Source organism: Haemaphysalis longicornis, unplaced genomic scaffold (genome assembly GCF_048455015.1).
Source record: "Haemaphysalis longicornis isolate Haplotype H1 unplaced genomic scaffold, Haemaphysalis longicornis Haplotype H1 scaffold_2, whole genome shotgun sequence".
NCBI lineage: Eukaryota > Metazoa > Arthropoda > Arachnida > Ixodida > Ixodidae > Haemaphysalis > Haemaphysalis longicornis.
In genome coordinates, this window is record NW_027526295.1 from 219095960 (window position 1) to 219239023 (window position 143064).

The 143064-nt window shown below is 47.9% G+C and overlaps 4 protein-coding genes across 7 annotated transcripts in view; 3 read left to right on the forward strand and 1 right to left on the reverse strand.

The window, feature by feature from the left end:
* Positions 1-15076: 15076 nt before the first annotated feature.
* Dtwd2 (DTW domain containing 2) lies at positions 15077-18588 on the forward strand. Its single transcript, XM_077699382.1, has 5 exons — positions 15077-15352; positions 15463-15553; positions 16275-16577; positions 17168-17296; positions 17662-18588. The coding sequence occupies exons 1-5, from the start codon at positions 15258-15260 to the stop codon at positions 17830-17832; spliced, it is 789 nt and encodes a 262-aa protein (XP_077555508.1). The 5' UTR covers positions 15077-15257; the 3' UTR covers positions 17833-18588.
* Positions 18589-20190: 1602 nt separating this feature from the next.
* LOC144169932 (3'-5' RNA helicase YTHDC2-like) lies at positions 20191-65434 on the reverse strand. The gene is made up of 28 exons (XM_077699384.1): positions 65214-65434; positions 65035-65125; positions 62288-62481; positions 60195-60391; positions 59052-59218; positions 57867-57969; positions 57380-57536; positions 54598-54652; positions 43490-43661; positions 41949-42105; positions 41665-41857; positions 40181-40362; positions 39142-39232; positions 38776-38863; positions 38604-38684; positions 38034-38240; positions 37787-37891; positions 37000-37165; positions 36778-36884; positions 35876-36147; positions 32962-33230; positions 32343-32455; positions 31061-31299; positions 28511-28674; positions 27459-27685; positions 25781-25938; positions 24770-24854; positions 20191-22551 (listed from the first exon to the last, which is right to left on the reverse strand). The coding sequence occupies exons 1-28, from the start codon at positions 65311-65313 to the stop codon at positions 22462-22464; spliced, it is 4230 nt and encodes a 1409-aa protein (XP_077555510.1). The 5' UTR covers positions 65314-65434; the 3' UTR covers positions 20191-22461.
* Positions 65435-65721: 287 nt separating this feature from the next.
* Cog1 (conserved oligomeric Golgi complex subunit 1) lies at positions 65722-97933 on the forward strand. 4 transcript variants are annotated; one of them, XM_077699379.1, is made up of 26 exons: positions 65722-65856; positions 65946-66043; positions 66119-66163; positions 66244-66310; positions 66826-66908; positions 67466-67535; positions 69147-69314; positions 69578-69712; positions 70612-70783; positions 72280-72336; positions 72620-72695; positions 73624-73729; positions 75299-75388; positions 78232-78308; positions 79086-79202; positions 79870-79977; positions 81656-81706; positions 84779-84866; positions 85100-85155; positions 85582-85669; positions 89093-89170; positions 89389-89465; positions 89997-90159; positions 93109-93225; positions 96022-96291; positions 97718-97933. In XM_077699379.1, the coding sequence occupies exons 2-26, from the start codon at positions 65961-65963 to the stop codon at positions 97856-97858; spliced, it is 2583 nt and encodes an 860-aa protein (XP_077555505.1). In that variant the 5' UTR covers positions 65722-65856; positions 65946-65960; the 3' UTR covers positions 97859-97933. The 4 variants fall into 4 exon arrangements, with proteins under 4 accessions (XP_077555505.1, XP_077555503.1, XP_077555506.1 ...); XM_077699377.1 differs by having other exon boundaries at positions 65737-65882; XM_077699380.1 differs by having other exon boundaries at positions 65790-65877.
* Positions 97934-138531: 40598 nt separating this feature from the next.
* LOC144169933 (RNA-binding protein MEX3B) overlaps positions 138532-143064 on the forward strand; it is a 4883-nt gene continuing 350 nt past the window's right edge. Inside the window, exons 1-3 of the mRNA XM_077699385.1 lie at positions 138532-138970; positions 141104-141322; positions 142073-143064. The exon at positions 142073-143064 is cut by the window's right edge and continues 350 nt beyond it. Of these exons, the coding sequence (XP_077555511.1) occupies positions 138742-138970; positions 141104-141322; positions 142073-142701 (1077 nt within the window). The 5' untranslated portion in view covers positions 138532-138741 and the 3' untranslated portion in view covers positions 142702-143064. The remainder of the gene's footprint in view (positions 138971-141103; positions 141323-142072) is intronic.

Genomic DNA, 143064 nt, shown 5'->3' on the forward strand with positions numbered 1-143064 from the left:
CCCGAGGGGAAGAATGTGAAAGTGCGAATGCACGAGTTGAATTTGCGCGGTTCGGTAATGTTCGCGAAAGAGAGATCACACACACACACAACTACACAGAAAGAAAGATGCATTTATATTCACAGACACCTATTTGTGTTGTCGTTGTACTTGATTGCTAGAGCGGATCTCAGCTTTGAAATTTCGTGTCAGTACTCCTTTAAGCAGGTACATTAGCCCTTCTCACGCCCGATTCTTGGCCAATCCCCCACGTGGGTATGTGCATGTCAGCGGCCAGGCAGCGCGCGCTTATCTCCCCCCGTTGCCAAGGAAGACGAGGAGATTCCTGGCCAATCCCCCCTCCACGTGCGCGGACATCGCCGGTGGACGCAGGTTCAGGGTCGCTTAAGAAGTGCATTGCACTTAAAAACGGGAAAGACACGTTAACATATACAGGCAGGTTTTCGTATGTAATGCATGGCAGAGACAATATAGGATGAAGCTAACTCAAGCTTAGGTTAATGCGATGGCCAGTTAAATAAAATAAACTACGAAAATTTCAATGAAAGCCTAAAACCACACTTTCGATAAAACAGACGTAGGTGGTTAGATAAAACGGCATTCGATAAAACGGGCATTTTTTCGATAAACGGCGTCCGATAAAACGGCGTTCGATAAACTGTCTGGGAACCCTTCATCGCACCAAGGTGGCGGTGTCCAGTAATGTCGTTCCGGAGATACGGCGCTCCAAAAATTGCCATTTTTTCATCAACTTGCACAAGCGGTTTGACGCCTACGTACATCTAAGCATTTTTTCTACAGGGCTTTGCAATGGTTTTCAATGGGAAAATTTTAAAAACGCACAGAATATAACATGTGCAACCCGACATTGTGACTTTCGAAAAAAACTACCTCGGGGACAATTTTAAGCAGGTTTTTCATGGAATGATCAATCAATTAAACCTTTACAAACAGCATCACCTTGGGGGTGCTGGAAAATTATGCCGTCAATAAGCATTTTTCCGCACTGGAACTGACGAGAGCGTTAAAATCCTTGGCTCAGACTGTTTTGGAGCAGTTTGGCGCAATTTTTGCGATTTTCAAGCTTTTGGAGCAGCCCGGCGCAAGAAAACAAATTTGTATCAAATCTGCGCAATATCCGCAGCTGTCTCACCCCTGCCGTATAAAAAAAAGGATTTTAAACAAATTTCACGCCTTGTTTCAGGCTGGGGCACAGCCCATTTACTTAAAAATGCTGTAAAAGGAATAATATTTTTTCCCCGACGTTTCAACAGTTTTCTCAATAATCCTTCTCGCCCAGGATGTTTTATAGCGCACGCATATATTATATATTGACGGACGAAAAGCAAATGGCCGCGCTACAAACTCGAGGCTGTTGTGAGGGCGTACGAAGACATGCAAAGCTCGTAGGCCAAGTCGTTCGCTCGCGCGACTCTCGAGCCAAGCGGGAGGAAGTCCACGGAAGAATGGTGAGAAGGGACGACGATCGGAGCCACGCAGAGAGACGGTTATCCAATCCGCACTGAGGGTACAAGATTCCCCACAGGAGAAGCCGTGGCGACGTCATTTGGTGCGTGCACGGCACGGCGTGCCCGCTATCTGTCTTCATTTCGCCAGCAACCCCACTTTCCCGCTCCGCTTGTTTCGAGGAAAAGACCGGCTCGCGGTGCAACGCAACCGCCTCGACGGTGGTGGCACTTGCAGGTTGCAGCAGTGCACGTCCCGCTCCCAGAAACCAAATGGCAGGTTGCCGTTGCTGGGATGGGCGTATACCAGCATGGCGCCGCTGGCTCCTGCCGAATGTACGCAGCCACTGCGCCAACTACGGCCGCACGCACGAATGGTAGGCAGAGGCGCCCCCCCCCCCCCCCCCCCCTCTTCGTCAAAAACTTCTCGGCACCCAGGTGGGAGTCGGCTCCTTCTCACAAAAGTACGCCTTGGCGCGAAAGGCGCACGTAACATATATATACGTGGAACGCCACTGCTCTAGCGGAAAACAGCTTCTCCCAAATCAATAACGCGGAAATAATGAAACACAATTACTGAGGCGCGCGCATCCTCCCGACACATTGAGGTGAGCAGTCACGACCTCTAGGCAGGGACAAGCACAGACAATTCTGTCACTGTGTCGTCTGTTCACAAGTAACGGGAGGAGGAGTGGCCGATTTAGGACGAGTCGGGCTGTCACGCCGCAATTAAAACAAAAGGTACCGGTTCGGGACACTTTATGAACCGGCTCGCGAACCGGTTTGCCCACGTTGAACCGGGTGAATAGGGTGGCATTAAAGCGAAGCTTTCAATGCTCCACCGATGGCAGCCGTGCGCACCACAATACGCACTGCACGAGAAAGCCAACTTTCTCTGACGACGATGAGAATCATCGTCATTAACCGCCTCGAGAAAACAACGCTTCCCGTGGTCGGAATCGAACCCAGGTCCCTTCTGTTATGAAGCCGACGTCCATCCGACTGCGCCATTACGACACGGTCAGAGCAGTTTGGATTTGGAGAGGGGTGCATGGACGCGCAAAATTAGAAAAATCATGCACCCCACCGTCTAACGACGGCGACGTTTGAACGCGAAACTTCTTTCGTGCGAAGTCAAATGGAGAAGGGTCAAAGTCAAAGCCTCCGCTGTCTGAAGTTAAAACTTAAGTTCATAAGCAAGAAATCCCTCACGAGAAAGTTTCGCGTTCAACATACCTTCGCCGTTGTTCGACGGAGGGGCGTATTACATTTTCTGTTGCGCAACCTTGCCGTCTCGGCCACCGGCATCCTTTTCCGCATGTCGTGATCGAGAATAGAGCGCTTATATCCTCGTGATTGATACGTGTGATTACGCGAGGAAGAAAGGCACCGAATCACACTGACCGCGCGTTTTCAAAAGCGAATAACCCAACTGTTTCGTAAAGAACCGTTAACCGTTTTTTTTTTTTTAGGTTGTGTTCACGGTTCGGTTTGTGGCTCAGTTCGACACAGTGGTCCCAGCAGTGAGCCTTAATTTTTTACTGCGTGAAGATCCTTCTCTCTTTTATATGTTGACAAAGACGACGGACACGAAAGATCACGGCGAAGGGGACAGCAACAGCATCGGAGTAAAAAAGAGGAACGGCAACTGTACACGACTGCTGTTGTGGGCGAGGAAATTTCGGAACTTACGTGGTGGCGCAAGCCTAGGAACACAGACAACCCTGCAGAATTAGCGCTGCCTGCAGGCTCTTTCTTACCGAGACTATGTAGTGCTTTTATGCACCATGGCGTGCAATGCAGCCCCAACCTTTCCGTGGCCAGACCGGCCACAGGCGCGGTTTCGCAACCATTCTCTACTCGCCCGGCTCTGCTTCTGTGGTTGGAGAAAGAGTAGGTTTGTGTCAGCTCTGTCGATGATGAGCTGTTGGAGAACAAAAGAAGTGAGATTTGCATGACCGGCCAGTCCTCCCTCCCCGCCCACTTGCCTCCTCCGCACAAAAACTCCGCAGGGGAGGAGGGGGCGACGGTCAACTAGAAGTCAGAGTACAGTGAACTCCCCCGTACACGCAGAGCTCAGCGGCGTAGAATTGCAAACGGGCGCAGGTCTTCCACGCGACGAACATCGTGTCCCGTTTCAGGAAGGCGGAGAGGATGCAGCCCAAGCTCTCGCGGCACACATCGCGCGGCGGGCCAACGGACGAGGCATCGCAGTGCGAGAAAGAAGCGCAAAAAGGAAAGCTGCAAGGAAGCGCGCCCCTGCCGTGATCACGTAATGGCGAAGGTATGCATGCATGCGCGCCATCGAGACAAGCGAGCAAGGGAGGGGCGAAACGGGAGAAGCCTCCACCGTGCCCGCGGGGAAGAGAAAAAAAGAAAATAATGAGCGGAACGAAAGAAAGAAATAAAAGGAAAGCAAGCGCTGCAATCTCGACGAAAGGGAGACGCGCGAGTTCCGGCGCACGCTTAGGACGCCAGGAATGTCAGGGGCGGCGGCGGCGAAGAGAGAGGAGCACCGCGATTCTTGCCCAGGCGTGGTGGACACGCGCGTCACTCACAGGCCCCGCGCGCCGTGCTCTGTGGAGGAACAAAGAACTGAGCGTGAGCCACGCGGTTGCGGCAGCGTGTGCCGCAAGTGTGTGAAAGGCCAAACTACACAGGCGCGGCGTCACTGAACGGGGCCGCGCATCCAAGTCCCGGCTATTTCGATTACACGCTCCCTCCCCCCTTCTTCCTCGGATAAAACATTACGCGCACTCCAAAACAACAATCTTCGTCACTCCCGTCGATGTCTGGACAGCCAGCAGGGTTGCGCAGCTTTCGCCGGGTTCGCCTTGCGCGTCCATTCAGTTTGTCTCATTCGCTGGTGATTTTGACCACCACAAGACATTTTGATGGCCTCGTCGTCGCGACTGAATGTTGGAAGAGCATCATGTGCTTGTACTTGGTAGATCTGTTGTGAACAGGTGCTTGGCCAGGTACTAGGGTGATGGCGATGAAATACATTTGCAGGTCAAATGTTAGCTTCGTTTATCTGGCCTAGTGTAAACTTTCAATTCGACAGCCTGCGGTGCAAAGCTATATCGTAAGAGCAGAACACATACGGCAGGCAGGAACCTGTGAGAAGTTGGAAAACTATTCGCTAAATTTGGCCCAACGTAATGAAACGCCCCGCAGAAATGAGAGCAGGAATGCGCTCACTACATTAACAGGAAAAAAAAAAAAAAAAGTCGACTCAAGCACTGTAACCAAAAGACACTTTGGCTAGACGCCCCTTGCGAAGACCAAAAAACTGGCCCGGGCCAGGGTCGCGCGCCGAAGTTCGTTTCCCAGCCGCCTTATTTAGGGTTAATCGTGCCACCTGCAGCGGAACGAACGTTACTGGCCAAGAGTTTTAGGTCACATCGGTCTGTATATATATTTTTATTCGAATAAAACCAGTGCTTTTCCGTTTACAGAAATGGGGCAGTTTTGAAGCCAGCAAGCTGAAGAAAAGATTTGACGACGCACAAAACGAACAAGCAGCCGACCGGACATAAGCGATCGCCATAGCGGTACGCGTCTGTCCCACAATCTCTTATCGCTCTGCAAGATCATCACGCCAACGGCTTCCGGATTAATCCATTAGGTGAAAAGATACCTCATGGCAGACGGCTGGCGTTGCAATCAGATAACTGATTTCAGCCCCTTCCCGTGCAATAGAGACTGGCTGCCTTTTTAAGTGCAGAGCCCTTCAAGGGCTCGCTCGCCTTGTCGTCGTAGCTCGCTCGCTGGACCCAAGTAGAGCTACACGGCGTTCCGTCGTCGCGGCATGACCCAGAGGCTTCGAATGCGATACTCGGGAACTGCTGGCGCTTGTCATACATAAACCCGTTGTTTGGCAAAAAAAAAAAAAAAAAAAAAAAAGCCTTGGTACATTCGAGGCAAAATATACGTAAGTAACCGGCAGCGCCCGCGTTCATTTAGTTAGGAACGCTCGCTGGGTTGGTTTTTACGATAGTAAGCGAAAAAAAAAAAATGCTGCGGATTAGCTCAGCTAACCTTGGATATGCAAAGCAAAAGCTTGGCTTAGCCTGGTTTGAGTCTTGCTTTCGCTTGGTTAAACTTTTGATTTAGCTGTTTTGCCGACCACGTCTCAAAGCCGTTCGATTCCGTGCAACGCTCATAGAAGGAGGCCGGGCGAACGCGGCGTTCATTCATGGCAAACGCACCGTTCCTCTTCGCCGGGCGCGAGACGAGTCCCGTTGCCCGAAACGACCCAGCGCCGCATGCATGGGAGGCTGCGGGGGTGGTCGGCTGCCTCGGCCGCAGCGGCGGTGGCCACCGCTGTCGGCGGGCCCGGCGAATCACGCGATGCGCTTCGAGGGGTGTGTCGCCGAGGGTGTGACTCCGGTCAAAAGGTCATTTGCGCATCCTCCACGAAATCGCTGGACGAAAGTAGTAAAACTTTGCTTTAAAAGTTGCAGTGCAACGCCGGCACGTGCGGGAGGAAAAACAAGCACAAAAAGAACGGAATTCCCGCTGGCGCTGTTTCAGACAGGAGGCGCGCGAGCACTGCGAAGGCGGGAAATTTGAAATGCGTTGGGTGGTAGCAGTGAGCGGATAACGGCGCTACAGCCCATTGCGGCGAATCACTGATCTGCACTTCCCACAGCTTTCACATTGAGTAGAACGGCTTTATTTTTTTTTTGTTAGAATTACAATTTCGTGCCACAAAGATGCGTTTTCGAATACACGCTCGCTTATCTAACCGACTGGTGGATCGTTTTTTTTTATCTGCCTCCTGTCGATGTTAAACGACCCCTTTTATCTTGATGGTTGCAGGGGTGATTTATTTGGCACTTTTCTTCTGCCCACCGTGTCACCAAGCCGCATCTTTTGAGCACGCAAGTCTCGCCTTTCGTGACGCCGCTCAACACGCAGTAGGAAAACTGAACTGCAACCACATCTTTTCTCATCCTCTCGGAGAGGCAACGCTCCCCTCCGTTCGGTCGTCCCCAGGTGCACCGTTAGACCAACGTCCCGTGGACGCCAAGTGACGAGCAGACGAATTCAGCGACGGGGCGTGGTCGTCTAGATATTCCCCGAATTCCGCGCAGCGGAGGCACGCAGAGCCGCTGCGTCGTCGCCACGCAGCAGGAAATGCGCCAGCTGTCCCCCATCCGTCGGCATCGCCTATCGGGTGTGTCTCCTCTCGCAGAGCGCTTCCGCCCGCAGCTCGGATCCCATCGGCAGAGGAAACAAGCGGAAGAGGAGGAGGCCGTATCGAGAGCTCGACTCCGATCTTATCTCAAGGCCGAGGAACGCGCCCCGCCACGGAATGGGCACACATCCGCGCGGCTCGGCCAACTTCGGAGGTACCCCACTAGGCCAAACCCTTCGTCGTCCGTCCCCCGCACAGGGCGTGCAAACACGGCGAACATTCTCCGGGCGAGCTTCCGGTGACCACTTTGTGTGGCCCTTCTCTGTCGGCCTAAATTTCGCGCATCCCAGAAAATAACACCTTTCACTGCGACGCCAGCCTGATGAACAAGCATTTTAGCCAGTCCCAAAAACCCTCAGTTGCTATTATTTTCGTATGACAGCACTAACAAAGGCATATATATAACGAGCGAGACCGCTTTGCACTTCCACTCAGGCACAGTTTCGTTTCCCCCCCCCCCCCCCCCCCCCCCAATTGCAGGAATACTGCTCTGACGTCTTTTCGTTTTTTGCCGTCCGTCTCCAAACAGTTCCCATGTCCCCGGAAGCTTTTGTAGGTATCGTGTGCACTCACATCTCACGTGGCAAAAATGACCAAATGACCGAGTCAAGGAGAACCATTTGACTAAAAGGAAACCTACAGCCTGAGGCAGTGAGGCGGCTGCCATTCGCAGAATTAACGCGTACAAAGCTGCAGTTTGGGCCTTTTTTAGAACGTGTGCCCAACTTAGGCCGCCGCATACATTTATTTTGGCTATACGTTACTATGTTATTACACAGAAAGCTCCGACCCTCCCGTTCGACCATTAATGATTTGTGACGTCAGAAATCGCTGTGTGTACAAAATGAAACAGGGCGGCCATCATTGGCGGATTCACAGGGGGGGGGGGGGGGGGGGGGGGGGCCGGATGTCCTGACCCCTCCCATAATTTTTGAATTTATACTGTGCAAAAAGAACCAGCGAACCACCGAGCCAAAAAAAGTTTGACTCGGTGCTACAGAGTTCTTTCTAAGACTCGCGTGTCGGTAGGGTTTTTAGATATGTTGATGATTTCTTGTATTCTTGCAGTTAACTAAAACGGACGAGCTCACTTGTGTGGTGGATCAGATTTTAAACCTGTTTAGCGCCTGTTCAAAGTACTCAGTTTTTACAAAAGAGATTCCCACTGACAAGACCATTCGGTTTCTAGATTTAGAACTTACGTTCATGCCCGACCGACACGTGTGATGGAAATATTCTCCGAGGTCTAAGAAGGTCTAAGAAGGCACTTTTGCCGTACAGTTCCGCGCAATCGAAGTTGGTACAGCGGGGTTTAGCGAACTTGTGTCTTATGAACGCTCTAAACAAAAGCTGCCCACACGTGATGCAACAAAGCCTTGCAGAACAGGTTGAACGTTTGGAAGCGTCTGGTTTTCCATCTGATGTCTTGCTGTCGGTAGGCGAATCTTTGGGCAGGAAATTGAAAAAGCCCTCTGCAAAGTCTAGCACTATAGCCCAGATGAAGTCGGGAGAAAAAAAGATGGAAGTGATCCCTTACTTCCACAGGACATCACATGGGCTGAAAAAGGTAGCCCAAAGATTTGGGGTCGCCATGGTGTTTTCTGCTCCTCGGAAACTTTCGGGTTTGTGTTCCCAAATCTCTGGTGCCAAGCAGAAGCCCGACCCTTGCAAGACAAACAACCAAAGAAGGTGCACGACATGTGCGGTGGGAGTGGTCTACTGAGCCCCATTGTCCCGCGGAAAAATATACATCCGGCAATCGGGTGCGTGCGTTAATTAACGATCGGCTGAGGCAGCACCGGACACCTTTGGGCTCAGCCACAGGTAGCAATTCAGCTTTACACGTAAAAAACTGCCAGGATTGTACTCTCCAGTTTCACCTCGCCAGCACTCTAGGCCGGGGAAAATCGAGACGCGAGCGAGAGCTATTCGAGGAATTTTTTTATAATAAACAAACAATCAGGAGACTTGTGTCAGCGATCCCTCGGTGATCTTAAGTGATAAAGAATTTCTGTTTTTATCCACGTAACCACGTTTCTTCACGTAGGCCAAAGTGCGCGCGTGCGCGGGAATCGCCTACAAATGAAATAAATCAGTTGTTATCCTTGTTCTCGTGTCCTGCGCCTTTTTTCGCTGGTTCTTTTTGCACAGTATGAACCAACTTGCCCAGCATTTTGCACTCCTGAATTTGCATACCCTTCAAGACGATGACCCCTCAGGTCGTAGAAAAAGTCTAGTTGGCGATTTTTTCTGTCTTAAATTTTTGCTTTTCCTAAATATTTCTGAATAAAAAGACTCTTCCTCATCATCATAATCATAACTGATGGAAGCTGACCTCCCTCTCAGAAAAAACCTGGATCCGCCCCTGGCGGCGATGTTGGTTTTTGCACGCGTTTCTCATTTGCTGCTTTATTTGACAACTGATGCTACCGTGTGCGGCATTACAGATGTTTTCTCGACACTGCAATCTGCCGACACAAGTCAACTTGCTTTCATGCATTATTATTTCTTTACGAAATGTAAGTTTTTAAAGTCATAGTTAACGAAAGCAACAAAACCAGATGCCTGGCGATACCTGCAGCGAAGACTGTTCGCCTCCCCTTCGCGCTCCGTCAACTCGAGACGTTTAACCCGCCGAAAGGAAGTGGCACTTGGAGATTCCTAGTGGGCGCTGCTTTGGCCCCGGCGACTGCAACCTTTTGGAAGAAGCTAGTTCACCCGGTCACGTTTTACCCCCCTTGTACAGTCCCTGCAACTAAGGCGACTGTGGACCAACTCTGGGGAACATGTCCGGCTCTTCAGTCACAACGAGTTCATAACATGAGGGGCCTCGAGTATCGCTAGCGTCACTAAATAAAGGCTTTGCTATTTAGTGGCTCTCAGTATCACCAGGAGGGCCGCCTGACCTTGGCCGCTGGACGCCCGGTCTTCTGAACTTCACTGTGCAGACGGGCCTACTCGATTTAATGTCTACTATGCCGTTGGGCGTACTCGCGAAATTTAAAAAAAGAAATACGTCAGGCAAGAATAATGTTGTCGTACAAGGAGTATTTGTTTAATTGTTCGAGGCTCAAACGCATGCCACCAAGCCATGAGCCGAAGAGTGCCCCTTCGCAATTTGCCCCGAAGGCCTGCTCCAGTCAGCGTGATGCTGGTTATCGGGTTCCAAAGCTGTCGTTTCTACCCAGCTATCATCCTGGATATACCCATGGCGCGCCGACGAAATAACTCGCTCCAAAAATTCACCACGCGACGACACCGACGCCCCTAAAGTGGGGACCTCTCTCACAAAGCCGGTGGCTACTTGATACACCGAGGTCGACAAGGCGGGGCGCATCGAAGTACACGGTTTGGACCGCTTCTCGATGTAGCCAAACGGAAAGAGCAGCGCAGCGAAAAGCACAGGCAAGCAATCGCGTCAAGCCCAGCTGAGAATGATGTTCGTGGAACGCGGCGGCTCAGTGTAACAGCCGAACAGAGAGAGGCACCTCGCCGTTCTACGCCGAATATCACGCGATGGAGAGTCGGCATGATGGAACCGAAACGGGGTATTCCGACCGGGGGGGAGCACAGGTATGGCGTGGTCACAGTCTTTCGTACGGCGCATCAACCTACATCAACCCTCCCGTGACCTCCGGGGTGGCATTCCCGGGCCCCAGGTCACGCGATCCAACGGGGCTGCATTCTGGACGCACGCATTTATTTCTGCGATTCCGGCGGGCGGGAAAGCGGTTTCGTTCGCCCGTTTTCGCCTCGCCGCCGCCCGCGGCGGGCTTCTTCCCGTGCGCGGCAGGTTCACCTTTTCTCCGGGGAGAGATCCGACTGCGCTTTTCCGAGAACACGGCCGGCCAGCCGCCCAAAATTGACACACACGCACGCACTGGGCGGCAGGAACGGCGGCAAAAGAAAAATACACGCGCGCGGAGGAGACCGTATGCGCGCCGGAAGCGCGGCTATTCTGGTCCGCCATTCACGCCGGAGGAGGCACTCATCCCGACCTCGCCGTACTTTCCTCCAGCACTGCCATTTCCCGCCGCGCAATATTTAGCAAAAAGGAGCTGTAATATAGTTCCGCTAGACGACCGCATAACGGTGAGTTTCGACATGTGCGGCTGCCGATAATGGTAGTGTTTGACGTATTGAAGAGCTGATAGTACAACGCTGGAGCTGATACTACGGCTTTTTAACCCGTGTCCCCACCAGTCCAAGTGCACATTCAAAAACACCAGCCCTCTTGTTTGTCTTTGGACGTACTCAAAATGTCTACAGCACATGTCAAGACAAGCTTCTACATGTAATCGCAGTCACTGGCTTGGTTTAGGCTATACGCACTAAGGCACGCCTCGAGTAAGCAGGTCATATAGCTGTCTTTTTCTCATAGCAGAATTTTTAACGCACACATTCCAATACTTCAGCGGAGGTGCGGAAGGGGTGGGGAGGTGTGCATATTCTGTGCCCACGACCATTTTGTGGGTCTAAGTGTCCTAAACCGAGATAATGTGATACCCAAGGTGCTACAAGTGCATGCATGCACAAAATATCTAGTACTTTCTAATACTTGGTACTATTCCCTTGCTACCAAGTATTTATGTTTAGACATTAAGAACTGTATTCTTTGACAATGAATTTGAACAGCACTACCATGATGAGACACAAGATGAAGGACGGATAACTCTGGTCGTCCCTCCATCTTGTCGATCCTTCATCAAACAAGCGCTGTTTCTGTTTCGTAGTCATCAGGCACCGGCTTGCCTATGTTATGTCTCAACCCTAGCTATAACTTCTTTGCGATTAAAAACTCGCACCTTTTTACATGTCTCTTCACCACACCACGTCTGTTTATTCAGAACATGCTTGCTTTCACTGAAGACTGGCTCAAAAGGTGTGATGAGCCTTTAATGACATGGCATGTACAATTGCTGTTAACTGACAAAGCATACAAGTACTGATATATACAATCACGGTTAACCAACAAGGCGTACGAGTAAAGTGCATCATGTATCCGAGAGAAGAAGAAGGGTGAGCCCCCCCCCCCCACTTATATCGCTGCAAACATTATTGATCCACAAGTACAATTAAACCCGGATGTAACAAAACTCTATGTAACGACTTCCTGGCTTTAACGAAGTTTTTTTTAATTCCCCATTGCCAGCCCCACTGAAACCAACGTGCTTGCAACCTCTACGTAACGAAGGTGTTGCGACGGTTACTTGGTGAAACGAATTCGCTCTTGCTGTTGAGCCACTGTTTTTTGCACTTTTTCTAAAAAATCTGCCGGAGAAATGCACTAATTTAAGGAATTTCACCAGCACCGCAAACTACCGTGCATTTTCATGTGTGTGTGCGGTGTCGGTTAGGTGCTGGGTCTGCCTGGCGGCGTGCATCGTGCATCTCGACTGCTATCTGTGGTGTGGGTTCGTCAGTGATAAGTTCTGCTGCCAGAAAACGAAGTGTTGTCTTTACAGGACAAGCTCACAATTTCAAATGCCGTCTCCGCCACCACAAAGAAGAATGTCACTGCCCGGTACAGTATCCCATGTAGCACCTTCTCACCAATATCCAAATGCGAAAAACAGCATCAAGGTTGTGAAAAGACGCCCTTTCGGCATAAGTTTGGTCTTTGAAATGTGTTAAGGGTCCGAAAAGTGTCAAAAGGCAAAAGTTCCACTTTGTGGATATGGGGGTAAGTGACCTTGCTTCCTTGAGTGCCATGTAGTGACTTAGCCCGAGGGAAAGCAGCAAGCGCAAGTCACACAGTTTTTCACTGTGAAATAAATCCTTGAAGAGTGAGTTCAACGTCACTGATGTCTAGCATTACGGTTTTGTTTCTGCTTCCTGCACGCGAGTTTTAACTCGAACCCTGCATGTAACGAAAAATTGCAAATTTTTGTCAGCTTCGTTATGTCCAGGTTTAACTGTAATATTAATTTGATTTCAGTGTATGCTTGATGTGCAGAAATAAAGTTCATCTATGGCATTATTTTTAAGGACATTCCCATTTCGATACGGTTTGGTAACTATTACACGATACCTTTAAAAGTGCTTCAACCACTGTAGTTGCTGTCACAGCTGCCATAGTTTGCTCGCATTGTTCGCAAGATTATTTTCGCAAACAGCCCAATCTCACAACCCCTGCGGCATGGCAGTTGCATGTGACAAGCACTCACTGCAAGAGTAACACCCCAACCTCGCATCACTCTCATTTTCCTGCTAGCACAGTTGGTACAGTTACAAATGCAGACATGTTGACGTAGCTAGGTGACCACCTCCACCCATGCATCTATGTTCATCTATGCAGGGATCTACAATACCTGGGTTGGGTGTCAAATATAAAATAGTCATGAGGTCATCTACTTATCTTACGAGAACGATTCCAAAGGTCACTGAAAGGATGGATTTGAAAGGTTGTATCTACAGAATATCGATGCATGGTGAAGGGTGTTCAATCTTGCAATCTTGCGCAATACTGAAATGCCTGCACAGCTCAGTGAAAAGATTTAGATCAGACCACTCAGGGTTCCTTTGACTCCAATCACATACCCATACACAAAGTGTTTTGTATTACCCTACAAAAAAAAAATAAGACTACTGTGGCCTGAATTATACACCCTTAAGATGAGTTTTCACGACACCATTACTCTGCAAAACAAGAGAATAAAGGTAAATAATAAACAAGCGTTTTCTTTGTGCTCTGACTATCACAGCACACTGTGGATGCAGCAGCCACGAGGCTGAACATCCAACCTGTCCTCCTCATTAAAAGCTGCAGAACAGGGGCGTACATACATGCAATTGGCTTTTACTATACCACAAGTGATAATCCTGATAATCGCAGATAATCGCGACGAGCAGGCCAGGCTTGTAGAAGCAGCACAAGGGATAGCACACACACACAAGCCTGTGATGAAATACGCGCAAGTTCTTTGTTCACGGTGAAAAAATCAAAAAGAGGACGGGGGGGAGTGGAAAGGGCAAAGCATCCCTCTGACCAGCGCTCAGGAAACAATACTTCCGTCTTTTTATCAAGTTGCTGCCGACACAACAAACTACGCCGCTCTGCGGCATTTGACGGGCGCCGACAGCAGAAAGGAAACAGACCTCTGATAAAACCCTCATGACGTCAAGTCAGCACGCAAAGTTACTCCAACAATCAAAGATCGCGGCGAGCAACCGGCAGCGGTCACTGCGACAGTGCCAACATTTTTTGTTCGCTGGCGTTTTCATTTAGCAGTAAACCGCCAGTAGTTTCAGTGAAGCCCGGAGGCAAGGTCAACGCGGCGCGTGTGAAACATTGAAGAGAAGCCTGCTACGAACTAGAGCGAGAAGGAGAGAGGCGACGGAGTGCCGGGAGGAACTAATAAATTGCGTCCGCAGTCATAGCGCTCGTCGGCCTCATCCAGGCGAAGACAGAGGATGTGAATCACGACCCGAGGAATTTCCGGATGATGCTGGCGCCACTCGAGAACAATCGATGACCCAGTACGCCGGGGGCTATGAGGCGCAAAATTCCTCTGATTGCCGGTCTTATAACAGATTTCTAAGCAACACGCAATATGCCTTGTGCGGAGTCAAAAGAAAAAAAAAAGAGAAAGAAAGCAGGCGTGAAGCGCTCCTAGGCGCGTTAGAGGTAGTGATAGCGATCTGACTTATTTTCCCACGTATTTCAAGCGATCAAGTGCGAGCACTCCATAGGGCGTAAGAGCAGAACGAGGGTATTTTAGAGAAGGATAAAAGCAAGACAACAAAAGCTCCAAAGCCGAGCTTCAGTAGAGAGAGTGAACTCACCGAAAGCACGCGAGGCGCGCTGTGCGCGCTGCAGCCTGTTGATTAACTTTAGGCTCGTAGGGGGGAGACCGAAAAGCTTTGAACAGCCGAATGAGCCAACTTCCGCAAGCACCACTCACCAGATCTTGTGCGGGCGCCGCGTCTGAGCCGGATTCGAGCCCCCGATGCTGGCGCTCGGTCGCTGTCACAGGCTGTCAAGTCTTTAGGCTTCGCGCACGAGAAAAGCACTCACAAAGTCTTGTTGGGCTACCCTGTCATGCAACTCGGCAGCTACCTGTCCCAGCTCACCGTTTTGGCGCACTGGGCTACCATTACGCAAAGAGCTACCGCGCAACTTTCGGGGAACAAGCAAAAAGCGAGCGGTCCCGCAGCAAAAAACATCGGAGCACAGTTTTGACTGGCGGGCCCCCAAGCCGCTGCCGAAGCTAAACGGCTAAGTTGGCTCAACTGCAAATCCAGAAGGCCGACATCAAATGTGGTTTCGTGTTTCAGAATAGTTCAAAAACAAACGTTTACAGAAATACCCTCTAAATTACCCGAATTATTGTATTGCAGTAGATAAATTTAGCTTAAAAGTTGTGATAGTATAAAACTGCGATGCCTTTTTAAGTTTACGAAACAAATTTTACGAAAAAAATCAAAATGAAAACATGGCGGCGCGCAGCTGACGGCATTTTGGTCTCTTCATTCATCGTTTTGTCGTAGTTTTGTCATGCATCCTCCTCGCATTCGCTGAGCTCCCGGGCATATATTCTTCGCGTATGTTTTAAAAATAAAATATAAGTTATAAAAGAAAAGACATAATGGCTGAGAATGAAGATGAAACTGAAGTGTTCACTCATCTTGGCAACATCCTGGCTGATCCACCACCCATGCGAGATCTGTGCAACAAGTGCAGGTAGGCTGCAAGGCGCATTATGCGCTTTTTATTAATATTGTCTGCCTTTCGCATATCTCTATTCATTTGCTTGTCTCCTCCTCCCTTTCGGATTCCCGAAATGCTTACAGACGACCGCCTTCCGTTTGCTGGTGTTGTTCCCTGCCGGCGAACCCGGTTCCCATCTCCAGCAAGGTGTACATCCTCCAGCATCCCGGAGAGGTATCGTCGTAATCGACTTGTCTCTCAGTGCATTCACATTCTTGTGTTTCTATTGTCAGCGACGCCGGTCCACAGTTTGGCCGCACTCAGTAACCCCAGGTAGTCCGCGGGACCGATACCACGAGCGCTTCATGCTAAGTTAAAGGAGTATTGCTGTCGTGGATCAACTGAAAGAACCCCGTACAGTCAGTAGGTACTGGCGAAGGCTTTGTCCCAGATATACTCTGCTTCTTTTCCGGCCACTGCATCTGCTAACTGGTAAAAAAAAAAAAAATTCATCTGCGCTAAGTAGCCACTTGGACCAACGACTTGGACCTTGTAAGACATAATAGTACAATACATGGTTGGCAGTACTGTGGCACGGCGCTCGAACTCAGAGCTAAGATGCAATTGGTTGACATTGCAGACGCCCAGTTCAGTGTAGGCACAACACCAGTGTTGACTTGTACAGTCTTGGACAAATGAAGCGAAATCGGGAACACAGAAATAGGGTGCTTTTTCCCCCTAAGTCAAATGGACCCGTGGCTTAATTGCAGCAACAAAGTTCGGATATGGGGCTTTCAAAATATACCTATAATGCGCTATTATTAGGCCTCCACAAACATTTTTTTTTTTAGTTTTGCATGTTCTGGTTTGTATTTTCATGCTCGCATTTTCATTTGTCCATAACTGTACGCCTAATGATGGTCCTTGTTGCTCACCCTTTGCTCCCTAATTCCAGGTGAAAAGGAACCTGTCCACGGCCCCCATGCTGGAGGCGGCTCTGTCCAGCGAGCAGTGCCTCATTCTGCGGGGCCGTCGGTTTTCTCGGGAGCGTTGCGGAGCTCTGGAAAGCATCCTCGGGGAAGCGGCGCCATCGGGGGACACCATCCTGCTCTACCCAGGCCCCGAAGCCAAAGATGTCCGCGAGTTGGCTACGGTGCAGCAGCGTGGGCGGGGGTACAACATTGTGGTGCTGGACGGCACCTGGTCGCAGGCCCGGTCGCTTTTTTTCAACAGCCCCCAGCTGCACTCACTGCCACAGGTGTGTGTCACAGATCTTGGTTTCTCCAGGCTTAGTCTCGTACCTCAGTGTGTACACGGACCCGCTACGGGCTGGCCGCACGCCTGGTGACAATACTACTTCAAAATACCTGCGCCATTTTTATGTTACTCACTTTGTGTCCCTGGCAAAATGGTTTTTTGACAAGTGCATAACAAGTAATACTTAACCATATGTTATGGGTGCACGCCCGTAGGCTTCAGCAGTGTAATAAAAAAACAAAGCCTACTGACCGATATGTCTCGACCTTATTGTTCTGATGCAGAAACCCCTGCAAGCTTAAATTGTTTGTGCTGTATTTGGCCTTACTATAGTTATAACTTGCAACCATAAAATAAAATTTAGATTATGCTGTCATAGCTTACAAAGTGCCCTGCTTTGTTTTTCCCGGAGTTCGTGTGAAACAATAATAATTTTATGTGATGACGATAATGAAATAGCTTAATTTGTCTCCATCTGTAAGAAAAGCCACTTAGTAGCAGGGTAAGCATTGAGGAAGCACGTTGAGATTTTGGAAATCTGAAGTTCCAAGTTGCTTCTCATAAACGTCAACCTCTTTCAACTTTCCCCAGGTGCAAATAAATGCATCGCAGGAAAGCCACTACGTGATACGTACGCAGCCAACCAGTGAATGCCTGTCCACAGTGGAGACTGTGGCCTACGCTTTGGCAGCACTCGAAGGAAAGCCGCACCTTCAGGAGGCAAGTATGAGCTCTCGCCACACATTCAAGTCGGCGATCAATTAAAGCAAATCATAGTAGCATGCGTACTGTACTGCTCAGCAGCAAGGAATGGCAAGTAGCACAATCAGCTGCGTAACAAGCCTGTCTTCATGGTTGTCAACGATTTGCAATATTTTATGCTCTTGTGCCTTTTTTTTTTTTTATTTATGACGGTAGTCAACAGATCTGGCAGGCCGAACTGGAATTCTGGCATGCTCAGTCTCTGCTGTGCATGCTGTTTCGATGCAGTATTTTTTAAAAACAAAATTGCTGTCAGGGTTGCTTGGCAAGCCAAAGATGCAGAATGCCATGGAGCCATTTTCTTGCATTGTGTTGCCCAACAGGTGCTGACAAGGCCCCTGCAGACCCTGTGCCGCCATCAGCTGGAGCACGGTGCCGTGACCCACCAGAGCAAGGAGTTCCTCATTCGGCATGGACTGTACATGAAGCCACTGTCTCGGCGCATCATCCACAAGCTGGCACGCAATGAAGATCTCAAGGACGCTCTCAAGTGACTGGATGCTATCTGTGTGTGTTTGTTGTGTGTGTTCAAACCGGTGCAGCTGTGAAAATGGCAGGAAAAAAGGCTCCAATGTGGGGTGAAGGCCTGGTACACAACCCAAGGGCGTAGATGTGCACACCTAATACAAGTATCAGGTCACAGCAGTTTTGCATGGTTCTGTTAGGAAGGTAATTTCTTGAATGAGAAGAACACATTGCTGGAAATGGCCAGTTACAAGAACTTACCGTGTGAATTGTTAGAGAAAAAAAATGAGTCTTCTGTTTGTGCAGAATGCATTGTATTGTGCAGAATGCATTGTAAGCAAGACAGGCCAAAAAGAAGTTAACCAGGAGAACTGGTTTTTCTCTAATAAGGCAAACAATTGTTTACAAGTTAGTTGGAGCTAGATCACACATGCACAAAAAAAATGTTAAGCTGCTACTTGCTCCCTTTGTATGCAATTGTGTTGGATGTATCCAAGGGAAACGTTTTGCTGTGCTTCGTTCAGCAATGCTTATACAGGCTGGTGAAGGCCTGATTTCAAAACCTGTTCTTTTGAACGAAGGGGGCTCAAATTGTCAACCTTCAGTACTAAGTTTTGCTTTCAGTGAAGCTGATACCAGTCTACTTTCTGTGGGACACTGTAGCAACTACTGGGGGCGATTGTTCTCATCAAGTACAAGAGGATGCAGAGTTTTTTTTTTTGTGGCTGCACTAAAGATAAGTCGTGTCAGCCTCAAGATCTGTTCATTTGTGCGAAGAGCACCGCATGTTATCGTGGAGTGTCAGCAAATAAACCTCTGCAAACACCTGCAAAAGGCAGTGGCAGTCTTTGTTTGAAATTTAGGTTGTTTAATGCCTGTATTACATGGCAGTTTCCATTGACAGTTGAATGCTGACTTGAAGTGCACATTATGTATTTGCAATGGTGAACTCAAACAATTGGTTCAAAGTTCTTCAGAAGGGAGTGAATTGCTGGGCTAGTTGGTTCATATTGTTCAGAAAAGGGGAAACCATCGAGTAGAACGCAGGACGAGCAGAGGAGGCACACACACAACACCGCTGGACTAACAACTGGTTTATTCGGAAGAAACACATCACTTTTATACGCCAAACCTGCGCGCGCGCACACTTTTGAACAACGTGAAGAGCTGAACTACAAAGATAAGAATTCAAATTCCTATTCCGTGATTACAACCGAAGGATCACTAACGCATCTCTGTTTATTTTTTCTTATTAAAAACGCGTCTAGCAGTTCGCGCTCACGTCTTGATTTCCCACGACCGATAGTGCTAGCGAGGTGAAACCGTGGGGCACAGTTTTGGCAATCTTTTACATGCAAAGCTAAATTGCTTCTCGTGCCCGAGCCCAAACTTTCTCGGTGCTGCCTCAGGCTTAGCACCCGCCAGTTTGCCCAATGTAAATTTTTCCACAAGACAACGGAATAGAATAAACCACCCCCACTGCGCACTAGTGAACCTCGTCCGGTGGTTAGTTTCGCAAGTGTCAGCTTGCCTCTTCCCACCAGAGATTAGGGGGCACAGGCCAGAAAGTTTGCGGGGAGCAGAGAAGACCATGTTGACACCATACTTTTAGGCCACTTCGCAGCCCATGGGAAGTCTTGTGGAAGTAAGGCATGACTTCAAACTTATTTCTCCCTTCTTCCGTTGAGCTACCAGACTTTGCAGTAAGTTTTTTGCTTCATTTTCTGACCCAAGGATTAACCCACCGCCAGCAAAACCTGAGAGGGAAACCCAGACACCTTACACCGGTCAACCTGTTCTGCCAGACTTTGGTGCATCAGATGCGGACAACTTTTCTTCACGGCATTCATGAAACACAAATTTACTATGCCGCGCTTCACCAGCTTCGAGTGTGCCGAATCATACGGCAAAAGCGCCTTTTTAGATCGAGGGGCATATTTCCAACAAACGTGTCGGTCGGGCAAAAAAGAAATTTCTAAATCTAAGAACCTGACGGTCTTGTCACAAGACACCTCTTTGGTAAAATCCAGGTTCTTGGAACGTGTACTAAAAACGGTTAAAACCTGGTCTGCCACAAGCGTAAGCTTTTCAGTTTCAGTTAAATTTAAAAGTACTAAAAAATAATTGACATACCTAAAAACCCTAACCACACGTGTGTCTCGAAGTGCATCCCGTAGCATGATGTCCACCTTCGCTAAAAAAATGTTACAAAGAACAGGCCAATACATATTCTTCGGTTTTGAACAAAAAAACTTTTTGCCATGCTGAACAATCTTCTCGTCCTGCATTCTGCTCGCTGGTTCCCCTCTTTGGAAGGCCTTTGAAACGGCCGTGTAGCACAGGTATAAGCAGTTATGGTAGCACATAATCATAACAGCCGAACAAAATGCATGCCAAACATGAGAACAGTTTTATTAACCTTGACACGGCAACACAGATCTGTGTACACTGGAATGTCCAACAAGACATGGCAATTCCATGGCAGTCAGGTGGGTACGAAACATGAAAGTAAAACAAAATATTTAGACAACAGACCCTTCAATGATGCAGGACAGACAATTACAGCAACGAGCAGGTTTGATCACAGATGCCATGACTAGAACCACAGCACACATACCTTACCAAGTGATTCTTTGCCAGAAAACGTCGGTTCACCCAAACACCGTATTCACTGTCTAAAAGATTGCATCAACACAGACAATGAGTATTTCACATGGGGAGCATATGGAGACAATAGCCGGCACAAATGAGCTCCTCAGACAAGCGTAATTTTGACTTTCCATATGCGCACCATCAACCTTGCCTGGAACTTTTCTGAACACACGATCCCTCCTGGCTTTACGTAAATCGTTGCCGTACAAGGAGGGTAACATTCAGCGTTTCTTAATCATTTGCTGTGGCTAATATGTCATATGAACTCACTGCAAATCACTTTTTTTTTAATGAGTTGAAAAAATAAGAACAAATTCTTCGAATCAATCAAGGTCAAAGCATTTGTACACACAGCTTAGCTTCTTAACAAAGCAAGGACTTCAAAACTTGTTCACGTAATGCCCTAATGGAAAAATATTTCATTCTGCCAACAGCACTACTTCATGAGGCACTAAATATTCATAAACTGAACATGAAATATAGCAAAAAATGAATGGTGTTACATTAAAACAAACCTGAAATGTTCCATAGAATTGAGTGTAGCATACAGTCGTCTAGCTATAGGATTCAATATTCAACAATTGTGTGGCACAACCTGGATGTATCAATGTACACCGTACTATAGTAGCACACTTCACGACCACAGAACACACTTCACAGATCAATATGTTCAGATTTTTGGTGCCATGGAAGGGATATTTGGCAACTTAAAATTCAGAACATGGACACTTGGAAAAGGAGATCAGACTGATTAGGCTTGCTCCCAGCACCCTGTGAATTCCAGAATGTCATTTGATAGCAATGTTGCAACAAAATGCTAGTTACTTAAATACATGCCACAGTGAACACTGCTGAGTAGTCAGTCTAATTTAAACAAAGATTTCATTACTAGTTCAGTGACACTGCAAGTAGTGACGGAGGTGCTTTCAAAATAGATGATTTATCCCCAGCACCAGCTTTGATATCGTGAACTTGCATTGATCAGTCTTCGATTTGCTTTCACTAGGGCATCCTTTGTAGACAATAAAGCACAGGTGCACTAGCCTCTAACATTTCAGTGGGCAGTGTAAAAAGTGATAACTTTCCCTTTAATTTTCCAGGTTATTGCTAATGGACTGGGACTGTTTTGTTAACGTCATCAGCATTATGAGATACATGGTGACCATAAGATGACGCAAAAAACTGTTAGGGTGGCATTTTAATGTGGCGCAAACGGGCCACACATCGTCCTCTGTCAAACTTTTCTTTTTTTGCTTCGATGCCTCGCTCGCGGGCAAAAATAAACAGCTCATTTGCAACAGCAGCAGCAGTGATATCTATTTCTAAGTACACCCTCTACGCAACATGAGCGAAATTTTTTTTCCCCTATGATCCAAAGACCTGTGATGATCTTCTACCATCCAAGGAGCGGTGTAATCTCGTAACCTAGAACACCGTAGCGGTCCCATTGTTCAGCAACCAACCAACCAGCACAATCCTGCCCTTTGCAGACACCATCTCGAGCAGTGAGCTGATTGCACCTCTGGTCACTGGTGCTTGTCCTAAAATTTTTCCACTGCAATCCATTCACTCAAGAACAAAATCAAATCTGTGGCTGTCGAGCTATTTCCATCTTCCAGCTCGCTCAGCGAACCAGGGGCCACCCTAGCGCAAATCCAACGACAAAAATACGCCAACCAGGCCAATGGAGGCCACTTCCTACATGTGGCGAGTGCCCAGAATTCAGCTTCAAGGCACCAGGCTAAAAGTCCTGAAGAGAGTTCCAAAAGGAAATAGGAACACGACTAAACAGAGCTAAAACAGCTGGCATACCCCCCAGTTGGCTCGGGCAACGCGAGTGAGAGCAGCATCACTCGGTTCACAATTTTACCAAAGAAGCTATCAGCTGTGGTCCGACGCAATCGCCCACACGGTAGTACGCCGCTTCCGGGCACGCCTCATCTCTCTCGGTCCAAGGGAGGGGGGCAGGTGTGCAGAGGAAGCGGACAGCCTCCTCCAGTGGGGCCTCAGTGCCGAACCATGTGGCTGGCGGCCACGGCGTCGGGAAGGCCGTCCCACAGTCGGCACAGGGCTTCGCCCACACTGGGCTCAAGCTCCTGCAGAGAAGGTGCAAATGTCCAGTAAGTTGTATGCAAACCGGCGGCCAATCCAGAAGGGCTTTGCACGACTACACACCTACTACTGTGTGCTAACAAACACAATGAAAACTGCGGGCATTCGCTAACGTTGCTGTTGCTGGAATGCCCATGGTTCTACCATAATATAAACATACCGTATTTGCATGATTCTAACACGCACCTTTTTAAGCTAAGAGTAAGCAACCTTCAAATTTATGTGTGCGTTACAATCGGGCGCGAAACCAAAGATGGCTTCAAAGCATCCAGCGGCATCGCCGTGGACACAGACATCCAACTCAATCCAATCCAAGAAAACCCGTCAACATCACGCAAGTAAATTTTTGCTTACACATTCCTTGATGGGCGCACCCTTGCCAGCCGTAGTGCATACTTATTTTTAAGTTATTTTTTCAAATTATATTGTTTTTTCAGAATTTCATGAGAAAACTTGACTGCACATTATAATCGGGGTCACGTTAGAATCATGCAAATACGGTACCATGTTTTGCAGGTTTCTCCGAATTTATATGGCAAAAAGCCTTTTCTTTAAGCTCAGTGATTCACAAATAACTAAAGGCAAGACAAGAAGCGACAAACGGTGAGCAAGGCATTACTGCACAAGTCGCAAAAGTTCCTAACAAAATTTGCCCGATGCACTGTTTGCACAGTTAATTAAGCGAGCACGCAAGTTTGTGCCACTCATCACAATTTGCTGTAAGCTCAGCCAAGTGGGTGAAGAAAATCAACTTATGCAAGTGAGGAGCGGACAATCTCTCATTGACATAACAGCGTTGTTACGGCATTTACAGCCGAACACACTGTGCAAGTATGCAATCCAGATCAAACCTTACCAGTTCAAACACATTATTTTCTGCCCTGGCAGAGACATTAACGGAGCTTTGATTGAAACTGCATTATCAACTGGCTGCATTTCTTCCGTTGAAATCTGCCTAACACGGTATCAGTCACGAATCAACAACACTTCAATGTGCCCCAGTCAACAGTGTTGAAAGCTGGTGGTAACACAGTCCAAACAAAGGATGTGCAATTGAAACTCCTTTCTTTTTTTTTGATTTCAGTTAAAACCTCATCACATCCACACGCAAAAAAACTACATGGTCATTCCATGAAGTTTGCGTCAGTGTATTTTCGCTCGTTTCTGCCGTCATTGTTCAATTTAATTGTTCACCTGTTGTGCTGTGGCGATTGTGACCTTCATGCAAACCCCTTTGGCTAGCTTTCCTCAAGGCTACTATAACCCATGGTGTGTCGCTCGCAACGGGAGCCACTGAGGAAGGGCACCAGCCCCCCCCAACGATTCCCTTTCACCAGAATGATGGATTCGCCACTGTTTGCTCCCGGCCTTTCCCTATTTCCTACCATGAATTTCCTACCCAGCAATCAAGAGTAGCCTCTTGACTGCTGGGTCTCATCTTGTGTGAACTTTTTCCACCAGCTGCTCTCGGGACGGGGAGAATGCGCGAGGTATGACCACTCCCGACAAGCTCGGAGCACGATCTCGCTGCCGCAAGCGTAGCGCCTCGCTGCTCTAATATTTCCTCGGTGAGTCGAACCATCTCGGTGTCTAGTGTTGCTTAATGCCTTGCTCCCAATGTTATTACTATGGCCTACCATTCGTCTGTATGCAGTATATATGATCTGTGCATTGCAATAAATGCTGCCCGTGATGTTTTGTCCAGTCGCTTTCTGCCTTTGTCTGCTGTCTTAGCGAAAAACAGACATGACCGCAGCGCAAGGCATGTTTGCTGAGCGCGGATGGCTGCAAGGTGGGGAATAAGAGGTGCGCGAATACTGTTACCCCACAGTGCGGAGCACGGGTGAAATTCAAGATCATTTCACAATAAAGTGAATCTGAGAGGTAGTGCTCGAGAGAGCGGAGCAACGATTAATTATGCCAACAGCAGGTGACGCGCTTCGAACGATCCCGCCACCCACCCTGGGTACTGCCTAGAAATGCATTTTCTAGATTGCACAGCAAGCCTCATACACCGGCAACACGAGTTTTGAAGGTCAGGAGAACACATACGGTCATGCGTGAAAAATAAAGAGCCAGCAGACTGAGTGGAGACACAAAACAGGATGGCACGTTAGAGAAAACAGCTGCCCGTCTCTGCAGTGGGTGCTATGCTCTGGCATACAAGTGCTCGTCCCCCCAGCAAGGCATGCACTGACTGACCTGGCCATCCCGGCTGACTTGCACCTTCCTGTTCTCGTTCCACGGATTCAGCAGGTGCCGTGTGTTCTGGAAAGGCAGGTTGCACCTGCAAGCACCCCACCCGTTTCATCCTTCAGGGCAGCACGCCAAGCTAACACAGACAGCAGGCTGGTCCGATTTCCTCCAGTTCAGATACAAAAGAAATGCATCGCCTGCTGTTGAGGGGAGGCAGTTTGCGGGCGCACTGGCAACAACAACTGCACCATGGGGATTGCGTCTACACAGGCACAACTCTCTGCATAAAGAAAGCCTTATTTCAAAGCTCTGCTATTCCACAATACAGAACATATGGTGCCGTCTCGTGGGAAGAAAATTGATTCTAACACAAACTGCGCTGAAATTCTCGGCACTAATCGGCACTAGTAATGCGGCATGACTCGAGAGGAGTAATGGCCCTGGCAATTAATACATGGTGCAGAAAGATGAGCATGTGCTTTAGGATTATTCACTAATAGGATGGTAGCACAGGGTGAATAACAGCAGCTACGTAATACACAACCTCTGTCCGAATGACGATGCAAGTTGCTCAACGCACAGCTGCATTTTTTTTCTTTCCTACTCTTGCTTCGAATCCATATAAAAAACTTGCATGGTTAACACATTGGACTCTTTGGACACAACAAATTTTTTTCAATGCACCTAAAACCATTTCTCGCTCAGGTCATCGAGCGCGGCATGTCAGAGTTGGGCCGTGCTGCACAGTGGTGCAATGGCGGAGCATGGTGTGTAGCTCATTTTGCCACCAACAGATACCGCCACTGTACGCGAAATCTAAGACAGTGGGCCAATCATAGGGCTGCTTTTTGATATGTGGGGCCTATGGGGAGTTTCGCAACTCCTATGACAAGTAACTCTGACTTGAACAGGTAGGGGAAACTCAAGGGCCCCAATGCTTGTCACCAACAAAAGAAAGAAAGAAAGAAAGAAGACCAGTAAGCCTCCAGCTCAAGCATCTTTCCCCGAGGCACTGACCTGTGCTTCCATTCGATGATGTAGCAGCGGCCACCCGAATTCGCGCCGTACTCATCGGTGGGCCAGTTCATGTTGGAGGCCGGGCCCAGGAGCACAGCATAGCCCTGGAAGTGGCCGCTGCCTTGCACCGAGAAGACCAGCACAACCTCCTTGCCCTCCTGGAAGAGAAAAAAGGAGAGAGAGAGAGGCCTTCAACGCACATCCCCAGCATATGTAGGCGACCTTTCGGAGCCAAGCGGACAAGTGCGAGTCGGACTGCAGGGACCGGCACGGGGCAGCTTCACTTCTTTGACCACTTTAGGTTTGGTCAAGCAGGAAAAAGCGATGCCAGTCCCCTCACTCTTACTGCTAACACACTGTGGTGAATTTATTCAGCACGATACTGTACCTGCTGTCATTGTTCCCTGCTACTTGTAAGTAATCATGGGGACAGCGCCCACAATTTTGTGTCCAACACTTGCCCATCTGTGACCCCACCCTGATAACCACCTTCACTGGTGTCCACTCAGAGGAATATCCTCCTTTACTCTCAAACGCTGAGTTGTGTTGCCCAGCCCACAACCGTATGCGACTGCAATTGCAACTACCTTGAAATTCCCAAACAAAAGAGGGCAGCCCAATACAGTAAAATCTCGATGATACGAATCTCGCGGGACCGTGAGAAATATTCGTATCATCCGAAATTCGTATGAACCAACACAGACGAAAGAATTGAGCACTAAAAAAGTTTTCATTTCTTTCACGTGAAGAAATTCGTGACGTTTTCTGCTTTTTTTTAACCTCCATGTCGTCAAGCAGTCCTTTCTGAACTTCGTTTTCTCACTGGCAGTGCCCAAGCTCATTCACTACAGGAGCGTTTTTGCACGCGATTAGTGCGTGTCGGCGTTCCTCGCGCGATATTTTCATGCCCGCATCGGCGATTCTGCAGCCGCGGCCGCCTGTTCTCAGTCAGAAAATGACACACGACGCGCATGGCGTGGGAGGAGCCTGACGACTTGCGCCAATGGGAAGGTGTGCGCCTCATGGCGGCAGTTTCGAAGCACTCGAGACAGCCAGCTGGCTCCGCCGGAGATGGTTAGGCTTAGCACCCCGGCAGATATTTCATGGGTACTTTCACTAGCGGCGCAGATGATGTTTTATAGCACCGTTTTCGCCCACATTATTAGCTCATTTACCGCACAAAAAACTCCGTGTGTGCTTTGAGCGGAATTTTAAAGAGTGGTTAGAAGCGGTCGCTCGAGCGCCCGCACCACTTCGCGACCGAAGCCGCCGCCATGTTGCCGCGGCCGGCCGCGTCCCGCACAGCGTGCGGGTGGTTTCGCAGCGGCGTTAGTGGACCTGTGGAGTACGCAGCGAGTTTTCGCGAGCAGAAAACATTAGCCCGGCCGTTTCTGGAGAAAGAGTGACAAAGAGGGGAGAGAGAGCCCATACGTCGCCGTCGCTTGTTTGCACACAGGCTCATTTGTATCATCCGCCGGGCCGCGCAGGTCCGTTCGTAAGAGCCGAAATTTTTCCCATTAAAAACAATGCAATTTTGCCGAGACTTATCAGAAATTAATATCATTCCGAAATCCGTATCACCCAGAATCGTACCATCGAGATTCTACTGTATTTCTCACTAGCACAAATGTGTCAAACCGGAACAGTGGCTCGAAGTGGACTACTACTGGAGACGTACCCTGATGGCGGCCTGGATCTTGCGATCGGTGGCAGCACCCAGCGCCCAGAGGCCCGTGGAGACAGAGACATCCACAGCCCTGTGGGTGCCTGCCTTGATGATGTAGAAGCGCTGGTGACCGCTGACCACCCGCTTGGGACTCAAGCAGCAGGGGCTGGGCTGGCCGCTACTGCCCGTGCGCATGGATGAGCAGTCCGAGCGGTCATCGGAGCACCGCGAGCTGCCTCCTGCAACAGGGAACACAGAGCAGAGACGGCCGTGTTCTGTAAACAGCACAAAAGAATGGGGATGAAACTGCGCACCAGCACATGACGGCAGAAAGTTGGTCCTCGGCAGTTTACATGGCACTTATAATGTGTAGCATTCTTTGTTGAAAACTCCACACCCCTCCCAACCTTCCTTTCCTAACTAGGCCTTGTGCCATCCCATTTAACAAATTATTCTACTATTACCACCCACTTCACCAGCCCCAATCATGAACACGGTGCATTTGGACAAAAAAGCATAATCGGCTGAGTTAACACATTTATACCCGTGTAAATGTAGGCAATTGGTGCAACAGCATTTAAAAATCAAGAAATACTAAAATATATCTTTGATGAAAAGAAACAGAAAAACTATAAAGAAATAAAATAAACCAATGTATTTCGCTACTCATAGCTAAAACAGGATGCAGAAAAGTCACAATAAAGACACGAGGCATAAAAATGCTCTGCATTTGTAAACAATTCTCCGAACTTTTGGATATTTTTTGCGACAACAGCACGCACCAAAATGGGCCCTGCATACCTTGTTTAAGCAAAATAAATACCAACTTTATTTCACCCGTTAAAAGCACCTGACTGAATCCAAACACACACAGTCCCTTTTTCTCTCCTGCCATCAATGATCAACCAGCAGACAAGATTTACGGGGCTCCTTGCTGTACAGTCGGCCTTACTCCATCATCTATAAATGAGGGGCATTTTTTTTTCCTAGGGCACCATGAATTTGTTTAGCAGGATGACGGAACTACAAATGAGAGAGGTACAGATGGGGAGCAAAGGCGACACCTGTGTCCGAGCGTCCCATGCAGATGGGAGTCGCTGGCAGACTGGCACCCGAGCCCCTGCGGGAGGAAGGGGAGGAGGTGGGGCCGTACTCCAGGGAGCCACCCCGCCGAAGGACTGCTCGGCGACCAGGAAAGCCGTCTGACTGCCCATGGCCTCCAGGAGAACTGAGGGGGGGGGGAAGGATATTTGTTTTGAGAGAGCTGGCAAAAACATAGGTTACGATGACAGGTTTGCTCAGACACACTGACGCATACACACACACCGCTCCTCAACCTGCCACTCTCCAACGCAAGGGGTTTGTGACACACCGTTGCCTTTCCGCTTGAGGACAGGGGTTGCTGCATGGCACACCCCTCTGGGGGAAGTCAGTCGACCAGATTAAGGGGAAATCCCCAAGGTAGATTTGGTGAAGTTTCTGATGAAGTTCGTGAAGGTTTCGGTGAAAGCTGATGAAGTTTCCGAGGAAGCTGTACAGCTTTCCTTTGTAGCTGCACAGCTGCTTTTCAGGTGCATGTCAAATTTTCCTTTGCCTCTAAGAAAGAGGAATTCCTTCCAAGAGGGACAACTCATCATCATCTTGGCAAGCAGAATCGCCCTCCTGAACCTCACTTCAATGTTAGCTAGGAGATGATGCGACTGCCAAGTGGCACTTTGCCACCAAACTGCATACCGATCCAATTTGTAGCTCATCAGACAGCGCAGCACCCCTGCTGCTCCAAAACTGTGCGAGTGCCACAATTGCACGAGGCTTTGGAGTTGTGCCTTGGGAAACACTAGCCGAGCAAACGATTTCTGTTACACAAAGGTGCTCTAAAAATACCAACACACGGTTTTCATCTTTTTTTGCTTCTCAACTGTAGGTCTGAAGAAGCTAAAAAGCACCGACCAATGAATAAAACAAAAAGCAAAAGAGACGTTTTGGCTTCTGCCTTTGAAAGAGGTTTTACCGATACATGGGTGTTCACATTTTCAGGTAAATCAATGTCCTAGTAATCACTTCCTTCAAGAATTTTGTTAAAGCGGCGACTATTAGTGGAGTTATTGTAAATTAAAACAGCGCATTTTGGCCCGCACCGCGATTCTCCCTCGTTTCGTCCACCCCCTCGCACCACGCGAACATGACTGCCCATAATGCCTTGCTTCTCGGGGATGTCTGCAAGAACATACGGTGGCGCGCGCCATCTGCTTCTGCGATATTCTGCGCTTCAGCATCACTTTTGGGACGGGGCCATCTTACTTTCTGCGTCCCGCTTGGGCCGTTCTTTTTTTATCATTTTGCTTATGAATCCTGCAATCCGCTCACAACTGGAAAAGGTGCCTGTACACGCGTTCCAAATCGGTCGGTTTATATATTGCTTTAATTCGCTGCTCGTTTGCACCAATGTCGAGCTTGGTCGTGTTGTGGTGATGCCATGCAAGCATGTACACAGGCAGTTGAAGTAGATACCGTATTTACTCGTGTAATGATCGCACTTAAAAAAAAAATTGATGTAAATTTAGTGGTGTGTCCATTACGCGGGGTAGACTTTTTGCAGAACATTCTTGAGCAAGCAAGTTGTGGGTAAAAATTTTTGCGATAGTTCTCATGAACACAATAAAAATAATAAATAAAAACAATAAAAACTCCACACACCACTGCCAGCCGCTTTGCAAAGTGACGCAAAATGCCGTGTTTTCATGAATTACCAAATGCGCCGGTACGAGTTTGCTGCGAGGTGAAAACAGTTCCGACTATAGTGCCTAAAATATAGTGGATTTTCTAGGAACTATAGTTCAACCAGTAAGTGGCTGGCACTTCTGCGTGACGCGCATGGGGAATCGAGGACGTACGTGCGGGAAGATGGTGGAGCCCAAAAACACGCAGGAAAGGGTGGGAATGCGGCAACAAACTTCGCAACGAAATTGTGAGCTTCCCGCTGCACGTAGAAAAGGTATACTTGGCACAGATGACGTTGACCACCCAACCTAACAATTGCGCTAGTCCATTTAGTGTGCTCAAAATGCCTCTCAGGACCCCCTTAATGTACCCTCCCGACCAGACGAGCATTTGTCACACCCTTGACTTCATGTACTAACCATAACTCTAAATTTTTCCTGCACATCCAGGCCTTTAAAAGATCACATTACTGCCCCTGCTATGCTGTACTAGCCCAGTAGTGCCGAAGCAACATGCAATGAGCCAGCTGTGCCTCTCAGGCTATGCAGGAAACACTGAACAAAAAAGGTTATGAGGCACACAACTAGTGAATGCATAAACAAACACAAGAATGTGAAAAGAAGCAGAATGAAAGAGGGCAAGTGGTTTCAAAAAATTAGAGTGCGATCACACGACGACACAGAACAGGCACGACGGGATAAGCATTCACACTCAACCTAATTTATTGGAAGCATCGTCCCATATCAATGCAATCGTTCATCGCAGGGGGCATGAGCGCTTGTCCCATCGTGCTGCTTCTGTACCGTGTTGATCGCGCTACAATATTCAGAACGAGTACGCACCAACTTGCCCAACAATGTGTTTTACTGTGGGCAAGTGGGCGAACGACGCACCTGCCAAGGGACGGCGGTGGCAGGCTGTAGCTGCCATCCGAGGCAAGAGGCCGGGGCCGCTGGCCAAAGCCCGGGGGCGGCTTGGGCAGGTTGAGGGCGTCCTCCTCCGACGAGAGCACGCCCACAACGGCGCGCACGATGGCCTCGTCCACTTGCGACCAGGGCTTGGTCGGGGCGTGCATGCGCCGCAAGAACAGCGCCTGCAGCTTCTGCCGCAGCTGCAGGGCCATGCGCGCTGCCTGCAGTGCACACACACAAGCACACCAATCAGCACTGCACTGGGCGACAGTTTAGAGAGCCATAGCGTTTCTCGCTGACATCCACCAGAGGGAAATCTGGCGCCAGTGTCCAGGCGAGCCATACTTCAACAAGCATGCCATCATGTACGGGATATGAATGTTGTACTTGTCCTCAGCACGGCTTGCAAACAAGCTCAGAAGTTGCCTGTGGCTGCAGAAAAACACAACAATATTGTGAAAGGATGATTAAAGTTGTTTTTCAATTAGGAAAATGGAGTGCCAGAAGAGTTGTCAGGATCCCTGTTTGGAAGCTTCATGCAAGACAAACAAGAAAAAGAATGTTACCCTTTTTTCTTAATTCTTGCTTTAAAAGCAAAAAAGTCATGTAGGAGGGGAACGCTGCCAGCTGCTAAGGCAGCCCCTACGACAGCACGCGATCGCAGCAACAAATTTCCCTCTAGTATGTGTTAACATGAAACTCTACACAAAGAGCGGCCCTGTCGGCTGCCTTGGTGCAGCGGTGGACCCCTGGCGTTGCTGCCACTTTCATAATTTTAATGGTCAAACAAAGACACTGTAAGCTCATTTCAGTAAATAAAGTTCATTAGAGCAAACTTGCGCTCTGCACTAAACCAGAACAAAAAACAAACCTCAAAGAATCAGTCAACAAAGAGACATGCAGTCCACTGTGGGCAATCGAATGTCGCGGTGTTCAATCTGCATGCATTTATGTCAGAGCGCTTTTTTTTTCCATGAATCAGGTTCAGAAGATTGTTAAATAAGATGCGCGGCGAACAGGTTATGCACTTTTTCCATCACATGAGATAACTGGGCAGAGCCTAATGCCAAAAAGAAGCTTGGGATTTACACTTTTGGTGTGGGGTAAGATAACTTTGCACAGCCAGGTGATGGCAACAAAACAAAGAAAGCAAATCCAGAAGCAATACTTTGTGGAAATCTGAAGTACCCCACCCTCTCCCTTTCTTTTTCTTTGAGCTCGGCTTGATAATGAGGCACCAGCAGAGAGTAAGACGATCTCTTGCCTCAGGTTCTGCCTTGAGAGAAATCCAGTCATCCAGCTTGAGCACACACTTCTGAAGTTCAGACTCCTCCTCTTCTTCACTATCGCTGTCCTCTCCCAAGCCAGAGGTTCTCACTGCGAAGTTGTGGGACAGGAAAGGAAGACAGACACGCTCACAACACCACGAGGAGATAAAAAAAAGAGACACCTGCGTGGTGAAGCACATACAAGTTGAAATATGAATTTTTGCCACGACAACACCGTCTTCGCCTCACAGGCGAGGAACTTGAACCTTTCACGTACCCCTTTCACGCAACAGCCTGTCAATAAGAAAGCTCACGATAAGACCAAGATTCTCTACAAGGGCAGCCTGTGACCATGCTGCAGCTTTTAAAAGGAAAACAACAGGAGACTAAATAAGTCCCAAGTAATTGTACGACCATTTCGTGGCAACTTCAAAGAGAAGCCACAGCCTCTAAAAGCAAGGGTCAAGGCTGCCAAAGACACAATGAAGCCTTCTTGGTTCTGGAGAAGTGGGCATAAGCATTGGAGTACACACGAGAGAGAGGGGCCACCCAAGCCAGGCTTTTATGCTATGCCACAAAGAGACAGAGATGGAGAGAGGGGCTGGAGCCGCTGACCGTTGTGTGGCTCATACAGGGCATCCTGAGGCAGGCGCAAGGGTCCGGCGAACAGGGCCACCGTGATGGGTGAGACGAGCGTGCAGAGGTGGGCAAAGGCCGTGGGGCCCGCCCTGGCCAGCTCCCCGTAGATGACCCAGTCGGTGGGCAGTGAGGACACCGCGTCCGCACGGCTGCCGGGTTTCGCCTCCCCGGGGGCCCCCCGGGAGCAGTCCGGCTGCTGCTGGGCCAGCGCTGAGCGCATGTGGAAGCGCACCCGCGAGGCACGCCTGGGAGGGGGAGACGCGCAAGGAGCAGGCGGCACATCAAAATGGGAGACAGTGGTGCTGGAGTCATGGCAGCACACTCACAGGACGAGGGTGGGCAAGTGAAGAGGAAACGTCTCTCCCTCAATAACGAGGCTAAACTCGGGGCGGCCCAGCATCTGTTGCGAATAAGCTGGACACGTGATGTGCATGGTTGTCCAAGCTGCAGGTCGCTAGGAATTGGGAAGCCATTTTGTTTTGTTGGGCAGAGCTTGCCAAATGACACACAGCATATGCTCAGCCTGTTAGCCAAATGTTCAATGCTTTTTTTAAACTAACTATAATAATTACAGTCGAACCTTACTGATTCAAACTCTGGGGGGATAGCAAATCTGTTCGAATTAGCCAGAGTTCGAACTAGCAGGGGCCCCTTTGATTGGCAGTACAGCGCACACTACCAGTACTAGAAACGCATGTGCAATAAAGTAGACGGTATTGCACGCCTTTCGGAGTCCACTTTCAATAATTAGGTGTTGCAAAACAAAAAAGAAAAGAAAAGGAAAAGAAAAAGGAAAAGAGAAAGGCAGTGCCTGCAGAAGAAAAAAAAAACAACCACGCTTCCACAGGCACGCAAAGCGAGTCTGCATGGTTTATGCCAGCTGCTTCAGTAAACGCAGACCAAGCACACGGTTATGGGTTTGGGAAGCTGCAGAGGCTAGTGACACATTGATCTTTGGCCTTTGGCTTCAAATTTCATGAAAAGTAGTCTGTGGGGACGGGCAAGGTTGTTCGAATTAACCGTGGCACGTGTTTCAGGTTCGAATTAGCGAGAGTTTCTGCCCGTTCAAATACACGTCACTTTGCCAGATTGGATCAGTTCGAATTATCCGTTGGTGTGAATTATACGACTTTGAATTAACAAGGTTCGCCTGTATTAATATTATCCACATTGCTATTATACATTAACCTGATAACTAGTAGATTCACTAAATGAAAGCCTCTTGTTTATGTTTCCACATTCCCCTCATACAGAGGGTGTGGGCCATGAACAAACCCTAAGGATTTTGTTTCTGTTCATACAGAATATACCGTATTTACTCGCATAACACCTGTATTTGAGTAACGCTCGCACCCCTAATGTGAGCTGCCAAAACTTCGATTTTTTTATTTCCTCACATAGTTTTCGCACCCCCAATATTGCAACGGCAAAAGTCGCCTGCTCGCAAAACCCGCATGATGCACGCACTTGCCACCACTCCGTTCAGCAGAAAGCGCGATGTATCATGGGGTACCAGGCGCAAGGGCCACCTCTCAAGCGCTTTACACACCGTCGTTGAGCCGGTTTCGCATGCAAACTACTAGGCAGCGTTCGCATAGCCTGCGGTCACCCTGGGAGGAGCAGCAGTCAGTCTAATCAGCTGTCAAGAGCTCGCTTCCCCCATTTTGAGAAGCTTTTCATTGCTTTGTTCTGTGCTGATTTCGGTTCCACTTCGCCATGGGGCGGTACGCCAGCTATACGCCGTAGCTTTCAAGCTGAAAGCTACGGAATATGCTGTAGTGCACGGAAACCACGCAGCAAGCAGGCACTTCGTCGTCAACGAGTTCAGCATGAGCTACTGGTGAAGGCAGCACGAGGAACTGAAGGCGACCAACCAAACGTGCACAGTTAAAGGAGCTGGCTGTCATTCCAGGTGGCCTAACATCCATGCTGCAGCCTTTGGACGTGTCTTTGAACAAGCCGTTCAAAGATAAAGTTTAAAGGCTGTACGCAGGTGGATGATCGAAAGCCAGCATGCTCTGACAACAGCCGGTAAGATAAGGAGGCCGTCGGTGGAGCTGCTGTGCAGCTGGATATTGGAAGCTTGGGGAATGATCGCCGCAGACGTCGTCATCAATAGCTTCAAGACAACGTGCATATCGAATGCCCTGGATGCAACTGAAGACTACTTGGTGTGGGATGGAGACGAGGCCCCTGAAGCCGACGTGAAATCCTGAAGTGATAATGAAACAACGGCCAGCGATGTTAGCAGCACCGACTCGGACTAGGAATGTTTTCACTTGAGTTGCGCACTACCAAATGAGAGATTGTGAAGATGGCCGCAATAAATAAAGCTTTGTGCTTCGTGCCTGTGTCGACCTTGCACTTTTATTACAAAGATAAGTCCTGCCTGTAAATGTCTTGGTTATGTACAACACCTATTCAAATACGTATTATTTAACCTCCTTTTTACCACTTGAACGTTTTTTCCTTGCATTATTATTGCACCCGCTAACTTCACACCGATTTTTCTGGAAAAAAAGTGTGAGGATTACGCGAGTAAATACGGTATGCACTTGTCACCCGTTGCATCTTTGTCTGAGAACTTCGCCAGCATGCTGTCACAACAAGAGTTCCCAAATCATGTAAAACTAATGGTAAAAAGCCACCAGCTCTCTTGAATACATCCCCTTCCTCCCCCCCCATCCCCCCTGAAAGGTTTCCCGACGTCAGCAATAAAAAAGACAAACTGATGGGTGCGCTGCTTTTCAGACAAATCTTGACCAACATACCTGGTAAACACAACTCTCGGACAGACAGGGCCCCACTTTTTTTAGCCTTTGATGAGAAGTTGCACTGCAACAGGAAACGAAAAACGAAAACCGGTGCGCCAGACAGCAAGAGCACTCACTGGGCGACCAGCTGTCGCCGCTCTCGGTCCACGCGAAGCAGGTTTGGGTAGGAGCCCGCGACGAGCGCCGCCTTCACAACGGGCCAGTTGTCCGAGTTGGAGTTAAGGTCCCGGATGTCGCCACAGCCCCGGGCACGCACAAAGCCCGAGGCACGCAGCTGCGCCAGCAGCTGGCCCCGCACCGCCACAATGGTCGACATGGTGGAGCTCGACACAAAGTGCCGCTCGCAGAAGAGGTGCTCGGAGTTCTCCGAGCGCGCTTTCTGCCAGCCCTGTGGATCGATGAGCAGGCGGAAGAGGGGAGGAGGGAACGCCACTCAACACAATGGGCACAACACAATCTTCCACACACAAAGCTTATGCCGCCAGCCCGGTGGAGCCTGCACCTTTCAAGTTATCCCAGCACCACAAATACGACTGCATCATTGTGAAGCTTACGGAGCCAAAGTCCACTATTTTACAGCAGCCTCCCTTTGCTACAATGTGTCCCCCGGGTCGTAGTCTCACCTAAGGATACAAAAAGTGACTGCCCCCGTGAATTTAGCCCAGAAAATCGATCTTTGCTACGAGGATACCGGCTCTCACAGAGTTACCACAGACAAAAAGTACTGGTGATTCCTTAGGCTGCATTCAATGCAGAATGAAATTGATTGCAGTGAATTAACAACCAAATGTGACTATGCACAGCACAGCATCTTTGCATTCCCTACAGCTATAGCCAAACCCAGAACTCCGCAATCTTTCTTTTCTTTTTTTTCAAACACAATTGCAGTTGTAAACTTTCTCTTTTCCTTTGGGAAAACCTGTGTAAAACCCGTTGCCACACAGTATACTCTGGTGTCCTATTAAGACACGACAAAGAGACATCCAGTCGTTCAGCAATGTGCTTGCATGCCACCAACCTGGAAGGCCCTAAGGAGAGCCATGTGATCGCTGTACGTGTCTGCAGAGAGTTTTCGGCGAGCCATGCACGCGGCACGCTTCTGCCCCGACTGTGAGGGCAGCACAACTGGTGAGGAGAAAAAGAGAAAAACGAATGGCTCAACACCCAGATGTCCCTGCAAGCGCATTAATCTTAGCCAACCCAGTGGAGTGCACTGCTGCCTCAAACAGAGGGCACTCACAGGGGTCCTTGCCCGTGAGGCAGCAGACGATGGTGAGCACAGGGTCCAGGCACTTGAGCACGACTGCGTACAGCAGCATCTTGCCCAGCTGCGGCTCAATGGGCAGGTCCAGCAGGTGGAGGCCCACCTCCGTGAGCTGCTCCGAGGGGTCCAGTGCATCTATGGTCTGCACCAGGGGGGGGCACCATAAGGGCAAGAGAAAGGGTGCAACGTGTGGCTTTGATAAATAAAAGCTCCTTCAATTTCTAGCTCTTGAAGTGCAGCCAACACCAACTTAGACAACTGAGAAAATCAGCGTTTTTATTACCCTGCTTTCCAATCTAGAGGCTAGCAAAGAACAAGTCAAGGCTTTTTAAATTTATGCCTATTGCTGCAGTCAGAGTAAAAGTGGCGTGGGGCAAAGGCATGAACAACCTAGGAATTGTGATGACCAACAATAGCACCACACTGACTAATGTCACAAGTGTTGGGCAAGTTAACACCAAGGGTTAGCTTCCCCACTCAGTTGGGTACCTGTTCCCTTTTCCATCAGGATGCATATGCACGCTTGATAGCGTCTTTTACTGGGGAATATCGCTGCACAGTTACATGTACCCCGGTCACATGGAAAACACACTGGAGGCTAGCTTGGCGGCCTATGCGGCCTGAGAGGGGGCCAGGTCGTTGTAAGGGCTCTACCTACAAATGTGAAGAGGCAGGGACAAAGGACAAAAGAGCTCATCCTTCCTGCACCAAGCTAATGTCATCTGAAGTGCACACAGCATTCAATCAAGGACGAAAGCCCCACCTTGAGGAGGGTCACCGCTGTCCTGGTGACCAAGAACGCTGGTGGATCAGGAGCCCGAGCCAGAAAGTCGGCAATGGGCACATTGGTTGGCACCAGAAGCTTGGCCTGCAGAGAAAAAAGGATGATGAGACGGCCAACCCTCTCATCGAGGGCTCGCAGCAGGGTGCACAAGGCAGCGCCAGAGACGGCCACGCAGTGCAGTGTCAGGTGGGAGGGAGGGGCAGAGAGAGAGAGGAGAGAGACGCACCTGCAGGCAGAGCTCCTGCAGGGGCAGGCGGAGCAGCTCGGGCTGCTGGAAGGGCTCGAAGCTGGCAAAGCGCTGGCGGCTGAACAGGTGGAAGCAGACCCCGTTGGGGCGGGTGCGTCCCGCCCGGCCCCGGCGCTGCACGGCACTGGCCTGGCTCACCCACACCGACTTGAGCAGGCTCGTGCCCGTCAGGCTGTCAAACGACTTCTGCACCACAAAGGGGGCGAGAAAGGAGCAGGGCACACCCTTCACCGAGCGCACAATCGGGCGGAAAACTACATCGTGGCAAGGACTCAACTACACTAGCCTTCAAGTTTAGACAGTGCTACACCCAGGCTACGAGGCGGGCCATGCACAGGGGAGCTACGAAACAGCTAGGTGACCTGGGGATCATTAACGAGCACACAAAATCCCAAGCGACAGCAAGAAACTACAATGATGGCGAAATTACATAAAAAGCTTAACGTTGCAAGTTTTACCTGTTTTTTTTTTCAGGTATGATACAAAAAAACACAGCCCATCTAGCACGTGCAGTCCCACCGCATCTGGGCAACTGAGCCGCTCTCTCACCTCTTTGACCTTGCCAGAGTCGATGACGAAGGTAACATCACTGATCGTGATGCTTGTCTCGGCAATGTTCGTCGAGAGAATCTGGAAGAGGGCCCAAACAACAGAACTGCTTTATTAATAAGAGCCTGGCAGGGAGCCAGCTAGGAGGAGGCAGGGACAACGTGAAACGTACAATTTTGCGAACACCAGGAGGCATTGTGTTGAAGACCAGCCGCTGCTCGCTGCACTGCAGGTTCGAGTGAAGCATGTAGAGGGCGTACCTTGAACGAAAAATAACAAGAACAATTTCTGCTGTGGTGAAAATGTTGGCACATTCATCAAAGAGATTGCGGCAGTTCGCACAAACAAAGGAACCGTACAAAAATGCTTAGGAAACATGTAACGGCAACTCCTGGCACAGCCACACACTAGAGGAAAGAAAAGACCTAAGCCCAGAGTAATTCATAAAGGGCATTGTCCCTGCTATTTGCTTATGAAACATGACCATTTTTATTACTTGCCAACAGGTCCCACACAGGCACACGTCAAAAGTGGTTACCTCTTTTGGCCGGAGAAGTCTTTGTCCGCCATAATCCTCTCCTTGAGGCTGCTCATGTCGTCGTAGCCGGCCAGGAACACCAAGATGGCCCCTGGGCCCACAACAGAAAACAAACAATGTGCTTACCATCAAGGGCTAGTGAACTATTCTCCGTTAAATACCAATCATGGTCATCTACAACGCCCATTACTCTCAAAAACAAAGTTTCATCTTGCTGCCCATTTTCTACAGGCAGTCGCAAAACTTATTATACGTGGCTGCGCAGATATCCATGTTGAGACTTCATACACAGGAGAGCTGGAGGTCATAATCACAATACAAGACCAGCCCTGGAACCAGGTGCCTTCAGAGTACAAAAAAAGCAGCCGTCTTTGCCAACTAGCTTTTTTAAAAGAACCATGTGTAAGGCTACTCTGCTACGACCAAAGAGCAATCCTTGTAAGGTTGCTCCACAGTTCAAACAAACCCTGCCTGTGGCCACGCACTAGTAGTACGCGCAAACAATCACTGGCCACTTGCAGCCCGTACGAGCATCACATCTCAGTCCTACTGAAAGCAGCCAGGCAGCATTCCACATTTTCTTGCACAATAAATTTTGTCCACTCCCCCCTGCAGAAATGCTGACCCATCTTTGCGACTGTGCTTAGGGGGGTGGGCAATGTTTTGGGGGATGGCGGTCTCTCGGAACTTTACGGTGGACATTTTTTTATGTCCGGAATGATCTCATCTCAACTGCAAGCTCCCTCTCACTGTACACAGGTCAGGTACCTCGGCAATCAAGACGGAAAAAGCAGGAGACAATAACAGGTGCTGCACTCAGTGGAAGAGTGGCAAGAGCTGTTGACAACATAGCAGCCACCATGGTTAAACAGGTACTGCAGCACACAGTTTTTGGACGCATTGAAGAATAAAATATCATCAATTTAAAAAGACTAATACTCGCCGTTCAGTGTGCGAAAGGAGTACTCATTTCTAAACAAGTGGAGAACAGGACGCCAGTGCCTCATCTAATGGGAAGGAGTCAACTTGGTCCCCTTACCGTCCTCACTACTGGCATGCACCTTTCGCAGCAGTGCAAGCACCAGGTCCAGATCCGTTTGGTCGTCGTTTACACTGCGCTGGTACAAGTCCAGTTGCTCCCGCTCGGCGGGCGTCAGCTCCTGTTCACCCGCGCCTCCCCCATGTGCCTCCGACTTGGGAATCACCGCATTGGTCACCATCCTGTACGGAGGGAAAAAAAGATCAGGGTACTGGCGCTGGGGGGAACTGGTGACACGTACCGAAATTCAACGATAATAAAAAGGTCGAACATGTCATCTGTACTCAAACATGCATTAATTTGTACTACTGTTTACAAAAAAAAATCCTGGGCCATCTCCACTAACGTGAAACCTGGTGAGGGGCAACGCATGCAGTGCATAAGTGTATTCTTGGCGCCTTAGCTTTTTTGCCAATGGAGGTGAAACCATTACGGGTACAGGTATACAGCTATGCTGTAAAAGTCTCTTGTCTTTGAAGCACAAAGCTCTCTAGTACGAGGCGTAAACGAGTGTCCCGGTGTTTTTTTAGTACGCGTAATGCAACGCTCCAGTGCGAGGCGTAAACAAGTGTCCCGGTGTTTTTTAGTACACATTACATTTTAGCGCGAGGCATAAACGAGTTTCCCGGTATTTTAGTACCGTGGCTACATGAGGCCAACAACGATTACGACGACGACGACAGGAGACACCAACAGCCCCCACCACTAATAACAGTAAACGCAAACTGCTGCTCGCAATAGACCTTTGTTTATTTGCTCATTTCAAAATACTCGTGCTCCTGCAAGATATGTCAGCGGGCAGTGCTTCCAAAGCACTGCTGGCTGACATATCTTGAAATACGTATTTTGGACTTTGGTGAACAAAATATTTCCGCAACAAATGAACTGCACATTCACTGCTAGTTCAACCACAGAATATTGAGAGTACGTTTGCAGCAAATTATGCATTTTACCTCATAATCAGTACAAATTACTTTAAAACATAGATAGCTTGAAAAAAAAATGCATCTTTGAACTGGTTCAGCAAGTTTCGGAGATTATTTTCTAAAAATCGTGTAACTGTAAGGACAAAAAAAATCCGCGTACCTAGAAGGACAGCAACTTGCCCTTTCTAAGGCTAACACTCACGTGACCCCCATAAAAGAAAGAACTTGCCCTACACCCGTGTGTGCTTTGGCACAATTGGCACAAAACATAAAAATTGGCCAATACTTGTGGAAACCTCTTTTCGCTGTAATGTGTGGCATCACTGCACCACTTGTTGCTTTGTATCTTATGACAAAATGGACGGGGGGACAATACCCTTTACTCAAACCTTCCTTATCCCCTTGCGCTCCACACCACCTTGCAGGCTACAGGCACATGGTAACAGAGAACATCCATTTTACCAACAGGACTTACCCCAAAAGTACCAACCGTCTGATCGAAACAAAGCAGTTCAAATGGGCCCCTGGACATCCTCGGACCCTGCCCCATCCACTCACACATGTGCCATGATGAGCGTGGCCGTGTCGGAATGGTTGAAGTGCTGGGCCCACTCCACGGCAGTCCAATCATTGGGTGTCCTGGCCAGGGGGTCTGCTCCGAGGCTCAGCAGCTCTTCCACCACGTCCGACTTGCCCCGCCCGGCAGCCAGCATCAGGGCCGTTGCGCTCGTCTCACTGTGGCGATAATCGACTGCGGCCACAGAAAAACAGGCCGTTAGTGGAGGTGTGGTGACAGGGCCAGTGCACCCTACAAGCGGACACCGGGGGAGCCAGTCGCTTGCCTGAGACGCCCTCCGAATAGAAGTAGTAGAGGAGCTGCGAGAAGGCCTCGTCGGAGCCCGTCATCCAGGCCTGCGTCAGGGCACGGTCCACCTGCCGCGTCTTCTGGATGTCTGAGCCAGCCAGGTCATCGTCCCCTCCCTCCTCCCTTTCTTCCTCCTGCCAGCAGGGGGAAAATTGGGGCTCAGGCTCTTCTCACACACGCTCAAATGCATGGGGAAAAGCCTCCACCATCATAAAGGCAAGGTAAACGACAGCACTAGCCCAAGGATTTTTGTCAATCGCATTAATGGGACTGTCAGCTACCTTACTGCCACAAATAGGCACCAAGCTCCAACTGCAAGGCCACAAAAAATTTCGATATTCGGTTGATTTGGTTGGCCTCAGCCAATTGTGTAAAGGACACTTGCAGCATCACAAGTTCAGTGCGGGAAAGTGACGGGTGAGTCACCCTTGCTCACGTTTGACTGAAGTTGCCGTGGGTGCCACACAGACAAGTCAGTCTCCTGACCAGAACAAAGCTTTTTGTCGTCATTGTGGTTCCTTCAAAGCTCTAATAACCAATACCTTCAAGACATGAGTGTTGGCAGGGGTGCCTGCCAACTTGCCCTTCACCCACCCCTGCTCACACTTCCTCAGCCCCGCAGCTCCATTCGTTAGGCTAGCTTATTTCTTCACTGAAAATCATGATCAGAAAATTTAAAGAATTATCATTGCACCTTACCGTCAAAAAAAAGTGCCAGGAGGCACTCCTGCTGGGGTTTTTTACTAAAACGGTGCCGTTATGTAACGCAGAGGTTTCTTTCTGTGATGTATGAGTGTTAATAAACATTTAGAAATTTGATTGTTACCCTTAATCACAGAAACAAGATTTCATCTTTACATCCCTTGGATGCTGTGGAATTTTGCTTATGCAGTATTTTTGCGGGTATAACCCGCACCAAAAATGTGAAAATTTCAGTGGCAGAGTAGGGGTGCGGATAATACGCAGGGTTTCTCCTTTAGTGCAGCTTCACGGCAATGCGCACCGTGCCGTGAAGCTCCTACGCAGTAACACTGACTGAGCCCTCCATGGCAGCGATTGCACAAAACATAAGAGGATGAGGAAGAAAAATAAAAGGACGAGCGCACTCTAACAATTGAATTGTATTAGTGAATTGTTACTTTCTTCTTGCAGTCAGTGTATTCTACTTGCTAAATATACGCTTTTTCTGCCTGCATAGTATGTGATGTGTTGCTTGAGCAGTAGCTTTGGTGCATCCTTTCCTGTATCAAATGTGCGGGCAATACGCGAGGATTTTTTTTTTTCTTTTCCGGCGGGCTGAAAGTGGTGGTGTGGATTATATGCGCCAAAATACGGTAATATTGTTACGCCTCCCCGCTCCCGCGGCCTCCGACAGCGGTGCAAAGAGTCCCCCCCCCCCTCAAGAAAAGATCCTGCCAGCGCCCATGCCTCAAGATAAATGCCACCCTGGTCCACGGCGCCATAATTTCTGGGGGAAATGAAAGGCAGTACAAGATGGCGGCCTGAGGAGGCGCTTGCCTGTGCCTGGTCCTCCCGAGGGGAAGGGCTGTTGGAGGGGGACGACGTGGCGGCATCCCCGGCTGTCGAGGTGTCCTGGGCAGAGCACCACTTGGCAAGCTTGGCCTTCTGCCTCTCTGCTCGGGGCTGGCTCTTCTTCAGAGCCAGCATGGCCGGGCTGTTGTAGCCGGTCCTGTGTGCATCCAGCCGAGGGAAGATGAGTGCAAGGTCATAGAAGCTAGTACTACTCTCTGGTGCACGATGTGAGAAAAACTAAAGCAAGAGAACAGCAATTCATTACTCTAGGCTTTGAGCGCTGCGCCACAACACCCAGGCCATCAAAGTGCGGACCAACATAAGAGTGAGACTGGCTAGGCAAGCAGGGGTCAGAATGAGAAGTGGGGATTCTTTGCGGTATCGCCCAGAAGGTTATAGCATTCTGTTGGTGACAACATTGGCTAATAAGCTTCTTTTCGTTTACAGTGATGCTACCGGCTTAAGCCACTTTGGAGCAGCTTTTGGAGCAGGCAAAAATGCGTTTCGGAGCAGCAAAACCAGCTTTCGGAGCAGGTGTTGATAGAAGCAACTTTAAGACACGTATTGCATTCTTGATATATAATCGCTAAAAGCACGCCCTTCAACGATAATAAAAAAAAAATAAAAGAACCCAGAACACGGAAATCTTGTCCCCATTTTTCTACACTGAACTTTGTGCAGCGACCTTCACAAAAAAAAAAAAAAAAGCTCTCTTTTACACAATAGCACATTTATGAACAAACTAAAAATTGCTCGTCACAACAAACATGCTAAGTAAAATCGAGCACTATTGGAAGGCTATCGTGGGAGCACTGACCAATAACATCAGTAGCGCCACGGCTTTGACTGCATAATTGAACATCACGCTCCTCTCCGTGTTGCACATGCATCACTATTTAGCAGTGTCAGCACTGCCACCGTAAGGGTCTAAAACGAGAAGCCACCGATAGCAGCACTATTCTTCACAAAATTAACTCTTTCGTTACCACGCCTATTCAAATCGATCACCTGTGATCGATGATTTATATTGCCTATTTCAACATGTTGTAGTCATTTCTCGTGCACCTAATGCGGTCAGTGGTTAGTCTAGGCACTGCCCTTTTAGAATCAGTTTAAATTTTCCCGCTCCGGCGACATTGAGATTTTTGACGGCGTTTTTTGTGAATTGAGGTGCGTGTGTTTTTGAGGAAGGGGACTTGGCTGCTGCCCTTGAGAAAAAAGCATGCAGATCGTTGCTAGGCTGCATTACCATAATATTTTTTTTTTTGTCAAAAGGCTCCCGGCAAGTCAAATACCAAATAATGCGGTCAGCTTTGTAGTCCGACGGCGTTGAGAGGTGATAATTACTTGAAAATGACACCAGGTATTCACTAATGATCTTTAGTTCGGACAAAAGGCAGCTTTATTCTCCCAAAGCTTATTTCTGATGGTCCCCCGCATGTCTAGCAAGTGTGCCTGCCATTTTTAACCAGTTTCCAGAAGTTTCGGTTTCGTTTTTGCATTGCGAAATTCATATTTGGCGCTACTATGCAGTTACCTAACTACAAGCTCATTTGCCATGGTGCCTCCGTTGCCCGCTACTGCTCCTCAAACAAGCATGCCGCTCGCGCTTCCACTTTATCTACGCCTTGCTTCTGCGATAAGAGCTTCCGCTGAAAGTCAAACGATAACACCAAGTCGTCGGGTGTCAGTTCACACGAGGAGAACGCTTCCAATTGGCCTTGAACACCTCCAGCTGTTCACCGGCCAGTTTCGGTTTCATACGAGGGTATTTCCGGAGGTTTATTGTTGCTTCTTAGTAGTACTGTCTATTCTGACAGAGTCTCCAACAGCCTTGTATTTGTTTCTTTTCGAAATTGTTAGGTGGCGCTGCAATGTAGTACGCTCGGAGTGCTGAACTCGTTTCACAGACCGATGGCGGCTTGGTGAAAGCTTGCTGGGCATGATTCTAGCGCATCGTACCTTATTCCTGCAAGGAAGGCTACCATAGTTGGTCAGAACATGATAATAAAGCGCAAATGAAAGTTCTGACTGATAAGTGATCATCAGAATGTCAACAAGCATCCACCAAAGAGTTTGGTTCTCAACTCCAAGCGGATTTTTTTCACATCGCTTGCTTGCCTTCAATATTGTGTCGGTCATAATCATTGACAAGGTGTTTTTACATCACATGGAGGCTAATTTTGGTCTTTAATAATGTCAAACCATCAGATTTCTTCTAGAGAACCATCCAAAATAGCAAAATTTGAAATAGTGGTTGGGCTTCACCACATGGCACGGGCACCACGCGGGCTAACATTTTCTTTTATAGGGAAGAAGAAGAAGTGCTGCGCTGATCAGACGTGTCCTTCATCGGCTCCGCAGAATTTCACGCAGCATGTGTTAAATTTCGTTTTGTTCCACCCTTTATCCCGTTATACTGAATTCTACAAGCTCTACCGATCACCGGAGCACCCGCCTCGACCCCGTGGGTGAAATATTTCGTGATTTACTTTTGTTCAAGACTCCCGCACCATGCCTGTCGCCGAGCGCTAGGCGCAGCCAAGGAACCCGTCATGCAAGACACCTCGAGCACTTCGAGTGCCGCCACTGGGCCTTCAAACAAGACCTCCTCGGATGCAGATATGGATGCTGATGTCATACAAGAAGGTCACTCGACTGCAAATCAAGACCAGCAGCCATTATCCAACCCCTCAGCAGACACCGAAATGGACTCGATTATCACAGAAGATCACTGTGCCGTAAATCAAGATCACCATCAAGACTTCGTTGAAGTAGTCTCGCGAGCCCAACGTCGCCGACAGCGCAGTGCCGCCGCGGCCAACACTGCCACAACCACGACTCCACAACAAGCCAAGCAAGCCTTGCCGCCCGCAAGTAAACCATTCCTCAGGCCTAAGCCCCTGCCGAGGGACGACTTTAAACTAGTATTGCGTCCCCAGGGCGGGCTGGCGCTCGGCAACATTGAGTACGCTGAGCTGTCCCTGGCGCTACTGAACGCCATCAAGGTCACGTGGCGTCAAGCAAATCTGCGCCTCAGAGTTGATGTAACACAAAACACGGCCACTGTCAGTACTCCATCCTCCGAGGCCGCACGAGCTCTGGGTCAAGTCCAATACGTAACACTTCATAACAAGCAGTACCCCGTCCAACTTTACGGCCTGGCACCCGACGACTCTGTTAAAGGCGTCATCAGTGGTGTCCCAGCTAGACTGTCTGAAGCAGACATTCTCAACAACATTGATCAGACTACGGATGAAGTGTACACAGCTAGAAGACTTGGCACGTCATCTACAGTAGTTCTGACTTTCGCGGGACCCAAGGTACCTTACACAGTCCGACTTTACGGCGCAGAATATCCATGCTCAATCTACAAGAAAACCGTTCCCGTGTGTGCTACATGTCATACCGTAGGTCACAGGTCCACGGCTTGCCCGAACCCTACCACTCCGGTCTGCCATGAATGTGGGATCAAGCAACCTCAACTAAACCACACGTGCTCGCCCACCTGCGACCTCTGCGGTGGTTCCCACCTTTCGGGAGCACCAGGCTGCTCAAAGCGTTATGTCGAACCGTTTATTCTCCGGCAAAGGTGGCTCAGACAAGCCCGGGCAAGCACTCCTGAAACAGCCCGGGTCTCCATACCGGTTCGTGGGCGTGGACGGGACCGTTCAATGACTCCTTCGTCAAGAAAACGCAGCCATTCTCGAAGCAAACCACCAACGCAGTCCCAGGATCCGCAGGATCCACAGCTGTCACCCAACATCCAGCCAAAACAAGTAAGCTGGGCCCAAAGGGTCTCTCCGGCAGCTCAAACTAATTCCCTTCCGCCCCCGCCCCCACAACAGTCCCAGAATACAACTCCCTGCATGGAATGTAAGCATCTTACCCGAATTCTGGAACAACAAAATGCTCTAATAGCATCACTCAATGCTCGTCTCGATGCACTAGAGCACAACCAATCTACAGCCGGCGAAAAACGCAAAAAACCTAACGCCCCCGCTCAGACACCCGAACTGCCTAATTGGACGCCGCAGAAACAGACCCAGCCGCCGTCGCCCCCACCGCAGATCGAAGAAATGTTTACTAACCTAGCTAAGCAGCTTGCTTCCATAAACCAAGACCTCCAGAATATTCGGCAAGAAAACCAGAAACTACAACAAGATATTCAGTCCCTCCGCATGGAGTATCACACATTCAGGCAGGAAGCAATCTCTGTGAACACTTCACCCACTTCCCTCGACCACAGCAATGACCTCGGCCCCATCCGACAAGACAGAGCTTCAAAAGGCTCCTTAAGGAACCACACCCGTGCCGTCCCATACGCCCGAAACACAGACAACACCATCTCTGCCTCGTTACCTGATGAACCGGCAGCAACTTAATTCAACTTCTACGACGATCCTCCAATGGAATTGTAGAGGCATCAAACAAAAAGCTGCATCCCTTACTCAATTCCTCACCACCCTTGATTCGAAACCAGCGGTCATTGCCCTGCAGGAAACGAACAGTCATATGAAACTCCCAGGATACATCGCCTACGGTTCCTCAGACAACTACTCAACGCTCACGCTTATTCGTAGCACTATATCTGCTGTTAATCATGTCACTCCACAGAGGGGATGCAATCACATCCTCACCGAGCTCCTATCTCCATCTCCTAAGAACAAGCTAAGCCTTTACATCCTCAATATCTATTGCCGCCCAACCCAGAAGGTTCCCGACATTTTATCAACAATTCGTGACGCTATTAGTATAGCTGGAACGAAACCGCTCCTTATTCTTGGGGATTTTAACGCTGCTCATCCTCAATGGGGTTATCCTTACAAAACGAAACGAGGCACTCTTCTGGCGCAAGCGATTGATGATTTTCACCTCCTGCTTCTAAACCATCCCGGCTCAACAACACGAATGGGAACCAGCACAGCCAGGGACACTTCCCCAGACCTGTCTTTATTACTGGGCACCCTGGATGTGTTATGGTCATCCACTGGCGAGAACCTTGGATCCGACCATGATATTATCAAACTAACAATTCGTAATCTCGATTACAACGTAAAGACAGGAGTCGCCCGTCTCACTAACTGGGATGCGTTCCGCAAGGCCAATTCCTCTCGCCCTATAGACCCTAACCAACCTCTATCCGACTGGATCGATGACATTATTGAAACAGTCAGGGTAAACACAAAATCCATAATCACTTCCTTCCAGACCCCCAGCGTGGATGCTAAACTTCTCCACCTCTGGGAGGCCCGTAGGAGCCTCACAAAGCGATGGAAACGGCAAAGACGGAACCGCAAGCTCCGGCTCAGAATTGCAGCGCTTAATAAAGAAGCCACTGAATACGCCATTTCCCTATGCAAAGAGAATTGGCTTCAATTATGTGACAGCCTCCAGGGTACCCTTACCACTCGAAAAACGTGGTATTTCCTTAGGCACCTCATTGACCCGCTCTCAAGCAAGAGTGAGACCCAACGCAATATGACCCGGACCCTAAGCTCCTTCAACGGATCTCCCCAAGATCTCATCCAAAAACTCACGGCTAAATATTTGAACACCTCTCGCCACTTCAACCCACCTCCTTACACGGGATCGACAAATAGTGACTTGGATAAGGACTTTCAACTTTACGAAATGGAAGCAGCTTTGTTCGAATGCAATAAAAATAGCGCCCCGGGACCAGACCAAGCCACTTACCGGCTTCTTGCCAACCTGGACGGCGGCTCGCTGGATCACCTTCTATACCACATCAATTCGCACTGGAGCTCAGGTCACCTACCTCCCCAGTGGAAGACGGCTGAAATATGATTCATCCCCAAGCCAAATAAGTCCCCTCATCTTGATAACCTAAGACCAATCTCTCTGACCTCCTGCGTGGGCAAGTTAGTGGAAAGAATGATACTGAAGCGCCTCCAACCCTACCTTGAAGAAAAAGGCCTTATACCCGACACCATGTATGGCTTCAGGAAGCATCTCAGCACACAAGATATTCTCCTTCGAATTAAAGAAGAAGTCCTTGCTCCAGCGACTCGTTGCTCCCCTCGGGCCATTCTTGCCTTGGACTTAAAAGGGGCATTTGATCATGTTTGGCATTCCTCCATTTTATCCCGCCTCAATCAAACAGGCTGCGGCCACCGTACGTACTCATACATTGCAGATTTTCTTACTCATCGGCAAGCTATTATTCGTGTAGGTGACATTAAATCCCAGCCTATTGCTTTGGGGGACCAGGGAACACCTCAAGGTTCAGTTCTTTCTCCACTCCTTTTCAATCTGGCCCTCCTGGATTTGCCCCAGAAACTTGACGCCATCCCTCACATACTCACGCACTTTACGCAGACGACATCACCATATGGACAGACACAGACTCCATGGGAAACATCCAAGACTACCTTCAACAGGCTACCGACGTCGTTCACAACTATGCCTCCTCCGTGGGACTTCAATGCTCCCCCCAAAAATCTGAGCTTGTCATAATCCGTAAACATCCATCTGCTCTACAGAAAGAACCAGTCTGCATCCACCTCGACGGCCATACTGTACGGCCCGGCTCCTCCCTTAAGATTTTAGGCCTCACCATCCAGGCCAATACACGCAACAATGAAACTTTATCTAAGCTCTCCAAGGCTTTTAACCAAGTCTCCCACATGCTTCGACGTGTTTCTAACTGCCACCGTGGCATGAAGGAAAAAGACATGGTCCGACTGGTCCAGTCTCTTCTTATTTCACGTGTCACGTATGTCGCACCGTACCTTATCCTCACCAAAAGTGACACGGACACCATTGACCGGCTTATACGAAAAGCATTCAAACAAGCGCTAAATCTTCCTATGAACACCTCCACGGCCCGTCTTTTACAACTGGGCCTCCACAACACGGTGTCAGAACTTATTGAAGGCCATTTATCCAGTCAACGTCTCCGTCTCACCCAAACACCTGCGGGCTTAGCCCTCCTGAAAAGTCTTCACGTCCCATGCCAATCCACTGCCTCTCAGCCTCTCCCTCATAACTGGAGAAGTGTTATCCGGGTTCGCCCCTTGCCAAAAAATATGCACCCGGACCTACAGCCCGGCCGCCGAAAAGCGCGAAGTCAAGTGCACGAGACCATCTATGGAAAGCGTGCAGATGTCTCTTACACGGACGCTAGCACCTACCCCGACGGACAGAATCAAGTAGCCGTAGTCACCACCAAGACCGCCCTCGTAGCTTCAGCAACAATCGAGACGTCGTCAATATCGGTTGCCGAAGAGTTCGCCATCGCATTAGCCCTCATTCATACGAAGAACCCCGTAATCATCACAGATTCTCAAGCAGCCTGCAGAAGCTTTCTAGCCGGAAGGGTGGCCCACTCAACTTTAAAACTACTGTCTTTGCATCAACCCTGCCGGAAAGTCACCCTCGTTTGGACTCCTGGCCATTCCTCACTGACGGGCAATAACTTTGCTCACCAGCAAGCCTGCGCCCTGTCCCTCCAGGCTACTGAGGATACCGAACCGTCCGTCCCTCTACTGACTTTTCAGGACATCACTCAATATTACCGGTTCGAGCGACAGCACTTCCCTCCTCCGCATCCTAAACTCTCAAAAGAAGAAGAATCCCTACTTCGCCGACTGCAAAGCAATACCTTCCCTCACCCAGTCCGCCTCCATCGCATGTTTCCCACGCAATTCCCGGCCACATGCAAGTTCTGCTTACAACCCGCTACTCTTCCCCACATCATATTAGAGTGCAAGCACAACCCCAATCTCCCCCCTCTTCCATCCCCCCTTCCCACCCCTGAGCTGTGGGAGAACCTTGTGACCAGCAGCGATCTGGACGTCCAGACACATTTGGCCTCCAGAGCGAAGGCTGCCGGCTCATCGCATGGCTTCCTGGAATAAGGAACCACTCCCACTTCACCGGCTCAATAAAATGTTTCTCTCTCTCTCTCTCTTTCTTTTATATCTCCCGAATTGTACTGCCAACTCAATTTTTTTTCTAGGACGGGTTTTTGAAATGTCTACCTACAAAATGTATATTCTCAATTTTTTCTACTACTGGTGGTTTATTGTACACAACTTACTTTTTCTTATTTTCTTCGACGCGTGGACAGAAATTTCAAATTCGATAATCTTTTTCGCAATCATTATTTAGGAAAACATTATTAAAACTGGTGTCGTTGGAAAGCGCGTGGAATAATCTGCATTTCATGTCACTGCAATGTGTGCCTAACCAATATGTACAACGCAAAAAAATGTTTTGTTAGACCCTTAAAAATTGGCCAATTTCCCGCGGTAACGAAAGAGAAATGGCTGCGGGCAGCCATTTCTGGCAACCAACATGCAGCACCAGGCTGAACCTTGCCCCTTTACGACACGTTTGCCGCAAGCAACCAAAACGCCTCCGTTAATGACAAGGTAGCCCATTAGTACCCCCCCTCCTACCCAAGACTATGTTAATTCCCTGCGAGGTCACATGTGCGCATTTCCCCTTCAATTCCCACGTGTGTGAATTCTGTGCCTCTATGAACTCTACGTGAAATCTAAGACAGGCGTCGTCATATTCCTGCCGTACTCGTTAAGCTCTGAAACAAAGTCAGGCGTCGTAAAATTGCCATACTCACTTGCCGGCACGTGGCCCCAACTGTCACCGTTTCCTGCCCTTGCATACTATTTTCTCTCCCCCTGCACTTTGTAAATTCTCATCTGTTTACAGTAAAATCTCGATGATACGAACCTCGTGGCACCGTGAAAAATATTCGTATCATCCGAAATTCGTGTGAATAACACAGACCAAAAAATTAAGCACTAAAACAAGTTTTCGATTATTTCTTTTCTTACTTTCGCGTGACGAAATCAGTGACGTTTTTCTGCTTTTTTTTAACCTCCATGTCCCCGAGCGGTCCTTTCTGGACTTTCATCTCCTCACTCGCGGTGCCCAAGCTCACTCACTACAGGCACTACAGGGGCGTTTTGCACGTGATTCGGGTGTGTCGGTGTTGTGCGCGCGATATTTTCACGCCCGCGTTGGCAATTTGGCACCCGCGGACGAGCGTGGCAGTGGGAGGAGCCTGACGACTTGCACCAATGGGAAGGCGTGCGCCTCATGGCGGCAGTTACGAAGCGCTCGAGACAGCCGGGCTGGCTCCGCCGGAGATGTTTAGGCTTAGCACCCCGACAGATATTTCATGGGCGCTTTCACTAGCGGCGCGGATGATGTTTTATAGCACCGTTTTCGTTCACATTGTTAGCTCATTTACCGTACAAGAAACTTCGTGAGTGCTTTGAGCAGCATTTTAAACAGCGGTTAGAAGCGGTCTCTTGAGCGTCCCGCAACACTTCGTGACCGAAACCGGCGCCATGTTGTTGCGGCCGACCGCGCCCCGCGCAGCCTGCGGGTGGTTTCACGGCGGCGCCACTGTGCCTGTGGAGTGCACGGCGCGTTTTCGCGAGCAGAAAACAGCTTGGCCGTTCCTGGAGAAAGAGCGATAAGGAGGGCAGAGAGCCCGTACGTCGCCGTAGCTAGCTCGCTCAGCAGTCAATGCCTCGCCGACTCGTTCTTATTATCCACCGGGCACCACGCGGGTCCGTTCGTAAGAGCCGAAACTTTTCCAATTTCAAACAGAGCGATTTCGCCGAGACTTATCAGAAATTCGTCTCATCCATACATTGGTATCACCCAGATTCCACTGTAACTACAACTCCTACGTCCTCATCTCTTGCCTACTTTTCTTCCAGCACAACTCCGCAGGCACCCGGTCGACGCGTACGCTGTCGGGGCGCGCTGGCGAGCGAGTACGGCAATTTCACGGCGCCTGGCGTTGTTGCCAAGCTTCACGAGTACGGCACGCATATCACGACGCTTATCGCGGCCCGAAGACCGTGAGGCGGACGGTCGCTATGGCAGCAACCGGTCTCGCGAACCCAATAGGTGCGAAGCGCACTGCACGGAATTAACAGTCTCGGGTAAGGGGGGAGATTCGGCATTGTGCGCCTACATGCACAATGCGCATCATCACCGTTACTAGAGTGCGTCGAATATTTCAGAAACATTCTAGGCACTCTACCGTTACCACTACAAGGCCCAGTTTGCCTTAGACTGGCTCGGATTGCGGCCTTAAAACAGGTGCACCGCGATGTCGCTTTCAGTGGGGAACCTCAAGTAGTTAGTTTCGTTTCTGAAAGTCGGCGTACACCCTTGGGCGCAGGTCGGGCGCAGAATCGTTAAATTTAGAGGAAATGTAGCAGGATGTAGCAGCCAGAGCACATGGGCGCAGTTTGGCGCAATTGGCGCAGCGGTAGCATCACTGCGTTTATTTAAGGGGGCACACTGGTCTTAAACCAAAAATGTTAATTTTTGGATTAAGAAACCAAACATTTTACAGCTACAATGATAAAAATTGGGGGACGTATGTAATTTTTCATTCTGATTGTAGATAAAAAATTTGTTTTGGTGTAAAATGACTATATCCAAATTTATTCAGATTTTTATATTTGATTTTTTGACAGCTTTGACGGCCGTAACTTCTGCTACAGACCAGACAGCTTTGAAGGCCGTAACTTCTGCTACAGACCAGATAGAATGATAGAGTTAGTCTTATTGCACTCCTTGATTTGTGCACAGTTCACTGGTACCTTGTTCAGCTGGACCACTCTAGCAGTTTTTTTACAAAAGCTGTCAAAAAATTAAATAAAAAAATATGAATAAATTTGGATGTAGTCATTTTACACCAAAACAATTTTTTTATCTACAATCAGAATGAAAACCTACACATGTCCCCCAATTTTTACCATCATAACTTGTAAAAATGAAGTTTTTGATCAAAGACCCATGTGCCCCCTTAAAATAAGCACTGTTGTCTTATGTTAATAGTACTACTAGGAAAAAATTACAATTCTCTTTTTAACTTTTCAATATGATACCCCTTAGTATGCGGTCTGTGTCGTGACCAGTGAACAATATTTACATTGTTGCCTAAAATCACTGCTCTTCCTGCGGGCAGGAATGTGTTAACCCCCCACCTATAACGTAACAGAGATGTTTTCGCAACTGGCTTAAACCAGAAGGCGTGCACAAGTTGAGCAAAACAGATCCCAGTTGTATGCAACACTTACATGCGCAGGACATCTTCTAAGAAGTAAGGCTTCACCTCGTACGACTTTGACGGCACTAAAATAAAAAAAATCGCACACAGCTATACTTCAAAGCACAGTAATAAACAAGCACTACAAGCTTCATAAAAAACAACATTGCGGGGTTTGAAGCCAAACAAGGGCACTAAGCTTCCGAACAGCAATAAATGTTAACAGGCAAACCTGTACTTTGCGTCAGGCAGCTAACACAGCCACGTATTTGTTAAGACATGTCAGGGGTTACGTGGCCTACATCGCTACAGTAATCTACAAAGAAACTTTACTTTGTAGATTGCAAGCAGTGCCTGAATTATCGTCTTAGATCAGCCCTTCCTGCATTTGGTCTTATAATAAGGAATGCTCGCTTAATGTCGGTTTCTTTGCCTAGGTTCATTCCGAAATAAGCAGTTTGGAGATGTACGGCTATGTTAGTGGCATGGTTGGATGGAAGCGGGGAAGCGTACCAAAATGCAAGCGACTGCAAGCGTCAAAACCTAGAATGTGTAGGCCATGTTCAGAGTTTTTCCGGCCAATTTGCATGCATTTTTCAACGAGAAAAGTATGTTTCCCTGGCACCGTCCTCTCAACTGATTTGGCAACACTGGCAATGACAGTACACTGGCAAGCCCAAAGGGCTGAATTTAATGCACTGTTAGCATGTCTCACCCGCCCAACCTTTACTCAAACAAACAAAGACAAAGAGTTCACATTAACTTCGAAATCAATGAAAGGCAAAATTCTAAAAGCTGACATTGCTCAACAACTGATGAACGGTGATTTGGAGCAATTTTTGTATCAGCAAAATATTAATTCTGGAGCAATTCGGAGCACCTCAGTTCCAGTTTCCTAAACATCAAATGCTAGATGTGTCCAAAGCATCTCTCAACATTAAAACATTGTCAAAGCACTCTGACGGGCTAGTTGTTCTGACATGATGTGTGGTGTGTCTTCTTCTGTCGTCCCGTCCTTTTAGTGCAATTTTATTTCCACCACTAAAAATAGACCAGTATCTTCCAGTAATTGACGTGGAGGTCGCCTAACAGTGTCAGATCGGATGGAAGGCGCTTCACGGTGCTTTTCACACATGCGATCACAAATGAACGGCACTGCTGAGGAATAATCGTCTTCTTGTCCTTCCTAGGGGAAGACTTTCCCAAGGAGTCACTGAAAACGCTTCCCAGTTGGCAGGCTTGAACATGAACTAAAAAATAGCTTTCACAATCGGCTCTCCCACCAGCCCAAAAATAACCAAATAGTCAATCAAAAATTTTTCTCGCCATACACAAGAACAAGAAGCCCAATTTGGCTGTTTATAGCCCTACCTGGCATTTCTGGATTCAACAAATGGATTTTTTTTTTGTTTTTCCCGTACTACATATTTCGAAACAGCCACTAGATGTTACCACAAGTTTGATGCAATTAAATCCCCTGAGTACACTCCACCCAACAACAAAAATGCAGCAAAACATAATTTGCAAGGTATTTAGTTCCTTTCTGGTGTGGATAAAAGACAACTTGCAACACGATAACGATTATTGAAAGGCTTCGACAAGCCTGCATAGCGAAAAACAATGCACCTCCCGCACCTCGTCCAGTTTATGAATTGTTGAGGCAAGCCGTCGTGCTTTACTTTTCATTTTACTAGATGCAGGCACTTGCTATCAGTCCTCATGCTCATATTCACCCCAGATTTTTTACTACAGAGACTGGCCGTTTTTCACAGCCCACTCCACTTGTGGCGGCCCATTCAGCAAGCCCGGCAAGCGAAGCAGGAGCTTGCAGCCGAGCGCGTCACAGATGCTGCGCAACGGCGCTCCCGCTGGCTATTAGAGCGCAGAGGGCCGTAAATTAACACCACCTAAAACTATCTATTGTTTGTAGCAGGAACCATCGGAAACTACGGCAAGCAGGAAAGCCTTTAACCATGGTGCGCCAGCGCTGCAATGACTTGATAGACGAAAACACTGTATTGGCGGTACAGCGACAACGCCAACCAAACTTGCTTCTCTGGCAAAAAAACTGCACCAGAAGGCTGCGGCAAACGCGATGAAGAGTGCTAGGGAGTTCAAATTATCAAGCCGAATTAGTTATACATGTCTAGAGACCACTGTGAAGTAGTACTTGTGACAGGCCGCATGCGATTTGCGCGACACAAAGTTTGGCGCACTTTTGGCACACTTGCTTGCGAAATCGTTTTTTTTATCAGGATGGTGCAGGATACCTCATTTTGCGCAAATTGGCACATTTGGTGCAGGAGTGGGAGCACTGCACTCGAAACCAGTGCGGTTGTTGGCTCAGCGGCCACAAATGGCGCACAGTGTTTCCTCTTTTGACGCCTGTTACAGATAAACTAAGGCTTTCAACTTTCACTGAACGGTCAAATAACGGATTGCATTGGTTAAACTGTTCAATGCTGCCACAGATAAGACTTTGAGACCAATTCCCTTCAGCATCCCTTTAAAGTCTTGTGCTGTAAAAACCATATCTTTGTACATACAGCGACAGCTGGCTAAAATAGCTGTGTGCAGAAAAACTGCGTATAGCAGGAATGAAACTCGTGGCCAATTTTGAATACCAGAGCTGGCAGAACTATGCCAAGGCACTTTATATCGATGCTTCTCACATATAGTAACCATCCTGCTCCATCAGTGCAATTTTTATCGTAACAGCTTTTACAACCCCCCCGATTTGTTTGAGATGCCTTAGCAAGGCCAGGCAGAAAGAAAATTGGAGGAATTGGAGCAAAGGAGACGCAAGTACAAACCTTCCACAACGGGGCAGTTATTGAAGTACTTCACAAACAGATCGACGTTCATGGTTGCTGACATGAGGATGACCTTCAGATTGCGGAACTTGGCCAATAGGTCCCGCAACACGATAAGTAGAAAGTCACTGAACCGGTCCCGCTCATGGACTTCATCCTAGCGGCATCAGGAAAACGAAAAGGTTGTAACAAATGAAACACAAGATGCATATGAGCAGTAATAAGCCTTGACAGTGCAGGACTACCAGCTTTAAGTCTAGTAAGCAAAATCTACTGATCTACTGTATTCAAAAGCAGGTTTCAAGCCTCAATACAAAAAACATTACGTTAGAATACTGAAGGGCCTGACAGCCTTTCTTCACCAATACAAAAGACTCATTGATGGCATTCCTAGATGCGCTACCAAAGGTCACTACACGAAAGTACAATCCGCACCCATGAACCATAAGTGCACAGCCCCCAATCGAAAAGCCATTATGCTGCTCACCACAATGATGTGCGTGAGAGAAGCCATGGCAGAGTCGTTGCCCATGAGGGTGCGTAAAAGAATGCCATTGGTGCAGACTGTTAGCAGCGTCTTGGGCGACACCCTGCAAGAAACGCACTCAGCTTGAGCTTAATAGCCAACAGGGGAGAAATCACAATAGGCTCTGACACAACTGTTCCCTAAACAGAGGGAATCTTGAGAAACCTGTATCAACACCAGATGATGGAAAATTGTGCTGCTAATATAAGATGGAGGTTGAATGTATAATACAAAACAATTATGGCTAGCAATGTGGCACACTAGGTGCCTACCAAGCTTAAAGTTTCTCATTTTTGCCGCTGCTTGTATAGTACATATACACACTGGAAATAACAAAAGCCAGTCTCACATCCACCTTGCACCAACCTTTACCCTGCATTTGTTCACTAAGACACAATATCTAGGCAAAATTAAAACAAAGACTAGCCCATGAGGCAGTGGAGCTGCCTGTTTGATCATAGTAAGCTGATATTTGTCCCCTTTAAAGGAGCCATGAAGAGAAAATGCAAGTTGGTTTTATTCGAAAGATTTCGTGTTTTATAGTGCCCCCAGCGCTTGTCCGGATACAAACGGTGCTTTATTCACTGAGAAATTAAACAATTTAGGTTAAAATTTTGATTTTCCCGCTCAATCGTGCGTTTTCGTGGTCCCAAGTGACATCACGGGAACCGACCGCCATGGAGGAAGATGCCGACCGCTCTGCAGCCTAGAGTACCTTCATTCACGCATCCGCCGTACAGGGTAGAGACACGTAACGCTGGCGCCGCCATGTTCGGTTGCTCGCTCGCCGCCGAAGCAAGTCATTGTGTCAAAACCGCGCTAAAATTATCGCCGCAACGCTGTTTACTGAAGAAGTTTGAATCATATTGTCTGTTTCGCGTTGCTAGGTCTCGTGGGAAACGAAAAGAATGATGGCTAGGCTGGCATGAATGGCTGGAATGATGGGATGGAATGATGATGGCTGGCACTATGATGGCTAGGTTGTGACGCAAGTGCCTTTCGGTCATCCATCAAGCACTTTCACTCGAGTGTGTCTGAGACAACAGAAGGTTGCCAATGTCTCTCAGGAGCATCTGTGGGCACTGCAGTTCATCCAAACAGCCACTCCCGTGCCACCAGACAGGACACACGTAGTGACTGCCTGACCTGTTCTCGAGACGGATCTGGTAGCCCACGATGTGGCCCAGCTTCTCATTGCGTTCCACGGCGATACGCTCAGCCACGGCTACTGCGGCCAGGCGCCTGGGCTCCGTGCACACAATACGGCAGGGCTGGCCCAGGCTGGCGTGCTGCTCCAGCAGGTACTGCGGCACCTGGTTTCCACAGGGTCGGATAAGAGGTGCACAGGGAGAATGAAACGTGTGAGACGCTGTGTGTCTAGAGAGGAAGAGTGCAGCGGCCAGACTACAGGACCAAACAAAAGGCACAGGCCGACGTGTGTCCTAAAGAGAACAGCTGCCTTGGAATGCGGGCATTCTGCGCATCCTCATGCGGTCGTTGTTTACCCTGCTTTCCTAAACACTCACAAGCCAATCAGAAATGAATAAGCAGGGTGAGACAATGTCTAAGATGTAAATGTAAAATAAGATGGAAATGAGAGAGAAAAAAATCCGAGAATCGAAGAAAATTTGAAAGCAGAAAAGTCAGCCTTCTAGTGCCTAGCCATCTTAAAACACAATATTGGCTTTGGGGAAAAAATAAATAAAAGGAGCTTGCAAAAAATTTTGCTCGCACATGCAAACACATAACAAAATAATAAAAGAGAAAAAAAAAAGTGGTTGTGATTGGGTCAGAAGGTAAAAAATTATTTTGCTCAAGCAACACAGCTGCCTTGTAATATCCTCGACCCTATTTTTTTATTGAAATGCAAAAAGAAGTTGTTCACAGCAACATTTATTTTTTTTCCTACCTGTTTCTCTTCTTCCTCAACATAAGATGGAAGGTCTGTGAACAATACACGCTTCACAGCAATCACAAGCACTGGCTGGCCTAACATTCTGTGCTAAATGCCACCCTGTGAGCAGCCTTAACAACCAAAGAAGACCAAACCAAAGAACAGAGGAGATGAGGCGTGCCTTAGTGGAGGGCTCCGGATTAATTTTGACCAGCTGGGGATCTTTAACGTGCACCAAAATCTCGTGCTCACGGGTGTTTTTACTTTTTGCCTCCATCAGAAAAGCGGCCGCCGCAGCCGGGAATTGAACCCGCGTCCTCGTGCTCAGCAGCACAACACATTAGCCACTGAGCCACCGCGGCAGGTACCCGGTTGATTAACCATGCAGAACCCACCTGGGTGGTTTTGCCACAGCCCGTCTCTCCGACCACGATGGTGACCTGACTCTGGCCAATGACGGACAGCAGCTTGGGGCGGCTCTGCCAAATGGGCAGCCGCTGCCGCTGGGCCTCCAGGGGGCCCTCCTCGCAGGGTGGCGGGATCTGGGGCACCCCGCAGCTCAGCCGGGCCGTTGTGCGGTTCACGTCACGCACTGTGCATGTCAGCCATCAAGCAGACCCAACTATCACACCTCAGACATAGCAACTCCACCTCCACAAAGATTTGCTATTTTAACACTGAAACTGCAAGAGCCACTTTCATATAATTCGTGGCAGGAGTGTCACATCAGGCTCGGCTGCAGCACCAAAACACGGGGAGCCACTCAAATCGGCCAACACTTAATTTTGTGTTGCATACCAGGGGAAGAAACAAACCAAGAGGGGAAGGCACCTACTGTAAATCGTCCCTACAGAAATGGCACTAATGTATCCAGCAAGAAATGTGCCAGACATTTAAGCTTAACGAGAATGAAGGAGCTTGGACAGCCCTGCCCAACAGCTGATCAGAATTGCCGTTATCAAGCATCAGTCAGGGGACAGCTACCATCTGTCAATGCAGGCGTGCTGAATGCGGCTATAAAAATGCTGCTTTATCTGGCTGGCAAATTAGAATTACCCCGAGTAGCAGTACGAATTACGCCAAGATAGAGACCTGTCTGCTCACAAGCTGAAGAAGTGCGGCTCGTTTTCGTGCCTAGAAAAACAACGCACTCATTATAAATAAGAAAAATCACCTTTAACGACTGCACGTGCCGAATGTCTGGCAGTTCTTGCGAGAAACACTTGAGGGGAAAAGGGTCAAGATTTTCTTCTTTGCCAACAATTCTTGCTTAAAGGCATCCCACAAATGCTGCATTTCTCTGCTGCCCTTTTAGAAGCAGGTTGGTGGTACATGCGAAAGCCCCACGAGGTGAAAGTTTTCACATAGTCTACTCTAAGGAAGTTAAAAATGTCTGTGGGCATGCTACCAACATCAGTCTGCCAGCATGGACTTTGCCACTAGTTAAGAAAGATCACATGGCTTGTGGGAACATTACAAAGAAAGACCTGTGACCTTGCAACCGACACTACAAAAAGCTGTAACTGTTGGTTCGTTCTGTCGCACTTGAGAAAGAAGCCAAATAAACTATGAAATGCCCAGGTGCTCTTCTTAGGGCTTTGGTTGGCACTTTTCCATGTACAGTAGTAAAATCTCGTTACAAGAGAGATTCACGGGACCCAGGGAACATGTCTCTTGTAACCAAAAATTCTAAAAACAGTGTGGAGTCGAACATGGCCACTTTGTTATAAATCAGTATCAAAGCGTATTCTGACAGGTCGACGAGAAAATGGTCAGTATGGCTTAAAAAGTCATTCATTGTAGTTTTAGGGATTGCAGATGTATTAGCTTCCTTCCCAACTTTTGTAGGTAAAGCACTTCTTCGCAAGTGTTCCTGTTCTCACAATACCGTTACAGTGCTCTTAGACAATTGTCAGCCTTAACTGCCGACACTTTCTGTCCGACAATACCTTCCTCATCCTAGTCCTCTGTTTCATCCTCGAAGGCACCATTTACTTGCGCAAGATCACACGATCTGTAGGCTTCTCGAACACACAAGGTCCACATTTGCAAACACAAACTCCTCAAAAGTTTCTGGAATCTCTGCGGTCTCTTGGATGCAAGCCCAAGCTTTATCTTCAGGACAGTTTTTCACAAGGCCCTTATATACCATCCCCTATTCATCATGTGTCCTTTAAATAGTTGAAGAATTTACTCCAGTCACCCAAAAAAGTTGTCCTTAGTAACAGAGTGTCTTTTGTAACCATGTCTCTCGTATGCAATGCTAACATGGTCACCATTGGAAAACCAACCAAACCATTTTCAAATGTCGCTTGTAACAGTGCCTCTTGTAACGAGGTTCTACTGTACAAAAACAACCATGGGTTGCATCACTTGGTTCTTGCCGTCAGCTTTCCCTTTATATTGCTCTCTACAGCAACAGACACGGATATCAGTTGCGTAGGCGGGCGATGAAAAGACTCGAAGGAAAGGACACAGATTCACTTGCCTTCCTGGCCAGCCAGTCGATCCCTTTCAGTGGGAGGCAGCAGCTCTTGGCGTTCATGAGCATTGACCGGAAATTTCTGTAGAAGCATCAAGGCGTACTGGCAGGAGAGGGGTCCCATAGTGAAGCCTGCATCATTCTGGACTATTGTTGAGCCAACCTTTTTATAGGCCGTCAGGAACCGGTTTGTTCCTTTCCTGCAATCAAGCAACAAATTAGTCAATTTGTACAGCGATACCTAAATCATGTTAAAATATTCCTTCGGGAATGTGACCTAAGCTTTCGATTATCTCGTCTTCGCCTGCAAAACCCCAATAGAGAGACATATCTTCCAGATAAGCTGACTTTTATGCACAGAGCAAAATGCAATTGTTAAAGAGGTTAGGGACAATCGCTTGTGCGCTGTGCAAAAAACCACTGTGTCTAAAGGTACGTCGGACGTACCCCGATCCCAGAATATAAAGGTACATTGGATGTATCTTGACCCCAGCGGCTAAAGATACGTCGGATGTACACCGATAGTAAGAGGGTAAAGACACGTCGGACGTACGCCGACTCCGAAAATATTACGGTACGTCAGACTAAAGTCTGTTCTTCGATGAAGGGACCTTACGACGGCTGTGCCCGATATCCGGACACTAAAGAAAGGTACGGCGGATGATAGCATAGGCCAGTCGGACGCACCCTCAGGACGCAGATGTAGTCTGAGGCTGTGCTATGTGGTTCCCTCTGGAAATGCAAATCCGGTGCCACGGAGGAAGAGCCTCCCGGGTGATCCCTTGCTATTTACACCGGACGAGACTGCCATAATGCAGGGGTGCCTAATGTAGGAAATTTACCGCTGGGATATTAGTCCCACGATTGTTCATCTTCTTGAGCGTCTGTTAAGAGGTGCCATCCTGCCTGGCTCCGTGGTGACGAGGTACCGCCTCGAACTTCCGAACTGAAGTGCTAGGCTCGAATCCACCTGTTACAATTTTTTTACGAACAACTAACATTGCCACGCATTTTTGCGACATTTTTAGAAGATGGACTGCCGTGGCATGCATTACGCTGCTTTCATTACACGAAGCACTGCACCCATCACTCGATGGAGCCTGATTGGTACCGCGGTACACACAGCGTGAACAAAACACGGTTTAAATTTCTGAATTCAGCCAGCCATTCCGCTCAGTAGTTATCTTAGGACAGGTTCATGATGAACTCATTACAAAAGAGCAAGGATTACAATGCGCACAGAGTTAATTTTTCACAGTTGTGGGTTGTGCCACTAAAAACACTGTTTTGGCTGGTCAAGGAAACACAGACTTAATGAAAGCAACACAGACACAGCTCACAAGCTGCACATGGGGCCGCTTTTTTTCGCGCCGCGAGCGGGGGATAACTTACGAGAGCAGCGGCTGGCATCTCGGGAGGTCCATCTTCTAAAAATGACGCAAAAATCGTGGCAATGTTGGTTGTCTTTTGTAAAAGCAAACACAAAAAAAGTAACAGGTCAAACCTAGCACTTCAGTCTGGCGGGATTGAAGAAAAACAATCGTGCAACCAATATCCCAGTGGTAAACTTCCTACATTAGGCACCCCTGCATTACGGCAATCTCGTCCGGTGTAAATAGCAAGGGACCACCCGGGAGGCTCTTCCTCCGTGGTACCGGATTTGCATTTCCAGAGGGAACCACATAGCACAACCTCAGACTACATCTGCGGCCTGCTGGTGCATCCGACTGGCCTGTGCTGTCATCCACCGGCTAAGTCCGCCACACCTTTCTTTAGTCTCCGGGTGTCGGGCATGTCCGTCGTAAGGTCCCTTCATTGGAGAACGGACTTTAGTCCGACGTACCGTAATATTTTCGAAGTCGGTGTACATCTGTCGTATCTTTAGCCTCTCGCTATCAGTGTACATCCTATGTAGCTTTATGTAGCTTTAGATTCTGAGAGCGGCGTACGTCCAACGTATCTTTATCTGCTGGGGTCAAAATACATCCGACGTACCTTTAGATTGTGGGTTTGGGGTACGTCCAATGTACCTTTAGACACAGCGAAAAAAGAAAAGCATGAACGTAGCCATTGGTGAGCGTTAATACTCAGGCCCACAAGACTGCTCTTTATTATTGTGACATCTTTACTTTTAGTGTGCAGAGTATTACGACAGTATTGCACAGTACTGGAAGTACGTCGATTGCCTTTTAAGAATTTTAAGAGCTGACAACAGCAAATCACTGTATAACAATGTCTTTTTTTTTTTTTTTCTGGCGATCATGCAGCTTCATCAAACTCCGGGATGGAAGCTTTTTTTTTTTTTTTTTCGCAGTATGTAGTTACCAACCTGCGTCCTTCTGACAATACCTTCGCTAGCCGGACCGCCTTTTTCACAGAGAAGCGGCGTACCATAAAGGCCTGCTACAAAGCGATCGCTGCAGCGATGGCTTGGCTCGAACGACCTCGGATGTCTTAAAGTTGATGCCGTAGCTAGTTCATAAAACTCAATAGCGCGGCAATCTACGGAAACCTTCTGTTGGAATAAGACACTCCATTGCATTCTTTGTTTCTGTTTGTTCTATTTACAAGACAAAAATATTTACCGTCCACTTTGAACTTGCCTTGTATTAGTTAGTATTTAACAGAAGACGAAAGTGCGCCACTAATTTGAACGTCTCTAGACTCTACGCGCATTCTGAAACAGCGGCAGAACTCGGGCGGTCGTACTACGACGGAGTTATGAACAAGAAGGCTACAAAGCGAAATATTACCCTCTGCTTTTAGACTTGAGGCCCAGGGACAGACAATACTTGTGTATGAAGGCACGCTCTTCGGCCGTGAACGACGACGGAAACTCATACTCTGCAAAAACGAACGTTGGCATGACCTAAAAGAACAGCACTTGCGGTAGCAACCACCACACACGAAGGCAGCTTTTCGGGTGACAAACCTTTCTGTTCTTCGGTTTGGTAAAACTTCTGAAGCGCTGCCGTAACCGCTATTCGAAATGCTTCGCCGACCGCAGTGTTCCTCTTATTCCTACGAGTCATTTTGACAATCTGTCAGTACGCGATCCCACACCAAATTCTCACTGCTCGAAGCCCTTGGCCTCGGGCTCTCATCGGATTCAAACAGTCAGCGAGTCAGCTGTCGACACACGACAGTCGGCGTAGACAAGAGGCGATAGAGGACCCAAGTGTTCAAATGCGCGATGGCTGCTTTCAGTATCACAAACTAACAATTTTACAGTTCATTGAATTTTGGGAGCTAATTGCGCTCAGCAATTTCTATGACAGATTGATTTTCATTAGCGTCATTAGTACCAGTGTGTAAGGCAACTCGAAAGTTTGGCGCACAAGTATCACGTAGGACTAATAGACAGCTACTTATGGCAGTTATTAAACACAAATGTGAACATTTTTGTTTGTTAGTGCTCCGTGAAAGTGCTTTACACAAGAAACAAAGCACGTACACACACACACATGCACCGACTCAGCTCGTGCTGTCCCACCAACCTTATTATCATCATCACGAGAAGCAGCAGCAGTCGAATTTTTTTCTGGAACTCGAGTTGTGCTACTTGCAATCAGCTGGTAGTGGAACGTTAAAAACTGGTTGCGTGTGTACTCATGTAAAGGAACGAACTTCAGCACCAACTAACGCTCTTGTTTTCTATTTTTAGACAAACTAGGCCGCCATGAAGCTCGTATCAGGCGGCACGGACCTGCTTTTTGAGCAGTACGGCATCAAGCAGATCCATGAAATCGAACAGAGCATCAGGTAAGCCCTTCACCGAGTCATTTACTTTTTCGAATACTATTGACCTGTGCTCTGGCACGTTTTGTTTTCTCGCAGGGCCGACATTGAGAGGAAAAAGGAAGATCTGCGGCAGATGGTGGGGTGAGTTTGCCGTCGCATTTGTCAGACGTCTCAGTTTAGCTGGACACGTCAAACGTGCTGTGTTCTCGTTTCCATAACAGAGAGCGCTACCGGGACTTGATCGAAGCTGCCGACACCATAGGTCAGATGCAGCAGACATCGGCGAATGTAAGCTGAACCGTCACCTGTTACGATCATGTTATCTAGCGCTTGAAGTTCCAGGCCACATAAACAACTAGACCGGCTTCACTGACTACTGATTTGGGGGGGTTCATAAAACTTTGCTGTGTGGCGGACTTATCAACATGAAACTTCCGCTGAAATATCTTGCGGTCTTGAATAGGGAACAAAATGAAGACCACTGATTATCTAGGCAGCGCACGAAAGAGCAGTGCTGTCAGATCTGCAGCTGTCAGCAACACAAGCCTGTCGTGAACAGCACCTGTGCACGTACTGTCAGCTGAGTACTATCGATGCTGTACGGCGTATCGCAAGTTTTCATGTTATGAATTCACTTCAAAATTGTATCATTTTTTTTTTGTTTCACTCTTTGAATCTTCTGAACTACAATAAATTAACCTTCATAATTTGGCTCGAATAGTTTGCACAAGAAACATGCATTGAGCATTTAAATCTGTCGTGTTCACACTAATTCGCCCTATGTGCTGATCTCGCCTCTACAGGTCAAGCAATACGTGGCCCAGTTGACGGACCAGTGCCAAAGCTTACAGAGCAAGTCTTCAACACCAGCGGCTGCCCGCTCCGAGTAAGATGTCTACCACCTCTATGTCGTCTTTCATATGGTCTCCAGTTTCTTTTCCATTGCCAATTTGCGCAGCATTATAACTAGCATGCCAACACATACATTGGAATCCAGATTTGTGAAATGTTTGCTCGTGCACTGGCTCTATTATCCGATTATCTATTATCCGCAACCCATCGACCGACCAAATCTGAAGACCTGACTTGGCGTCTAATCAGCCGGTCTTCCTGCCGTCTGGACAGAACTAAGAACTATACTAATTTAACATCAGCTCCACCTGTACGGAACACTTAGCTCTCAGTTGGATTCCGTCTAGACAAGAGGTTACCCACAGCACTTCATTCCATCTGGACGGAACTTTAGCACTGGTTATCGTTCCATCTGGACGGAATGCTAGACACAACTGCTACTTATACCTACCCGACCCCACCTACAAATCCAATATTAATGGACGTGTTTAGTAAGCACCACTTTTCTTCCATGTTCTCCAAAGATTAAACATGCCGTTTTGCACTTTTCTGGTATTTTCTCCGGGTTATATTTTGTTTGCGTGCTTCTAGGCACTGGGCGCTGTCTCATCACTACACGGTCCTTGCTGAAGTGAAGCTTCTGGTGGACCTCCCTTCAAAGGTGACACATTAACCCTGCCAAAATACAGCGGCAACAATTTATGTCATCTTTGCTGTGTCGTGAAGTGCTCCATGGCAAGAACATGTGGGTGCCTTGACATGAAAGACTTGCAGAAAAAAGTGGGGACATGTGAGACCTGCAAGTCAGGGAACTGCACTGAGATAGACGTGCATAGATAGCTCGAAAGTTGTTGCATAAAATGGGAGCCGGTATTTTTTATATTCTGGGGTGGAACGAGTGACACATGTACACAGTACTACCTCCCTTTGTTGATGTGACAAGCTTTCAAAGCAGGCTCACCCAGTTACTATTGCATACTTCTTTGAAAATTCTAGTAAAATCTTGTGTGCTGTTCATTCTAAGTCGTGTCGACTCTGCTCAATAATTGCAAATGTTCCTGTTTGTGACCAGCCTGTATGCTTAAAAGCAATGGAGAGCTTCATTTGTTTGCTGCGAATGGACCGTGGCAAATTTTTTACAACAAAAAAACTCTTAAGCCTGATTAATGCTTGCAAAGTGGGGACTTGGTAAGGTTATTCAAAATAATGGCCTGAACTGGGCTTAAGCTTGTGGGGTCTAATTTGGAGCGCATGTAGACCATGAGAGTGTAGGGCTCATTGAACCACCACTCTTGAGGAGCTTGGGAAGCAAAGATTTTAATCCACAGTAGACTCCCGTTAAGATAAGCCAAAAGGGATTGGGGAAATTTGTGGAATGTTTTATCTAGACAGTCTGTACATGCTACATGCCTTTTTCTCCATACACTGTGAGAGCAATGTTTGCGAAGAAGATTATAATTATGGGCTGGGGCTCAAATTTATGCTGCTACTCATGCGAACAGTATAGGGAGCTTACTGGAGAACCTACTGCCATTGGATGTAGTTGCAAAATGTTTTAAAGACAAATTTTAATTTCTGCTGATATTAAATTTGGATCTCTTACAGCAATGCAGCTGAAAGTGCTCATGTGGCATGCTGAGAAGAACTGTAGGGCTATTGCAAAAACAAGTAACATTCACTGACAGAGTGAGCAGCCGAGCAGCAGCTTTATTAGTGTCACAGTTTTTCAAGAACTTCTTTTAACAGCAAATTTGTTTAAACTTGAGTACCACTCGTGCAGGATGTTGCTCAAAACTTGGTGCAGCAAAGTAGAGAGGAGGAAAATGCTAGGCTAAGAAGTGTGAGGGGAAGTGGCGAACAGGCAAGGAGCCAGTGAGCAGGAGTTGGGAATGCGCGTCGCGGTGCAGATGTTCGGGTCGGGAGGCGCACTTCAGGGAATGGCTGCGCCTAGTGATGACGTGAGCTCTGACATGCAGGTGTTCTTTTAGTTGAAGGAGACGGTGAGTGCATAGCGGCATTAGTGTCCAATCAACCGATAAGATGGGCAGAGCTAAGGCAAGCCACCAGCTCCGTCGTTTCCTCAGTTTTTGCTTCTTAATTGTGAAGGTGGCCAAATTTTTTGTATATATTCAGTGCAAAGTGTTCACTTGTCCCGTTCCTTCCCGTGGACATTGTTTGTTTGCCCTACCTATGCTGCTTGGTAGCAGTCCCTCCCCTTTCTCCTGCTGGTGCATTGTTGCTCCCTCCCCTTTTCCACCTGGGAACTGCGCAGCTGTGGGGCGAGGCAGAGCGCGAGTGCTGGGGCCGTGCGGCGTGCCTTCAGCGGCTGGGGCAGCACGTGCTGTGCCACCTGCAGCTGCACTCGGGCCTGGAGCCCTGGAAGGCCCTGGTCTCCCGGCAGGGCACCTCGCTCGCCTCCCTCGGACACTGCCTCAACCAGGTGGGCCTCTTTGGGCTGTTTGGGAAGGGCCGCTGCACGCTCGCTTGCAGCCTTTGGCAGCTTCCGCTGCAAGAGACGGCGCGTGCCATACGATACTTCCAGTTTCATGCACGCCTGGAGACGTCAAACCTGTGACGCTGCTGTGTTCCATTCTAGAAAGATACATTTGAGAGGCTTGAAGAGTGGCAGGCTGTTGCAGACCTTTGCTGATCCTTGATCTCGACTCAAGCGCAGTTTCAGCACTGGTGTCTTCCATTTTTCAGGGTTGCTGGAGACGGCTGCTCTCTCTGGAGCCGTCAGCGTTGTGGGAAGCTGAGCTGGAGTCCCTCGCAGGCCTGACCCTGCTGCAGGGCTCGTCCCTCACGGAACTGCTCACCCAGTTCCTGCAGCGCCGCCTGGTCAGTGCAAACAGTGGTTGCCATGGCACTGTTCGTAACACTAGGGCTCTTCTTTTTGCAGTGTTAGAATCACCACAGATAGTATGTGGGTAGTCTGAGAATTCTCCATGGCATAGGAATATATAAGAAAAAACCAATGTCAAATTGCTTCTGGGGAAGTCCGCAGTGAATCTGAAATGTACAGTCGAAAAGCCCCATTATTAAAGTACCACCCTGCTTTCTCAATTTAGTGACTGGCCTGACCCCAAGCATGTCAGTGAACGACTCTTGGTTTATGCGTTGGTGAGCAGCATAATGGCGACACCTTTCATACGTGCAACTGACTTCTTTTTAAGACATCATGTGTAAGCATTGTTTGGGCATTTTTTACGAACAGAAACCGGCGTTCACTGTATTGAGCACTTGAGTGGAGACAGCACTAGTTAGTGGAAGGTGTCACCATCAATGATGAGCAGATGATGCAAAGAGGATGCTTGGCATTACCAGTAGCGCACAGGAAGGGCTGTCCATAGCGGGGATCTCTGCTCCATGACGTGTAAAACAGCAATGACACACAAAAGCAGCACAAAGGATAGCAAGGATTCTAAATAAGTACAGGGGGGAAAGTTGGGGTGGAAATAATCTTGGCAGCATAATTGTGAGCTTTCTGATGTGTGTTAAAAAGGGATGTTCAGCTCAGGCATCCTTGAGCACATAACCTCAAAATTTCATGAGTTTATTGACCATGATCAAAACGTGTTTCCGGACATTTTTAATAAATGATTAAAATAGTCTTTCAAACCTGCCTCTCGTGAACAAAGTGAATGTTGCAGTGAAAAAGAAAAGAAATGAAGGAAAAAGAGTGCTCGACAACTTTGTTCTGTTTGTGTAACGGACTCTGTTTATGTGGTTCGCCTCAGGGCCTGGTGGATCAACTGCTGGGGTCAGACAATGCTTCCACAAGGGAGCAGCTGTGCGGTCTGGCCACCCTGCTTGTGTCGACCCTTCAGCTGGTGCAGACTGCGTTCCTGTCGTCACAGCCAAGCGCACTGGTGTCACGGATATCCGAGGTCACCAAAAGCAATGCTTGCGGTAAGGCTTGCTGCTGACTCCAGGATTTTCTTCAGATGGATGCTTAAAAACCATTGGTGCTGAAGTTATACCCCGGTCACACAGGCACTTTCAATCGCGATTGAGTCGATCCAGATCGAGTTCAATCTGGATCAGGCGCTGCTACACGCCAGTTTCAATCATAATCGAGCCCGATCCCGGTCGAACTCACTCCTTGTTCCCCAAGAGCGATTGAGGTTTCCAAGCATGATTGGGCGAAAGCGGCGATACTCTTGTCCCCGCTGAGTAATGGCACAGAAGGGGACAACTGCAACTAATGCCACAATTGTATTAAAAAATTACTCAAATAAACGTGAAATAACATTTATACAGTTACGTATACCTACGACAATGCAAAGTTACCAGGCTCTGGCCGCGAAATATATTTTTGGCGCCATCTGGTGGACATGAGTGCAGCTAATGCAACTTCTCAATTGAGATTGAAACATGCCATGTAGGAGCAGTGATGGGTCGAGCGCTCCCGAAAAGTCAATTGTGCTTTGCTTCAATTCAGATTGGAAGTGCCCGTGTTGCAGGGATATTAAGTGCTAATTCTGTACTCTCGAGTCGAACAGCCCAAAAAGACAAAGATTTATTGATCTGACGTCTGGCGTATGTACACAGCAAATCCCAATGCAACAAAACAAGAAAAAGGGAAGCAAAACAAGCGATTACAGAACTGATCTGGTCATGAGAATGCTGGCAACGTACAATTACAAATCATCAAGATGGGAGATTTCTTTTTGCTGCAAGTACAACAAAAGGGAAGCTTGCAACACATTTTACTTTATTCTTTGCTATTCTATGAGCTTCAGTAATTTCCATCATTTGTTTTTGCTCAGCATACATTGCAGAAACTGTGGGTTCAAACCCATCTTTTGATTGCACCACATTACTGAATAAATGTAAGCAAAAGTCCTTGCCTTCTGCAGTGTTAAATTCAAAAGTTGAGAAACATGTTGAAGCATCTGAAATGGGTTTCCAGTTGTTCCCTCGGTATTTTTTGAAAAATAAGAGTATGTGTAATTACTTTAACATTTTTTAACTCTTCCCTTGTCTGAGTCATTGGATTGCTTATACCCAGAGGAAGCATGCCTTGTTTAATGCCATCATGAACAACAGTGCCAGTCTAGCTTGTGTGCTATGAATTGAAACAGCTAACGAGGTCTGCGCAATGCTAATACAGTGTTCCATTGAGCATTTAGGGTATCTCTTATTCCATTTGCACTGTACTTACTCTTGCATTGCATTGTATCTCAATGTAGTAGAGCAGTGTCCTTACTGAGTAGTTCATGCATAGAGTCATCACTTCTCGTCATTGCGTGGTTACTCCAGTAATTCTCGGATTATTCAGATGCAGCAAGGTGGGTTCAGAACAGTTGGATTAGTCTTGCAATAACTAGCAATTAGTAGTACTAGTAATAACTGTCACTCGGGTAAGCATGTCTAATGGCCAGGTCCACTTCTGTGTCTTGCAGATTTGGTAAGCTTCTCCGAGAGCCCATCATTCCGATATGCCCCAGCACCTGTCCGAGGTAAGAACTGCATGCCTGCATTAATTTCATAGACATTCTAGCAGCCTTGAATATTTGAAATAGAAAGGCCCTTTGTTACAGTTCATGAGCCAATTTTTAAATCGTCTGGTTACTTAACCAAAACAAACAGCAAGCAGCCACAAGGCATATGAAAGAACGCGATGGGCATCAACTTTCTTCAGTATTCTACATTTTTCTTGGATCATTCTTACATGATGAGCGTCACGTTTTTTGTCCGTGTAAGAGCCTTTACTACATATCTGTTATTGTTCTTTCTGTGTAGAGTTTCGTGTTCAAGTAAACCTTGACGCACCTGAGCTGGAAGTGCTGCAAAAGGAGTGTCGCCAGTTTGTTGCCAAGTAAGTTCGCAGCGATGTTCGCAGTAAGTTCGCAGTTTGTAGACAAGTAAGCTCGCAGCGATTAGGCATTCTGGGCCAGTTGGCCGATCCCTGTGCCTTGAGAGCCTCCACATAAAGTAAAAATTAAACTGTTGCCATTGTGCTGCTCTTGAAGTTTTAAACTCCTAATTTTCTGTGTTTACTAATGCAACCACTCTCTCATTTTCAATGTCTGGTTGTTTCCATCTCTAGTAAAGCATAGTTTAACAGCGCAGTTATTAGAACTGGTTGTATTAAGAATGTAGCCATTTCTAGAATAATTGTGGTGTGTAACCAATTCTGTTGCAGTGGAGGGAAAACCACCTCGAGTTAATGTGCTTTGCACTGTTTCAATAGTGTGGGGGAAAAAAACAGCCTTAATTAATCTGTCCAGATCGACATTTTGCGTGCGAAAGCTACACCTTGCCACCACCTGGGGACCTTTAACATATGCCGAAGTCCTGACAGAAGGCTTAGTTTGGTGGAGGCCACCATATCAATAAAAAAATCATTTCATTTTAATCTCTGCGTGCTGACATTATTTCACTCAATTTGCTATCATTTTGTTGCATTGGTCAAATTCTTTATTCACAGAAATACGTCTTTGGTCTTCCATCCCTTGAGATGCTCCCTTGAGATGTTAGTTCTGGCTTAATGTCGTACTAGTAGCTTTTGTGGCCACCAAACATCAGTCGGTATTCAGGTCATTTGTGGTAACTGTGCATTCTAAGTGCAAGTGAAATGTAACATAAGTGAGCATTGCCGTGCGAGCACCAGGACTTGGCGAGAAGATTCATTCGTGGCTGTAGATCGTGAGCTGGACGTATGAAGGCAGCTGGGAGGGTGGAAGGCTTGCTCGACACCTGCTTGCTATACCTGGTGTGCAGCAGGCGCGCTCTCTTTCTCGCAGGGTGGAGGAGCAGAGTGCGGAGCGTGTTGTGTCCCACCTGGGCCAGGTGAACTCGCTGCAGGCGCTGGCACGGCTCGGGGCTGACCTCCGGGAACGCCTGCCGAAGGTACTACTGTTTTCCCCATGTAGGTCGGCACGAGGACTGGCAGGCTCGGGAGGAGTACCACCACAGAATGTGTGAATACTACTTGTGTAGTTTAGTTGCTGCCTAGCAACCATACTTTTGACACTTGTTAATGACCACCTCAGATGTCTGATGTGCGGAATGTAGACTCAGTGGGAGGCTCCTCCTTGTATTCTCTCGATTCAGATTGATTGCCAGTAGGGCTGTGTGAATACCGAATAGTAACGTTCAAATAAAATATCGAATCGAATTCAAAGAGAAAGCCAAATATCGAATCGAATATCGAATATCAATTTTTTTTTACAGGCCTCGATATTTTATAGGTTTTTGTGCAAAAGCAGAAGCTACTTAGGAGGTTCGGGAGACATGACATTCTTTTTCAACCCGGAGAACGCACTTTTCAGCTCGCATTGGCGATGCTCCAGGAATTCGGAGCGGGCACGGTACACATTTAGAAGAGAAAAAAAAAAGAGCGACTTGCACTGGAGTTGCTGTACCGCAGTCATGGGTAACGACTATTCAGCGCCTTGTAACTCAAAAGTGAGCACTTTGCAGGCATGAACAATAAGACGCGAAAACACTGCACAACCACAATCATGGACCACATTGAAGCACTTCGGAAGCACATGGGTAGTGTGAAGCGTGAACTATACGTAGCAGAAGGAAAGCTCGTGCTACAGTCACCGTGTACAAGCCTGCACTCTCCACTGTGGTCTAAAAAAACAAGTAAACGCGGTAGCCATATACCAACTGCATTAAAAACAGCCAGAACCGCTTTTGATTTAACAGATTACTGTTAAAACGGCGGCCGTTTACCAAAGCTGCAATAACGTAAACATCCGGTTGCTGAATTCAAAATGGCGACCAGAGTCGACGGCAACGGCACGAAAGAAAGATCTTATTGATGCAATCGCAGATAACTCCGTGCATTAAGATAAAATTTACGGCCTCTGCAAGGCGCACTCGTTGAAAGCGCAATTTGGATGAAACACTTGCCATGTAGCAGCAGTGCGTTAGCGTGTGCCGACGTCTCTCACTTTCACAAAGCCAGGAACATTCGGAAACTCCACTCGACTATTTACAAAGTTGAATAGTGGATATTCAATTCGTGAATCGTATTATTCGTGGAGGTACTATTCGACTCGTGTTCGAATATTTGAGTATTCACACACCCCTAATTGCCAGGGCTACACATAACGCTGCATGGTTATATACATAACTGTAATAAATCACAAGAGGGGGCTTGACTTTATTGAGCTCACGTGTGGGCACTCTATTGCACCTGGGATTCTAACGACACACTACCTTTACTTAATTGTACCGTTGAACATAGTTGATAGGATTGTCTTGGAACTCTTCGTATAGAAATTTTTGCATTTAGACACTGCACTGAGATTAAGGTTTTGCAACATCGACAACAGCAAAACAAACCAGCAAGAAAGTCGGTTTTTTTATCAATAATGTTGTTTATGATAATGCTGTCCTTCTATTTCCAGGCCAGTAAGCTTGTGGTTTTATGGCATCTCCTTTGTTGTTTCCTCTTTTGTACAGGAGGAAGCTGAGCTTGGATCACAGGTTCTGGGGGAGCCGCTCTCTTCGTGGGACCGCTTCTTCTGCGTTCATGTGTCAAATCGCATCACGGTTGGTCTCCATATTGCTCATGCCCACTGGTATAATGAGTTCATTAACATGAGTGTCAATCCTCCGTGTCCTGCTCATACACTGGAGTACCCAGGCTTGTTTTCACATTAGGCATTGGGCGCGATTACAAGTGGAACTAACAGATGGTGCCACGTATCAAGCCGAGTGCATCGAAGCTACTAAAACCAGAATACCTGTAACGAGACGGCAAAGCATAAGAGCGCCCCTGACGTCGTTCTCGCTGCGGTTGCACTGTCCACTGGAGGTTTTGTAGGTTGAGTAAAAGGCCAAGTGGCACATCCACATTGTTTAACCACCATTGCATGTCCCATGTGGAACCAAGGTTGGCGCTCACATAGAGGCAGCCTGCGGTCGTATAGGGCGGACAAGTTGTTTCGTCACATGCGCCGAGAGCGCGACTGGTGGCTCCTGCGGCTGCGATGATTCACTTTGTAGGCTTTAGTTTTCCTGCTAGACCATGCCGCTGTCTCACTCATTTCCGGCCCCCGTTTACGTCACGTGAAATGTAATGAAATGGTGCTAGGTATGAAATGCGTTTCTCAATTGGTAATTTCTCTGCAATTAAAGCATCTTTCGCCGCCAAATAAACACTGAGAGGGCTACGGGGCAGTGGAACTTTGGCTGAACCCAAGTCGTTAGTTGCCTTCAGTGCCCCTTTAAGGCGCACTCCTGCAATAATCGTTTTTGCATAGCATTCTTTGCCGAGTACCCCTCACAGCCAGGGCATGCAGTTCCACAACTATGCAGATTTGGTGTAAGTAACACCTTTAATCGTTATAATAGTGTAAATGGAGGTAATTGGTTGGACAGAATTTTGAAAAACCAGAAAACAACAAAAATAGAAAAAATAATATATTCATTACCGTATTTACTCGCGTAATGAACCCACTTTTTTTCCAGAAAATTCGGCATGAATTTGGGGGGAGGGTTCATTATGCGGGAAAAAATTGCAACAGTTTTAGAGGTTGAAATTTCATACAATAAAGTTGCTAAGCGAAGCACTGTCAGAGCCTTGCCATTTTCGTAAGAACACGTAGGTAATTATGTAATCAAATTTCTTTTTTATTCGCAACATGCTAGTGGGTCCCTACTCGCCATGGAGCTGTCCTCCTTAGTAAAGTCGCTTTCCGCCTCACATTTGTTGGCCCACAGCGCACTGTCTTGCGTGCTATCAAGGCACTCCAAACCTTCTTTTCCGACACCGGTAAACTTCCCTTCTTTGGACCCAAGAAACACGCGGCGACCCCTGTTCCCCGCCCAAAAACCTTGTTTTCGCCCATAGCGTACTCGAAGTGCCGCCCAGCCGCGTGGTTTCCATGTGAGTCAACGCATGCTCCACCACCTTCAGTTTAAATCCGGCTGTGTAGCTCATGTGCTGGCCCATCGTACGGCGCGCACTAGGAGCACAATAAAAGGTCGGAGCAAAGCTGAAAAACATAACCACGATCGTAATGGCGAAGTCACGAAACCTCAAGAGCGGAGGAGTGCGGAGTACGTTTAGTGCTTTGTTCGCACTCTGCCAGAACCAACCATAGCAACAAAGAGCGGGGAAGGAGTGCGGAGTACGTTTCGTGCTTCATGCGTTTTTGCGGCGCAAAAAGGTTCGTTTTGCGTTCAGGAGGTGGCGCTCCGCTCCGCAAGCGCGCAATTTTTAAATTGTGAGCCACGGCACTCGCGCTCACGTCTCTTGCTACTGTTGAGATTTCTTTTTGTTGGAATGCGTTTTTAGCATTTCTGCGCGTACTGTAGCATGATATCAAGTTACTATGATGGTCTAAGGGATCAGCAACCATGCTGAAATAAACACATATTCCCCTGCATTTTTTATTCAAAGTGACAAAAAAGTAAATTTTCAAGAAGACAAGTTGGGGGAGGGTTCATTACGTGAGTGGGTTCATTACGCGAGTAAATACGGCAAATAAGCTGGCAAAATAAAGAATATGCATCTTATACATCTTTGATCCCAAAACCGAAGAATAGACGAAAGAAGTCCGCAAAAGAATGTTCAAAATACAAATAAAAAATAGTGAAAATGATGAACTGCGTAACGCCCTGCATTTCTACAAAAAAAGCAGATTTGGTGGAAGTAACCCCTTCGTTACAATAGCGTAAATGAAGACCATTGGTCGAACAAAGTTCTGGAAAACCAAAAAATAACAAAAATAGAATAAAATTCTCACAAAAACGATCGGACAAAATCGAAATTATGCATCTGATACATCTCCACATAAAACCGAAGATGAAACAAAGAAAAGTCCTCAAAAGAACGTTGGAAGTACGTATGAAAAATAGCATAAACAGACCAACCCTGCAGTACGCCTTGCATCTTCGGAAAAAAATATACAAAATTAGTGAAGAAAACGCACCTCATCGCTATAATGGTATAAATTTACATCATTCACAAAAAAACAAAAAACTTTAAAAATAATAAAATAGTCCAACGTCTTTCACTACTCGTAGCCATATTTGACTGTAAAGAACTCATACTCTAGACAAGCGGCTAAGTATGCTACGCATTAGTAGACAATTTTTCAGATTTCTGCACATTTTTTAATTTACTTGTGATAGGAACTATGATACTGCTTTGACATCATTGCATTGCTGGTTTGGGGGAATTTATTGGACTGCCCATGTGCTAGCCACAATCACTGTCTGGTAGGAGCAGCATGGTTTCAGTACTAAACAGGAGAAAAATCAGTGCAGCGCAAGTTTTTATAATCTGCCTCTTAATCTGGCAGGCTTTTAGATAGAAGCACAGGTTGTCTAAAAGGTTGCTTAGTTGGCTAAAAAGCACTCAACTGCGATGTGCTTCTTTTACACAGGAGCTGATGATGCTGCGACTTGATGCTGCCATGGACGCTTGCCTGCAAGCCCTCAGCTCTGCAAAAGTAGCTGAAAAGTGAGTGGCGGCCTGACTTCCTTGCGTTTTCATTGCATGGATGTACTTAAGCAGTATTATACCCCTGTCACACGGGCACTTCCAATCTGGATTTAAGTGAAGCGCGATTGACTTTTCCAGCGTGCTCGACGCACCGTAAATAGTAAATGCAACTTTTGTATCCCGTAGGCACTGCGGCTGGGCCAGGCAAGAATGTGTGCCCACACAATGCCTGTGTTCCTCTTACTGCCTGGAGTGTTTTGGGGCCCAAAAATGAAGAATCAAGTTTTTAATAATTTTTTTTTTTTTTTACATTTAGAGTGCAAGTAAATTTGGTTTTCAGGGTTTGGCCCCTATCAAGCCCCATTGGGCCACACATGTATTTTCGTCTGTGAATCATACATTGGCGCTGTTGGTGGGCCTCAGGAAACGTACCTTTTTCGCATTCATTCCTTCCATTTCTCGCTTTTGTTGCACAGCCCACGTTGCACCTGTGTTGGCATGTAGTGCGAATCCAACCTTGACCCGATAGGAGAAACCAAGAGGTTTCTTCGTGCCCTTATTTCACGTTTGAAGGTTATAAATTCTAAGCTGAGGTGACTTCAGCAGCTGACGTTGTGTCAGTGGCGGGCCCTCCCTCAGTACAAACCAGCTGCGACTCGGTCCATCCGAAATTCCCACAACTATGGGCAGCTAGCAGTTGGAACACCTAACCCAGGGATGACAAGGGATCATTAAACATGTTGTGCACTTGCTAGCCCCTGTGCAGCCTGACTTCCTCTCTCGCTTTTCGTGCAGGGGTTCGGCCCTGGAGCAGCCGTGCGAGCAGTTCACCTGGGGAGCTGCAGCGGCAGCAGCAGCTTCACAGGACACCCTGGCCCTGCAGACACGGGGCCTGGCACCGCAGGTTCAGGCGTGAGTAGGGGGCAGCAGGGAGGCAGCCTTGTGGCCCCTGCTGCTGCTATGGTGGTCGTGCAAATTATTCTGCGTAAGACAGAGTGCCTGGTACTAAAGCCTGTCTAGTGACCACGGGAAGCAAAGCAGGCTGTTTGGTGCTTGCCATGACCTGAACAGTCATTTAGGGCACCTGAACCACCGAGGTTCTTCCCCTTGTGCGCATGCGTCCGGGTGTTCAGCCAGCCGATTGGCGTTACAGGCTTCGTAACAAGAGACATGCTCAGTTGGTCGTTGAGGCTTTTAACCAGATGTAATTGCTGTTGTTTATGCATTGTTAACCATAGCTATCTTGCAGCGCCCGCATTCATTTAGTTAGGAACGCTCGTTGGGTTGGTTTTTACGATAGTAAGCAAAAAACAGTGGCAGGGCATTGCCGACGCGTGCGGGAGGAAAAGCAAGCACAAAAATAACAGAACTCCCACTGGCACAGTTTCAGGCAGGGGGCACGCGAGCACTGCGAAGGCGGGAAATTTGATTTGCATTGGGTGGTTGCAGTGAGTGGATAGCGGTGCTACAGCCGATTATGGCGAATCACTGCTCTGCACTTTTCACATTGAGTGGAACAGCTTTAATTTTTCGTATAAGAGGGCAGCTGGCCGACACGTCTGTTTCTTGCCTACTGCAGCCTGTGCAAGTCTTTGGGCTCCGAACTGGAGTGCCTTCTGGAAGAGCTGCAACCCTGGGGCTCGGTAGAAGAGCACTTGGAGGAGGCCACCACTTCCATGCTGGGCCGGTGAGCTTCTCCGCGCTCATTTCTCTACAACTAAGGTGGAGAAATCACTAATCATGCTTCTTGCAGACACTAGGGAAAAAAAAAAAGGAAGTGCCAAAGCTATTTTATTTCCCTCCATTGAAACTGATCCTGTTGCCAATACTGTACTGATATCCCTTGTGTCATTGTGGCAAAAATGAATTTGCAGTTGTAAAGCAGGTATACATTGTGGTAAATTAGGTAAACACAAGATAGGTATGGCAAGCTGACCTTCCCATTACCGCAAGCACGTGTCACAAATTTTGGAACATACTTGCCTTCTAGCGGACTTAATGCTACGATCTAAGCTGGCAGTACGAGAAAGCATTCAGGTTGCAATAGTCTTTTTGAACACTTCAGAATGTGGCAACTGCTGCTTCATGCTTGCTGAAGTGGTGAACGTTTATTCAGTAATAAGAAAATCAATAAAGGAAAAGATTCGATTCCCGGCCACAGCGGCCACTTTTCTGATGGAGGCGAAAAGCAAAAACCCCCGTGTGTTCAAGATTTCGGTGCACGTTAAAGATCCCCAGGTGGTCAAAATTACCGTATTTTCCGGTGTATAAGTCGCGTTTTTTTTTTTCTGAACTGAGTCCGAGACTGTAAACCGAAGAGCCCCAGTGAGTCGGAGGACGACAGTGATGCGCCGGCGGAACTCCCACTTGAAGTTGCTGAATTGTTTGTTAGCGAGCCGGACGAAGAAGACTTCGATGGTTTTGCCTAAACGCCGTCTGTAAGTACGCGCCATCTGTGTGTATCAGTAAACCATTTTTGAGAAGTTCTATCTAGACTTTGGACGGTATACATGCACGTGTCTAGCCCTCCTTACCGGGGGATGCATTCATTGGCGGCGGCCGCTGCTACCATGTACTTTCGCCACACTTTCTAACGATATGATTCACTATGAGTTTACCTAATTAACAAGTGCGTCTTATATACCGGTGTGTCTTATACACCGGTGCAACTTATATATGTTTTTTTTTTTCTCTCTCTCTCTCTCTCTCTCCGGAAAAACTGTCATTTTGAGGGGGGTGCGACTTATACAAAGGTGCGACTTATAGACCGGAAAATACGGTAATCCGGAGCCCTCCACTACGGCACGCCTTATTGCCTGTGTTGCGTTGGCGCGTTATACCCTAAAATGATCAATAAAGGAAAAGAGGTGATTTGAACTTCAATAACCGAATCTCTAACGCACTATAAATGCCATATTGTAAATCCTCATTTCTCGCCAAGATAAGAATGTTGCCTTAATTGCTGTTGGCTGAAATAGGGATGGAGCCCTTATTTCTTGCATAGGCGAAGTATTAAAATGAGACCAAATGGTTGTGCATTTCTTACATTATTTGCATGCCCTGATTTGATCATTCAGGTATACAAAAAGCAGCAGTCGTGGTGAATCCCCACCGAAAGCTTAGTCCCACTTTGTCTGCTGTACTTTAATGTGTTTAATTCCCATTTCCTATTTCTATCCTTTTTTAGGACTTGGAACCATATTTGCAAAGCAATTTTTGTGTGATGCAGGATACGCTACTTCCGAAGCAATGCTACAATGTGGTGGAATGGCTTTATGAATGCAACCCTAATGATTTTGCTATTGCTCTCTCCCGCACTCTCACCATGTGTGTTCGGGTGACACTTATCAAAATGTGTGTTGCAGGTGGCATACCTTTGTAAAAGCACAAGTGGATAGTCCAACTAATGCAGACTGGTGAGTAAACTGCCTTCTGTAGGGTTGTGATAATTTAGAGGGCATTGTATTTTCCTACATACAGTGTGGACCACTTATAACACATGTCGCGGCAGCAGAGGTTTCTCGGCATTGTGGAGAAGGTTCCGAGATAATTAGTTTTGCCGGGGCAACAGGAGCCTTTGTTATGTTGTCACACATTACCTCATTTCTGCAAGAGATGAAAAGCAGTTGCTTATGGGCATAACTTTCTTGTACAGATATTCTTTTTCCCAAAGTGCGCAAAGGGAAAGAGTGGTTGTGGTTATCATGGGGCTTCAGACAACCATCTCGAATGTGCGGGGCACTAGAGGGCAGCTTACTCTATTCTTTTCTTCTTTGCTGCCAAATTAGAGGAATAAGAGGAGCGCATGTCGCATTGGATAGTTTTCCACCTTTCGACTTCTTTTGTTTGTTTGTTCGATACTAAGACAATGTAACAGCAACACCAGTCAATAAGTGAGCTTTCCCGTCCCATAAAACACACTAATACCATCATAAAACACTAAGACCAGTATTGTGCATTAGGTGACTGCATTTTAAATGTTATTTGTATACATAGAGTTCTATCAGGAGCAAACCAGTGGTCACAACAACCAATACTACGTATGGTCCCACACTGTGTACGGTTATGCTGCAAATGGTCTTTGCCGTAAAGCATTATAAAAATGCTGTGTGAGTTCTTTTCCCGTCATAACTTGCATCCTTGTTCCCGTTATGTTGTTCGATTTTTTTTTTTTTCGACCCACCTTTCGTTTATTTTTTGTTTTGTTACTGTTATGTAATTTCTTGTTGTTGCTGCTGGCTTCTACATGTTCTCCTTCTGCCCACCTTTATCCGACTTCATTGTACACCTTAACTTGCTGATTCACGTTCATTTAGTGTTCATTGTTTGCCATTCCTTGTTCCTGTTTTTGTGACAAGTGTCTCGCTTTACCCGATGGGACCTGTAAGATATTTCAAGTAAATGAGTAGGGGCTTCACATCTGGAAGCTTTGAGCAGCACAAAATTTAAAAGGCTGGCAAGCTTCCAGACTAGCTCAGCTGGAAAGACTGCTGCACTCATCCGTCATGACAATGGACCTATCAAGACAAATACGTGCAGCCCAAAACCCACAGACATTTTCAAATGTGCTCTTCTGTGCTTCCTGCCTTCTTTTGTCTTCCTTTCTTCCTTTTTTTTAATGTTTTTGATTTAGGGTATTATTATGGGGAATTATTTTTTGGAAAGCCCTATGAGCAACCTCATGAGAATTATTTCTGGCCTCACACCCTTTATTATTTTTTTCTTTTGTTAGCGATGGTAGCTGGCAATAATAGAGTAGATAGTGAAATTACTAACTACTTTCGTGTGTACAGGGAACCTTTTGCGAATACAGTAAAAGCTCGTTAGTTCGAACTCCGAGGGGATGCCACCTCAGCGCGAATTAACAAAAGTTTGAACTAATGAAAGGGAAGCCCAAATCCCGTGCAATGCAATTGTGGAGCAGTAGAGCATGTCAGCAATTGAATGCTTGAAAAAGGCTGAGATTGAAACCTGCTTATTATACTTGAAGGCTAAAGCTAAAACTTTTTTTCTCTAACAAGCGTACTCCGAAACTGAAGAAAGACAAGCAGCATTCCATACGGCCATTACTTTAGAGCTATGGTCGCCTTGGTGCTTCGTCAGCCACCTCCTCGTAGTCACTGGCAGCGACAGGTAGTACTCTTCTGACCTCAGAATCTGTCAGCACGCCCCACCCCCTGAACTCCTGTCCACATCTACGTATTCTGCAAATAAACTCCTTCCAAAACGTCCGCTATGGGATTTTAATTTAGTTTTACCTAATTAAACTTCTCTCTCTGTTTTTCTGTCCTCTCTAGAGCCATGGCAGCCTCATGCATAGGCAGCGGTGCCGTTTCTCTGACCGTACGACAGGCCGCAAGCTGCCAGCATGGTGGCGCGTAGTTCAAATTATCCATGGAAGAGGCCCCTCACATTAGAAAACAGGATTTTCATTTCATAGCCTTCTATAGGGACTCGGCCGGACCAAATCGTACAGTTCGAATTATTCATAAATTCAAATTAATAAAGTTCGAATTAACAAGCTTTCACTGTACATAAAAGACCCACAAGTACAGTGTTGGTATTTTTATTTTATAGACTAATTGTAGCATGGTAAGGACCTGGGCAGACATTACGAACAACCACAATTTCAGTAATGTGTCTTTGAGTGCACAACATGGTACACAGTAGGCAAAAATGAAACAAGGCTAAAATGCACAGAACCAACAAAAATTGGGCCTGTGATGGCTTGCATATACTAAGGAAGACGGTTAGTATGCACAAACCATAATACATGAGAATACATTGGTTAACCTTAGAATGCCAGATTAAATGCTAGTGTGGCAGCACGATGCAATGAAAACGCCGAGCCACAGAAACACACATATATTTAGAATGCAGGTCAGCAGCTGACGGGCCAGCGGCAGCAGCTGACAGGCCAGCGGCAGCTGCTGGCCCGTGAAGACCATTGACGAAGACGAAGACGACGAAGCACCGCTCTGAGGCGCACTGCGCGAGTGGTCAGTGCCCCCAGGAACTCCGAGTGTTCGGCCAGGCATAGCTGCCGCTGGCCCGTCAGCTGCTGACCTGTTTTCTAAATATATGTGTGCATCTGTGGCTCGGCGTTTTTATTGCCTCGTGCTGCCACACTAGCATTAAATTAATCTATTATTGAAGTTTAAGCAACATCATAATCTGCATATTGCACCTGGCATGCATGCTAAGGAGGGTCGTTAACCAGCAGAGGACATAGAATCCTAGATGTCAGCCACAGCCGTGCACATTTGAAGCACCTGACTTGCACTTGTCTCAAGGTAGGCAGCAAGTGGACTGATTAGTGAACTGAAGCAACCTGTAGAAGCAGTGCTAAGGATAGTAGATACATTGATTGAGGCAGAACACACACACAGCAGTGCCTGCAAGCCCTTCAGCCTTGTGAGAATCATGGCATAATTAAAAGAAAAGGGCAATAATGTAATTCCACGCCACCTCCCCTTTTCTAATTTCAGGCTTGCCTTGGTCGGCCAGGTATGCCAGGGCTTCGCAGAGCTGTGCCCCGAGCTTCGTCAGTGCTACCCCTCGAAAAAGGGCACCCAGGCAAGTGGTCGACATCTTGCGCTTTTGTATTGCAGCATTAAGGAAAAGGGGTAAAGGCACAGTGCCCTCAGTATTGTGCCTCTGTGATAGCCTCGTGGTGCCGTGCTGTGACACTGTAGCAGTCACCTTCACACGGACATATTGTCGTCTTTAGGTAGAGCCGCAGGCGGTGGTTCTTGTAAGTGTTCACTGGGAATGCTGTTGAAGGGCCCCCTCCTTTTCTTTCACCACAGGACCCCTGGCAGAAGCAGCAAGCATCGTTGCGGGCACTCCGAGACTCTGCATACAAGTAGGTGCTTGTTGACTGGGCTTCTGCCACATATGCTTGGCATTAGCAGTCATTGAAGTCGTGTGCTTGAGAGAAATGAAGTGTAACCAACTGGCCTGACATTTGGTCATAAATTGTCTGTCTCAGCTACCTTCTTAAGCTTGCACCTTCGTGATTCTCTTGCTGTGTGTGCAGGCTATTCAGTTTTATTATGTAGAAACGGAGCAATTAAGAAAGTGTTAGAAGGACCGCACCTGTTAAGAAGGACTTTGTAAGCAAAAAGAAGTGCGCACGTAATCTTTGCGCCGACCTTGAAAAGGTGTGACAGTGGCTCCTTGCACCCCTAACCCCATTCCCAAGGACTTTAGCATCAGGCAGCTCGAGTGGATCTGCATTACACGTGATTTGCCCTGTACGAGTATTCTCTCTCACCCTGTGCTTCTGCAGGGCCAGCTTTGCCACAGTGGTGCAGCAAGAGGCGGCTTCTCTGGGTGACCAGCTCAACACACTGGACCACTTCCTGGCTGCCATGCTGGTGGGTTCCCTGCCCCTGTGGGTACAAGCCAGGCACTTCCTGTGTGCACGCAACGCCATCTACTGCTTCACTTAGAGAACTCCACTCCCACTATTCCTTCAGCAGCTGCTCAAGGAACTCTGCTATTCAGCCTCATTAGCCTAGGGGTAGAATCGTGGGCTTTGGACCGAACAGCCTGGGTTCAAGCCTCAGCATTGCTGAATTTTTTCCCCATGACCCGTGATTTTTTTTATTGTAAAATTTCATCTTAACTCAATTCTGCACATTTTTTTTTTCATAGATAAGGGTGGTCTGGTGTTTTTTAGGTTCATTTAGGAGCGGTGAACGACATATGAACATACTTAATTAAAATTCTCAGTGTGTCTACCAACCTGGAAAACAGGGAAAACCTGGAATTCTCAGGGAAGTTTGAATACTCTGGAAAAACTCAGAAAAAACTCATGGAATTTGTACTTCTATCAGGGAAGATTAGCTGTACTTTATAAAGGAAGTGAAATTCACGGTAGTGCTGGTTCAAGTAACAGCAAGTCAAAAGTGGACAGCCCTCCGGAGCCGTTGCTGATGACGCCGTCTGAAGTCACCGGTTTCAGTGAGAACTAGCTTCTTACAGCTTGCAAGTCCCCCCCCCTCACCCCTCCCGACCCCCTGTACGCTCCCCTTGTGTTCTGGCGTGTTTCCCAGACTCCTGAAAGGCGGAAGAAAATGTTGCGCGCCGCGATAGCTTGTGGCAGCGTAAGGGAGTCTACAGGGGCAGGTGCAGTAGTAGCTTTGAATCCTATGCTGGATCACCTGGCACCATCTACTGTGGTTTCTAGTTAGGTGATGCACGTTGCGAATCTTTGAGTTGTGAATCTGGTGTTATAAAAAAAAATACATTTTTCATTCATGTGAAAATATTTCATATTTTCGCACGAACAAAAAATGTGTTTTCACGTTTCATATTTCATTCACTGTGAATTCTGCTACCACTCTGTTATGTTTTTTTTTAATGACATAAAAGTTACTGGTTAGCATTCAAACTTTGTTATGTCATATTTTATTTTATAATGTGCTTTTTAGAGGATGACAGCAACTGGTGAAGTGGTGTCAGCCCGTGTGGACATAAAGAGTTCTGTGCCACTGAGGGAATTTATCTAGAAGACTTGGTAGACACCCTGCATTCTGCATTGCACCGGAAGTACTGGGCTTGTACGGCTCTCTTTACACGCAAATGCAGTGCACCAGAACGGCTGTGATAGAAACTCTGTTTAACAGCTCATTGCAATGGTATCTCTGCAGGAGTGAAAAGTATTGTTTCATCTTTGTCTATTTGCACATTTGGAGGCAAAGTGGGTGACTATAAAAAAGACATGATTATGAAAGGTTCTTCACCTGTTTCACGGTGCGAGCTAAGTGTCCTTTCAGACATTTGAGCTCCATTGGTACTCTAATAGGTGGTCGAACTTGGTCAGTACTGATGCAAGAACTGTTCCTTAATTAAGGGGAGACAGTACTTTTGAGAAGCAAAAATTTTGCAGAGAACCAATTGGCTATAGTATTTCCACCCTGCAGGTCAAAAAGAAAGTACTTATAAAACATTGCAATTGTGCCCTGTTTTCTTAGCTGTCACACTCTAAATTCTGCTACATGACCTTTAATTATAATCTTCTAGCCTTGTTTTCTCAGAACTAGTTTTGTTTTTCTACCATGAGGTGGGTCAACTGTAGCCCTCAGTATCTACGGCTGTACTGGTTAGATGTTCACAATTCTTTCTTCATTTATTAACAGCTTCAGAATTGGTTGGTGCAGTGAAGCAAACATATAATATTACTTTCTTTGCAAGTGTAAAATAGGAAGAAAATCACTCCAGGATATGGCCCCTGCTCCTCTTCCTTTTCTCTTTTTAAACGAATTTTTCGTCCCTCCTAATTTGAAGTTGTGTAATATGTTGTAGCTTGTCAGGGCCTGTTAGCTTCCTCACTATATGCGGCTGCCATTATTGTGGCTTGGAACTATGAATACTTGGAACCCAATAGAAAAGGATGGGTGTTGGCCTGGATGTTGGATGTTGGACGGATGTTGTAACCAGGATATCGCAGGATATCCACCACATATTTTATGAACACCCCAACTTATTTCCGAATCTGGAATCTTCACCACAGACAGCGTACCCCCTAAGAAAACAACATTACAGAAAGCCGAGAATTAGAACGAATTATGGCATTCAGTTGAAGCAATATCAGGTCATAGACTTTTTAAATAATAACGAGGAGATTGAAGCGCTTATTAAAGAGTTTAAATCCATAAAACTGTTTAAAAAACATTTGCTTCAGGTATTGCTACAACGATATACCCAATTTTCAATGTGTTAGCAGACTATAATTTTCGCTGAAAGAGTGTAACGTTCGCGTTTCTTACTTTAATTAAGCTTGTTTTTTATTTTTGAGTAACTTTCTGTGTTAAACTTGACTTCCTTGTCATGTTTTCACTTTTAAACTGAACTGTTAGGCTCTATTAAACGTGTGCATGTCATGCTTTTTTCTATCTTTTCCGCTGATTTGTAAATTATTGCGGTAAAATTGTTAGTGGATGTCTTATGTGTGTGTATATACTTTTTTTTTTTCCTTTTACGATGTTTTTTTATTTTGTTTTTTGGGCTTCGACAAATATGCTCGCTGTGTTGTTCCTTTTCTGTACCATATAAGAAAATACTGTATCTTTTTTTTTTTTTTTTTTTTTTCATTTGATTTTGTGGTGTGTGCTGCTCCCGACTTCGGTGCAATCTACTTTGGGAGGAAGGGCCTCGTCAGGCTGTAGCCTTTTTCCCTCCACCTTATGTGTATATGTTACGTTCATCTCTTGAAATCTTTCAAATAAAAAAAAAAAAAGTTCAGTGGTAAACTACAAACGCAAGTGCACCCATGTTCTTGTGCCGTGTGTGCCCTTGCTAGCTTGTGGCTGAAGCACATACACATAGAGCCTCCTTGATGCCACAGGGTGGCTCATTTGATGTCTGAAGGTAACCTTGCACACTCTCTTTTTTTGTCCAACTGCACCAACATGCCCTTAGCTGGGGTAAAGAGCCATGAAACCTGAAAGAATGAATATAATGTTTGCTGTCTTTTTGGGTGATGTATCTAAGAGGATGACTTAGTGGTCCCTTTAAATATTTTTGAGCCCTTTTTGATCACCCATGCCGAGCACGAGGTCGCGGGTTCGATTCCCGGCTGCGGCAGCCGCTTCCTTGATGGAGGCGAAAAGCAAAAACGCCCGTGTGTTTGAGATTTCGGTGCATGTTAAACGTCCCCAGGTGGTCAAAATTAATCCGGAGCCCTCCACTATGGCTCCGTAGTGGAGAGCTCTGGATTAAACCCTACCGGATTAAACCCTACAATCAATCAATCAATTAATTTGACCTCCCTTTTCCAATGCTTTCCTCTGCAGTGCTGGGGCGAAGTGGAGGTCCAGGAAGAGTCCGAGGGCGGCCACCAAGTACAGTCCACCCTGAGACTGCCACTACAGGTGAGTGCGGCATCCCGCGTGGCTGTCAGTCTTCCCTGCACACCCGCAAGTGTGCGCGCATCAGATGTACGGACTGCATTGGGTCTGCAGCTTATGGGGACGTGTAATTTAATGTGGAATGAATTTGTGAGTTTGAATTAGCTGCTTCAACTGTGCCAAGGTGCACCTGTCGCTGTTGTTGATACTAGTTCACTTGAGGTCCTTTTGCCCCCTCACAGGTGACAGTGCCACTGCAGGAGCTGCTGTTCACCCTGTGCCAGCGGGTCAATCGGCTGTTTGGCCACAGCATGCCCAAGTGAGTAGTGCACTGCACTGCAGGGCTTTGCTCTCTCTCCTCCCCAGAAGGCTGCAGCCTTTGCTCTGCCGGTGCCTTCAGTTGCAGTCGGCTGCTTCCCCTGCTTCTCTAAGCTGTCCAGGATTATTGTCACTCGTGTTATCCTGAGGTTTCGTGGCAGGGTTGCTTTGGTACCTTTTATTTTTAGAAAAGGAAACAGAAAAATTGAAGGTTTATTTTTCTTCCTTTCATTCCCATTTCGGTTCTAGCTACATGAGATTATTTTTTTCTAACTACTTCTAATTAACACAAGCACTTCTTTGGCTAGCCTGATAAGTGTAGGTTCAGCATGAAGACCCGTTGCATGCAGACGCGGAGAAATTCATCAACATGGCGCACCATCTGTGAGTGTAAGGTAGGAGGGATGACACGTGCAGTTACATTGGGGTCGAAACAACAAGCACTTGAAGCAGTGTGCCTCGGTGCCTTGAGTGGTACATTTGAGTGTGAGCTCTGTGACCCAAGCAGGGAAGTGAAATTGTTGCCTTGCAGGGGCATCCAGTCTGAGGCCAGCCAGCTGTTGGTGGCTGGGCTGGAGCCGGCTTACCTGCGCTCGTGCGAGGCACTGGCCTCGCAGCAGCTGCCACCCGCCCTCTGCCAGACCTGGGCACTCCAGCTGCTCATGGACCTGCTGGTTCTGAGCCTGCTTTTCCAGGTGGGTCACCTCGTGAAGTTGAGGAGTTGCTCCGTGCATGGCTGTGTGGGGGAGCAGCTTTTTCTAACGCAACTTGCTCTTGCTGATACAGCTTTGTGTCACAGATTGGCTGTGGTGTTTCTGCACAGAACAAAGGTAGTCACTGCACAGTATTGGTTTGGCTACTTTCCCATTTCCCCCTGCCTGCCCCAGTCTTGAACTGTGGAAGAGTATGAGAAGTAGTTAATGTAATGCTGTGCAGGGACTGCCTCTATTTTGTGCAAAAAGCACAACTGCCAATCTGGGACACGAAGTATAGTTTCCTTTTCTTTTTCTTTCTTTCTTTCTTTCTTTCTTTCTTCTCTCCTAAGTAAATGCGAAAATCTTGGTTTGTCCTTCCTCCCTTTTGATTGGTCAAGTAACATTGATTAGCAGAGATGGCTCTAGGTTACATGAGAAAAGGAGGTAGGTATAAAAAATGAAGGCATTGATAATGCTCTGTTATGGAGGCATCACAGACAAGGTTCGATCGTTCTAAGTCTTTTTAATCCGGCCGCTAGGAAGTATCCAGTTCTTGTAACCTGTACACATATGGTACACCATATTTGGCCATCAGGGTAACAGAAAGATAGCACAGCACTGCGGAAAGCATACAGATTTTTTCTAGGCTTGCCTTCTGAGACTTCCTCAAAGAAGTCCCTGCAATTGGGTTTGTACAATATGGTGAAGGAACTACAAGAATCACACCACATATCTCAACTAGAGTAACTCAAGTTAACACCAACAAGCCAAGAAACTCTTCAGAAACTAGGAGCGCACACTGCTGGAAGCTGTGTGTGTTGCTCCAATACCAAGAAGTGTGAATCCAGCCCATAACAACACCCGTCACGCCGCCAGAGTGCAAGCCATGCACAGCAAATACAGGGATAACCAGAGCAACCATAATGCCGATGCACCCTTATACCAGCATAAACCAGCTCATGCCACGTGTGTGACAGTAGCTTCAGGCATGACAGCAAGTCACCACTGCGACAATGTAAACCACAACCACATAAACTGTGGAAGAAACTACTGTAGCTGTGGCTGCAACCACTAGGGGAAGATGCCATTACGGTGCTAACAGACTTGCAAGCAGCCGCTGCAACTTGTGGGAATCGTGGAAAACTGTGATCCCAATTCACGGTTTACCATTCGGAGAAAGGCACGTAGCAGATGGTGGGCCCAGAGTGGGACACCTGGCGGCACTCCTACGGCCAGTACCAAACATCAGATGAAGCTCAGGATGACGTTTTGGCTCGGTTTCGGGGGATGGCACCACCGATTTGGTACATGGGGGCGAAGGAGCTTCAGATGCACCATCGTGGGATGAGGAAACTGGTTTCAGACGTCATCATCGAGTGCAGCGGCTGCGGAGTGGCCTGGCTTCTCCTCCAGCCAGGACCGTCCATCGTCCACGGGTAGCGCCAGAGTCGAACAACCCGGCCCCACACAAGCAATGCAGGGTCTGTTGAGGACGTAGAAGACGGGAGTGCTAGGGTAGTATTGGGAATAAACTCCCTTGAATGTTTGCGTCGGTCGCCTTTGTGTCTTCCCTGCCTCCCACCTCAGCGCCATCGACACGGCAGCCACGTGTGGAGGATCGTCTAAGCATGACCCATTCTCACATGAGTCCCTGACAGCACTCAAAATACTAAAGACTGTAGTGCAGCTGTCCAACCCACTGCTAGTCTGGATACCTGAACATGGGTCCATGCAGGGGATGATCTAATGGTGTATGGGTCTATTTAGCTACATGAGACAAATGGTGCCTGCTGTCCCTAGGATGAGACTTCTGCTCCAATGCACCGACATCCTGGCCTATTAACAACAAGGAACAAGATACCTCTTTGCCCCGCACCTAAGTCTGACATGACAGAAAGCCACTACCCTCCGGAGATAGCAAACAAATTTGGTATGGGAGTGCCAACTCACCCAGAGCCTCCTTCTAAAGCCCTTTCTATGAGCAGTGAATGGCTTGCCTGGCTAGCGTGGGCCCTATGATTCTGCAGACCTGGTGAAGAGGGCCTGGAGAGAGAGCCAGGGCATCCTGGATTGGGGATGCCCTGCACTGAGCAGGTGCCCCCTCACCACTCCTACCCCGCTCCCCTCTCCAAGCCCCACTCCCACCTGCTACACTTCTCCTTCCACCCTCCTCCCCCTCTGCCATTCCCATTTATAGTCCCACTGCACAGTAACACTCCTTTCTCCACCGCATCTTTCACCCTCCCACTGCACACTCTCTCCTTCACATTGTTCCTTTCTCTCTGCCTGTCCAGTTCCCTGCCCTGGGTCACGTGGTCCACCTTTGGGTCACTGGAACTTTGTGGGCCACAGTTTACTACTTACCGGGGGCCCATATGTAGGACGCTGATTGGCCAGCACTGGTGGGTAAACTGTGACCCACCAATTTGCCAGTGAGTGGGAGACGAGGGAGCTGACCCACCAGTAACTTTCCCACTGGTTCAGATGACAGACAGACTGGACAAAATTTTCGCATTTACCGAACCCTAAAATGAAAAAAATGCATTCAGAGTAGCCACGGTTAGTGAGAAGCATGATACCGCGGGGGCTGCGCTTCTGGTCGTCCATTCATACCATGAAACCTGTTTGACAATCGCTGGCGTTCAGTTGATTGTTCTATAGCTGGGAAGCCGTGATCCAAAACATAGCTATGCAGTGTGTTGTATAGTTAGGCGATAGAATGGTTTTTTGTTTTGGCCAATTACAATGCTGAGGAACTGCGCATGCTTGTGCTCAATGTCTTCTCTGCTTTCTTGCCTCTTGACAGCGTTGCTACTTCACTCACCAAGCTTGGTTCAAGGAAAGTACTTGCCCTGCTTTCAAGGTCTTCTCTGTGTGGCCTGATGCCCGGCTTGCTTTCTTTGTACTGGTTGCCCTAAAGCTCTCTCTCTACCTGTCTGGCGTGTTCAGGCGGATGCACTGAGCCGTGCCCGAGCAGCTGTGGAAGCCCACGTGGACCCGTTCGACCTAGACGTGCTGTTGCCGCATTTGGATCGGCAAGCCAGCCTGGCAGCCCAGCAGTCCTCAGTGAGTCACGCTTGAGTACCACTTGGCAAGGAAGAGTAGCTAGGTAGGTGCAGGTTCGCAAAATAGAGCAATAAAGAATAGGATGGGCTGTGCGTCCTCAAAGCCTCCATAAACAAAGAAAGAGGAATGCACATCAGCTCCTGCAGTGCTTGTCTAAAAAACCTTTGCTTCATAGTCCCAATGGGAGGTAATGTTCTCCCCTTTCCCTCCTTTTAAAGCATGCAAGCCTGCTTGTCTGATGGAAGTGTAGGGCAGTGTACGCATGTGCAATGTTGTCATCTATCACTGTGCTTGTGGACACGTCATAGCTTGTATATCCGCATTTTTTTTTCCTTACTATATGTGCATCCTCGTGCATCAGGCATCAATTTCAGTGTGTGGAACGTGTAAAATTGAGTAAGGAATGCAGACTTGATATGGAAATTGCGTATCTTTAACTCTTTCGTTACCACGCCTATTCAAATCAATCACTGGTGATCGATGCTTTATATCGCCGATTTCTACATGTTGTAGTCGTTTCTCGTGTACCTAACAAGCACCAGTACTTAAATTTTCCCACCCTGGTGACATTGAGATTTCTGACGGCATTTTTTGTGAGCTAAGGTGTGTGTGTTGTTGTGAAAGGGGGCGTGCTGCTGCACTTCATGAAAAAGCATGCCACTCGTGGTTATGCTCCATCACCGCCAAATTTTCTTGATCAAAATGCTCCCAGCAAGTCAAATATCAAATTATGTCACCAGCTTTCTAACCCGACAGTGTTGAGATGTGATAATTATTTGAAAATGAAACTCGCTATTCACTAGTAAGCTTTTGTTCGGAGAACGGGTAGCTTTATTTTTCCAAGTATTTCTAAAAGCCCCCTAGATGTCTAACAAGTGGACCTGGCATTTTTAGCCAGTTTCCAGCAGTTTAGGTTTTGTTTTTGCATTGCAAATTCAAATTTAGTGGTGCTACGCAGTTACCCAACTTCAAGCCAATTTGCCATGGCACCTTTGTCGCCAAATACTGTTCCTCGAAAAAAAGCACGCCGCTTGTGATTTTACTTCACCCGCACCTTACTTTTGCAATAACAGCTCCAACTGAAAGCTGAAAGATAACACCAAGTCGTCGGATATCAGTTCAGACAAGGAGAGCGCTTCAAGTTGGCCTTGCACACCGCCAGCTGTTAACCGGCCAGTTTCATTTCCGTGCAAGGGTATTTCCGTAGGTCTAGTGTTGCTTCTTAGTAGAACTGTCTATTCTGACAAAGTCTACAACAGGTATCGTACTGTTTCTTTGCGAAAATGTTAGGCGGCGCTGCAATGCAGGAGGCTGATAGTACTTAACTCTTTTCGCCGTGCGATAGCTACTCGGTGAAAGCTTGCTGGGCACAATTCTAGCGCATCACACCTCATTCCTGCAAGCAGGACTACAATAGCGAGTCAGTAGATGACAATAAACAGCAAGTGCAACTTCTGACAGAAAAGCAGTGATAACCTGACAGTGAACATCAGCAGGTATCCACCACCGAGTTTTGTTTTCAACTCCAAACAGATTTCTTCACATCAGGGGCTTGCCCCGAATCTTATGCTGGCTGTAAATGCAGTCAATCATGGACAAGGTAATTTTACATCACATGTGGATAAATTGGGGCCTCAAATAATGTCAGACAACCAAATTTATTTCAAAGAACCATCCAAAATTGCACATCTTGAAATGGAGGTCGGGCTTCACTGCATGGTGCAGCACCATGCGAGCAAACATTTTTTTATATCTGAAAAATTGTTTAGCCCAACTGAATTTTTTTTCTAGAACGTGTTTTTTAAATGTTTACCTATAAAATGTATAGTCTATATTTTTTCTATCAGCAGGTTGTGTATTTATACATAACTTTCTTTTGATTATTCTCTTTGACGCCTGGACAAAAATTTTTATTTGAATAACTTTTTCCGCAACCATTTTTAATGAAAACTGTTCAAAAACGTGTTGTTGGAAAGGGAATTGAATCATCTGCATTATATGTCACTACAATATTGTCACGAGTGCGTCTGCTATGAGACGGAGCCACGAAGACGACGAAAGGCTCCTCCACGTGGCGCGTGTAGAAGAGTTTGTGGAACGGCTCGTGCTTTGGAACGCTGATTTGGCTGATAGGCGCTTCACGTGAGACCACGTCTTTTTGGTGGCTTTCTTTCTAGAAGCATAAGTTCGCCTAAATAAATCTCCGTTTGTCTTTGCCCCAACTTCGCCTGCTGCACTTCTTGCAACGGAACAATATGTGCTAACGAATATGTTAACACACACAAAGAAACGTTTTCGTTGACACATCAAAATCGGTCAATTTCCCACGGTAACAAAAGAGTTAATGTGTTTCCGGTAATTCAGGGGCAACTCTCTGTACACTTTGAGAAGTTGTGTCGTAGTTTGTGTCTAACGTGGTGTCTTCACTCGTCAGTTCTTAGTACTTTGTTCCATTGGTGCTTGCATTAGCCACTGCTCGTACTGAAAAAATCTGCATAAAGTGGCTTCCTGTCCTTGAGACAAAGAGGAAGTGGTTGCCAGCCAGCCCAGTGTTTTGGTCAGATCAAAACTGATAGGCAAGGAAATTTTGCTTTCCCTCGCCACACAAGCTCAAGCCCCTAAGTACCCTCGACAAACCCCTGGCTTCTCTCTTGCGCCACTTCTTTTCTTCCTACCGTTTGCACTCATCACACGAGTGGGAGGGGCCACCACTCCCAGAGCCGCTCTCCTTCTGCGCTGGCAGCATCGAGGAACCCCGTGACGTGGTTCCTGTGTTCTTCTTCCTCCTGTGTGCAGCTGCTGCTGGGCCTGTGCATCGGGGACGGCACGGGCCGGTGCCTGGTGTCTGGGCCAGCTGCCGCCCCTGCCACTGCTGGGGGTGGCAGAGCTCCCCCGGGCTCCCCCGTGGTGCTGCCCCTGCTGGCCTCGGGGAGCCCCCGCTTCCCCCTGCTGCCCACCCTGTCGCGGTTCCTCGACGAGAGCCCCATCCACTCGGGCCACGCTGGAGGCTCCAGTGGCGGCAGTGGCAGCGGCAGCCTTGCTCCTCCCACTCCCCCACCTACCAAGGTAGTAGGATCAGTGCAGGGACATCCTCACATGAATGCACGGCACAATAGTGAAGTGAGCAGTCAGGACCGCTTGAAGGCTCAGAGCTGGGCTGGCTGGTGTGCAAATTTATTATGCCCGCACTACGTAGACACTTTTCAATGTGTACCGATTGGATCCCTGTTGAACTCCTTGGGGCCCGCTTGTCGGTGGAGATAGCATAGAACAATTAGTATGCCCAGGGATCATTCAATGGCTTTGCGCAATAGAAGGTATGAAACTTTGCACGTTGCTGTGCAAACTTGGCAAAAGTTGAGGAGTTTAATGGATTTTTGCATAACCCGTGTAACTTAATTAACAGGCATGTTTGCATCTGGTGGTGGAAACAGTACTGAAAAATGAAGTGGACTGGATCTGTACTGGTGCTAATGCGGGGCGTCCAAAAAACGAACAGCCTGCAGGGGGCCAATGTAAGGCAGCAGGAAATGATTGAACGTAACGAGTTTATATTTTGAGGTTTCGTTTGGTTAATGCTCTAATAGTGACAAAAACTGGAACACTGGCAGAACATAACTGTAAGCCGGTAAAGAGGTACCAAGCAGTGGAAGGCATTTTTGGCAAAACCAGATTGGTTTATCATTTGTGAGCAGTATCTAAAAATGAATTGACATCCAAAACCTTACAAGGTATTTTTGAAGCACACCAGAATGCTGAAAGTCCTTTAGCAAAGCTTTTGTACTGCATTGTAAGAATAATAATTCTGAAGCCCCCTTACCATTGGCGGAGGAGGTGCATGGAAATAGCTTAGGAGCCTTTTTGTAGTAGCATCCGACCCACATTGTGTCCCTACCTATTGTTATAAACCTTTTACTCAGGGCAAAGTTCAGCGCCTCACTGGATCTGTGACTGACGTGGTTGCCGTACACTGCTTCTTCAGAAACCAAGCACACATGGTGCTCAACCATATGCCTATACTGGCGCTTGCCTGGTACCAATCATGCATTTGGTTCAGAAAAAGCGTACACCTTCAACGCAGGCGCTAAATTATCCTTTACGTGACACCATGCCAACCGGACATGGTGTCACATGGTCCCAACATCTTTGCTTTGCATGGTCTGCGGCACCCGCTTAGGACGCTATGAGGCTGTATTCTAATGAGCAGAGGCTGTGCTCTTCCCTCAAAGTTCCTACTGCCGCAGTGCTTGGTTGGAACTTATGTGACTGCCAATGCGGATGCTATAAAAATCACCCTGGTAAAGCTGATGTTGTATAAATGTTTTTTATGTCCATTTTATCCATCATGCTCTTACAAACTATTGCAGCATTCATTCTGTACATCCGACCTCATGATTGGAGTTGTCTTCAAATTTTAATTGTCGTGTTCAGCTTTTCCACTGTGCAGTTTCTTCTCAGCAGTGAGAGAAAATTCTCATTTCTTCTTTTTCAGAGTTCTTCAGGGCCTGATCTTGTCGCAACTGCTGCAACATTAACGGCTAGTCAGTCAACGCCAACCATTGGTGCCTTACCATCCTTCTATGAGAAAATGGCCACTAGTATGCGTTCTTCGTGGTTCGGACCAATGCAGTGAGACCTAAGACTGTACAAATGCGGAATGTCTAAAAAATCCATTTGTGTAAATAAATCTAGACTGGGACCTATATTACCTCTGCCTCCTCACTCGAGCAAGTGCATTTTTCGGTTCAATGTGAAACATGCTGCCAACAGGGTCTGTGTTTTCTTTTTCTTTTTTTCTTTTTTGTTTTAGGAGTGGGGAAGTAATTTTTCGTGAAACAAACCACTTGCTTATATATATATATATATATATATATATATATATATATATATATATATATATATATATATAGACAGAAATAAGAATTGGCAGTCAAGAAGAAGACCTCGGAAAGCAAAGGGGAGGATGTAGTAGTTCAAGATAAAGAATTTGGAAAATAGCAAAGTAACAAAGTGAAGAAAAAATGCCCGCCAGGTGGGATCCGAACCGACGACCTCCAGAATACCGGTCTGGTGCGATAACCACTACGCTACCGGCGGGGCTACTTTAGCCTCCACTTTCTGGGGTATTTATGTTCAGGTGTTTTTGTTTCCTGCGCTTGGTTCTTTTCTGCAGCCAATATAAGCATAACGCAAACCAAAAAAGACTAACGATTAAACACCATAAAGCTGGATTGCAACATGACCTCTAATGTGACCGTACTTGTGCCAAGTCTCCAAAGATAGTACTACTACAAGTGCACAGCTGTCCAGAAAAAAACTTTTTATTCAATGCAGCGCCCAAAACTTGTCAGCTTGCTGGACACAGGAAGTTTGCTTGTGGTATTTTACTCCAAAATATCTTCCCAAAAATATGCCATGAATAGCTCGAAACCAATCAACAACTCGTGTTAATGCTGCCTGTTAAACATTTCTTGGTAAGCCAAAATGAGGAAAGCTATGGTGTATAAGATAGAGGAAAACAAGTTGTATTAGAATTCGGCTTGTAAAATCGCTTTTTTTAATAGCTAGCCTTGGATCCACTGATGAAATGGTTCAGTTTTTGCCTCCATTGATTGCCTTTTGGGTAGTAGTTGAGTAATCACGGGGTGTTTAGTGGTTAGTACACATTAAGCGGCACAGCATGCCTTGAAATTATTGCAAAACTTTGCACTTTGCATCGCTTCCCCGGGCACTGTAATGAGCTCTGCATGCAGCATGATGGTGTAAAGTACCTCTGTATGCTATTGCAGAAACTCTACTTTTGGGAACTCTTGCCTAGCTTGACCCATAGCCCTCCATTGCCGCCTGCCTCGTAGCTAGAATGCACGAAACTAGCTGCATGCCTACCTGAAGACCTGCTTTCCCACTAGACCACTCTTGTTGCTTTCCTCACTATCCTTCATTTCCTCTTTCCCCTATCTTCCCTTCTTTAAATATCCTTTCATGCACCGTATGGCAAAAGCACGGAAGACAAAAGAAGTGTAGTTGGACTGGTCATATGATGTAGAGGACTGACAACTAGTGAACCACCAGGCTCACAGAATGGGAACCATGAGATGATACAGGAAGTAGGAGGGGACTGATAGCTTCATGAAGAGATGAAATCTGGTGCCAAAAAATGGATTCAGGCAGCGCAATGTAGAAGCAGTGGGCAGTCTATGGGAGAGGCTTTCTTCCTGCAATGGACATAACAAGCTAATGATGATGAGGAGGCAAAAGATGGTCAATCAATTGTGTGGACTTGAACGGTGCATACTGCACAATTGCTAATCAAGATATGCTCAGATTAGCTGGCTAAAATTCTTGGCTGAAGGCTGTAGAAGGCGTTTGGCCATTTAAGCTGTGTGACCACTCTCTACATCCGTTGGCTCATTGCTGAGCAAAAGCTGCTCATATTTTCAGCCCCAATCCCCTACTTTAACTACACGTCATCCAGATGGCCGGAGAGGCCCCCAGGACCCAAAATCTCCTGGCAGGATAGACACACCGCAGAGAACCCCCGGGCTCTCTATTTCTAGGCAAATAAATTTATTTCCACCTTCTTCTTTTTTTTTTTTTTTTTTTTTTTTGCTCAATAAAACGTTTTGACTCCACCTCCTACTCTCTCTCTTTCTCTTATGGGTTCAAACCCGGCGAAACAAACTTTTTTTCCCCATCTAGTATGTGGTTTTAGCCTTGCAGGGAATTCTAAGTCATGGATGCAATGTAAATGAGAAATGTAACAATATTGTTTTTAATGAGTGAACAATGAAGTGCTTGAGTTGGTGCATAACAGTTATTAAAACTTCATCGGTTACCTTTGCTGTAGCACGGTGCCTGAGTGTGAAGTGAGCGCCAATATTTTTCTGGCAAAAAAGAGGAAACCAGAGGAACACCGCATGCACTGAAGCGAGAAGTGAAAGCCTGTGCATAATAACTCAAAAATTACTGGGAGGTACATTCATTAAGCCTTCCAAACGAACGTACTGACTGACGGCTTGGCTGCGTCAACTACAGCATTAAGCAGCATGTAGACATTCCTCCTTATTCAGAGTAGACCAATATCCACCGCAGGTATATTTTTCAGAAGGTGTCATACCCCTCCGGTAAAAAAGTTTAAAAATTTAAAAAAGGTAGTCGCCGTACAGACAATATCTTATTTTGTTATCTTATTCTAGCTCTTCATTTAACTTTGTTGATGAAGTGGGCAAAAAGTGTGGGCGGAAAAAAGGCCGAAAGGAGGGCGTGATGCACCACTGATAAAATTTCGGGGGGGTGTTCCAGCACCGAAACGTACTTTGTTGATGAAGTGGGTAAAAAGTGTGGGCGGAAAAAAGGCCGAAAGGCGGGCGTGATGCACCACTGATAAAATTTCGGGGTAGGGGTGTTCCAGTACCGAAACGTACTTTGTTGATGAAGTGGGTAAAAAGTGTGGGCGGAAAAAAGGCCGAAAGGCGGGCGTGATGCACCACTGATAAAATTTCGGGGGGTGTTCCAGCACCAAAACATACACCGAAACATTCTAACATACCTGCCAGGGGCTCCGCCCTTGACAGGTATGTTCTACTCTGTGGGTGTACGTAATTTGTTGATCGAGTTCGTACGCACACAAGATTCACGGGCCCAACAGCAACCGTCGGGTACGGGCCGGTCAAGGCCTAATGTTTGGCTTCGAGGTCTTGCGACGTCAGCCGGTACCCACAGCTTGAAGTACTATTACTACAATACTTTTATCAATGGGCACTGGTTGACAACTTTAGGCCGCAAAGTTGGACTTTAGGCTTAACGTCATATATTTATGCTTAAAGTCATATATTTAGGCTTAACCTTGGATTACTTTCAGCCTTTCGAGCCTTTTGGTGTGGAAGCTACCAGAGTAACTCTGGCAAGCTACGTCATGCTCAGTGTACCTCGAGCTGCGGGTACCACTTGATGACGCATGAAAAATCAAGGTTTTAGGCGCCTATAACAGGCATTAAGAAGTGCCATTTCACAACTTTTCTTTTTTCGTGCACAAATCAACTGAAAGAATGCACAATTTCAAGCCGTAAAAATTTGAGATGGTGTTAGCTTGTGATGTCTTTTATGGCCTTTCTCCCAGTGCTGAATCATCCTACACTTCACATAAATCTATTGAAATGAAAAAGGCATCAAATACTATGGTAACGTGGCGGCAGATGACACGAACCACGTAATGATGAAGCCATGTATTTGGATATTGCGATGAATTATTTACATGCGCCCATAAGTGGGTCCGGGCTCTCTGCGCCCCTCACGCAGCTGCTTCCTTGTCGTCATCTTTGTTGGTGGTGGGCCATGGCGCCACAGAGATTGCCCGCTACGTCCTGTGACTCTATCATTTAAGCACATATATAGGCTCAATTTAAATTTACTTCATCAGCGTATTTCAGGATGGATTTTTTGCTTGCAACAAAAGCAGCAGGCAAATCTTGTGCTGTGGGAAAGTAATTCTATTTTCGTGAAATTAGGCCAGGCAAGTATCACCATTTTAATAAATTTATGTGAAGCATAGGATGATTTGACGCCGGGAGGAAGGCCATAAAAGATATGACAAGCTAACACCATCTCAAATTTTTAAAGCTTGAAATTGTGTACTCTTTTGGTTGATTTGTGCACGAAAAAAGAATGATTAATGTCCACTGAAGACGGCAGAGCGTGCTTGTACTTACTTCCATCTATAGCAGGGCCGTACCCAGAGGGGGGGTTTGGGGGTTCAAACCCCTCCCGAAATCTTTTCCAGGCAGCTCGTAAACAATACACACTGTTGCTTTCAGCAAAACTACCCCCTTCCCAAAATTGATAACCCCCCCCCCACCGAAAAAAATTTCTGGGTACGGCCCTGGTCTATAGAGTTTTAGAATATTTCCGTTCAGCACATTCGTCAGTTCTTTTAGTACAGAGAATCCCAGAATTTTTGTCCGAAACAGCTTTAAGCTTCAGATTGGCTCTGTCAGCAGTAACCTGTTCTTCGGCGGCAGTGGCAGGCTTGTCCTGGACCTCTGAAATGAGCTCAACATTTTGAGTCAGAGTGGCGCCCAAGCTTTCAGTTGCAGAGTGCTTTCTGCTAAGATTGTGCACTAAGTGCTCAAATGTGCCAAGTCACGTTCATGTGTTCATGATGTAGAATAGTCTGGGCTGTGACGCTCTTGTCTGCTGAAGCTGTTACTAACACCGAAATGTTTCTTGTGGTAATTGTTTTCTGCCCTTAGTCGAGTTCCCCAGGGGGTTAGAATGAACTCTGGTGGGGTAGCTTCTCCTTCAAGACCTGAACGCACCTCAAAGAATGCTTTCTTGACTGCATCTATTTATTTGCTGACAGAAAGAACGACCTCCTCAGGTCTTCACAACAGCGATGAATCCCCCTGATAGCTCAGTAAAGTGCAATAATTCCGGATAAAAACAGAACTGGAAAAGCTTGCACTAAGTCGCGCAAGGCGTGAACCATAGCAAAGCTGCAGGATTCCTTTATATATGAGCACTGAAGCACACATCACCATGCATTTGTAGAAGTTTGAAATTGTTTATTTAGATGCTCCATCGTCACTTTGCACTGTGCTAGTAGTAGTCATCGTCATGTGCATCGCTATCGTCGTGTTCCTCATGCCAAGTATTACAGGAGCGGTAGCGTTTGATGACAGCTGGGGCGCAGCGCCGGCGCGTACGTGCACGACGCATGCGCGACATTCCTGGAGTCGCGTTGAAGTTCTATGGGGTAGGTATTGCGCCAACTGTGGCATTATTGGTTGCTGGGCAACGCAAGGCGCTTCTCAAAGTTTTGACCGTGTGTTTTCTTTTTTTTTTTTTTTGCTAAAGCCACTGCGCGAGCCTGGCACGTTTGGTCGCCGCGGGGCACGCGCTCACGAGCGCTGGGCATTTTCTTGGTATTTCTGCCGCGTTACGCGCCACGCATTACGGCCGGCTACAACAGCTCCCCTGTTAAAAACCAAGTCGTCGTGTCCTGCAGAAATGGATGACCAACGAAGCCACTGGGAATGACAGACAGCTATGCTCTATATACCGATTAACAATGCTATACAACACGAAAGAATCTTTGCAACTGCATGAGCTAGGTTGCAAAAATGCTCTTGAATGTTAACGAAGCACGGCAGATGACAGCTGTTGCGACCAGACTACTCGAAAAGAGTTGGGACGCTCTGTCTGTAACTTCCGTCTCGTTCTTTCTTCGTCTTGACGGCCAGCGGTGTCCCCATGATCGGCGGCTGGTTGTGCACGTGTTCGTACCGCCACTCCGAAACGTTTGTGTGGCAGATATTCACGTGGTTTTCCGTCAGGAGGCGTCTTGACCTTGAGCGCACATGGGTGTTTGTCGCGTTCATTCTCTTTTCTTGCTTGTTTTTATTGCGCTAGCAATGAGCAGAAAATTTCGGCAAGTTTTCGCCGTTGACCTGCGGGCAGAGGCTCGAGGCAGAACAACATACAACAAAAGATCTCGCGCGGACTCCAAGCGGTGACGTTGGTTGCGGTGTCGCTGCATTCGGGCCTCTGGCGGCCTAGTTTACTTGCTTGGGATAAACCTCAGGACGAGGTGGCGGCGGTTCGAGCACGGGTTTATGCGTATCGGCGTGCTTGGCACGGCGCGCGGATTCTGGTCGCAAGCAGCGTGCTACAAACGCCCAGGTAGCGGGCTTGTGAAGCAAGAACAATATTAGCAGAACATACACGTCAAAAACTGCATATATAACCCAAAAGAGGCATTTTTAGGCGCTAGAAAGCTGATATAGGCACGAACCTCAAAATAGGCACTTCTGGAGACATAAAATATTGCTTGAAATGCTCCCCTTTCCTTAGTTCATGCTTATATGCTAAATAGGCATTTTGCCTAAGGTTCCGGTATCTAGTTATATCCTTATAACGTCGGGCCGTCGCATGCTTGCGTGGCCCCCTGACTCTGCGTCTTATCAACCTTAGCGCAAGCGAGTTATAAACTGGAAAATACGGGAGGCTTCGCCAAACAGGCTTCGCGAAACAGTATTCACGAATTTCCCGCGAAACCGGAACAGGTATTGTAATCCGTTTTTACGGCAAGGTGGTTTCTCCGCTTAACACCGCAGCGTTAGGAGAAGCAATCTTGCTGAAATGATTTCGAGAGTCGAGGATGGTTTGCCGCTCCGTTTTGATGCGTAAATGTGTCGTCCATTATTTTGGCAGTTTGCGTATGTGGAAAGCATTTGCACCTATTACCAAACTTCTAGCAGGGATATAAATGAGCGTTGGCCCTGTTCACAAATTACCGGCTTCTTTACCTTGGGCGCTACACTATAACGGCCTGAGGTGACGGAGACAAAATGTTTTCACCGAAAAAAGGCGGTTTCTTGCGTATAGAAACCTGGTAAATGAAACTTATTGCTGAATTTTCATCCTGGAAAAACCCTTTTACGCAAAACGAGCTAGCTTCGCATAACAGTTGGCGCATTACGCGATGTATCAGCAGTTCTTTGAAATGCTGGCTCGGCTCTTTAAGTCTTTACGGTGAGTTTCCGGGAAAAGTTCAGCGCAAGCACGCTCAATAAACGTCACTTAAAGCATTGAACTCGAGTTGGCCGTAGTTACATGCGTTATGCAAGACCTGCAAACTGCGTTACGGCTTCTAATTGCGGAAGCGCAAATACATAGATAGCTAAAGGACAGGTGCAACTTGCCGGTGATCGATCTTCCCTAACTCGATTGGCGGTTTCGGTCGTCTTTGCAGCAATTCGGTTGCAACCGTTTGAGACTGGCTGGAGCAAATGAGTTGGCTGCAGAACCCGTTCAACTGATATACACACTACTTCCGCAAGAATCAGTTGCGTATGAGCGGGGAGAGAGGAGTGAGCGTATCGGTTGTAATATTTGACATCTCTTCACCCCCTCCTTCCGCTTTCTTTGTTCTATAGGTAGGTAACCGGTTCGTTGAATAATTTCTTAGCCTACGATACTGATGTCGCCGTTACCCAACTACAGCATGTGCTCTGAAGCCTTTGCCGCGAAATGTTTGCTTACTGGTTATCGCAATAAAATTACGTGGCGATAATCATGGCTACGCACGGCTTTCGAGCCAGTGAATTTGCTGTGGGTAGTGTAACACTCGGGGCATGCAGCGAGACACGGGAAGGTTTGCTGACAGGCTAGTTGTCACATCTCTGACCTTGAAGGAAAAACAGCGCTATGAGGACGGGACAAGAGTTAAGAGCAAATACACAACACAGCGCATGTGTTGTGTATTTGCCTTTATACGTGCGTGTTGTGTATTTGACTTTATACTCATGCCCCGCCTTTAGCGCTGTTTTTCCTTCAAGTTCAGGCACAGAGAAGTTTCACGTAGCACAAAGATGAAATTCGCTTTAGAATGGCTTCCCTTTCCGCCCCCACCCTTGCAAGCCTTCCTGGATCCGCCGCTAATATTCAATTCGTACTCAGCTTTTCAAAACACTAACGAGTGCCGAACCACCGCTTGCGGTTTGTCTGCTCAGAGAAATGACCTCTCAAAGTTTCGGATGGGTACGGTCCCGGTTATTTTCGCCTTAATAATACACCCACAAGTCCATCGAGTAACTCGTAGACGCTGTTTTGAAGAGCATCTCAAAAACATTTAATTGGTTCTCCAGAGTGCTAGCGGCTGCTTAAGGCACTCTTTCAGAAGTTCGGTGTTTCCATCGAGTTCAGTACACGCGTTCGGGCTTCGGAGTTTTCCCTTTCACGTCTGGCGAAAAAGGGGCGTTCTTCTATCCTGGGCCGCTGATCAGGCCGAGCCTTGCCCAGCCTACGGGTCTGCTTTCAAGGCGTATAAATTAGTACGTTGCAGGGCCCGGCGGCGGCGGTACGGCGTACTAAATAACGCTGACAGACGCGGGGTATATGCACCTGCGGCATCGCCGGTGCGAATATCGCTCGTCTGCTCCGCCGGCGTAAGAAAGCGCCCGTGATTGGCGAGGAGGAAGTAGCGAGGAGGAACTCGTCTGCCGGAACGATCTGGAATGAGGCCCGCCGCTCCGGGGGAGGCGGCGTCGCGCAGGGGAGCTGTACGACGGCGGACAGAGAGGAAGGCGTCCTGTTTCGCACACGCCCCGCGCAGGCGAGATCGAAGGCGCGGCGACAGCATATTTGTCCGGAGGATTTTGAGGCTGGTAGAAGTTCGCGACTATATTGCAGCGGGCATCGCTTGGGGAATTCCGGTTATCCGGACTGCATGTGTCATAGAGTTAATCTGCAAGACTCGGCGCACTTAGCGCGAGTGGTCAACGACAGTCGGTTCTGTATCCGAACGGGCCTGCGAGATAATTATGAACTTCGAAAAATAAATTTAACAGGCGGTTCGGCTACTCCAACCACGCGATATGGTGGCAAAGCAATATACATGTGTCCAATACCCTACTGTGACAGTTCGGTAGGCTTCAAAGTGCGCCCACGGGATGCAGAGTATGACTCTATGAGCAGACAATTCTTCTGGCAGGCCCTCCTGGTACTTAAGCTCAAACTGATTGATTGATTGATTGATTGATTGATTGATTGATTGATTGATTGATTGATTGATTGATTGATTGATTGATTGATTGATTGATTGATTGATTGATTGATTGATTGATTGATTGATTGATTGATTGATTGATTGATTGATTGACATCTTTTCGCACACCCGAGCATGCGCCAAACTTATAAAGCGTTGTTCAAAACACCAGTGCGGCTGTTTGCTACACTGTGGGTATTTATCTCTTTGCTAGAATAAGAAGGCAAAACTGGTGGGTACGCTCCGACTTAGGCCTAACGTTTCGCTTTGAGGTCTTGCGACGTCATCCGGCACCCGCAGCATTACGTACTACTTTTTCCAATGCGTACCGGTTGATGACGGTTGACGTCAAAGCGTGACGTTAGGTCTACGTTAGGTATACCCTTCAAGCTGTGTCATACGATGTTTCAAGCAAATCGTCATACACGTTGTACGTCGAGCTGCGGTGCGGCGTTAGCCCCCAAAGCGCCTAACCCCGGGCCGACGTATACCTGCGTCGAACTCTTCCTCTGCTGCGCATCACCCTTCGCGCAAGACCATTATAAAATGGAAAGTATCAAAGGGTTCGCGAAACGGTATTCCCGCTTTCTTCCGCGAAACCGGCGGACATAGCTAGTATACAGTGATTTCGCTCTAAAAGCGCTAACCACATGGAGCGATTTTTCCGGCGACGCGACGAACGACGCGACTATATAGGATCCGCAGTCGCTAATCCGAAGTCGCTCGCTGAGGCAACCACATGACAGCGACGGCTCGAGCGACTGAGGACGGCGATTTCAACGTTGCGTATACGCTGGTTGTTTACAAACATTTTTTATTGTTCATTTGTCCCTAAAAACATGCCTAAAAAGTATTACGCCCTTCTACCTTGCTTTTTGCACTTCATTGCATCTCTAAAACTGGTTTTGGTTAGCGATAGCGCGCGCTTTTCCTTCTGCGCTCCAACATGAACGGCATGATGAATTAGCTTTATTGACGTCGTTTTTGCTACACGAGTCTCACCCAGTGTGTGGGTTTAGTGTCAAGAAAGCGCACCACGTTGGCTACTTGAAGTGCGCGTTCTGCCTGTCCCTCCTGTTCAAGGTATGCGATATAGCCGTCTCCAAGGCACGGCGATCTTCACGTCGGTAACGGTCTTCTTCATCGGCTGCAGCTTTCTTCGAGTTGCTGCGACTGTTGAGCGGATCCGCCGACAAGCTTCAGGATCTGCTCGCCTCTCTCACAGCCTCACAGGCGTTGATCTGTTCTTCCTCTATTTCCAAGAAAGCCAATGCTCCTTCACTCTGGTTTTTTGCATCCATCTGTCGAAGAGTTTCGCGAATTCCTGGTTCGTGCTGGAGCCTCTGGTGATCACCGGTCATTTTTGTTTAAATTTTTCCTTTCTGTGCCCGTGTCCTTAATAACGAGACGAAAATGCCTGCATTTACCCGTTTTGTTCCAAAAATAGCCGCCCATAGTTTGGACTGCGGGTTTCTGTATTAACGGAACAGAATTGCATAGCGAGGGAACGGTCGCCAAAAATTATTTCCTCCATTCTGCGGAGTGTCCACATTAACGGTGCACATGTCCATACTAAGAGACATGGCTGCAATGCAGCATGTACTGGTGCTGCCTATAACAAAGATTGATTGTTTTTCGTCGCTTCTTTTTTAAAATTTTCAACTTACATTAAATTGAAAACACTTTATTAAGTTACCTGCATTTGAAATGAGTTGTTTTTGAAACACATTGTTCGTCTTGGTGATGCATAGAAAAATTGCAGTGCCTTCCTTAATATTGCAGTAAGGTTCCCAAACAGTCCATGAAAATATTCCTGATCGGAATAAGTTGCTCGCAGTGTAAAATTTGAAATTTTTAGCGTATGCAATGTTAATAGTTCCAAAAGGCTCGACCTAAACATTATTGTCGAACCGTTAGCAGATACTTATAAAAAACGAAAAAAGCGTTTCCGAATGCACAACATTTCATTTTTGCGTTCAAGTTTAGACAGAGGCAAAAGCTCTCCTTTTCGACAATCGCGACACCGTTTTCTTCTTCTGTTTTTTTTTTTTTTCGAGTTCCGCGCCTTTTTTTACAGAAAAAGAAGAAGAGAAGATTGGTTCTTTACTGCCGTCGGATTTGCCCCATCGCAAAAAAAGTAATCAAATTACGGAGGAGCGGCCCACGATGATAACGATGACGATGTGGAGCGGCGTACGTGGGGACTAATTTTTCATTGCAACTAGGCATAAATCATTTTCTATGCTAAAACAAGAGACATTCTTATGACCTGCTTTATATGAACAAATCCGTTTATGTATACCGATAATGTGCACACAATATATAGGAGTTTCCGGTGCACGCGCTATTCTACCCAAAGCCCCTTACAGACATGATGGATCTTGGATCTTTGATTAGCTCTCTTCTTACGAAAGAACGCTCACGCGTGCGTGAGGTGAGCTCCAGTTTGCTATTTTTTAAGTGCTAGGTGTTTTGCTTGAACGGGCGCAGACGGCGTAACGGAAGTAGTGAAATCTTTTCATCCCGTGGAGTTCGCGGTTGAGTGCGCTAGTGACAAAGGAACTGTGTTACAAGTATTTAGACATTAAGTAATGTTTACAATTGATCATGAAGGGGAAGATAGGAATTTTTTTAAGATATGAATTTATTACCAATTACTCATTTTTTTATAAAACCTTCCTGCTCAAACGTTAAGAAATTATTGTAAAAAGAAATAACAATGTACTTTGCAAATATTTACGAACTTTCTTTCTTTTTTTCTGCCTCGCACCCGCTTTCATTTACTGGTTTGCCTATTAACATGCTGTTAGTCTTCTTTGCATTGTTCGTTTTCAATGTATCCCGCCCCCTGTGTAATACCCTCCTAGTGAGGGCCTTTAGGGGTATAAATAAAATAAACAAACTCTAGCCACGGAGCATTCACCGATTTGACCACAGGGAAACAGCGAAAAGTCGAACAAATTACGGTGAACGAATGCTATGTTATGAGTTGCCATTTCATTTGAACAATGCTACATAAGACTGCTAATGCATCATCCGCTTCCTGTGCGTGAATTTTACAATGTACACTGTGTGTACGACTGCTAATCAACCATCTGTTGCATGTTTGTGAATTATATATGTTGAAGGTATGTTCTGGTTTCGTCTGCATTGTGTAGGGGCTGTGGACCCCGTCAAGCCCTTTGTGAGGCTTTTTGGTCACGGTCCACGGGATAAACTGATTTGAACATGGATTAAAGGGACCCTGCAACACTTTTGATAAACGCTTTCACTCTTTCCTTCGCGTCTGGAAGCAGCGCGAAAGCCATAGTTATCGCCAGCACGGAGCGGCACTGCGTGATTTGCTCGTCGCACCAGATACGCCTTCCGTTTCTGCTACGTTTTTGTGGCTTTATTTTTAAAGTTGCTATCGAAAAGCGCTCATTGCTGCAACTGAAGGAAAACCGGCCAGCAGCCGCTACATGGCCTCAGTGACGTAATTCGGGCCGTCGAAGAACGTCAAGACCGGGAAAGAGGGGAAAATCTTTTGAGCGAGTTTCGAAGTTATCTGATGAGCATAGAGAAGTAATTTTTGGCTGAGGTACTTTGCGACCCCCTAATCTAAGTAGTGGGTGTGTCGAGTGACTACGTTCTGCAAGCATTTACGATTTCAAAAAAAGTCGAAAAAAATATGGCACGGCCCCTTTAATAAAGATCCGTAAGTAGCTCTCCCGCACAATGAAAAGGAGCAAGGTAAACGACATGCGTCCTGCCAAATACCTGTTCATGAACTTTATAAAGGTTGCACAGCGAAAGCAACGACATGATTGCTCAGTGAAGTGCGCAACAACTTCGTGCGCAGTGGTGGAGCTGCCTGTGTAATAGTCGTCTGCTCCCAAACGCGGCTGCTACCTAGGCAAACGTTACGCCCGTTGGCATGTTTAACTATAAGACAGCTAAAACCATCTAAAGCGATCTCATGTCTAGCCTGTCTCCCCGTCATTTTTCGTGTACCGCTCGTCTGCGCTTCTGGATCTAAGCAGCTCTATGTGATAACTGCAACAACTGTGGCGCTGCCGACACCTAAATTTCAATAGATCCGCAGACAGCTACCTCGAAGTCCGACGATGGAGCGCAGGTAATAAGTTCAGCGGTGCTCCAATGCCCCGCGCAACGCGCGGCCGACCTTGACACGTCATGTAGGGAAGATGGCTGCCACAAAGAGCAGCTTTCCCCACTCGACGACGCATGGTTCGTCGTCGGTGCTTATGGGAGTACGGCCACTCCGCTGCGCGTCAGACGACCATCGGCAGGCATCCAGAGGGGGCGCATCGCAGGAGCTGGCAAAGAGAGAGAGGAGGCAGCGGCGAAGGTGAGACCACGGAGGTTGCTGTCGGAGGGGGAAGCGGCAATCTTCCGCGCTCCCTTCCTTTCTCCTCTTTGCTTTCGACGTGTTTACTTTCGCCCAAGTCCGGCTGGGGCGCGCGAAAGAATAGAAATAACAGCGTGAAACGAAGGGACGCAAGAGCGAAGAAACGGCGGCGGCGGCGGCGCGGAGCAAGAAAGAAGATGGGTAGCGGCGGCACCAGGGGCAGCGCAGCCTCGCACACACGGGGCATTTTCGTCTTTTTCACGCTTCATCTTTTGGTTGTCGCTTTTGGACGCTCCGTGCGCGCCGCACCCCCTTTCCCCCCTGCCCACCTTGCTGCCCCAGCTATGCCGCTCCGGAGTGGTGGTGCTGCCGTGCCGTGGCCGAACATTCGCGCTGGCCGGCGTGAGCGCGCGTTTTCTCTTCTCTCGACTGGCCCACTTCTCGGCGAGACGGACGTGTCATTTTTGTGGCTGTTTACACCGCCGTCAGCGGGCCCGCTCACAATATGCGCCGGCGGGCCCCGTCTGGGGTCGTTAGCTGGGGGACAGCCTCTCTCCCCAGGGCCGACGGAGCGGAATCTCGATCGCCGTCCACTGCCCCACACGGATGACTGCCCCCCACGCTTTACTGTTCCTTGTATTCTTATCGTAATGGAGAACCGACTGCGCTGTGATGCGGGGCAACGAAACACGGCGCGTGAAACCGGGACAGCGGGGCATCCGCGCCACCTCGCAAGCACGCGACCACGCGCTCTGCCCTCGATCCCGGATAAAGTAGCGAGTGCGTGGTGACTCCGGACCTGGAGACTCTGAAGCCCGCCTATCCCATCTTTACGACGGACTTCCGGTGGGTCGCTCGCCCCTACTAGCTGACCGTAAAAATAGAGCGGAAGTATACATGTGCGGTACCACTCTGCACCAGCTCGGCCAGGGTGAACCAGCGGCGGAGCAGTTGGCTAAAAGTCCTCGACACGTAGTGCGTGAAATAACACACAACAACAACAAAAAAGTTCGGTGGTCTGCTAGGGCGACGAAAACGGCTTTGTGCGGACAGCTCGAACGTTGTCACTTATACACGTGTTATATGTAGCGTATTATATCGAAGATGGATGGCATTAAAAAGGTAACTGACACGTCCAAACACCACAGATGTGACTCCCTTTTCTTCCATTTATTTACGGGTGTGCGTTACGTGCAATATAACTAAACGAAAAGTACAATTACTATTTATATCTTTCAAATTGCAGACAAGTGTGCAGTTTACATAGCGGAGTTGAGAGTATTGCCAGAGTCCTTCAATATTGAAGGACTGGTATTGCTTACGTGAAGCTCTGGAGGGTCCTTCAAAAATGGGGTAAGCGACTCTTAGCGAAAGCCAAAATGAGGCGATCGCCGTTCTTTCGCGAAGCGCGGCATTTTAAACCCCCAGCCAACTTCAGAATACCTCAGTGCCACCTAACGATAACTGGGCCTTCGAGAGGTTGAGTCTGTATATTCTGGACGAGAGGAAGCGTTCAGTCGTCCTATACAGAATTTTTATTATTCTAAAAGGAGGGTGCAAGTTCTAGAGATGTAAGTTTTCATGAAATTTTGAGATTTATTTTTCTACAAATACTGCTGTCTCAACGAGAGACATAGCAGGAGTGGAAGAGTTACATGAAATACATATACGCGACAAATACAAGTAATAAAGACTGCAAAATGTACACATCTAACAAAAATCTTACATCACACATATACACATGAAAAACCACCTAAAATTCATAATACCATGGAACATGTTCAGGCAAGTCTTTCAGAAATAGTTCAGCGGGCAAACGTCGGAGGGCTGGCTCTAGATTGTTCCATCGTTCAATTGTTCGCGGAAAAAAAAAAGAATACTTAAAAGAATCCAAGTGCGCTCTAAAGGGGACAATATTCAAGGGATCAGTGCGTCTTGTTGCGCGCCGCAAGCAATCTACGAAAGAAATTGGTGCGGCTAGATGCGTGAATTGAGAAATTGATGCGTGAAAAGAAAAATTTTTTTCTTCGTGTTTCTTTTTTAATGTGAAAACTTGAAAAAGGACGATTCCGCACAGATCTATGTCTCATCAAACGCGAGTGGTGACCGTGGTGGCTGGCGAGTACACGAACGAAACCAAATTACGGCCGCTGTAAAAAGAAAATAAGTAAATAAAATGAACATAGAAACTTATTTGGGTTCGAATCGTAATTAAACCCGGGTGGCCGAAAGCCGCAGGCAAGTGTGGTAACTACAGCGGTACCCCTGTACCGTGCCAGGATGGAACAAGAATTATAGGGATGCGTGCCGAATGACGGCACCGCGAACATGATGCAGCAGTGAATAAGTCTTCGATAATCACTGGCTTTCGCCTTTAAGTAAATTAAGAGACTTACGTGTCGTATAAATGTTTCCGTTAACACTGAAAAGAATATAACTGTTACGTGCCGCATCACAGAGGTACCAGCCAAACTTCTGCCCTCAAAATCTGCGCTTGATTTCAAGTCAAGGCATTTATTTTACAAAGCGTTTCCCTCACTGGAAATTGGTCGCATCACAACGAATTTCCCCGCAGAAGCGCTGCTTTTTTTTTTTTTCAATGTTATCCCGGTTGAAAAAAAAACAAAAAAAAGCCTGTTTTTTTTCTTTCTTTTTTTTTTCTCAACCACTCACATCTCTCGGTCCAACGCTATGGCACCAACCCTGACAAAGGTATACTGTCAGTGGAAAACACTTCTTAGCTCGGCCAGCCTGTGTGCGTCTGTGGTGGCTAGGGTTGCGCTGTCATACAGTTGCTAGCACTCACCGATGCACGCGAGTCCCAGAACCTCGCAGAAGACCATGCGCTACACTTTTTTTTTTTTACATGCAGGAGTATAACAAGCGAGTCACGTAGGCGACTCGCCGTAGGGAGGCGCCTCCCTACGCTTCCCCTCCCTTTTCCAAGTGGGGTGCCGGCAGTGACAAAGTGGGTCGCGTCTTTGGAGGCGTTACGTAACCATCTTCTTCACTGCAGTCGCAAGGTGGGGACAGCACCTTCCTGGACAGCTGACGCTGCGCGACACCGCGGACAGGGCACGCGGTTAGTGACGCTGCAATCCAATTCTTGCGTATCGTATTTCCATCTATTTATATTTACGCTTACGTAAGCACTTTTTTTTTTAGTAAAAGGCTCATTTCGGGCCTCGTTACTGTATGCGAGATCACAGCCGCTACAAGGTTAGTTATAAAGGTTAGTTACAAGGTTAGTTAAAATATCCCCATTATTCTCCTCGGATCCCACCTCTCTCCCACCGCTGGCGCCTCTCTTGATTGAAATATAAAATAAACGCCTCAGGATGGAAGAGGTCCGCCTGCGTCTCTTGAAATGTGGAAAAATGCGTCGCGCTTAGTCATCTCAAGCACGAAATAGAGCGCGCCCTGAGTGCATAAATGCGCAAACATTTATTTACGCGGGTTCCGACCGTCTGTTTAAAATTCACTCCACTAACCGGAATTCAGTCACTTCCGTTGTCACGCCAATCCGCGCTCATCAAGACTATTGCAACTCTCATTGCTGTACGCAATAGACCCAGCCTTACAGTTCCGTGTGAATGTGGAGCTGTCACGAAATGTAGAAACTCTTTGCGACTCGGGGTGGCTTATACAAAGTCGTTTTTGTACCGAATTCACTGTGAAACCTCACCATCCTGCGCATGCGGAGCGCCCGGGGAAGATGTTTCCCACGTGATGCTAGACTGCCCATTATACTCACGCCAAAGACGTGAACTTTTACACAAACTCCCATTAGAGAACCGTCGTGTGGTGTGTTTAGAATCTTTACTAGGACCATGGCCTGATGCGGGGCTTCAAAATAAGGTTGTTCGTTCCCTGAATGTGTTTTTTACCTCAACAGGAATAGTGACAAAGTATTAGGTGACATATTAGATTTTTGTCGTGACTCAGTGACCACCAACCCAGGAGGACATTTTACAGACTTTTCGTACTCACGAAAGTGTGGTGCACAGTGGAATAGTATAGCCAGGTCTATGACCCTGTATTGGTGAAATGGAGTAGTCGGGAGCAGATCCGCTTCCAACCTCTCCACTCACTAAACCAGTTAAACCACCACCACCACCACCACAGAGCAGCATAAACACCAATAGCGACGTCATTGCTTAGGTCAGGTTGTCGAAGAGGCACCCCTTTTTCCGGACAATTCCTCGCTCTCCCTGTTGACGGCATGCACAGAAGAGCGTACACAGGGCGCCATCTTTCCGAACGCCTTGGAGCCGTATACTTTTACTTTCTCATGAGCGACCCACGAACCCCGCGCTATTGACACGCTGTCCACATGGCCTTTTTTTTTTTCATTGGCTGTCCCAAATTGGCAGGAATGCTACGCATGCCCTATGTCAGATTTAACACTCATTGCATTTGAAAAAAGGCTCACTACATTTCAAACGGTGCAAATGACGCCAAAAAATAATAGCGTATCTCCTCTGCCTCCACCACATAATGCCTCACCCCCCTCCCCCTCCCACCCCGCGTTCTTCCCTTTGCCTGACCTTCCTGTATTTCACGTTTGCACTGTCCCCTCCTCCTCTTCTCCCTACAAAACTTTCAATCCTTCCTTTCAACTCCTCCTTGCTTCTTCCACCTCAGATCCTCTCCCTCCGGCACACCGCTTCTGCATTCCCCCTCCAATCCCTCCTAGCTTCTTCCTCGCACTCACATCTCCTCACTCCCTTCCACCTGCTAATCCCCACACACTCCCCCAATACCACATTCCCAACCTCATTTTCTCCTCCGACCTGAGTTTTTCTCCCCTCTGCCTCATTTACCAAAAAAAGGTTGCATCTCGCCATGGTGTACAGGTGTTAATTTCTGCGCGCAACGAGTTGGGCTGATTGTGCGCAAAAGTCGATCGCCGCATAAACAAAAAACAGTTTATTGCCACGCCTGGCTGCACGGTGAAGCATATTCAGCTATGCACCTTGTCGTACTTCCGTCGGCTATTCCATTCCTCTGCCTTACAAGCGTGTCTATGAGAACATTACAGCGTGTATTAAGAGAACATTGCAATTCAATCGAAGGGGCTACAAGTTCCCACTTGTCGGCACATTGCAAGCAGTGCGATTGCGCACCCTGTTTTGCCGACACTTCGACTTAGCCCTCCCGTAGGAACCAGGGAACCAGACGTCCAGGAACCAGCTGGTCGAGACAGCGCACATTATTAATCGGTCGATGGATTGTGTCAGCCAGCCTTCTGTTTTTTTGCTTGAAAAAGAGATTTCTTATCTGGGCATAGGTTGAAATGTAATTTTTATATTCTGTACCGCCGGTGTCAGCAGCTAGGGTGTTTCCTTCTCCCTCTCTTCTTTTCGCGCGTGCTCTGTGAGGATGCGGCATATGTATATGTTTTTTTCGAATAAAGTCAGTTGACAATCATCGCCTGTTTGTGTCTCTCCCGTTTCGTGTTTTCGTCCAGTTTTCACGCTGTTACCCGCGATGGAACAGTACCAACTAGCCCACTTCCAACACAGCTGACCTTCCTCTCTCCCTCTTATTTTCCCCACATGCTTCCCCATGCCCTACCTGTCTCCCCTCCGTACTCCCTCCCTCTTCACATCTCTCTCCTCTCCTCGTATCCTTCCCACAACCTCACCCACTCTCCATCCTCCCATTCCACGCAGAATCGCCAGTTCTCATTCCTCTCCATCCTCTAGTTCTTTTTTTTTTTCGTTACTCCAACAGCGACTTCTCCCAACACCGACTATAGATACGAGGTCGTATCAACAAACGTTGAGGCCGTATGTCACGTGTGTTTGACGGCGGCTACGCCCCTCTTCATAGGAGGCCAGTCCGAGAAGGAAGGGGCCAGCGGAGGATTCCGAGTCAAGAGATCCAGAGTCAAAAGATCCAACGAGTCAAAAGGTCCAATATTGGATCTTTTGACGCGTTGGATCTTTTGACTCTGGATCTCTTGACTCACTGTGGACCTTTTGACTCATTGGATCTTTTGACTCGTATTGGACCTTTTGACGCGGCTAAGGCGAGTCAAAAGATAGAAGTCAGAAGACTTCTATCTTTTGACGCAGCTAAGGCCAGTCAAGTGATGTAGTCTCTGAATAGGCCTCACCTTGGCACACTTTTGTTTGCTAAGGGTCAAGACTATATTTCCGTTGCCTCTTCGTTTCCCCTACAAGGAGCGTGTTCATTCGTTCTAAGCACCAATTTCCGAGCCATATGGTAGTTTTTTGTTCAAGTATATGCATGTTGCTCTCTTACAAAAATACGTTTGCGTCACGGGCATGAGAAATTTTCTCAGTGCTTAAGCGCACATTAGCAACGCCGTTTACCGGCTCCGGTCTTGTCATTGTAGGGCATTTCGGTACACTGAGCTTTCGGTACAAAAACCAATTCAAGCGCGCGTTGTAGGCAGCAAGATGTGTGCGTCGTGGCAGTCGCAGGCACAAAAATCGTTCTTATTTATTACTCGTGTTCTTGCTTGTCATTCTGCGTTATTTTAACGTAGTGAAAAAGGTCATGCGGCCTTACCAAATGAAGCACTATTTATCTGCGGAATAGTTGCCGGAATAACTGTAGCTTTGAGATAATATTATTGCTGCACATATCGTTTTATTCCGAGCGACTTGTTATCACCATATCTTTGTTTAAAAATCAGTGAAGGTAACAATTTTTTTCCACTTTCGAGTACCTGTGATAACAGCTGCGTAATTGATCACCTTCTCTAGGCGATAGGAACCATGGCAGCCGCTTTCTAACTCAATCACAAAGAACTTGTAATTTTTTGGCATTTTGCATCCATATGCTGTTCTGTTTGCTTATAACGCGACGCACATAATGCCTTATTAGGAATGCCTTACCAAATGCACCGTCTGTACACCGCCGGACGTTTCCGTCCCGGCGTCACCCTTCCAGGAAATCGGTGTGTTTAGTGTGTTTGTGGTTTGAAATACCCAAAGGCATTTTTAATGCTTTCTGGAACATACATAGATTTAATTTGCTGAAAAGATGGCTCATTTGTCATTTCAGCGTTCTTCCTAAGAGCATACTGGTCATACTTTGGCCGTGGCTTTGTTCTTATCCGAGACCAATGTCGTCATCAGCTCCCCACCGCCGTACCTCTTTAGCTGCACAAAAGGGAAAAATCATTTATGGAAGCCAAGCCACACAAGCAGGGGTTGGTACTACTTATCGAGAGTGTCAAAAAAAAAAAGAGAAACGCGGACTGCATCTAGCGGCTTCAGGTTATCATGGCGTGCTTAAACTCGGATCGCCTGGAAACCTAGTAACGAGCTTCCCAGAGTGTAGCAATGTAGCACTGATATTCCAACTCTTTATTTTTTGTGGGTGTAATCATGAGCCCTATAATGGTCATTTATTTGATGGATGTTGATTTTGGTTAACAAGATGCAAGAACGTTTGCCCGGAATATTTTCAGCAGTAATCATACAAGGCAGCGTAGCCGAATATGAGCGACATGGGGTCGTGGCTCTTGACATCACTGAAGCTCACATTCTACACAAGCAATAACTGCCAAATTATTATAATATAATAATATCCAATGGCAGAGGAACGAGAAAAGAGAACAACCTGAGAAAATAATGAGAAATAAAAACAAGCTTGATGAATGGTGCTGTTCATAACGTTCAAAGTAGCCACGGCTTAATTCGAAGCGCCAAGTGCATATCTTCTACATTTAGAAGTGAAAGTTCAAGTATAGGAGCCAAAACAACACTGAAAGTACAATAAAATGACGTAGTCTATAAATTGCATACCCTAGCCGTGGCTACGAAGGTTCTCATAATTCGTTGGACCTTCTGACGCGGTTTCGGAATTATTGGACCTTTTTACCCATTGGATCTCCTGACTCGTTGGATCCTTCGCACTTTGGACGATGAGCCAAACTCTATCAGTCAGTCAGTCAGTCAGTACACTGACTCGATGTCATCACGAAGAAACCGGAAGCTTGGAATCGTTCACCAGACTTGGTAAAACCTAGCAGGGCGTTTCAGCGCGTAATAACCTTATGCCGCGTAATGGCGTCGAGATTGGCTTTGTTCTTGCCTCGGGAGATAGAAGGGACTAGAGACTCAGCTCTTCTGGGACCTCTGCAAGCTCTTATAGGCTCTCGCGCTTCTTCTGAGAGTCGCTCAAGACATTGCGCAACATCCCGCCACTCGTAAATCCGCTCGCAGCGTTCGCTTCGAATCCATGTTCATTTTAGCTACGCGATTCTACGAAGGCCGTTTTTTTAATTGTCTTATTGCCACCAAATAATGCTTTTTTAAAACCTGAAGCACAATTCTACATGCATTCACACGAAACCATTTCAATATTCGGTTGATTTGGTCGGCATCAGCCAACCAGACTTAATGTTGAAAGTTAAGTGCAGGAAAGTATCTCATGAATCACCCCTCCCCGTTATGCTTTCCTTATTCCATAGCCTATTTTAATAAAACTCGCGTCAAAAAACTGACATGATTGTTAATCCGGCTTTACAATCTTTCTATTATAGGGCCGAAACAGAGGGCCTAGAATTGTGTATTTAAAAGAAGTGCCGCCAAAACGTTCGCACATTGTCCATGCTCATTCAAGGATCTTACTGGGGCTATCTTTTGCAAGATCAAAGTCTCTAGAAATAAAAAAAATGGTGCTCCCAAATAACGCATGAAGCCTTCTCGGTGCTCGCTTAATTTACCCTTAACCCCGTTCGCTCGTCATGGGCGTGGGAGGCGATTACACCACAGCGCATGGGCGGAAGCGTGCGCTTGGATGTCAGGCGTCCCTGTCATGGCATCGGTGCACCTCTTTTCCCCATTTCTCAGTGGGACAACCCAAATTACTACCAATAACCTCGTCATTCCAGGACAATTAAAAGACACCTTCTCCGCACCATCCTCGTGATGTCAACAATGGCGCCACTAACCTTAGGCCTGGCCAGCATGGCAATCCTGGTCGTCATCACTTGCAAGCGCAGACGTTCTTTATCGTCATCATCATCATCATCATCATAATCAACAACAACGACAACAGCCTATTTAGGTCCACTGCAGGACGAAGGCCTCCCCCACTGACCTCCACCCGCTTCTGTCCTGTGCTGTCCGAGTCCATTCTTTACCTCCGATTTTTTTAATTCCATCTGTCCATCGAGTATAATAACTTTCCTCTTCTTCTAGTACCGTCTCTCGACGTCCATTCTGTTACCCTTGTGTTCCACCTGTTGTCCGTTCGTTGTTCTTCTATACCCTCTTTCTATTCCTAATCCACGCACGGTCGCAAACTCTCAACTTGGCTTCTTGTACTAACCATTCTTCCTCTTCCGTATTTTTTTTTTTCTTTATTCTTCCTGATCTGCCGCTCTCTCATTTTTCTTCACCCCACTCTTTGCATTCCGGATATCGCCAATTGAAGCTTTCAGTCCATTTCCCGCGGCGTGCGCAACAGAAAACTTGCCCGTCTGTGTGGCGCGAGCATGTGCACCGAGCGATCCATGGAGAGACACGCGTGATCTCTGCGCGCTAGGCTCTGTGCTTTCCCACGGTGTCCGCTGATGTGAAACCGTACACGCCGTACGTGTATAAGATGTACGCGCTCAGGCACACTCGACGCGAGCAGCGATTTGCAGACGCAATAGCGGATGACTAAGAGGGTCGTGTATGGTCGTGTTTAAACACGCGGCCCTTCAATTGAACACGGGTGCAGACCGATTCCGTGCCTAGTGGTTATCATTTACTTGACCTTTAGTTACCCAATTAAACCCGCCGTGATGACTCAGTGACTGAGGCGTTGTGCTGCTGAGCCGAAGGACGCGGGTTCGATTCCCGACCGCGGCGGCCGCTTTTTCAAATGAAGGCGAAAAGAAGAAGCACCCGTATGTCGAGATTTCGGCTCACGTTAAAGGCTTTAAAGATCCCCAGGTGGACAAAACTATTCCGCTCGTAATACAGCGCGCTTCATAGCCCATGTGTATCCTGCTTCGGCGCGTTAAAAGCCCAAAATTAGAACTTTTAACGGCGTATTATTGTCACTACAAGCGGCAATTGTTCGTGCAGGGTGAGGGGAATAGAATGAAAACCTCGCTGAACTTTTGAATGGGCCATTTCTGGCGTTAAAGGATTATAATTCAGCGTAAGCCATGCTGTCTGTTATGACCTAGTATACGAAGCCGGCTTGTAGACTCGTTAATTCGCCGACCAGTTACCCAGCCAGTAGCATAGCTTTTTTACCTTCTCAACCGTTCGTTCAATGCGTGGCTTCGGCTCGCTACCTCTGGTCTCTTTCGGAGCTCCATTGGTAAGGCTTGCTTAGCACGAACACTGAGCTACAGTGTACAGTTTACCGTTTCAGTATTAGTGCCTATTGTTTTGCTTTTGTAGTTATCTTTAATTTTTTCTTTTCTTGCTTCTCAAGCTCTATTCCTGTCTTTTCAATAATTTTTCTTTCTCTTTAAATCCCTCCTTCCCCACCTTCCATGTGTAGGGTAGCCAACCGGACTGTAACCTGGTTAACCTCCCTGCCTTTCATGCACTGTATTACCCTTCCTTCCTTCCTACAGTGTATACTCTAGTACACTAAAAACTGAACTCAGGGTGGGGCTGCCTGAGCGACTTCCGCACTGGCTATAGATACCATGTATACCATGTATACTACCGACCACGCCTCAACGCAGCACCCACAAAGTCGCGTACATTTCCCCAACCATTACTGCAACAACTGTGAATCGCCGGAAATGGAACACCTGCTGCAGCTGCCAAGTGCCCCGCTTGCGTACAAGCAAAGTGCCGTCTCTTGCATGACGCCGAGTGTCTCAGCCCAGAACCACTAACCTTGAAGATTCTTGGTTCGTGGCCCTCTCTTTTGTCTCAATGCTGGCGGCTTTGTTTGATCATCTCGAGGAAGGTCGGTGTGGCTGATATGAATCAGAATACCGTGATCCTCACTTCTGCAAATTCAACCAAAATTTTCGCTCAAACTAAACGTCCACAACTTTATTTTCAATTATTTTTTTTACCGTCGTTTATTTCCCTTTCCTTCTGCCCTGCAGTCCCCAGGACCTTCTATCGCCATCCCTCCCCATCGCACCCTCCCTTCCCGCCGGCATCTCGGTTTCTTCGTCTAATAAAGATCCCTCTCCCGCTCTATCCGTCCCTCTCCCCCTCCCCCCCCCCTCTCTCTCGCCCTTTCATACTGGTGGGTGAAAGTTTTGGCGAGCAGCGAGCGTAGCTATCACTGGTGCACTTCGTCTGAGGCTCCGTAGTCAGTATAATTCATTCAGAAAAGAAAAGCGTGAGCAACCAGGGATTAAGATTCGCTCTATAAACATATTTATTAGCTAGTTTGAGATAATATTGTCCCAATACAGAAACAGGATAAGAGCAATAAGAGTCGGATACGGCAAGCTTCGAAATCGAAATGCGTACAACGCACAAGACGATCACAATTTACCTTCTTTGTATTTACAGCGACCCCGTGAATATCACAAAACGGAAGCTGCAACATGGCCTATATAAAAAGCGGAAACCACAACATGTACAAAAACGGTGACAACATGCACAGCTAACGAGGATTCCAGAGATAAGCGAGAAGCTGTTCTCTACCCTTACAGCTTTGTCGGCTGCAACTGGGTTCAATCACCGCGCTGTATGCAAGTAGGTTTGCGCGCCCATAAACCTCATTTCACTGAGTATTTTCTGTACGTTCCGTCCTCGTTGTTCGCACCAGGGCTTTTGTTATCGCAATGATGCTTGTTACAAGAACGCTAGGCTATTTTATCGTACTGCAGAATAGATTAAGCCCATTTTGCTGTATTTGAAGTACAGGTATTTACCTTGTCTCTGACAGCAAAGGAAAAACAAAAGGAAAGGCACGGCAGGGCACAGACATTTCATTTTAGCCACCTTTTTTAGCGTTTCAATTTTTTTTCTACAAATTATCTAATTTACGCTAATATAACGATTACAGGTGGAGCATCCGCAAAATCCGCCTTATTGCGGAAATTCCATGCGTTATACATTTTGCCTATTCATACCCAGCTTTCTCGCTCAAGATTCCGGCCTCTCAGGAACCTAGCAAAACCACTTCGGGGAAATGATATTCGGCGTGAAGATGAGAACTCCAAACCTGAAGATGACAACTCCAAAAGAATTTTCCAGGATTCTGAATATTTTTTGTGCAATTCGCTGTCAAATCTTACTCCCCATGCATTTGAATGGGATAGTTTCCATGGCTCTGGAACCTAGTCGGGCAAAGTGAAAGGCTTGAAACCGCGCTCAATGCAAGTTTTCACCCTCAATATTTGCTGCGCATAACAATTTTGTACTTCGCTAAATAACTACACAGTTATCACTGTTGAAAGGACTGTTATGAGCGGGAAAGCTTCACATGTCCGTAATTCTTTTATATCTTCTTTTTTTTAGTTTTTCAAAATTTAGTCCGACCAATTACCTCTATTAATGTTATTATAACGATTAAAGGTGAAACTATCGCGACATGTACAATATTGTGGAAATGCAGGACGTTGCACGTTTCTCCAGTTTTCGTTTTTTTTATACATATTTTTCTTATTTTTTAGTTTTTCAGAATTTCGTCCGTATCTCTATTAATGTTAGTATAAGGATTACATTTGGAACTTTTGCGAAATCTGCAATATTGTGGAAATGCAGGGCGTCACACATTTCGCCATTTTTCGTAATTTTTTTATATTTTTTTATTATTTTATTTTCTCAAAATTTCGTGCTGGACCAGACTTTGCGTGCGTGTGTGAGTGTGCGTTAACTTGTAAATATGCCCATCTCTCCCCTGTCTTCTGTAAAGATGTCACTGCTATCCTCTGTCTCTCCTCTCTATGAATATCTCACCCCTGCCCCAACTCCCACAGCAGGCGTTCCGGTGTCCACCCCTATAGGTGTGACAATTTACGCCTGCTGGTGGTCTTTCCTTTCCTTTTCCTTGACAATAAATTCATTGATTCATTCATCTCCATTCACACCATTACAGCGATTACAAGTGGAACTTTCGCGATATCTGCACTACTGTGGAAATGCAGGCCTGGCGTTACACGTTTCGCCATTTTTCGTTTTTTTTTATATTTTAGGGGCGAAGCTCCTAAACTCATGGGTCTGTCCATTCCTTGTGTCTCGTGGTACGTGACCGCCGCATGCTTTCGGAGATGTCGCAAAGTGGGCCGCGTTGCACGCGCAAGAACCGGCTGCAACCGGCAGCGCAAACTCGGCACCGGGAGCGCGAGCTTGTCTGTGTTCGCCAACGGAGGCGCGAGCGCACGTGCACTGCGAGGGGGAGATCACGCAAGAGATCACGCCACGAACGCAGGCAGTCGTTCTCGGAGATAGAACGAGACGCAAGGACCTTTGCTCGTTTCCTCTCGTCTTGTTCGGGCACAAGTTCGCCCTAAATAAAAGTTCTTTCTTTACCGTTGTGTCCCATCCTACGTGACAAATTGTGGTGGAGGTGCGGGGTAGTCCTCGATGGCGCGGGGTCTTTCACCAGGTCTGGGCCTGGGGGCATTGACTCCGAAAATAAAAGTTGATTTGTACAATGTACGCACACAGTCTTACGTCTTTCTTAATGATGTAATGGGCGAACTTTCACGGGAGAGTTACGGTTACCGATGATCTCCCCCTCTCGAGCTTCGCCCCACTTATCATCATTCATTCCGTGGATATGGCGTGATTTTTTTCTTATTTTTTAGTTTTTCAAAATTTCGTCCGTATCTCTATTAATGTTAGTATAAGGATTACATTTGGAACTTTTGCGAAATCTGCAATATTGTGGAAATGCAGGGCGTTACGCGGTCCTGGCTGTGCGGGTACTAGGCAAAGAATGCATTACTGATAGCGAGGGCCCTGAAACTGAACGTGTGGCACCCTGACTCGACTCGGTGATTGGATGGAAATGATTGAGCTTCAAGTGAGACTGTTTAGCGAAGACGTTCAAGATTGAATTCGGTTTATTAGTACGGGTTGTGAAAAGGTCAGATGGTAATTCCCATGTTACGGTGACCATATTCCCGGAGGTAGAAAACGGGACACGTACACCAGTGAGGAGGGGTGCCAGCGTAGAAACGACAAACTATTAGGAGAAAACATTTTCATGCTAGAACTGCTCTCATTTATACGTTACATTTTGCACTCCCTCATTCAGGCAGAATGAACAAGCCCACTCACAATTGAAATAATTAATTATGCGGATTTATTTTAAGGTCCCGTTTAGGGTCTTTCGTTGGTATATTTTGCCGATGATATATATATATTTTTAATCTCATAAGACTCGGTTGTAAATTGCTTCGCGCTTGTACAGAAGGTTCAGCCGAACAAGTAACCCTGCACGCACTGACAGCAGGGTGATGTCCTCGTCGAGTTCACAATGAAAAAAAGAAAAAAAAAGAAAACGCACTCTACTAGAGCAGTGTGGTTCCAGGAAAACACAGGGCAAGTTCTTCGCTGTCATCTCTTTAAAGGCTTGCACCCGTCTCTCAGAGACCGCATGTGCAGCTTTCCGGCTCACCGCAATTCTTTCCGAAGTAATTACTCTGCAGTTATTTAGCATAATTCAAAGAATTTTGGCACTGTTGTGAGTGACAGCTTGCATTGAGCGGAGTTTGAAGTTCTGCACACGTTCAGAGCCAGGGAAACTATCCCACTGAAATGTATGGGCTCTAACATTTGACAGCAAGTAAGGACTATTTAGAGTTCTGGAAAGTTCTTTCACAGTGTTCATGTCCAAGTCGACTCTCTGCTCCATGCGAAATATCACTTTCCTGCAATGGTTCCACTGGGATCCTGAGAATTCGGAATTTTGAGCGAGAAAGCAGGGGATGAAACATCTGACGAGTTCCAAACTTCTAGTTTCTTTTCAACAATTTGCTTGACAATGTCTATTGGTGAAATAATAGGCATCCTCGATCAACCAGACCTGGATAGTCCGCGGGCAGTCCTCGGACTGCACTCAAACTGGAGGCCCCATAGGACGTGGGAAAATCGAGCGCCGGATCGCGTCCAGGGCAGTTCGCGGACGGTCCGGGACTGATATCTGAGGAGGCCTAACGCCTTTCAAAGCCGTCTTCGAGAAGAAACTTCAAAGCGTTCTTCGGTAAAAGTAGATGTAAGTTTTACTCTCTTGGTAAATATTTCTAAATACCCAAGGTCATAGTTGTGAAATACACTTCTAGCGTGTCACTCTCTTAATAAATATTTCTAAATACCCAAGGTCATAGTTGTGAAATACACTTCTAGCGTGTCAACACACTTTTGTTTAATAAATTTGCCGGGCGCCAATTTTGAAACGATGCAGTACTGCGAAAACGGGACATGATTGTTAATTGGGACAAAAAGACGGGACGGCAGAAGCGGGCCTCAAAAACGGGACTGTTCCGGCCAAAACGAGACGTCTGGTCACCACATCCCATGTCAATGACGCCACCGGGACGTTCACTGCATAACAAACAGCCCGGTATTAAATCAGAACATCTGGTGGTGAGCTAATTACGAATGAAAAATGTGAAATTTATGTAGTAATCATATCCAGTTGCACAAAATATCTCAATAAAAAAAGAGAAATGAAGTTAGTCTAATGCAACTGTGCGCCGGGGTTTGATGAATAGGACTGTGTAGGTTACATCTCGGTGTACAATGTGCTTAGCTGCGGCTGCTGCAAACACGTGATAAGTTAAAACTACGCTTACCGGTCATTTAAAGCAGCCGAGGGAGCGAGCGCTCCTATATTTCGCCGCAAATCAGGGCTGTATTTTTAAATTTACTTTATTACTTTTGTTTACAACGATAGCGGAAGTGCCGAAAGTCTGCAGAACTGAAATGACTTGCCGACTCAGATTTGATAGTAGAGATACACAGCTCGCGTTTGAGGTGTTGCCTGTCCGTGCGTGTGCATGGCTGAACGTATGACAGCATCGGGTTCATTTAAAATTGCGCAATACAGACCGTTTGCAAGACGGGAATCGCATACCGCGCTGACCGCAGAGGTATGCCGAGTCATAGCGCTTCGAAGAATACCACTCCTGGTACACTACACGCCCTGATGTCGGCTGGCACGCACGCAAAGTGGTTACGTAATCGGCAACGGCACACATGTGCTCTCCTTCCCATGGTTGCGTTGCGCTATCGATTGCATGGGCTCAGTAAACAGCCGGACAACGATCCGTTCTCGCATCTATCCGCTTGCCCCCTCTTTCTTTGTTTTTATTTCTGCTGACAATCAGGGATAGCACGCGGGCAGCGTTGCTTGTTCGCAGCCGACTCAACTGGTGAGTGAAAAAGTCACGTATATATACGCATGAAACGAGCGAGAATATTTCTCGCCGGTCCACGCCCTGATAAGAGCGCTGGCATTAATCGCGCGCTTACGTCATAATAAACATTCGCGAGGCTGTCCCTTTCAAGGAGCGCACTTTGGCCTGTCGTGCAGAGAAGTTGTGGCCTTTGTTTTTTTTTTTTTTTCGAAATGCGGCAGATCGAGAAACCGAAACTGAGTCAGATAAACCTGCAGTGAGAAGAGAAACTAGGCAACGTTTCCCTAAAAAAGGATGGCTAAAAAATAGTTGAGATGACGGCTTGAAAACGTGAACGTAGATCGTAGTTCGTATCTAAATTGATCCAGATCCTGCTGTTCCACGGATCAAAATTAGCTAAATGCATTTGCCCAATAAGAGTTTGCTTTTGGCTTGGGTGTTCAGACTGTTTCGCGAGTGTTTTCGGATTTTTTTTTTTTTTGCGTTTCGGAGCAGACTTATTGTGAATTCAGACGGCAATTAGCAGAGTCGGCGAAATATCTGTCCCCAGGGGTAAACGACGAAGTGAACGGACGGAACGAAATGAAAGAGAGATGTGAAACAATGATTTCATGTCGTCTGTCCCGTTCCTACAAAATAGATCTGGTTATATTTATAATTTTTACTCCCAGATTTACATATCAGTACTTAACTAAATAGCCGCCGCTTACAAGCCCTGGCAAATCCCCCTCCCCCGCTCTGACAGTACGAACCACTTCATCAAGGTGAAGGATAAGATATGAGGAGCCTTCTTGTGAAGCGCTTTGGAAATTCATGGCAAAGCAATGAAGAGCTTGATTACTTTGTAAGTTCCTTGAGGAGGGCCCAAGATATTATCCTGGGGAAGAATTCGAAAAGAGTAGCTAATGGTGCCAAGATGACTCACCTGCTCTCCATGTATGGTTCTACTGTTCTTGACGACTTGTTGCACATTTTTAACGCATTTTCCGCCAAACTCAATCGCACGATGCTTTAAAGTCAATTTAAATGGAGATTTCGTAAGAATGCAGCATCAGCTTGAGTGTTTTAATTCAGTATGAGCCAAATCCAAACTTATCACCCCAATATGGCTCAAATTAACGGCATAATTTTTAATTACTTGTGGCCATAAACTTTCCCTAGCTGACATGCAAAATAGTTTTGACGGCGCTGCATTTAGGTACGGTTACAAAAGTCCGCTTGTTTCTCGAATTCACGTTAGGTGGATCTGGCTCATTTCAAAAAAAAAAAAAAAAACGCTTCAATTGCTGAACCGCAGCCACCCAGATACTCGACCCCAAATCGTGATTCGAACTAAGAGGACTGAGCTGGATTCGGCTAACCTGGGTAACCAAGCCGCACTGAGCGGAACGAAACTGAACTAGACGAAGCTTAGTTTAGATAAATTATCGCTCCTTGTAGGCCGTTGAGATTCATACTGATATGTTGTCGGTACGTCTGCCTGCATTTCGTATCCGCATCAACGTATGTATTCGGTCACGTCTTGTGTCATGTGATTAGCCGTCCGGGGAAGCAAATGAAGCGGTCCCCTAACAGAATGAAGAGGGTGAAGAAAAAATAAAATAAAATGAAACGCCATTAGCGAGCGCCCTTGTATATGCACACCGCGGTTCAACGTCTTCATTGCAGACGCGGTTTCTTAAGCGACGCGGACCTCATTACGCGCGATTCTCCCGCCAACGTTTACTTTTCGAAAACGTACGTATATTTTTGGGGCGCCCCCCGCTGTAAATGCCAGAGTGAATACGCACGCTTGCACGACACCGGGAGGAATAGAATAAAGTCCCGCGGCGACAGCTCCGCGCGAAGATAACAGGGGCAGAAGAGGGGAGGGTGGACGCCGAGGAAGGGATTTGCGGAAGAGGAAACGCGTCGCGGGGATGAATATGTAAAGGGCCGAGCTTTTAAACATCCAAAAGCGGCTGGCACATAATTGCATGGCCCCGAAGCACGTACTCAGAAGCAATTGAAAACTTCAAACGAGTGCAGGGCTAACAGCAAGGCGCCCTTTTATAAAAACATCGAGTGAAGAAAAAAGCAGGATGGAAAATAGCCCTAGAAGAGATAGCCTTCGTTTGAAACGGCGTAGAGGATTCCACGTAAAACAGGAGGACGAGCGAGAGGAAGATGTTTTTCGTCCCATGCTCCGTCCCTGCCTTCTACAACTCGCGCAAGGTTACGGATGTCGTTTGTACGCCGAAACCCCATGGAAGGAGGAGGAGAAGGGTGGGGGGGGGGTAAAGGGGTTGCCCCTGTAGACGTTATCGCTGTCAATAAAAAAACGAAAGCAAGTTGGCCAACTAGAAACAAAAGTTGTGTATGTTGGTGCGGTTCCATAGCGATTCAAAAAAAGAAGAAAATACGACGCGAAATAATGGCAGTCTTCCAAAAGGCGAATGACTGGTTGTCTCTGCAGTTATTTCCGTTTTACTCTTTGTAACTGGTTAGTCGGATAATTTAAAAAAATAGATTGAAAGTAACGCAAAATCGCGTAAATCCCCAGGCCGCAAGGGTGGTTGAGATTCATACACATAAATGCTATAGCGTTGATGCGTGTAGCTCTAAATAACCACGCAGGTGGCGCATCCACTGCCACAGCCTCCGATTCTTCATGCGAACTCAACTGCCGAAACTGCATGCCGCGGTCTAACCGAGTCGCTTGACAACCACGTAAGCACCCCCCCCCCCCCCTCCTCCCCTCCTTCCCCAAGAGAGGGCGATTTCGGTCACACGCAACTAACGTTACCGTTTCCCGACAAGGTGGGGGGGTCCCTTATAAGCTATCAAAACGCTTTCATAACCATCAGCAAGGAGAAGTGTAGAAGCCCGCCAAGTCCAAACACATACGAAAAAATTAGCAGTGGCTTAGCTTGGCTATGCCAGGATATACGTAGCGTGAGCTAGGGTTCAGCTGGTTATTCTTAGGTTTCCTGGTTGTCTAGGATTAGCTGATTATCATGCTTACTGCTCCTGAAACGATTTTCAATCCAATACAATTGAATTTAATCCAATCCAATCCAATCCTGTCCAGTCATGGAGGAAAGAAAAGCTTTCTTTCCACCATGAGTCCAGTTCAGTCGCGGCGGCGGCTCCGGCGCTCCAGCTGTGCGCCGTGAGACGTCACTGCTCCCCGCGCATGCGCAGCACGGCTCTCTAGGAGCCACGCGAAACTGCTCAACCTCGGCCAGTGTAGCTCACGCTACAAAACAGACACACGCGCGTTCCTGAATCCGCTTCTTCTCACGGTGATGACGCACCTGTAGAGGGATCTTGATAGCGATCCCTAAAGAGATCGCTCTCATCTACGGGTGTGATTTCACTGTACGGAGCGGCTTCAACACCAACAGCTCCTTGTTCAGATTGTTGCTGAGGTGACGGACCCGGCTCTTATAACCCCAGTGGTCACTGTGTTCCTCCCGTCACGGTGAGGAGATCTCTTGATAATAATGGTGACAGGAATTCCACGATGCAGAACGCACACGAGTGCGTCATATTCTATGATTTAAAAAATATTGTCAGTGACACGGACAGCTGACACGTCCGCGGACAGCTGACTCAAAAGCTGCTTGGAGGGCACGCGGAAAGATGCAGGTCATTTTGCACAAGTGCAGCTTTCCCGCTCATGGCAGTCCTTTGAACTCCTTTAAACAGTGATTACTCTGTATAGTTATTTAGCGAAAGGTAAAGTGTTTTCGCGCAGCTAATATTGGAGGCAAGAACTTGATTTGTGCACAGTTTCAAGTCTTGCACGTTGCGCGACTAAGTTCCAGAGCCATGGAAACAATCCCATACCAATGCATGGGGAGTAAGATTTGACGGCGAATTACACTAAAAATATTCATAATCCTGGAAAGTTATTTTAGAGTGTTCGTCTTCCCGTTGACTTTTTGCTTTATGCCAAATATCATTTTCCTGAAGTGGTTTTGCTAGGTTCCTGAGAGGCCGGAATTTTGAGCAAGAAAGCTGGGTATGAGAAATGTCGCAGTTCCCGAAATTCTCGTCCTCGTCGGGAACTTGAACGCGGGTCCGTAAAGGGCAGCCACTGAGCCTGCTCATATTGTCGTTATCTTAATAAAGGCAGTTCTAACAACACCACCCACTGCGACGCCAGGTTTTCACTTGCTCGACAACCGCTTGATGGGGCAAACGGATGGGATTTCCTCACCCCGCGACTGCGTGCTACGGGTAGCCGAGATTTATTTTCTTCTCTTACTTTTACGTCTTCTTTGCATATACTCCCCTCAGTCGCCCAATGATATTCGGTTTTCCCGTTCTCTCTACGCGCGCGCAGCTCCACGCACAAGTTGGAGTTTTCTGGAAGCACGTACGTTTACGCGTGTCCGCACTTCCGCGTTCCCTGTATTATACCATGGCCCCCTAGGTACCATGATTGTGCCGTCTCGCAGCGCTAGTTTGGTACATAATGATGAAAGCAGCCAACTAACTCAACCATGTGATGCGTGCCCGAAGCACTGCAGGGAAGAAAAAAGCTTCTCCGAAGCGCCTGATTACAACCACAGGCTTCTTGGAAGATGATCGCTATATAGTTAACGCTATAGCGTTAACTAGTGGGCATTAGTTAACGCTTTAGCGTTAACTACATAGCGTGTTACAAAGAGAGCGCATGGGGGACACTCGAAGGAATGCGCCGTTACTGCGTGAGCAGTAAGTGCAATGCCACTTATTGACCCTGTATTGTCCACCATTTGTGTGATAGCCGCTTCATGGAGAGCAACGCATAACTATTGCTATCATTTACTGGCAACCAGTGAATGAACGCGAGCCAGCTATGTGGACTTAGAAGAAGGTTAAAGCAGGGTGTCGTACATGAGATTTTTAGTGTTTTGGTAAAATACAATGCTACCGTACCCCTGCGTGGTACTACCAAATTTATTCCCTCTTCTTCTGCAGGCGAATGCATAAGAGAAGAAGTTGGGTAGGAGCTTCCCCCCGCTTCTAGCAGAATTTTGAAAAGTGCGTGTTGATTCTGGCTTCATATTCGGGCCTCGTGAAGGTCTGGGTATCTCGAAGGTTGGAGCCCTGAATCATTCAGGTGTCGCACGCCAGCCATGCAGTTCTGCAACATTTGGCCCGGGTCTTCTTTTCGGTCAGGAGCTCGAGCTTTTTAAAAAGCCCGTGTGGCATGGAACTGGGCCTGAAGGGGTAGAGGGTGCGCGGTCGAGACAGAGCCAGGGCCGAGCATTAATTTCCCGAATGCCGGACAGGGAGTCGGGGGAAATCGAATGCATAAGAGGCTGTAACAGACAGATGTCACACGCGACGACACGTGGATATTTTGTCGGTGCACAGTCTTACAGTGGGTGTGTAGACAAAAAAAAAAATTCCCGCGCCTTCCCGCGAGGGGAACACGAGTAAATGCAGAGCATTGGGGCCTCAGTACTGATTGAAGGCAGTGTTGCTTCCATCGCTTCTTCCGTGATGCAGCAGACACGAGTAAACGTGGGCACGAGCGTCAACCAAGGAAGGAAGGAGCAACGCAGTGACTGAAACACGAGCGACCGCTAGCCGCTATATTTGCAGCGCGCGCAGTAGAGGGAGAGCAGTACGGGGGGAGAGAGCGCATGCGCAAGCAGCGCGCGCCCTTCCACGACCCACCGCGCTGCTATCACGCACCTGTTAGGCCGAGACCGCGACGGAGCGAACGGGCTGACTACGACGCATGCGCGCGCCAGCTGCTGTTGAGAGAGAGGAGGGAAGGAGAGGCGCACCTGCTGCGGACGCGAAACTGTTGACACCGTCCGACGCAGGAACAGGCGAGGCTAAGAAATGCTCTGCATTTAAAAGAGCTCTTTTTCCTTCACGAATGCACACGGTAAAGAGTGACCTCAGGAGTCAAACACTTTGAAAGCACCTCAGCATGGTGCAGAATGGCTGTTTGTATCCCCAGAATGAATGGCATGGGGTCATCCGACTTGCCGCAAGACGAGTAAGACACATGGCACAGGCATCTGCTTCGAAGCCACAGCCAAAAATCACATCACTCGGAGCATGCCGCTTGCATACTAGTGACCTTTCCGGTTCCATCCGGAGACAGAGCCTAGATGTTCGCGCATGACGTCGCCGTGTCTACCAAGGGGGTCCCGGTTGTCGTATCATATATCAAACTAGCGCAGAGGCGCTGATAGATGATTCCATCTCGTGTGTTCAGCTGAGCGGCATAATGCGAGGAGGGCAGTGTTTGTACTGAATGTTAATTGCTTCAAACCAAGCCCAGTCCTGTGTTAGGTGCGAAAATCTCAGGTACGGCACACGAGCCGATGTCCCAGCATTAATCACTCTTACCAGTACACGGGCGTTTTTCTTTGTCATTTTTCTTAGCTTATGGTTCATTAAGAACACAGGCCAGCGTTGCAGCCTTGCTTGCTGTTTTTTTTTTCTGCTCACCTGGCAATTAAATTTTCACGCTATGAATCCTCACTTATGTGGCACTCTGGAGCTTCAAGCAGCGTCTATTCATTCTCACCTTGAAGCTAAGGATGAGCGGGCAAGGAGCAAAGTTTCAAAACATTTGCGTTGTTGGGTATCACGCATCTGAGATATTTAAGTTTTGCCAAACTTTCCGCGGCCCTTGCGTTGACGGCAATCACGTTTTGGCGTTATTTCCACAACTGTATGGATGCCGATACAATAGAGCACGCGTTATTAAAGACTTTTAGAGTGCCCGGCCTGTTCGCAGAGACGGACAAGTTTCGTACAAAGCATAAAGTGCGTAAAACTTGTAACATGTTCAATTTATCTGACAATTACCCGTAGTCCTTGCCCTTACAAATGCCAGCAATGTTAAGCCTTTGGCTCCGGTTCTATTCCATTGCGTGAGCATGAGATAGGAAATGGCAAAATTTTCGCGTCGCTCCAAAAAGCCGCGTCGACTGTCAACAGGGCGAGAGACCGAAGAACACAGAACGACAGAACAGAGAGCTGCCTTCACTGCGGGACCGACGTCGGCAGGGTGTCAAGTCAAAGAGCGGCACGTCACCTGCTTATGCATCGCCTCGACGGGTCCCGCGGTTCCCACCACCGCCTGCACCCGCGGCAAAGCAGGAAGCCAAAGCAAGGCGTGTGCACCGGCCGAGTCTCAAGTTCTCGAAGGAAAGGGACAAGATGCTCACGCATTCTTAAAGATACACGAATGAATTTTGTCTTGAATCACATTGGTGCCACAGGAAAACTTTAAGCAAACTATCGCTTCTTGCAAACTGATTTTTTTTATGAGGCGTTTGGCCCTGTAAACGTTCATTTTCCGCCACTAATTTTTGCTCTAATCTATTGGCCTACCTCCTGCTTTACCAGAGTAGCCTGCAAATGTTCATACATCGGCAAGCCACTTTTTTTTTTTTTTTTTTTAATATAGATTTCTCTCTCTTCCTCTCCAAGTTCTCAAATCGCGGTAGACAGAAGGCCGGTCTGAAATGGAAGGTGCAGTGAGAAAAAGCCAAACGGTCGCTACGCAGTTGACGCGGGGTAATTCTACGCCCAAGGAGCCAGATCTGACAGCTAAAACGGCGTTCGGCACTCACCACAAAGGCGTGTGCAGAAGCGGACCTCTGTGCCGCAACAAACAACCCACTGCTCGGTTCAACGTTGGCTCGGTTTGCGTCCGGGTCTCGAGCGTCGGACGCGCGTTCTTTCTCCGCGTGTGAAAAGCGCCGCGGCGCGAACAGCAAATTGCAGAACGGGCTTGTTTCTCGACGCGAAGAATGGAGCCCCACCCCAGCTTCTCAGGACCATTGTGACAGCCACTTTGTTTTCCCTTACAGAAGTGCGCGTACGAGACGCATTTTCGAGTACGAGGGAAGCGCAACAAAAAGAGACGCGGCAGAGAATGAGGATAGCAAGGAACGGGAGAGGGTCGACGCAGTGGGGGACGCGTAAATGCGCACAAATATGCGTCGCCCCTTGCGTACGGGGGACACAAAAAGAAGAAAGGAGCCCCACACCTCAGTCTCCGAGGCGGAGTAGCGCGGTTGTTGTTGTGTCCCCGCAGCCCGCCAGTGATGAATGGCAGCGCGTACAAGGCCCGAACGACGCTTTTCCCCCTAAAATCTGGACGGGACCCCGTTGCTGTTTTCTTTCGCCACCCCCCTCTCCCCCCGTTCCCTTGTTCTCACTGCCGACACGCAACACGTGGCGAACACCGGCGCTGCTGGCAGTAAAGTCCCGTGGTCGTCACCACGGTGAAAACGAGTTTGTTTGCCGCGAAAAGCGGTTTCTTTCGCGCGAAGCGCCAATGCCCGCACCTTCAGAGGCTCCGCGCGTGAGGTCCCTTTTCTTCAGCGAACGGTACGCGCGTCCAGTACCAAGGAAAAGAAAGGCCAGAATGCCTTCAACCGGTAGAGCCCTCGGTGGAACTTCGAACTTGGAGTCACCCCTCATGCTGCCTAAGAGCCGTTATTTTCCACGTGTTTTGCCAGAAAGAGACTGAAAGCAACCTGCAGGGCCGCTCTCGTCACCGCCAAAACACGCGACTGCGTGTTGCGATCGCCGTCCGTTTGGGACGAAGATGTCAAGTGAGTGTTTTCTCCACGCCGCTTAGGGCGTGATTGATGGACCCCCGTGCGGAACGCGCGTTATCAGGGTCCAGCTGTCGCCGGTGCAGTGCAGCGCGGCCATCATCACCTGCTGCCGTAGAGGAGACCGTTCAGACACGCGCAGCGCGGCGGCGGCGGCCACAGCGACGCGGCGGCACATGTGGGAGAGAGAAGAGCGCATCCGGCGTCCAGGCGCGGTGGCCGGCCGCTCGTGAATGGCCGCGTGCAGCTCAGCGGCGGCCGTCGGCTCCGCAAGTTCAAGGCCTTCGCGGGGCGTCTGCTGCTCCCTCCTCGACTGCATTCTTGGCCGCCGGCGAAAGTGCACGCCGCTTCCTCCCGCCACTCCTGCTTTTGCTGGCCGCCTTTCTCTCGCGGCCCTCTCCGTCTTCCGACGCTCGCCGCCGCGACGGAAGAGTTCCTTCTGAGAGGACCCGCTCTGCTGGCGGAGTGACCAGCCGGGGCTTTTCCTTCCCCCAGCAGCAGCTGCTTTGACCCCCGATCGAGGTTCCGAGAAGGGCAGCCCCCTCCGTTGCCCCTCCCCAACCTGCTGCTTCCCCGGGCCACCCCCCGCTGGCGGCGAAAGCACGGCCATTGAGCCGAGTCCCCGCTCCGGCCTACCGGCGGCGGTGTCCGGGCCCAGCGGGGCTCTGCTGCGCCCGCCACAGCTCAAGGACACGAGGGCCCGCATACCTGCCACGTCGGCTCACATTGGCCTGTCACGCCGGCCGAATCCGTCCTGCCGGGAATATATACAGCAGCTACCAGACGGTAGTCGTCTCGTACATCAACCACAGGTCCCAGACGGGTGGCATACCAGCCGCGAGACGGGCTTCTCCCGCGGGACCCAGAACTGAAGACCAAGGAATGTGCCATAAATGTCGCATGTGTCATCCGCACTGTGACGCTGAAGAGCAGTACAACTAGACGCATTTCATCACCCGTCTTCAAAGAAGAAATAAGCAACTGTCAAATTTGGCCGTTTCATGACGGCGGTAAGCCGTGGTCCTGGCGCTTTGTCCTCGTGGCTTGGCCGTCAGCGCCGCTTTTACTCGGCATTCTTCGCCTGATCATTCCAAGGAGAACCGACGAAATACGTTGCGCGCGGTAGGTTCAGGGGTCGTAGTCCTCGGCGGTCTTTTTTCTGAACGCTTTAACCCGCCGAACCGGTTCTCTTTGTTCCTGCAGTTTGTTAGCATGAACGAACACGTTTAATAACGATCGCTCGCCATCGCCGCCTACAGGTTACGGCGCGTTCGCTTAGCTGGACGCTGGGTCACCACCGCCAGAAAGAAACCTGTCTCGAGATTTGTGTTTTGCCGCCGCTTCCTCCCGTATCCGGCGGCGTGGCTGCTGCCTCCATCCTTGTCCTTTCTGGGTCCTCCACAAATTCCAACGGAGCTGCTGCCTCTGCCAATCGACCAACACGTTCTTCTTGTTCCGTTGCACTTTTCTCTCTGCTTGTTTCATCTTCCGGCCAGACAGGCATTGGTCGCTCTCTCCTTTCCCCTGGTTCACGGAGAGTCCCAAGAAGGGGGATGGTGCGGAGGTTGGGAGAGAAGGCACGCACGACTGCTCAACTGCCGCTTCACGCTCGGAGTGGCGGGGGGACGCTCGCACTCTCTCCACGCGGTTGTGTTCAGCCAGTTCAGCGGTTCAGCCGCCTTCTCTTCTTTCACGGCCTTTCTTCTCCTGGCGGCGGCGGCGGCGGCAGGAAGCCGGGCCAGGTTGCGCGGAAATAAAAGCAGCAGCAGCTCAAAAAGACCTTCCGAGAAGAGCAGAAAAGAATGAAAGAGGCGAGTGGAATTTGCCGCTTTCAACCCAGTTCCCACCGAAAGTGATGCCACGCACACGGTCAAGGCCTGCCGCTGTTGTGCGACTCGCCCGCCTGAAGCGCGTGAGCCGATTGAACAGTTTCCACAACTAACTCGGCCGACCTTGTTCCCGCCCCCCCTCAGAAAGACCGCTCAGCATTGACGTAGACGAAACTTTCCCAAAGCACGTGGCTGGAACAATGGCGAGGCCTCGCTATCATAGGTGAAACAAACTCGCAGAAGATATTTTTAAAAGTACCCACCTAGTTGATGCGGACTCATAAAGAGAAGGAAAACAATGCTCAAGCAAAAGCCGCCCTCGAAAATAAGGGAAACAATCACCATACAACGCGGCCCATTGAGTGCAAGAAATGCAGCTTTATATAGTTAAAACCGCGCGCCTAGTAGGAGCATGTTGCCCGCAGCCTCGCCTGAGAGGAGGACGTTTCCGGTGAAACAAAGGAAAGCCGAAACGTCGTTCATCACAGCCAACGCGCCTTTGCCTGGCCGTTTTGGTACTCAGATATGAGCAGAGCTCGCACATTGCATAGCTCCGAGGAGAGAGAAGCAGTGCATCGCCATTGGTTAGGTCCCCAGACAGCCAGCCAGACGGCTTTGCCCGCAGCGCTCAGCCACATTTGTACTTGGTGCTGCAGCGGCGGCGTTGTCGGTGCTCTGCGCAATTCTGGGGTTCTCTTGCCGACGGCAGCGCCGCTTTGCGTGTGACGTCACGGTCGGCGGCGCCGCTGGAAGAGCGCGGGCTGCGATTGAACGCACCGGGCGCGTCCAGTGCGGCTCAGGCTGTGCTCGGGGAGGCACGACTTTGGTTGTGCGCCGGGCTCTCGCCTCTGTGTGCAAAGTGTAGCCTTTATTTTTGTATTCTTTTGATACAACACCGCTATACACGTTTTGTCAGTTTTGTACGACCCGCAAGGGCCACTCCCCCTGTGATGCCTGCTAGTCTGTTTCCCGAGATGGAGCGCAGCAGCAGCGGGGGTCTCGAAGACCAACGGGCGCTGCAGCTAGCGCTCGAGCTCTCCATGCTGGGGCTGAACAACGAAAATGACTCTCTGCACCCGAACCTGGAGGCGGACACGAGGAACAAAAAAAGCCAGAACACGACGGAGTGCGTCCCTGTGCCTAGTTCCGAGCACGTCGCCGAGATCGTCGGCCGGCAAGGTGAGCCGACGACGCTCTTTGTTGTCTTTGTTCGCGGCGCTTCTCCGCTCGCTATATTTGGAGCGCCCGAGATGCGCGCGAGCACGCCGTGTCTTCCTCCCCGCTTCCGCGCGGTCTGGGCCCCGGCCGGGAACCTCCTGCTGGACGCACTTCCAGTTTCGAACTGCCGCTGTCGTTCCCTTTGTTGTTTCGCGGCGCTCTCCGCCGGCACTCGTCACATCCTTCCGGTGCTTGCTTCTGCGGTGCGGCCGCCGCTGGCTATCTGCTGTCTCTCCCGCTTCCCTGGCCGCGCCGGCCCCGTGCACGCACCCCGGCCGCTTTTGGGACCGCACACTGTCCGAAACACGCCGGGGCTCTTTGTTTAACGGCGGCGGCGTAGGCCTAGCACGTCCCCGGACCCCGCGCGTCGTCTTCGCAGGACCGCGGCCTTTGTCCAGCCCTGCCGCGAGGCTCGGGCGGCTATTCTCGACGCGCTACTTTTAGAGCCTCGCGGAGTCTGGGCCCCCTTTTTCGTAGCCGACGACTGCTCCACTGCCGCGCGAGCCGCGGGTTCAGGCGGCCAACGGAACGCCGCGCTTGGCTGCCTCCGGGCGAGCGGGCACCGGCTTGGCGTCCAACGCTCGGCACTTCGCTCGCTTCACTTGGCATGCTGCAGGTGCAGTGTCAAAATTCACTACTGGCCCAACCGAGTCGTCTCCTTTGAAAATTTTACGGGCGTGGTTGCGACTGGCCCTTAACCGGCACTTGACGTAAACAGTGCTGTCACAGCGACGCTACTGAAACTGGGTAGTTTTCCTTTGTGCCACAAGACTAGATCGCGATCACTGCGACGCCTCATACTGTATCCGATATTTGATTGCGTGATTAAGATTTGTTCTCGATTTAACTTGTGTGTGTAAATCGATCGTGATCGTCGCTGCTGTCAAAGTAGCGGTGCGATGCCAACGCTCCGGAGGTTTGTTTGCGCACGTGTTCTGGTGATGCGGGAACATTGCGTTATCACTTCTTGATTTATGTGCAGCCTGGCTGTGATGGTACTATCGGTCCGAAAATTGGCTCTGCGTGCATTGCGGAAGCGTTGCGTCACCTGCCCGATGTAGTCGCCGAGCTGTCAACTTTGAACGATTAAACAGGGCGATTCTTAGAGATTATAGTAAAATAAAGGCTGCGTCTAATCTCACGGCAGCCGTGAGAACTACCTCCGGGAAATTCTTACGGCAGTTTCCATAAAATCTGGCTGGCCTAAAATTTGCTGAATAATATGTCCCAAGTAATCTACCATAACCTCACCGAACCTAACGTAACCTAACCGAACGCGTCATAACCTACCCAAATTCCGCAAACCTGAAACAAACCTAACGTAACCTAATCGAAAGCGTCATAACCTACCCAAATCCCGCCAACCTGCAATGAACCTAATCTAACCCGGCCCATGACGCAGAAAACAACCTGTATTAAACATAATTCAACCCATTCTAGAAGTCATGTGTGTTGATCTTTTGATATAGTAAAAACCAGAGTAAAAAGAGCATTAACGAAGTCACAATGACCGAAAAATTCCGAAAGCTAAAAAAAAATTGCATTGTTGGACTTGAACCTGAGCCTTCTTGTTTAAAACCAAGTACTATAGCACAGCGCTACAGGGGCAGCTGCAAACACTGCTTTTTAGAGAGTATTTATCCCATAAAATCTGCGGGTAGGTTTCTTAGCCAGTGAGAGGCGACTGCCGTGAGAAATTTGACTGAAATTTTCGCGGTTGCCGTGATACGACACTACCTAAAATACCTAAAATAAAGTTTGATGTTGTTACAGATCAGCGTGAATACAAGAAGCACTTAAGCTGATTTGTATTCATAAGCGTCAAAACGGTGGTTGACTTCAAATACATTTTGCCTGCCAGATCTCTGAGCATGACAACAACTATTACGAACTGCAAATGCGGACTTAGCTTTGAAATGGTTCCTACTGTTACACAATTAGCTTCCTGTTTTTGTTGAAATGCAGGATTTGACGAGCAGTATTATTTATACGCACATTTTTTTTTTTTTTCTTTTGAGAGATTGAACATAGCTCGTGATTGCACTTCAGAGGAGGCATTGTGCTATAAGCACCGTTTCGGTCTCCCGAATGCAGGCTGCAAAATCAAGGCGCTGCGAGCCAAGACCAATACGTACATCAAGACACCTGTGCGGGGCGAGGAGCCCGTGTTTGTGGTCACTGGCCGGAAAGAAGACGTTGCAGCTGCCAAGCGGGAGATCCTGTCTGCAGCGGAGCACTTCAGCCAGATTCGGGCACAGCGAAAAAACCACCTCAACGGCAGCCTGGCTCCCGGACCCAACTCCAACATTCCAGGTCAGTGGCCAGCAAAGTGTTGTGCTGTGTGGCTGCATGCTGGGAGGGAGTGCATCGATAGTGCAACTGCCTCTGTACCCGAGGCAGCAGATGCATCGGCTGGTATGAAAGTTTTTGCTTGCGATGCACCTGTTACTGTGTGGGGCAAATATGGAACTCAAGCTGGCAAAGCATCGATCTGGAGCTCGTCAGCACTGCTCATGTTATTGTCCACGTGTAATTGTGTGTGCGGTAAGGCAACACGTTATTTTGGTGTCCCTGGGGTGTGCAGTGTGGTGCGGGGGTGCACTTTGATAATGGGTTGCAGATTTGTTGTGAACTGGTTGTTCAAGATGCTATCAGCTGTTTGTTCCCCACGTTCATTCTTACGGCCGGGAGCGTCCGCAGCCCAATCTGGGGATTGTAATCGAAGAGTGCCACCTTTGCGTTGCAGACTTAACCATGTGAGCTCACCTTGGGGCAAAGACGGGGGAGCAGAAACGCATGCACGACAATTTTAGTGTTTTTACTGCTTTACTCAGATTGTTGTTGGTCTTGCATAAAGCATGGTGCCACCGGTTTGATTCCTGTCTCGGGTGGCTGTTATTCTGAAGGCAAAAAACAAGGCCACATTTGTTTTCCTTTGCTTCCGTGTGCCTTCTAGCCCAGGCGTGGGTTGCCATTTTCCCCCTTCGTGTGTGCACTTGCCTCCGTGCGGTGTGTGCAGCTGGAAGGGTGACGCCGTTCTCTTCCCCCCGTGGTGCTGCGCAGGGCAGACGACGTTGCAGGTTCGGGTGCCCTACCGGGTGGTGGGGCTGGTGGTGGGGCCCAAGGGGGCCACCATCAAGCGCATCCAGCAGCAGACCAACACGTACATCGTCACCCCCAGCCGGGACAAGGAGCCCGTGTTTGAGGTGACAGGGCTGCCCGAGAGCGTCGAAGCGGCCAAGCGGGAGATCGAGGCGCACATCGCCATGCGCACGGGCGGTGCCCTAGGCGAGGAGGAGCAGCCCCCCTCCTCCGAGTTCACCTCCTCCTCCTCCGAGGTGTTCGGCTTCCCCCCGAAGCTGTACTTCGCCTACGAGTCCGACGAGGGCCTGGGCGACTCGCCGACCTTCGACCCCGCGGGGGGCCTGCCCTGGGAGGGCGGCCGGCCCGGGGCCCCCCGCAGCGGCGTGGACAGCGTGGCGAGCTCCCCGACCGACTCCCTCGGCTCGGGCCCCAAGCGGGGCAAGCGCGACTGCGTGGTGTGCTTCGAGAGCGAGGTGGTGGCTGCCCTGGTGCCCTGCGGCCACAATATGTTTTGCATGGAGTGCGCCAACCGGGTGTGCGGCAAGCTCGAGCCCCTGTGCCCCGTGTGCAACCAGCCGTGCGCGCACGCCATGCGCATCTACTCCTAGGCCACCCTCCCCCCTCGCTCCTCCTCCGCGTGAAGAACATACTCATCGTCCCCCTCCCTTTGTTTCTTCGTGTGTGTCACCCCCACTCGGTGTCCCCCTCCTCCCATCGTGTACTATAGTTTTGCGCGGTTCGCGTAGTCTTCCAGTTGCTCACGACCCAGCAGCTGCCAGCTCGTCCCGGCAGGCAATAACCCGTATGCAACGTCCTGTTGGCGGCGCCCCTTCAGTTGTTCACTTGTGTTGCCCAGAGAGCTGTTTGCTTCCCGCCGGAATCCCCGATATATTTTATTATTCAAATTTTAAATGTCCCCCAGATGGAGATGTATTTTTGGTGTTACGAGGCGTCTTGTGTGCGCGTACTTA

Coding starts and splice junctions, on each gene's coding strand:
- Dtwd2 (XM_077699382.1), top strand. CDS start 15,258: ATGGCTGAGAATGAAGATGAAACTGAAGTGTTCACTCATCTTGGCAAC. Junction 15,554..16,274: donor TCCTCCAGCATCCCGGAGAG/GTATCGTCGTAA, acceptor CCCTAATTCCAG/GTGAAAAGGAACCTGTCCAC. Junction 17,297..17,661: donor GAAAGCCGCACCTTCAGGAG/GCAAGTATGAGC, acceptor GTTGCCCAACAG/GTGCTGACAAGGCCCCTGCA.
- LOC144169932 (XM_077699384.1), bottom strand. CDS start 65,313: ATGACTCGTAGGAATAAGAGGAACACTGCGGTCGGCGAAGCATTTCGA. Junction 65,126..65,213: donor CCAAACCGAAGAACAGAAAG/GTTTGTCACCCG, acceptor TCGTTTTTGCAG/AGTATGAGTTTCCGTCGTCG. Junction 60,392..62,287: donor TCGACTGGCTGGCCAGGAAG/GCAAGTGAATCT, acceptor TGACATGCACAG/TGCGTGACGTGAACCGCACA.
- Cog1 (XM_077699379.1), top strand. CDS start 65,961: ATGAAGCTCGTATCAGGCGGCACGGACCTGCTTTTTGAGCAGTACGGC. Junction 72,337..72,619: donor TGCCCCAGCACCTGTCCGAG/GTAAGAACTGCA, acceptor CTTTCTGTGTAG/AGTTTCGTGTTCAAGTAAAC. Junction 96,292..97,717: donor CCACTCCCCCACCTACCAAG/GTAGTAGGATCA, acceptor CTTCTTTTTCAG/AGTTCTTCAGGGCCTGATCT.